Here is a 144,179-nt window from a genome sequence, read left to right on the forward strand (position 1 = left end):
CCTCAGAGTATAGCATCAGCGGTATTGTAGTGACACAAAAAGTGGCGCATAAATACTTAGGTGTGACACTTACGGCCGACTGTTCATGGAATACACATGTGGATACCGTAGTTGCAAAAGCCGCCAGGACCTTAAACTTTATACAGCGAAATCTGAAACACGTGCCGCCTTGTTTGAAATCAATAGCCTACTTAACGTATGTTCGACCACTGCTCGAATATGCTTGTGCCGTATGGGACACTTGGCAAATAACACTGAGCAATAAAATTGAAAACATCCAAAATAGAACAGCAAGGTTTGTCCTGTGTCGGTACTCGAGAACTGATAGCTGCACCGTCGTGAAAAATGAATTAGGAGGGGAAACCCTCTCCTCTCGAAGAAGGAAATTACGTCTGAAACTGTTGTACCAAATATACCACAACAAAACAGGCATTCGAAAGGAAATATACTTACATAGGCCACATTATGTCTCTGCTTGCACAGATCATTGTTTTAAAATTTTGAAATACCCTGCCAGAACTAACATGTATGCCAGTTCCTTTTTTGTTCGATCCATAGAATCTGCTTTCAGGTCATCAAGTGTGCTCCATAAATGAAGATGTGTTTTTTTCCACTCTGTAACCCACCCGCTGTAGCGCCCTCGGGCTAAGCGGGGTAATCATTGAATAAAGAATAAAGTGATATTTCATGATTTCATCAAGCACTTTGCTTTGCACACGCTAGTATTTTCAAGTTTTGACCGGAATTGTCAGAGCCTCCACAGCCCTTTTTGCAATGCGACGCTGTACCAATGACGCCTCCTCGCGTTTTGATGATGCTTCACCACACGGACTACGCACAGACAAACATGCAGGAAGAATCCTTAAAACGCGATGTGACAGCACACTTAATGTGTGGAGAAAGCATTTGGAGGCAAGAGAGAGAAATATGTGTAGGTGTGAGTACGACGCGACACCATTCCAAAATATAACTAAAAGACCAGTGACTCGCAAAAGCGGTGTTCGAAACGACACAACTGGCTGAAGCACGCGTTTAATGGCAGCAATGGGATGATGTGAATTTAAGAGAAGCGAAGCTGAAACTATGCCGCTGGCCAAAATTGTGGCTGTGGCAGATTTACGATCACTGCTGCGCCTTCGAGAGCGCACGATTGAGGTGCGTGGGCCCCGCTGTTCAACGCAGTTCATCTTCAGGGAAGTCTATTTGGATAATTGCTGGCTACGTGGGTCACACTTCAACGTGACCCCCCCCTCCCCCGGTTCAAATCAAGGATCAAGTGTTCTATTCCACAAATTTCCATCAGTGTCAGCCGGAACTGCACTCCTTGTTTAAATTATCCAAACTAACACGATTTTACTGCATCTTCTTCTTGCCTGCGCCGAGTCTGTCGCAAAGATATAATGAATATTCGGTCATCCAAATACTAGGCATTCTATTCGCAAACCGAATAATTAGAGAACTTATTATTTGATTTGCATTCGGTCATTCGAGTATTTGCACACCCCTACTTTATAGTCTACCTAGGAACTCACTGCCACTCTGCACCTGTGACAGAAAGAGAAGTCACAGAGGTTTCATTTATATCTGCAATGCTTAAAAACAAATTAGTCAACATATTGGCCATTTCACATTTTATTAAACAAAACTTTCAAGATTAACATATAACACATCTTCAAATATTCCTGTACACATTTAACGTGCACACAGGCCAAAGCAGTATATTGTAATGGCTCCACACCAAAAATGCCTCTCGGTTTGAAAAGACTGTAGAGCCATCTGTTTGCACCCATTGCATAATGAGAAAGAATACATATTTTAAAATTAAGAAAACTGTCGCTCTTTTACGACATGCAGTACAGGCAAGGAAAGGCCACCTGGCAGTCTGTTCACAAGGTTGTGGCATGGTGCCTGATGTGTTCTTCAATGAATGAAGCAATGAAAAAGTAGCTGTGGTCATAACCCTGCGAAAAAAAAAAAAAAAAAAAGGCCCATAAGCACAATACGTTTACCAGTAGAATGAAAATTGCATCTAGAAAAAAGGACCATTATAAGAAGGCATTTCAATACATTTGCGGAAATCTAGGCACAGTTCTTTTAAATCAAGCCACAGTACTATTAGTACAATAGACTAGCCACAAATATTGAATATTTGAAATGTTTTTGGTAATGGAAGAAGGAAATAAAATGAACTGCCAATTAGCAATACTGCAATTACCAATTAATATCATTTAAAGGTAATTCATTTTCATCATAATAAACTGCTGCTAGTAATCTGCATGGACGAATGCTGTATTTCTACCAAAGGTCAGTACAGTACATGTAACTACATGCACATTTTGTTGAGTTGTGAGATAATTGTGCATAAAACCTAGGAAAAACATGCACAAGTGATACACACCCATCAAAGAGCAAAGAACAGTATGTTTATACCAGGCATAAATAAATGAATTTGAATTTTGAAAGTGAAAAACTTGGTCAAAAGTCCTGAAGCCAAAGGATTTTCATCTCGGCCACAAACTGAAGCTGCCACAGTGCCATTAAAGACTAAAAGGTCGTGAAATCCTGTGAGACAGTTTCTGCCTGTGATATAAATCATTTCCTCGCACTTTGCCATTTGGCCTTTATTGATGGTGTGGCGGCTCCATTTTGCGGCTGAGCCGAAAATCCTTTGGCTTCAGGACTCTTGATCAAGACTGTACATCTATGTCGCATACAAAACAAGGGCAGCCATTTATTTCCAAAATGAGTTATCTTCCCAATTGCACACAGCAATCACAAAGATAGTACAGATACAATTGTTAGGTATCGCAAATTAGCCTGAAAAGTTGCCTTGACAATTTGTTTCCTTTTCAGGACAAAACATGATTCAAATTGCAAACAGCAGGTCTAAGTATAATGGCAAGGTCATTTTTGTACCGAGATCAGTGGTACTACCAGGATGGACCTAAACATGACTAATGCTATGCATTATGCTTCAAATTTGACCCAAATCATTGACTGTTGGGTAGTAGTAGCACGACATCAACATGCGAGGAGTTGGTAAATATATATACCTATCAGGATTTTTTTAACAGGAGCATGAGTAGCACTAGCTGCTCACTATTGATGATTTCCATTGGTCGCTCTGGAGCAGGTTTTCGTGCTCCGGGATGACGATTTCAAATTACAGTGCTCGAGCAAGATAGGTTGCGTGCATTCTGCTGGTCATTTGGAGTAACTCGGGGTGCTCTAGCTCGATCTGCAGACCAGATCTGCTGACGATTTTGGATCTTGCCTGAAGTTCTAATTGGTGATTTTGTCGCTTCCAGAGGTTGCGGGACTTTCTGGGCTATTTAGCGGTTTCACAGATACCTGGCAGAGGACACTGGGCACTGCCGTTTATTGCGCATGTACATCGAAGTGTCTATCGAGAAACGTCTACAGCGTTAAAATTGTGTGAAAGCAAGCTGCGGAGTGCCGCACTACTGCCTATTTATTAATTTCAACATATTTTGGCGCTAGGATGCGACTTCAACTTCCGAAATCAGCTCAGCATTAGTTCCGCCGTGCACTCTGCATGTTCCGCTGGTTGACCAAGGTCGATTTGCTGTATAGGGGTTTAGGTCACTATACTGCGATTTGAGCGCCCAGCTCTCATCCACCAGTGGAAATCACTACGTAAGTGAATATATAAAGGGGAAAGATGATGTTCTGTACTCGGGTGGTGCTCACTATTTCTTCAAGCCCAATAGCAGATGCTTGACCATACGACTACAGAGCCAATGTGTGTAGACACCTGATTTTTGGGTCTGTGCTTTATTCTTTGCAATGATGCGCAAGACATTACTGTACACAGATCGCCACGCCACATTCGCCAACAACTGCTTAATAATTTATAATCGAATTTTTTTCGTCATACATTTCAGTTTTGCTTTCAACAGCCGAGTGATGGCAGTGACGTCAGTCAAGTCTAGGTCAAGCGAGGGATGAAAATACAGCAATATAATCATTGCTGTGTCGTTTTAATTCACTACAATGATAAAGCCAGCCTGCCTCAAAAACAGGAACCACAACAAGAGTCAGTGATGTTTTCATGCCACAGGAGGCCTACACTTGATTGTGACATCACAGCCATATCTCGGCTGCTAACTGAAAGTGGTGAGAAAAGAAAATTTAATTAATAATCACTTAGCCATCCTAGGTGCAAACCATATGGTGATCCATATTGAAGAATATCTTGCGCATCATTAACAAGAAAAATGCCACTGAAATTCGGTGTCTATACTTCTTTAAGGCAACATGCATGTGTCATTGTGTTCTAGTGTGCAGATAGCCACATAAGGATCCGTGCAGGGGGTATGCAGAGTATGCAGAATACCCTGCATAATCTTCGGTGCAAACCTGCGCAGCATATGGTGCCAAACAACCGGCTTCCCATCTGTCAACATAGCGACTTATAAAACCAAGCATGCAAAAAAAAAAAAAAAAAAAAAAAAAAAAAAAAAAAAAAAAAAAGAGAGAGAATGTTTCATGGTATGTGGTGCATTAAATCTGCCATGGTGGCTCTGTGGTTAGGAAGCTTGACTACTGAGCCAGAGCATTTGCGCTCGACCCTGGCCACAGCAGCCACATTTCAATGGAGGCTAAGTGCGAAATACCCCCATGTGCTGTATGATGTCAGTAGGCGTTAAAGAACCTCAGATGGTCTACAACATTGATCCAGACCTTTTTACTACAGCATTCTTTATAACATGATTTGCTTCAGCGCATTATAACCTCGACATTAATACCACACTACATGTTCCGGCACCTATGTGTGCCTTATTAGGCAGTACTAACTCAAGAATGAAGTGACAAATGCATTTAAAAAACTCATATTCACTAATTATCCAATCATCAATATTAGGGGTGAGTAAATACTCAAAATTTTGATAAGAATATTATGAATTGAGTCCTATTTGATGAGAACTCATGAAATTGTTAAACAACTGCTTCTCAGAAACATCACCTGCGAGTAACTTTTCTTTTACCAACAAAATGTGGCACACAGGTGCAACACTCGAGCCCTATTGTGTGAGCTAGGAAGGCACTATTTATCTCAGACGACAGCTACAGCAAACTCTCATTAATTCAGCCTTTGAGGGACCAGGACAAATGTTCGATTAACCGAAAGTTTGAATTATAGGCCTGAAAAAGCTGCCGAAGACCATTTGCATCACAGTAATTTTATCTGATGAACACCTATACGATGCCTGTCTGCATTTGAGATTAAACCAAACTTAGAGTTTTAAACTTTAAGTTTGGTTTAACTGTTTTCTCCCAAACTTAACTGTTTGGGAGAAGCGAATCTGAAACTATGCGACTATCATGGAAATGAGCAGATAAATGAAGGGGAAATGAGGGTGCTCGTTATAATCATAATCATCATCATCAGCCTGATTATACCCACTGCAGGGCGAAGGCCTCTCCCATATTTCTCCACTTAACCCGGTTCTGTGCTAGCTGCATCCACTTGACCCCTGCGAACTTCTTAATCTCATCCGCCCACCTAACTTTCTGCCGCCACCTGCTACGCTTTCCTTCCCTTGGAATCCAGTTTGTTACCCTCAGCGACCATCGGTTATCCTCTCTTCGCACTACATGTCCTGCCCATGTCCATTTCTTTTTAATTCCACTAGAATGTCGGTAACTTGAGTTATTTCTCTGACCCACTCTGCACACTTTCTATCTCTTAATGTTACCCCTACCATTTTTCATTCCATAGCCCTCTAGGTTGTCCTCAACTTACGTAGAACTCTCTTGGTTAGCCTCCACGTTTCAGCCCCATAGGTGAGTACAGGTAAGATGCAACTGTTATATACTTTCCTCTTTAACGATACCGGTAAGCTGCTAGTCATAATCTGTGAGTGCTTGCCAAATGCGCTCCATCCCAATCTTATTCTTCTTGTTATTTCCTTTTCATGGTCCGGATTTGCGGTTACTACCTGTCCTAAGTAGACATACTCGCCTACAACTTCCAGTACTTCGCTACCTAATGTAAACTGCTGTACCTTTCCGAGGCTGTTGAACATTACCTTAGTCTTCTGCATATTGATTTTCAAGCCTACCTTTTTACTTTTCCTGTCTAGGTCATCAATCATTATTTGCAGTTCATCCTCCGAGTTGCTTAGCAAGGCAATGTCATCAGCAAATCGCAGATTACTGAGGTATTCTCCATCTACCCTTATCCCTAACTGCTCCCATTCCAAGTCTCTGAATATTTCCTCTAAGCAAGCTGTGAATAGTACTGGGGAGATTGGGTCTCCTTGCCTAACACCTTTCTTTATGGGAATTTTGTTACTTTCTTTATGCAGAACTATGGTTGCTGTGCAGCCATTATATATATCCTCCAGCACTTTCACGTACTGCTCGTCTACCCCGTGATTTCGCAATGCCTGCATCACCGCCGAGGTTTCAACTGAGTTAAATGATTTTTCGTAATCAATGAATGCTATGTATAAGGGCTGGTTATATTCCGAGCATTTTTCTATCACCTGATTGATGGTATGGATATGATCGATAGTAGAGTACCATTTCCGAAACCCTGCTTGATCCTTTGCTTGATTGCAGTCTAAGGTTGTTCTGATTCTATTAGCGATTACCTTAGTAAATACCTTATACGTAACAGACAGTAAGCTAATTGGTCTAATTTTCAAGGTCCGTAGAGTCCCCTTTCTTATGAATGAGGATAATGTTTGCATTCTTCCATGGTTCCGGTACCGTCGATGACACCAGGCACTGCGTATACAGGGTGGCCAGCTTTTCTAACACGAGATCCCCCCTGTCCTTCAGCAAATCTGTAGTCATCTGATCCTCTCCAGCTGATTTCCCCCTTTTCATAGTTTCTAATGCTTTCTTGACATCTTCCTTCGTAACTGGTGAAACGTCTGACTGTTTTTCCCTACCGCCAATCTCCTTACGGTCCTACTACTTTGGCTACTGTAGAGATCTGTATAGAACTCCTCGGCTACTTTGACTATTTTGTCCATATTCGTGATGACGTTTCCCTCCTTGTCCCTTATCGCATACGTCTGGTTTTTGCCTATGCCCAATTTCTTCTTTACCGCTTTAAGGCTTCCCCCGTTCTTTACAGCATGCTCAATTTTCTCCATGTTATACTTCCTTATATCGGCCACCTTGTGCTTATTGATTAGCTTTGATATCTCGGCCAATTCAATCTGGTCTGTTGGATTAGAAGCTTTCATACTCTGGCGTTTTGTAATCAAATCTTTCGTCTCCTTAGACAGCTTACCGGTATCCTCTCCAGCTATCCCACCGCCTCTTCTACCGCACATTCAGTAATGAAATCTCTGAAATTATTGTTCATTGCTTCTAGGGTAATGTCGCCATACTCGTTTAGAGCTGAATATCTATTCTGTAGCGAGATCCTGAACTCTTCTGCCCTCCCCCTCACCGCTAATTCGTTGATGGGTTTCTTTCTTACTAATTTGTTGCGTTCCTTCTTCAGATTTAGGCTAATTCGGGACCTCACCATCCTGTGGTCACTGCATCGCACTTTCCCGATTACCTCTACATCTTGCATAATGGCGGGGGTTGAACACATTATGAAGTCAATTTCATTTTTAGTCTCCCCGTTAGGACTTTTTCATGTCCATTTCCGGTTCTTCCGTTTGCTGAAGAAGGTATTCATGATCCCTAAGTTATTGCGCTCTGCAAACTCAACTAGTAACTCCCCCCTGCTATTCCTACAACCAATGCCATAGTCACCTACTGCCTGGTCTCCTGCCTGCTTTTTCCCCACCTTGGCATTGAAGTTGCCCATTAGTACAGTGTACTGCGTCTTTACTTTTCGCATTGCCGATTCTACATCTTCGTAGAAGCTTTCAACTGCCTGGTCATCATAACTACATGTAGGTGCATAGGGCTGTACAACCTTCAGTTTATACCGCTTATTAAGCCTAATTACGATGCCTGCCACCCTCTCATTAATACTATAGAATTCATCTATATTACCCGCTATATACTTATTGACAAGGAAACCTACTCCTAGTTGTCGCCTCTCTGGTAAACCTCGATAACACAGTACATGCCCATCCTTCAGTACAGTATATGCCTTATTCGGCCTCCTAACCTCACTAAGCCCTATGATATCCCATTTCATACCCTCTAGTTCCTCTAACAGCACTGCTAAACGAGCTTCACTAGCTAGGGTTCTAGCATTAAACGCTGCCAGGGTCAGTTTCCAATGGCGGCCTGTCCAGCGGAGCCAGGTATTCTTAGCACCCCCTGCTGCGTCACAAGTCTGACCGCCGCCGTGGTCAGTTGTTCCGCAGCCGCTGGTGACTGAGGGCCGGGATTTTGTGGAGCTTATCATGAGAGGCCAATTACTGCACCAGGGTGGCCAAATCCTGTTCTGGTGAGGGAGTGCGTTGCCGGAGGTGTTCACCGGCATCAGGTCGCACCCCAAACCTGTTTATGCAATTCCATCGACACGCGGACTTTTTTTTTTTTTAAATCCGGTGGAGAATTGCGCGGCACCGGGATTTGAGCCCCGGTCCTCTTGCATGCGAGGCGGATGTTCTACCGCTGCGCCACCGCTGCAACTTGCACCACTGGAGTAAATATATGGGAGGCATTTTATCGCCTGTAATTTTGAGCATATAAAACAGGAAATCGTATGAACCAGGAAGGTATCAACAAGGTTCTACTGTATATACCACCCATCATGTTAATTTTTCAAAGCGAAAAGAGTACACATACGGGCAAAACAAATTTTTTGTACAAAGCCATGCAGAGAGGTGTGACATCTCTGATAGCAGCAAGTTACATGGCACCCAGCCCCAAATGAAACTGCACTATATCCAAGGCATGTGTAAGCACACACTAAAAATTGTACAACACCTTTTTGCTGAAAGAATGCACGCGAAAAATGTTTACACAGACTACTGCAATCTCCATGCATTTTCTTTACCTCTTGCATTCGTAGCGTGACACCCGCACCATTCTTCTGTGCAGCCTCCAGAAAACGCTCTGGAAGGAGTTGCTGATCCGTTAGAAAATTATCCTCCTTGCCCTATTGAAAGAAAAAGAGAAAGGTACATTTAAATATTCTAGTATATGTCATGATTTACAGGCCAGTTAGTACACCAGAGCAGTAGAAGCTGTCATCAACTTAGCATTTGCATGTTCAGTATGCAAACTGCAAACATACTCTTGTGAAGATAAATTTCACTCTTGGATCTCCTCAGTTGCTCATGCTCTCAAATGGGCTGATAGCCTACAGATAGAGCGAGAGTGCTACAGCACTACAGTATGTAGCAGTAACAGACACGAGATTCAACAGCACGAAAGTATTGAAACATATTTTTCAGTATTATCACCGGGCACTTGCAGCCCTCAATTGCTAAAAAAGAAAACAAATCTTTTCTACCGAAACTTCAAACTATCATGAAGAAGGTGGTATGCCTTTAACTAAACTTGGAGATGCTTGCTAGTATGTACAAATTAGGATGGGCAGTGAACACATAAAAGAAGAGATATCTTGCCGTAACTGTGAATGCATGTATTTGCAACAGCTAGGTTAATAGGTTTGACATGTTTATCAAACTATTTATTGTATGTGTATATGTTGATTATAATAATCAGTAAGAGCACATTCACAGAAAAATAAAAAAAGCAAATGCTGTTTATCTTCTTTATTTCAGAATTCACATAGCATTTGCAACTAAAATTAAACTAGAATTGCACAGCAGTGTATACCCTACTGAAAAATCCAGTATAAATTTGTACAGGATCCAGTATGTGTTTTTTTGTACAGAAAGGAACTGCATGATACTTGGTGGAGCTGTCATATCGCTACTGAATACAGTAAACTCTTGTTTAATTCGGCCTTAAGGGACTAGAAAAAAATGTCTAAATTAAAAGAAAGCTCAAATTATCAAATGGGCCTCAAAAAACTGCCAAAAGTCATTTGCTTTAAGAGTAACTTTATCTGATGAACACTCATATGATGGATATCTGCATTTGAGATGAAACCGAAGCGGGAATGATGTTTTTCCCCAGTTTCACCAAAGTGCTGCACTTTGTGTGCATTGTAGGGAAGGCCCTGTTCACAAAATGGCCCCGTCACATTTTGAGGATGTTCCACTGCACAGCACAGCCCACGTGGTCAAGAATTGCAGAGAAGCATGCAGTGCGGGGCAAACTGCATTGTATTCAGTAATTTTCTATTATTTAGAAATTTTGAATATCAATTTTTCGAATACGAATATGGATCGAATAAGAAACACATTCGATTCAAAAGTCCAAATATTTGTGCACCCATAGTACAGGCACAAGTGTCTAAAATTGTGTGGCAAACATGTTTCAATGCACGAAGTGCCTTTTGGTTGGTGCAGAAAGTCTACTGCGTTAACGCTCCAGCTATAGGCATCAAAGTAAAGCTGTGCACGGGCTCGAGCCGGCCTGAAAGCCCATACCTGGCCTGGTCCTTGGGCCAGGCTCGGGCCCAGGCCGGGCCCAGTCCAGGCCCAGTCCAGGCCCAGTCCAGGGTATATTTGTATTGGGCGGACTGGGCTGGGCTCACCAATCCCGAGTACATGTAGGTGGTGCGTTCCTTGTTGGACGCGGGACATAACACCTAGCCAAAATATCTGTGGTGCTTAATTTGCCTACTGTTTCTCATGAATGGCGACACCTTGAATGGCACACATGAAAGGCACATGGTGAGCGAGATGCTCAAAGTTTGAGTTGGCACAGTATTAGAGAAGCAAAGAAGGAGTGCACCCAAAGTTTGCTCTTCTTGATAAGACAGTATTAGCCATTCCAGCAATCACTTCGAGCAGCGAAACAAACTTCAGTATCGCCAGATTCATAACACAGGAGCAAAGCACAAGGATCAAGCCTTCTTCTATGGATAACTTGTTTATGCAGAATAACTTAGAATCATAGCTATGTATGCAAAAATCTGTCATCTTAACAGTGAGAGCTCAGCATTCAATGGTCTTAAATAAATTCATCATTCAGAAATGATTTCTTTCTGTGTCATTGCTTCAATTGCAATTTGGCATGTCGGGCTGAGCCAGTCCTCTTGTACCACAGGCTCCGTCCGGCCAGTCACGGACTCTGGAATTCAGCCGTGCGCACCTCTACAAAGAATAACCATTATGCTCATGCTAAATGTGCACACAAAAAGAAACCAAGACCTTAATGCTAACAGTTCATTAATGCCATTACCTCTTGAGCTGATAAACACAGTGATAATTGCTATAATTCATATTAAAGATAATGACGAAATTCTGAAAAAATTTTCACCTTAGAACATTCTCTATTCATAAATTCAAAATGTCAGTACTGCTCAAGTGTAACACCATATTTATCCCCAGATAATGGTGCTCTATTTGTATCCAGTTGCAAAACCAGTGACAAGCTGAAAAGTTTGCATACCAGTTAAAAAGTGTACAGAATATATGTGCTGTTCTACGCAAGAAATGGGGACAAGAGCAGTTCATGAGTGAGTAAGTCAGAGAAGTCCATCAAAATGTGAATGGCATAAATGTGAATGCCATCATAATCGTCACCTGATGCAACGCATTGTTGGCATTAAACCAATGCGCATGGAACTTCATTCCTTACACTAGTCTGATGCAAGTGATGCCAACAAAATATTTTAAACACGTTATACTTCAGTGAAACGCAACTAGTCAGCAGGCAGAAAATCAGGACCACCCCCAAGATTAAGATTTGTAGGGGTGCTTGCTCAGAATTTTACAGTACATGAGAGTCCACTCAGTGCGTTTTTGGTGCATGCATTGCAACCAATATATATGGTGTGTGCTCCTTTTCCTAAGAATAAATCTGTTATGAACAGCACTAGTCTATTTTCTTCTAAGCTTGCACCTCCTTTGATATACTAGGTTCCTCTCCTAGAAAAGATGTGCACTACCAACTTCCCAGAAAGAGTTTCTATAATTTGCACATAAGTTTCGAGACCGTAAAACTTGTTCTTGACAGGTTTTGTCCACAACTGCCCTTACAGCATAAAAATCCATTACTGTTATTATCAGATAAATAAGACCTTTCTTTGCACTTTTCTGATGATTGTGGCAATGGGCAAGGTTTATCTGCATTATGGTAAAACCTCCTGTGATGACAGTATGAGCATATTTAGGCAAGAATCTAGAATTTTAAATTACAGTATGCCTGTAACACCTGGAAGATGGTGCTAATTACTAACAGTGTGCACTGGTTGTAGTAAGCAGCAGCTTGGAATTTACTTCACACTGATGTAGCTTGACTCGCAGTTACAATATGAGTAATACAAATTATCGTAAAAGTGAGAGAAGGAAGATAAGCACAAGAAAATGTAGTTGTTTCTTTAACATGCTGTTTTTAACAAAACCTAACTTATGAGTCCCATCAACATGCTTCTGATTTATAGACATTTTATTAGGTCAAAAGAACACAAAAGCACACTCATATACCAAGAATGCAGTGGATCTAGTACAGAAAGTCCAAGGGCTAGCTGCAGCATAGAGTTTCTATGCTATACACAATATTTCGGAATTTATGCAAGGCAAAGATAGTGGCACTCATCTGCTAGATAGAAACGTAATTGATTGCCAGGTAACAGAGTCACACAAGCAGGCTTGTCATCACCCTGCATTTAAAATGGTCTGGCAACCTGAAGTTGAAGCTTGTACTACCATTCTCCAAGGCAATCGGTGCAAACCAATAAGATTGTGGCGAGTAAGAAAGAGCCAATTGCCATGGACAGTGAAACATCCAACCATATCGTAACCCTGCCCTCCCTTGTCGCCCCTTCAAAGCTGCCCTCAAACCATTTTGGAAGAGCGCTTCATTTTCATACTTCATTCTAACATGTATATCATTTTTAAAAGAAGGCGAGTGTTACACTGAAATAAATACAGTAACCCACATCACTAACGGGTGAGTGCCCCTACCTACAACTTGGCTGTGTTGGGAACAGTTGTGCTCTGCAACTCGGTACTATAGGGACGGACAGCTGAACGGGTGGCGCCGCCTCTCGGCGCATCGCTCATTGCTGGCATGCGCCAGCGCATTGGAGCACACTGTCGTTGGTTTATGTGGAAATTGGAAATCCTATTGTTTCGTTGATGTTGCGCATGAATATATCCTCAGGAAAGAAGAAAGTTGGGCTAGTTGTGTGAATATGTTAGGTGAAACGAAGTCTGGCCAAACAAGGCTGGCGAAACATGGTGCATTGTTGGCTGCACCAACTATGCGAACTCATCGGGGGCTTTTAAGGCAATTCATTTCTACGGGTTTCCACAGAGGCATGAGTGGCAGGCGACCTAAGCATGGTTCTTTAAAAGACAGAGGCACGCATCTACGTATTTGGTTACTGTGTGGTTGTGGAAAGTGCCGAATTTTTTAAAATTCCAGTTGCAACCGGATGCTTTGTGCCTTCTGTTCCCCAGGAGTGACGACACGAGAGTATCGGAGCCGAAGCCGCATTCCTTTATCTGTAGTCACTTTATTGACAATTGGAAATCGAAGGAACCCAACAGCGTAAGTTTCAACACTAGCATTTCCCCACCTGTGTACAAGAAAATCCCAGCATGGAAAAGGAAAAGGCAGCCACCATTGTCGTTCGAGCCACGTTTACGCTCTTCAGTAATGGGCAGAGACAATGTTGTTTGTGCAGCTGCTTTCGCTGTTACAGTTGTAGAGAATTTACTTTTTTTTCTCTTTAACAGAAACAAAAGATAGGAGGCATGAACAATTCTTATTACCATGATCTTCTTGCCTTTTTTCCTTTCTTCGTTTGTCAACCAATGAAACTGTGCTGAAAGCTCTGCATTGATACTCTTAGAATTTGTTCAAATTTGTTTGCGCCCCCATGTCAGTCTCGCATAATAAAATCACTCATTTCAGAGCTCATTCAATACCGCATAGTCACAAAATCTGCTATCGGCTCCATATAAAAGGCGAAAAAAAAAAAAAAAAAGAAAAAAAAAACCATTTTGTTGAAAACGAGCATGAACGCAGTGTTTTTTTTTTTTAATTTCGAGGACACGCAAATTGCCATTTGGAGTTTTAATAGATCCCCACATATTTCTTCTCGAGTAGAAAACATTTATCTGTTTTTTATTTCGCTTTCACGTTGCACTTGACACGAGTTTACATATTTTCTCAGCAGCGCCCAGCTTCTGGCCCGCCTAGATACAGTGTTTCTCATTGGCATTTTAGTGAATGCGAGATTTCCTGATTATGGCATAAGACAAGACCGTTTTACCTCTCAGAAATTGCTTGTATGGCCAATGCTGTATTACTCATTTCGCTTATATTATGATTAAGTTTTATAGTCTCAAGGCCGGATTCAGTGAGCTATTGTAGCGTAATTGTGCAGGAAGTCCTGGAAGTATGTTTATTTGCTTTTCCTACCATAAAAATAATCTTACTTTTGCCTTGCTTGTTTATTTTTCTTTTCCAGGTGGTCATCTGCTATTATTTTATTCTGAATCATTTGAACCTATTACCAAAAAAGACAGGTGCAGCATATTTTTCATTTTACATAAATGCTGACCATTACAACTACTACTACTACGGCGTTATGGCTACACGGCTCAGCAGTATTTGATCTTCAGGCTGGCTTTGACAAGAACAAGAATAAGATGAACGGCAGTGCAGGCATATTTCCTGTCTCCGAAGTCGTCTTCACAAGCACCTAACGAAGGTGTTCCTAGCGCATGGTGAAATCGCGCATGCAGCATTTTCGAGTATATAACAGAAATACCATGCGCTGGGCGGTTTCAAAAAAAAAAAAAAAATCATGCACGCCCTGCCGAGGATGGCCCTTTCCTTTTTCAAGATTTCCCGGTTAAAAAAACTTCTTTCGATTACTTAAAGTAGCTCAAAGCTCTCAAAGCCACACTGCAGAATGATGGGTAGGGACATGCTTGAGTACGTCTCGCAGAACGGAAACGACTGCGCCGCTCAGCTGCCTCGGCACTCCGCTGGCGAGCGTTTTGCCGCGCGTGGCGCTGTTCCGCAGAGGCGATGGCGGTGCCATACAACGGGCACCAGGTCCTTATAGCCAGCCGTTGAACTTTTTGACAGCGGTGGTACAAAGATCCCTAGGAAGCCAAAACTCACCATGTTCGCAGTTGCTTCAGAAAGCAAGCCACTTAATAAAATGTTTCCTCAATAAACCACCAGTGGAAAGGCACTGGGTGCTCTGTAATGATATCCTACCTGGTCAATGAGGAACCACAGAGGTGGTCCTTTGTACTTCTGCACAAGGCAAGTGGCATCATATTCCTCCCAGGCTTTGTGGTCCTCGCCCAGGTAGTTTGAAAATGCCTTCTTGCCCCAAGGGCAGTCAATAGGGTTGCAGATAGGTGCAAATGCAGACACACTCTTGTACATCCCAGGATTCTTTAGTGCACAGATAAGAGCACCATGACCACCCATGCTGCAAAAGCCAATCAACAAAATCAATTTAGTGTTACTTGAACATTACTCAGGTTGCTTGTACTATCAGCTCTTCTCACTGAATGTGCTTACAAGGTGAGTCTTAGCACATCACACATATCTAGGTGAGCACATTACAAAAATCCATGTGGCATTTTTATTTATTAAGCTCCAGTTTCTTACCGGGGCTTTTTTTTTTTCCACAGAAAATATTTGTCATTAAGAACAAAACTACTGACACCCTTCCTTAACTGGATAAGTGGTGTAAAATGCAGATATTAAATAGAATAAATATCTGAGACCCAGTTCTTATATCCCTGAATATACATAACAAAATTATTTCCCATTCATGCATACCAAGGAGAGAAAAAAGGAGCAAGTGTTAACCAGCAGTTAGATAAGCAGCCACAACCTGTTCAACTCTGATCTTGTATCTTGTCAGATATAAGCGAAGTACTGATATGGCTGAGTGCTAAAATTTTAAAACTGGCTGCAAATAATATCTGAATGATGTGGCCCTATACTTTCAGGAGAACATGTGAGGCTCTTGTTTTTATATGACAGGATTCTTAGACAAGTAAACTTGATTTTGCTACTGCACAAGGGCCTGTCTGCCATAAAGGTAGAGTCAAAACTCGATTTAACAAAATTGAACTTTTTTTTTTTTTAAATCAAGGTGGAAAAGTGTTCATTTTTTATCTTTTTTGTGAACAACGCCCTAAAATTCACTAATTGCGAGCCAGCGGTAGCATCGTGAAGAACCTTTGTCCTACTTTTTTCACCAGAGTGGCGTGCAAAATGATTAAAATTTTCGCCAGAATTCACCAAAAGGCGAGAGAAGTGGTGGATGCCCTTCATCTTGTACCGGTAGTTTGCTGGAACACAAGAAGGGATGAAAGATGTACTGGACAAACTTCAAACTTAAGAGGAATCCGTGTGGCCGTTGCTTACACAGAGCACACAAGCAAAGATCACCGACTTCTTTGCTGGAAGATAAATTTGTAGTCCCCTGGGGCTATTGTTGAGGCAACAATTTTCACTCTTTCTTTTCACATGCGCTAGTGGTGTCGGTTGTTCCAGCAGGCCGTAATTTCATTTTCGGCAAAATTACGCTTTGCTAATATGAAAACGTGGTAGCTTTCTCGATGCAGGTACACCATATAATCGAATGTATCAAATTAGGTGACTGAGAAATGCCTCACTCAATTTTACGAATTCTGTAATATTTTGGTGGCTCCTCTAAACTTCATTAAATCGAGTTTTAACTGTACTTGCTTTCACTATTCACTCCCTGCTCCTTTTTCTATGCCTAGCTAAATCAATGTACTTCATTACATTTCTTCACTTCTACAAAACAGCTAACAATGTTACATTCCAACTTCTTGAATACAAGCTTGACCAACGTGGCCTTCCACATACCTGACCATTTAGCTGCTTATCTGGTGTCATGCCAACCATTTGTTGACATGGATGATCTATCCAGCCCAGCTCTCTCTCTCCGATATAGAATCCTGCTATCTTTTAAAAAGTGCTGAATGGCTACTTATATTCCAATTTAGATTACTGGCGCAACCACATACATAAGCATCGGCTGAGAAGTTGTGCAGTTCAATTCTTCACTCGCACAAGAGAAATGAAGGGATTGCTTTCATAATATTTAAAGAGCGGTATTAACTGACTGAACCTACTAACTCCATTACTAATCATAATGAGCTAAATGAGCTGTCCCCTCTATAGCTGGTCCACCAATAGCAGCAAAGGAGGCTAAGCACAATGTACAACTAAGGCAGCTGATAGTTCCTCCAGACTCAAGTGCAGCTACCATCATCCATGAACCACCCTATAATGCAGCAGGCTTTTCCTGCAATGCATGTCATGCTTACAATTACTCTCGAAGACGAGACTGACTGCCAAATTTACTTTTAATCTTTAACACATGTCTTTAAGAATTTTACATTGGGCATTTTAATTGTCCTGGTGTATGAGCACAATGATAATCTCACACCAGTAAAAGTACCAGGCAAAAGAAGTGTAGTCCCAGACAAAAGAATGCAACATTTTAGTGAACAATGTGACTGTAAAAACTGTTACACTATCTCCTCGTCAATACATATACATATTCATGCATTTTTCATGCACGCATAAATATCAACACCGTATTTACAATTATTGGGGGTGTTCATAAGCACCAGAGGTGGCTAGGAGAATTATGTGAAATGCGGTATGCTATGACGTGGCAGTAACTTATAGTGCCATTTAAGAACTGCCTTGCTCAAACAACCAAATTAATGAGCAAATGCAGCACGCATGGCTGCGTGTTGGGCTATGCAAGGAGCTCGTGAGATTCAAACAACAACACCCAGGTGACCAAATGCCTAGACACTGCCAGATACATGTCCGCTGTTACAAGACACATTTACCACAACATCTTAAGAAGATATCCGCTTCAAAACAAACTGGCACAATTTTTCATACTTAAAAACATTTGCCAGACATTAACGAATGACCACCATCATAGATGCATAGTATAATGAGAAAATTTTTGATAGTTTATTTACATCTGTTACCGAGGGCTGTGCACTCACGTTCAGTACCCAGAGAGGAAACTCCTCCAAGCATATACAGTGCAACTCCACTATAGTAAACTCATATATAGTAAAACTTATTGGCGTTCCCATTTTTCCTTCCACAAAAGACAGCACATTTTTTATTTTTTATTTTTTTTTTCATTTATACTACAGAAATATTTAGTAAACGACGGTTGTAAAGAATGTCTGGCCATGGCGGCGCACGTCCCACAGAATGATGATGTCGCTGCACATGTGTAGTCCAGAATAGCGAGAGTGAACCTTCGGAGGCAAATAAAACCAAATAAAGACTAAAACGCACCTTTAGAGATAGCTTAACAACTAGACTCGCGAGCTGCAAGGAGAAGCCAACTCTTCAAAAAGCACTGGAGCCACGAGATGCACAATGCGCACGAAAAAAGGAAACAGGTTACGAACATAGAAAAAAGGCAACGAGGGCTGCTGAGAAAGTAAAGACAGTAAATATACAATGAAGATAAGGGAGAAGAAAAAAACAGGAAGGGGGCAAATTCGCAGCATTGGACAACAGTTAACCTTAGCGCGCTTTTTAAAATATTGCCACCTAAATGAAACTGAGGGCACAAAAGACGATGCCATGCTCACATAAAGCTTTGGCCTTTCATGTGGAATCAAACTCGTTTATTCTTGTAGCCACATTGCATTCATGCAAACGCAGCGTTTCCATAAGACATAAATGACATTGAGGACACAATAGCATAAATTGTGATAACTGAAAACAAATCTCATTACATAAGAGACAATAAAAGGGGATGGCAGGTATCTCTGAGAGTTCTTTCATAAACCAATGCTATTACTTTTAGTAGAAGCAAATTACCAGACAGTATCCTCAGAGCCTTGCCATCCCCAACTGACATAGTAAAGACACTGGCAGGGTAAAGATTTTGCTGGCTCAAGTGACTTTACTATAGAGGGGCTATACTGTAATGAGTATTAAAAGATGGTGTGGCCTCATAGTTACACTGAGAAATCAAAAAACTACTATGAAAACTTTTGCTTGCGTGGGGCAAGTGGGGCAACAAAGCCACCACATCTTACATCACAGATCGGTAGTGTAGTACCAGTATTGTATGACCAGCACCATGGAAGAAGAGCTGTTGCTGTTTTGCCATGCTACACATCAACATGATGGCAGCATCACCATCCAACATAAATTTTAATGCGCTGAAGACTATGTAAAGAGCAAAATTAGAAAGAAGCAAATCCTTAAAAAAAGAAACGAAACCACACATTAAACATCAGTTATACTCATTTCACAATTAGCGTGCAATACTATGAAAGCTAGGCAAGTGGTGCACCTGTATAAGCATATCACTCCATCTTAAATTAGAGAATCCCTCTTAACCAATTTCCATATTGCTCGTATTATCCAAAGTGTTCGAGGGAGTAATCAATACTAGGCTCGAAAAGTTCTTTCACAAATACAGCATTATAACCAGCTTTCAGTATGCATTTGTGAAGCGAAGGTGCGCTGAACAAGCATTGTTAACCATAAAAGAAAAAATAATTGATAACATTGAATGTCTGAAATATACCCTTGGTTTATTCCTGGATTTTCGAAAAGCATTTGATTGTGTACAACATGATATTTTATTAAGTAAATTGGCTGATTATGGAGTCAGTGGTGTGCCACTAGATTTATTAAGAAGTTATCTGTGGAACAGGCTACAGTTTGTACGAGTTAATAACTGCTGCTCTACTAACATGGTTATACGGCAAGGTGTTCCTCAAGGATCAATTTTGGGACCATTGTTATTTATAGTGTATATTAATGATATCACAAATATTCCTAACTCACCTGGATTTGATCATGTACGCGGATGATACCAATATCTTTTTTACCGACTGTGCCTTGTCTAGATTAGAAATTACGGTCAATGAATATTTAAACAATTTAGAGATTTGGTTGACGGCAAATAAACTCGGTTTGAATCTTAATAAGACTACCTACATGATATTTAGGCCAATCAACACCACTCTTCAATGTAGTATAGTAATTAAATATAACAGCAACGTTATAAAGCAAGTTACGAATCAAGTTTCTAGGCGTTTGGTTCAATGAAAACCTTTCATTGAATACGCACATTTTAAATTTAGTAAAATACTTGAGTAGAATTGTAGGATGTCTTTACAGAATTTCGAATTTGGTACCCATTTGGTTAAAAATTTCAATTTATTATGCTCTTTTTTATTCCAAACTAACATACTGTATTTTCATATGGGGAACCACAACTTCTACAAATATTAATAAGTTGCTTGTTCTCCAAAAAAAAGCTCTGCGAGCTATTGAAGGTTATTACGGTATACTGCGTGACTTGCCTACAGAACCCTTATTTAAAAAATATGCCATATAAGCCGCTAATCAGATTTACTACTTTCGTCTTCTGCAGTACATTCACCATAATAGGCTGTATACTACTCTACCTGATAGATCTACAGTAACGTATGACCTGCGAACACGAAAAAAACTTGTACCTATTACTCGAACCAACTATGGAAAACAGAAATTAACTTTTCAGGTGCCATCCCTAATCAACAACACACCAAATGTGGAATTTTCATTGGCACCTAGGGTATTTAAAAAGAACGTAAAACAATGTTTAAATGAATATCCCCTATAATTTCAATGGTTGTAGTAACTGTATTTTTCTCATATGTAATCTTTTTTGTGTAAATATTTTTTGCTTTTAGTGTAAATATTTATGTTATTGACAGCGTGATCTGTTGATTTTTATATCCAATGAATACTGCATGTATTCATATCTTTTACATATCCTATGTAAGTGCTGCATAATGTTTTTTCTTTATATATATATACACTAGATGTGTGTGCTGTTGTCTGTTATCTGTTTTGGGAGCCAAGGCCCAGTCAGGCTTGCCGCCTTTTGCCTTGGCTTCCCCTTTCTTGTAAAAGAAAGAAATAAACTTTAACTCCAACCCCAATTTCTCGATGAGAACCAGAAAGTTTGGTAAAAGGTAGGCATATGAGAACATTATAAATTCCAACACAAATCAATATGTTTGTTATTTGACTCATATTCAATTAAAAACAACTAAAATTTGGAATTTTCTGATTATTTGACGATTACCGAATAAGCCGAAACTTTTGGAATTCAGAGAAGTTTCTCAGCACTGCGTGCTTCACTGCAGCGCTTGACTGCGTAGACTGTACAGTGAAGCACCCTCAAAACATGATGGAGCTGTTTTGTGAAGAGGGACCACTGTTACGACATCACTGAGAAAAAGGGTAGCAGAGGCCTTCTGACAGTGTGCACAAAACAAAGCACTTGACTACACTGGAAAAAAATATCGATCTCACTTCGGTTTCATCTGAAATGCAGGCAACCATTGTGCAGGTGTTTGATCATCACACAATATTATTGTAATGCAAACGGTTTTCAGCACTTTTTCCAGGCCCATTATATAATTCGAGCTTTCTGGTTGTTTGAAGGCCAAATTAATTAGAGTTTACTATATGCAGCGATATGACAGCTCCACCCGATTTCATGCAGCTCCATCCTGTGCAATACTCCAGTATATGGAATCCTGTATAAAATTTTTAAGTAGCGTATAAATGTCTGTGCAGTAAGAGTTCAATTTTGTTTGCAAATCCATGTTCATCTGAAATAAATAAGGTGAACAATGTCTGCTATTTCTTAATTTTTTTTTTTTTTTCTGACTTGTCAGATGCTCCATACTCAGACATTTGTTTCCCTATATTCCCATTCAATTCGTACATTCAAAACTTCAATATTCGCACACTGGAATGGAATTTGGAAAGGAATTGGAATTTCAATGGAATGCAGGACGTTGCCAGTTACAGTACATGAGCTTTGTCACAAAAAACAAACAAACAAAAAAAACATCTCGTGTGTACTTTGGATGTATAACTACTTCTCGGGTGCGTATGTAGCCAGCATGAGGAGACATGCCAGCATGTAGCTTTGGCAGCACTGCACCTTAAGTATGAAATGCTGCACCTCACGTGAGGTGTGCCAATAGTACCAATTTCACTGCAGAAAGTTGCTTTACCTAGCTTAAAGCGCTTTTTCTGTGCCATATGAAAAGTGGAATTCATTATAAGGTAGGGGTGTGCGAATATTGTAATTTTCAAATACGAATCAAATATGAATATGGAAAAAACATTCTTTCGAATATCTGATCAGTGAAGAAAAAATGAAAAATAAAAAATAGCAAACACTACTCGTCTCATTTATTTCAGAATTCACAAGATATATGCATATAAAAATAAAACGAACTGCACAGAACTGTATACCCTAGTAGCCCTACTGGAAAATCCAGTATAAATTTTATAAAGGATTTCATATGGCAGTTTTTGTACAGGAAGGATCTGCATGAAACCTGTGGAGCTGTCACAGCGCTACTGAATATTGTAAAGTCTCATTAATTCATCCATGTCCCACTACAATTACAATACAACTGCATCCATTCCTTCTAATGCCACACAGCACACAGACGTTTTTGCATTTTGCCTCCAAAGAAATGCAGCTGCCTTGGCCGGGATTTGACCCCGTTACTTTGTGCCCAGCAAGCAAACATTATAGCCACTGAGCTGCCATGGTGTGTCGAGACAAAAGGAAAGGCCTTGGAGATAGTAAATTACCTAACCCATTGAATTTGCAGGTTTTTTTTTTTTGGCACTGAAGCAACGCTATGGCCTATACGGGACGCTATAATGAAATACTCTGGTCTAATTTGAATCATCTGAGATTCTCTATCGAGCACTGAAATCACAGTGCCCAAGCATTCTCTCATGCCACCTCTGCAGAAATACAACTGCTGTAACAGGGGTCGAACCCAAATTTACGCTCAGAATTTGAATACCACACCCAATGAGCCACTAAGGCACATGTTTTGCAGCACTTTTAAAGTGACATTAAAGTGAATTCGGATTGTAACCCACAAAATGAGTTGTGGAATGCGCTTTTACGCAATTCAGTAGTGCTCTATGGCTCTCATAACACATCCTTAGAAACACATTCGACACTTGCATAAATTAACCTTGTGACATAACAACATGGTCAGCACCGTTGCTATCATAGTGAATTCGGATTGTAACCCACAAAATGAGTTGTGGAATGCGCTTTTACGCAATTCAGTAGTGCTCTATGGCTCTCATAACACATCCTTAGAAACACATTCGACACTTGCATAAATTAACCTTGTGACATAACAACATGGTCAGCACCGTTGCTATCATGCTAGCTTATCCAGCAGCCAACAATGTTACTTGAGCAAGCTTAACCATGCCAATTTGAAGATGTGCCTCGATCACAATAGACAGCACTCATTCCTTGATGTCATGGGAGATGCTGCCAGTAATGATGAAAGTAGAGGAAGCATAAGCAGCCTTATTAAAAGCAGTCTTCTTCCAAAAAAAAGAAAGCTTTAAATGCATACATGCAACATGTGGAAACGCATATGAGACACACAAGAAGACCCCTAACTACCTTTCATAGAAACAAATGGACTCCATATAATATTTCCTTTAGTGACTTTTTAAAGTATGCAACAGGAACACAGTTTCACATTGACATTTCTTAGAAGCCCTGCACAATGCTTTAAGAAGCTAGCTAAGTTTCACTCAGCCAGCGGATCATTGACGAGGTGTTTACATGACCAATGGACAGAAGAAACTTGCAAAGCATGTTGAAAACACAAGAAACAATACAACTATATTCCTCTAGCAAAAAGGAAACAAAGACGGTGTTGAGCAAAATGGCAACTTGTAAGGATAGCATACCTGTGTCCAAATATGCCTTGCCTGGTGGTGTCCACAGGAAAGTTCTTGACTATGGCTGGCAGCTAAATTTTGACAATGTGGCAGATATAAAAGAGACAAAGTAGACGGGGCAGTTAGCAATAAATCTATGACGATGTTGACTTCCAAGGTTGCTATGCTTACTTCTACTGTTTAGACTGAAATATGCATTTTGAGGATAAACTTTCACATTAAGCCATTGATGAATCCTTGAAAGAAGAGTTTTCAGAACAAGTGGTATTCACTAATCTATTGATGCTGTTGGCTAGCTCGCATTTAAGCATCACCGGCATATTGTAAAAAAAGAAACCTTAATTCACAAAAATGTTTCCTATTGTGCCATAGTAAGTACCATGCTTCGAATTTATTGAACTAAGTCAAGAGTAAGAGGGATTACAGAAATAACAGCAGCCCTTTCAGAAAGAAAATGGCAGACAAAATTAAAAGAGCAGCACCTCTTTCGTAACATAGGAGTACATCTTGTAGTTCTCCTTCCATTTTCCTTGAGTAGCATCCACATAAAAGCCAGCACCAGTACCAAGATCATAACTGTCATCTTCTCCCTCGATGTTGCATCCACCTGGGACAATTACTCACTGAATTATTAGGACACTCGACTGCAAACGCATCAAACTTCAAACAGTAGTGCACTGCAGACACTTAAATAAATAAAGCTCTTTTTTTCTTTAGAGCACAATGGCAGCAAGAAAAATCTAATGACCTCGCACAAATGTACCTAACACATTAATCAGTAAAGAAGGCCAATTTTACACTGCTGTCTAATGGTATTATTGACAGTAATGACTACCAATAAATGTTGCAGTCTATTAAAACACACTGCTGATAAAGAGTACAATAAGCAATCTTAGCCTTTAATGAGGACACTGCCATATAAACATAGAATGGTTTGAGAATCACATACATCCCTCAGAAGCCCCATACTAATACTTTATCCATTTGCATGGTAAATTATGATTTTCCCATTTAGTTTACTACATAAGAATGTACCTGCAGTGCACTCGACTTGAATGCTGTGCATGTGCATTTGAGTCAATGCTATTACGAGTGCTAGGGTAGCAACCATCGTGCAAATTGGTCCTTAACCAGCTTCACCTTTGCATTTCAACATATTACAAACATTCACTTGCAGCAGCTTGATGTTCGCCACGAAAAAAAATGCAGTAAAAGAAAATGGCAGCAACTTTTAGCTTATCCACTGATCTAAATTAAAGACATTTGGACATGGCATGAAGTAAATGTATTTAGCACTCTGTCCCCCTCTGCAGGCAATCATTTGAACACCTGTAAAGCCTTTCAGCAAGTTTCCTATCATTAAAGTACAAACGCTTGCATACAAAAGCTGATGTATATTACTGGAGGTAACAACACTGTACAATGAATTTTGGCCACTTACTGAAAACAAGACACAAGAAACGGATCTCGAGTTTTGTAACCAATTATTGGTTTTATGAGATGCAGAATGACACCAAGAAAAACAAACATGTAAAACATGGTAGTCTTACTATGATAAATGAATACTAAATACAGAGTAATCTTTTATTATATATTTTCTTTCTCATCACTTTACACAAAATAACTTGGCATCAAAATACAGGTTTTAAAGAAAAAAAAATAAAAGACCCTCTGTCCGAGATCCTCTGAATGTAAAAAACATGTTTTTGACATCTCTGCCTGCTGACCACATCTGGCCTGCAATGCTCTGCAAACCAGTCCACAGGTGGCTGCAGACACCTGCCATAGTAGCACAGAGTTTCAGCTAGGTGCCTGTCTTCTACCGGTTACCTATTTCATTTTATGCAAGCTAATGCATTTAAGGCCAAGTCTATGCCCAGGTTTGCTAATGCTGTCAACAACCACAGTAGCTATTTTGTTTCTTCCTATGGCTGATGCCAGGTTACCTCAGCCGGTATGAACCAGAGCTAGATGTACACGACAGTATAGAGAGGGTTAAGGACTTGAAGCACAACTAGAAAGCTGTCAAAGGTGCCTGCAAAAACTGACATGCAGCAGAGGGTTAGGCAATGGAGAAAGTGCCAAACGGCCATAAGCAAAGCACCAATCAGTATATGGAAGTGATTTCTGTACTTGCTCACCCTCAATGAACTTTGCTGCTTTGCTGGGCTGAAACCACAGTGGTACATTTTTTATTTCATTAGAGAACACTGATGTGCATGCAATATATGGCTTGTGCAAAGCAAGTAGTTGTAATATGGTAACCAGTATCAGGCCTGTGGTTTTAGTATTCCAGGTTTTTCTTATGTGAAAAATGCTCAGGCTCTTAAGCACGTGGATGCTAACATTTATCCAGCTTGTCTAGCCCACGAAGTTGTCTTTCTAGTGCTCTTAATTGTCCCTAGTAAGTTTTAACCAATGAAACTACAGTCAAGTGACAAGCTATAAGTCAAATGGACAACATATGCACAAAAGGAAATTTTGTATAAAGAAGCAGAATCTGGAAAATCTACACTAGAAGCATTTCGCTTGTTGCTAAGCCCCTTTTTAAAGCAGAAAGTGCCCGCATTGGTAAACATTTTTCAGACCAAAGTAGATCAGATCCAAAGATGGTGTGGTTTGATTAATAGGGTTTTAACATTCCAAAAGCGACTCTGGCTATGAGGAACGCTGTAGTGAAGGACTATGGAAATTTCCACCAATTGGGCTTCTTTAACGTGCACTGACATCGCACAGTACACGAATGCTTTGCTTTCTGCCTCCATCGAAAAGCGGCTGCCCTAGTCAGAATTTGATCCTGCATCCTTGGGTTCAGCAGTTGAGTGCCCTAAATACTATGGCCACCACGGCGGGCAGATCCAAAGAAGGAATTAATTCATTCAATAAACACCCGGAGTCACTGCTGATTGCTAGTTTGTCAAGCTTACAACAGCAATGCAGTGAAACACTAGCACAAACGTGAAGCACACAAAGTTTTCAACTACATCTGTCCTCAGTGAACTTCGATATTTTTGTCCATTACCTTCATGTACTTTCTTTGTAGCCCTCCATGTTATAGCACACCTGCCCTAAGGCACTCTGGGCAAAAGGTTTGAAGGCCTCTATATCAGTCGATTAGTATTCAACAGCTGCTCAGTGCTCAAACAATCAATCTTTGAAAGTGCCGAAGAATTTTACCACATTCTGAAAGGCAGATTGACTTCAAAGTTCAGTGCCAGCAAAATGCCACAAATTTAGTGACAATGCCAAATATTTCAGACTGCTGCCACAATTCTGGTATGCACAGTACAAAAATCCAGTGCCTTCATCTGATTCAAGATGTGTGTATGCAATGATGTAAAAAAAGGAATATGTACAGTATGCGTGGTCATCATATACATGACATATATCTACGCCAAATATACTGGTAAAAAAAAGAGCAACATTGTAAGCAATAAGAACATTGTTTTTACACCTCTGTTATGCTGTGCCTTGAAGTATGCTGAGCGAATTTTCCTCACGTCAGTACATAGTCGCAATAATGATAACCATTCGGCTAGAGTGCAGGCTGGCTGAACTGATCCTAACCCCAGGCTTGAGCTCGGCTGACGGGTCGGATGAATAAATGGTAACATAAGGAAAGCTTCACATAGCTAGTACCTCGATCGCACCGTTAGTGAGTCGAACACGCTGTAAAAACTTACGAGGGCTTGTGTCGGGGCAAACTATAGCCACGGACATCTCACTGGCGCACCTCTGCGCTCCAGCTTTCTGGATAAAATTCTGTTCCGTGCACGTCAGCCCTGCGATTGAAACGAAACACAGCACATGTTGTAATAACTTAATCAGGCGCAGTCTTCATTAGCAGTGACTGCTAAAGCTGCAGAGACAAATATTTACCGGAGAGCCAGTAAAGGAGCGGCACGGCGGTAACTTCGGACTTCGGTGGTAGGTAGATAGCGAACTTCATCGAGCATTTCAGCGTTTCGCTAAAGTGACTGTACACTTTCTGAAATCCGTTAAAACACTTGTTGCTGGACACCAGAGTAAGCGCCTCCATCTCTGAAGTTCAGTCGCACTTCAGCAATCGCTGTAAACGAAATGGAAACAGGGTGAATCAAACCAGCGCCTTACCCAACAAAGCCTGTTCACACAGCTTGCTCCGATAAAAGCCGGAATTCGGATGCTAAGTTATGAGTCTACACCAACACCACGTGGTTTGTGCACATCTTGCAGCATAGAGCAGTGCAATGATTGATAACCTTTGTAGCAGCATAACACACGCCGCCCCCTTCCCACGTCGATATGAAAGCGTTTTAGCAACATTCTCATTACAAAAAGTGCATTTCCATAACCTCGCAACTTTTCTTTCCCTAAAACGCTTGCTCAGTAAATTTTCGATCATTTCAGACAACACATTTATGGCCGCCGTTACAAGCAGTTACCGATTGACAGTACGTCCAGACGTCCAGACAGCCCAGACGCTTGAGGTGAGAGGTTTCCTCTCTTGCCTCTTGCACAGCGTACCTTGCAGCGTATTCTGCTCTTCGCCCGAAGGCCGAGAGGAAGGGATCACCACTTTACGCGCGCGCCACCGCGCGTACCTTGCGTTCAGTCGGCGTAGGTCGGCGCAGAGCTGGCAGAGCGGCACAGCGGCACAGCGCACAGCTTTAGAACCGCAAGCAAAGCCGAAGCGGCAGCAGTAGGCAGCAGCGTCGCCCCCGAGCACAGTGGCCAAAGAGGTGGCTGGCCAAAAGCGCGTCGCGACACCTATGAACTGTATGACTAAGCTGGAACGGTGTGTTGCCTTGAGCGAGGGTGCATGCATAACGCCGTGATCCTGTGGTAGTAGTGTGTTGCAATTTGGCGTTACACAAAATTATCGCTACCGGGGTGTGCTACGATGTCGTCGTGAGCTTTGTATGAAGCGCGCCTCTAGTAGACGGACCATACCGATGCATTTGCTAGATCGGTTTCATCAAGCGTCCTGTGAGCTCGTGAATGTGGAGTTTTCGGTTTCGGAGAGAGCCAGCCGACATTCGCGTTAGGCCTAGTTGGCTGCTATGCAGACTGACAGAAGCAAGGAGTTACTACTTCGCCGAGGGAGCCGCCGGACGCGAATCGTAATGGAAAAAGGTGAGTGCCTTTGTTTAGTTTTACCGCTGTCTCGACAGTGTGTTTTGGCGGGGCTAGTCTTCACACCGAGCGATCGATATTGTTTGGGTCGTCCGCCGGAGCGCAAGGGTACTGACCCTGCCGAGGGAGTTTTTTGACGCTGGCTTTGCGTTTGCACCTTTATAAAAAAACTCCACGTGCTTATTAAATTCATTGGGCAGTCCGGAACAATCCGAAATACTGGTTGTGAGCAACACCGAGCAAGATCGGTGGTGATCACAACACGATTGAGGTTGAAAATCTGGACGCTCCTCAGGTATTCTGCTTTCAATCGGTGGTGAAATGAGCACCCGTTGTTAGGATCACGCGTCGGTTATTCGAACTCGTTGTGATTCAGAACACAGAAGCGAAAAGTCGTATCGGCGCTTTGCAGTGCCGCCCGATCGTCTTGCCGGCCTAATTCTCTTTCTTTTTTATTGTTTTACAAATGAGAACGCCAGCGTAAGCTGCACGACAACTTGGGAAAGTGCCTTGAGCAATGTCTCGTCGGCTGCCGGTGCAGATGCTTGGCATTCTTGAGGGGGCCCTTTTTATGACAGTATTGATATCACGGGTCCTAGTTGCTAGTTGACGCTTCCGGCACCCCCTTCCCCCCTTTTTTTCTCGTGCTGCCTATTGTTCACGCCCCGACACTGAGCCGTGCATGCTGCTCTTGGAGAAAAATCATCTGACCCGATTTGATAACGAAGCACGACGTCTTTCGCTGGCAATGGCTTTGTTCTCCCCGGCTGTCTGGCTAGTGTAAAAACGGTTTTCATGTATATCTGGCACCGCTGGGCAATGCGCCGTGTAGGACATTGCTTTCTTCGTCTGCGGGTTCTGTAGGAATCTGTTCGCTTTTACGCCGAACGCCACTGTGACGCCAAGCCAAGAAAGAGCCATCGAGTCGTGCTCTTCAGTTGTTGCAAACATTTAGAAACAGCTGCCAACTGCACATATATATGTAGTAGTTAAACAAGAATATTCGCACATATGTTGTGCTTGTACTTTGCATGCGAGTTTGATGGCCGTAACTTCGATGTTAATAACGTTTGATCTGCTAGCTGTTCCTCCTGAGCTGATACAAAATTGTACGGTCAGTGCTGTAATCGAAACTTTCGTTACGTATCGTTAGCGTGAATTAAGGCAAAGTTTACTCAAGCTCTGTTTTACAGTTTAGTAGGGCTGGAAACTAGTAGCCCGGTCTTAACACAAGCATAGCTAGCCTAGTACCAGACCAGTTTTAGCTATTATTTTTTGTACACTAACTCTATTCCTTGCGGCTTTCTGGTGTACTCGGGAATCGGAGCTGTGCTAAAAATTGTTCTCCAGACATTTTGTAGTGCTTTTCAGTTACTAGGACCCATGTTGGTTTCTGCATATATCATACGTTGGTTACATAAAATTATGGAGCGTTTATTATTATTACTATTATTATTATTATTATTGTTGGTGTATGATACAGATGGTAACAGTAACACTCACAGATGATCTGTGTGTTATGATGCAAATGAAATATTTAATGCCTTGCATCCAGAAATTGGGGGGGGGGGGGGGGGGAGGTATTACATATGCCAAAACATATATCAAAATATCCATATGCAGGCATTATTTCAAGTGTGGTTTTTAAAAAGATTCATAGAAAAGCTTTCATTTTGAGTGCCATGCATATTCAGCAAGCTCAAACACCATGGCATGAACTATGTTTAGCAAACACTAAGTTGCCTAACAATAAAGCTGCCTACAGTGTTTAGGTCATGTATATTTTTCTCAAAAATTTCATGCCAGCCATTCTTCAAAGTATTAGCAGCCTTTATGAAAACCTATGTTGTTCTTAAACACTGAATAAGATAAGTAGGTGTGAATTTATTGCCAAATTTTTCCTTAATTATGGCATAACTATTGTGCCACCTCAGAAGTATATTACACCATTTGACGTCTCAACTACAATGTGGTTGTCCGTTTCTCAACTCTCTCGTAGTGAATGCACACTGAAATATTTTCAGGACCTCCAGCCAGTAGCATGCTAAGGCAATTGTTTAATATACCTTTCTATGCCATAACTGGAAACAACCATTCTTTTTTTAAGTTCGTTGTTTATGAAATGGTTATTAGTCACAAGAACATTCTTGCCTCATTGCAGGCCAGAGTTCCTACGGACATTGGTAGGAAAAACAGTCGATGCTTATTGCCTAATTGCTGCCAAACTCCACTACTAAGCTTACTTCAGTAGCAAAAATTTTCAGATATCAGTTAAAAAGCCTTTTAATGACATTTTGTTAGTGAGGGGAATTGATTGAAGTTTCAAAATAACAGCTTGAGGGGCTAGTTGGTGCTGCATAATACCCAGAAATGTTTGTTGCGCCACATTTCTGGGTATTATGGTTGAAGTTTATTTTGCAGTGGCACACCTAGCTGCTATTCCTGTCATAGCAAGCCGGCATTTGTAACAAAGCATTTGGATTTTTATCTGTAGCACTTGGGAAGCTAACACTTCATTTGCATTATTACAGTGTGTTACACTGCACTTGCTATTTTTGTGCCTTGTGAGTTTTTGAAGTGGCTCTAAATCTTGGTAGCCATAGTACATGTGAAACTAAAAATTTTCTTTAACTTTTCTGTGCGGTTAGTGATATCTTTTTGTCGTTTTTATTGCTTTTAGGCTTTACTTACCATTTAAATTACAAATTTCACATTTTCTAAGATATTTGTACTGCTGTCCAAGCTTTCCTGCTTATTTATTGCTGTTCAGTGAATGGAAAATTTGTACAGTGGAGCCCTTAGCCTCTTTTTAGATGCTGCCTGGGGAGCCAATAACGGAGAAAAAAAAATATTGGCTTCACAGGGCCATTGACTCATGAGGCTGGATCTTTGCATCGGTAATCATGAATAAAAGGGACAGTCTGCTGACTTTTATAGACTATATTTTACGGCAGCTGAAAGCTCCTTACCCAAATAAACTGATATGCTGTAGTACTACGAAATTTATTTTTAATTTTTTAATGCACCTGCAAACATCAGGCACTAAGATGATGGGCATACATAGGTTTTATTAAAATCATAATTGAGAGCATTAAGATGGTTTTTGAAGATACTACCAAAAAATATGACTTTCGGTACCTATAGACTCCAACAGCCGTTTTTTGCTGCTGGTAGCACTTGTGATAGCAGGTCCACTGTTAGCATAGTGGCAATTTGCCTTTTTAAAGCAATATAAGAGATTATTAGAAACCAGCGTTAAACCATAGAAGAAATAGTGATTATTTATGAGAGAGAAAAATTAACCTGTTTGGAGTTTCTTACCAAAGTGGCCCCCTACCTGGAGATCTGCAAATTTATAACTGAGCACTGTCTAATCATTGACTTCTGCCTGGCATCCTTTGCCATTTCAAAATATTCTTGCCAAAACCACAATTTCTGCCCTCTCTATTGTCATCATGAAAAAAAAGCTGCAAGAATGTGCCATCATTTTTATAGCCGTTCCAAGCTGCAGACTGCCCATTTAATAATTTCGGATAGCCTCTGACACCCGTGCTTTTCATATTATGGCATCATTATTTTCGGAAGTATTTTCACACATTGTAGCTAGCAGGCAAAAAATGTGATCAGGATGCAGCTCCCCTTTTCCATGAGATGTAGCAGCTCCCATATGAACAGCTCACTTTCCATCCCACCTTATGACCTCCTTAGGAGCCTAGACTTACTGCTGCTGCCTCAGGAAACAATTCTTGCAGGTCAAGTGATTATATAAGCACACATGCCCACAAAAGTTTTTAGAGCATGAAAATTAGAAAAAAAAAGTTAATTTCTGAGCAATCTAAACATGCAGTCACGACCAGAGCAATGTGATCTGCACTTTCCCTTGAGACTTGCATTGTCCATCCCCGATGCCTGGTCAGAGATAACCGAGAAAATGTCGACCCTTGTGGGCCAGGAGCTAGAAAAAAAAATAGAAACAATAAATTAAATCACTGAGAAAAAACAATAAAACTAATTATAACTAAATAAACAATAAAAACAAAACATTAATTCCAAGACCATACTCTCTCATACTTCGTGAAAAAGACAAGCAGCACGTGCTCAGTTCTGTCTAAACGCAGGATGGGCACCACTTCAGGATGGTGTAAAGAGAGCGACTAAAAGTACAGTGGTTAATTAAAATTAGCTGTGATTTAACTCCACTTAAACCAATTAAAACATGGAAAAGCACTGTTTGTCATGTTTTTGCTTGGAGATTTAGCATTGGTGGGGAGAGATTCGTAGAGTTTGACAAAGGATGGTGTAAAGAGAGCGACTAAAAGTACAGTGGTTAATTAAAATTAGCTGTGATTTAACTCCACTTAAACCAATTAAAACATGGAAAAGCACTGTTTGTCATGTTTTTGCTTGGAGATTTAGCATTGGTGGGGAGAGATTCGTAGAGTTTGACAAAGCGTTAGAATATCTTTGGTTGGTTTAGTTTTGGGGGAGGGGAAAGGAAATGTGCAGTATTGGTCTCACTTCTTTGTGGACACTTTCATTTACAATCAACAGCATGCAGTTTGAGGTGCCTATGTCATCAGTTTGAATTTCTATCACAAATTCGTATCTAACCTGACTACCAGATGGATGCGAAATTAGTATGACTTTACCCTGAATGCTACTTAAAGAACTGTTGTATCACAATTTTGATATGAAGTCGTATGATCAGATATACAAGCTTTAGCTGCCTTTACTACACTGTGAGCCTCCAAATTAATACTTTCACGTTAATACCACAGTCACTTATTTGCAAAAGAAAAACAAAGGTATATGAAAGAGAGTTGGAGTGTTTCATCATGTAGCTCATGAAGGAAGCTGATGTCCATTCAGAGTTCAGGCAGATTAAGGTGCCAACAATGCCTTTTCATACTTCAGAGCAATAGCGCAAAAAGACAAGGGACTAAGAACGAGTCGACACACACAGCGCTGTGTGTGTCTACTCGTTCTTAGTCCCTTGTCTTTTTGTGCTATTGCTCCGAAGCATGAACCAACAAGCCCAAATTTCAACATTGCCTTCTCATCTTCACAAAGAAAGTGTATTGTTGGGGATGAGGCCTTTTAGTCGAGTTTAGAGGAAAACGAGTCTGATGATAAAACAGACTTGTGAAGCTTCTACATACATTTGGAACAAAGGCTGAAATTTGAGCCGGCAGGCTGCATCACACAGCTCCATGAGCCGCTAGACTCCTGCTCTAGTGAGCGAAGAAATTTTGTATGTGATTTCAGTGTTCCTATAACTTTAGTGAGCACCTTTACAGGGAAGTCAGGTGAGGTACTTAATATTGCTGATTTACTGAAACGCTATAACTTCATTACTTGGATGAAAATAATGAACAAAGCTGTGCAAAAAGTTTTCTGAAATGGCACAAAAGGTTGAATTTCTTTTTCCCCAACAAGAAGTAAAACGGAAGTCCTGTGATGCAACTATGACATCCTTGTCATTGTACAACTCACAGAGGTTTCTAAATTATTTTATCAGTCATTCTTATTATTATCAGCAAATGAGGGGACAATTGCGTGTATCAATTCTAAAAGCTTTGCATGAGCTGTGTAATGGAAAGTGACAATAGGACTGTTGATTTTTGGGCCCAGACAAGTCTTCTTGTGGAAATGAGCTCTGTGCCCAGTGACATTCTCTTCTTTTGTTATGCTTACATTGTGGGCTTCATAAATAATAAACCGTCAGTCCTGTGGAGTGAAGGTATGTGTAGTTTACTTCAGGAATAAATAAAGAAGTCTTCTACAAAACTTGCTTTAATACATTTTGTCATTTTGTTTTAATGAATGAAAAATTTAATTCATTAGTATACTCCTTCTTTTCTCCTGAACTATTGTATAGAATTGGAACAACTTGCCAACTGTAACTGCCAACAACTGCATTCGATTTTTGAATTCCAATCATATTTTCCCTTTGTATATTTCTTGTATTGCCTACATGTATTTCTGTACATGGAGCTTTTCTCTGCACTCTTGTAAAGTTTCTGTGGCTTTATTACAGTATAGTTTCTTTGGTGGCATAGCGGTAGAACATCCGCCTCGCATGCAAGAGGACTGGGGTTCAAATCCCGGTGCCGCGCAATTCTCCACCAGATGAAAAAAAAAAATCCGCGTGTCGATGGAATTGCATAAACAGGTTTGGGGTGCGACCTGATGCCGGTGAAAACCTCCGGCAACGCACTCCCTCACCAGAACAGGATTTGGCCACCCTGGTGCAGTAATTGGCCTCTCATTATAAGCTCCACAAAACCCCGGCCCTCAGTCACCAGCGGCTGCGGAACAACTGACCATGGCGGCGGTCAGACCTGTGACGCAGCAGGGGGTGCTAAGAATTCCTGGCTCCGCTGGACAGGCCGCCATTGGAAACTGATCCTGGCAACGTTTAATGCTAGAACCCTAGCTAGTGAAGCTAGTTTAGCAGTGCTGTTAGAGGAACTAGAGGGTATGAAATGGGATGTCATAGGGCTTTGTGAGGTTAGGAGGCCAAATGAGGCATATACTGTACGGACGGATGGGCATGTACTGTGTTATCGAGGTTTACCAGAGAGGCGACAACTAGGAGTAGGTTTCCTTGTCAATAAGTATATAGCGGGTAATATAGATGAATTCTATAGTATTAATGAGAGGGTGGCAGGCATCGTAATTAGGCCTAATAAGCGGTATAAACTGAAGGTTGTACAGGCCTATGCACCTACATGTAGTTCCAGGCAGTTGAAAGTTTCTACGAAGATGTAGAATCGGCAATGCGAAAAGTAAAGACGCAGTATACTGTACTAATGGGCGATTTCAATGCCAAGGTAGGGAAAAAGCAGGCAGGAGACAAGGCAGTAGGTGACTATGGCATTGGTTCTAGGAATAGCAGGGGGGAGTTGCTAGTTGAGTTTGTAGAGCGCAATAACTTACGAATCATGAATACCTTCTTCAGCAAACGGAAGAACCGGAAATGGACATGGAAAAGTCCTAACGGGGAGACTAAAAATGAAATCGACTTTATAATGTGTTCAACCCCCGCCATTATGCAAGATGTAGAGGTAATCGTGAAAGTGCGATGCAGTGACCACAGGATGGTGAGGTCCCAAATTAGCCTAAATCTGAAGAAGGAACGCAACAGATTAATAAGAAAGAAACCCATCAACAAATTAGCTGTGAGGGGGAGGGCAAAAGAGTTCGGGATCTTGCTACAGAATAGGTATTCAGCTTTAACATAGGATGGCGACATTACCCTAGAAGCAAGGAACAATAATTTCAGAGATATCATTACTGAGTGCGCGGTAGAAGTAGGCGGTAGGATAGTTAGAGAGGATACCGGTAAGCTGTCTAAGGAGACGAAAGATTTGATTAAAAAACGCCAGAGTATGAAAGCGTCCAATACAACACACCAGATCAATTTGGCCGAGATATCAAAGTTAATCAATAAGCGCAAGGTGGCTGATATAAGGAAGTATAACATGGAGAAAATTGAGCATGCTGTAAAGAGCGGGGGAAGCCTTATAGCGGTAAAAAAGAAATTGGGCATAGGCAAAAACCAGATGTATGCGATAAGGAACAAGGCGGGCAACGTCATCACGAATATGGACAAGATAGTCAAAGCAGCCGAGGAGTTCTATACAGATCTCTACAGTAGCCAAAGTAGTCAGGATCGTAATGAGATTGGCGGTAGGGAAAAACAGTCAGACGTTCCACCAGTGACGAAGGACGAGGTAAAGAAAGCACTAGAAACTATGAAAAGGGGGAAATCAGCTGGAGAGGATCAGATTACAGATTTGCTGAAGGACGGGGGGGGGGGGGGGGGGGGATATCATGCTAGAAAAACTGGCCACCCTGTATACGCAGTGCCTGGTGTCATCGACGGTACCGGAACCATGGAAGAATGCAAACATTATCCTCATTCAGAAGAAAGGGGACTCTAAGGACCTTAAAAATTACAGACCAATCAGCTTACTGTCTGTTACGTATAAGGTATTTACTAAGGTAATCGCTAATAGAATCAGGACAACCTTAGACTGCTATCAAGCAAAGGATCAAGCAGGGTTTCGGAAACGGTACTCTACTATCGATCATATCCATACCATCAATCAGGGGATAGAAAAATGCTCGGAATATAACCAGCCCTTATACATAGCATTCATTGATTACGAAAAAGCATTTGACTCAGTTGAAACCTTGGCGGTGATGCAGGCATTGCGAAATCAGAGGGTAGACGAGCCGTATGTGAAAGTGCTGGAAGATATATATAGTGGCTGCACAGCAACCATAGTTCTGCATAAAGAAAGTAACAAAATTCCCATAAAGAAAGGTGTTAGGCAAGGAGACCCAATCTCCCCAGTACTATTCACAGGTTGCTTAGAGGAAGTATTCAGAGACTTGGAATGGGAGCAGTTAGGGATAAGGGTAGATGGAGAATACCTCAGTCATCTGTGATTTGCTGATGACATTGCCTTGCTAAGCAACTCGGGGGATGAACTGCAAATAATGATTCAAGTAATACTCTTATTTGAGCGAGTTGGTTCATCTTTGAAAGGTTATGTATACTTGCGCAAAAAACGGGACACAAAAAGGTACATAAACCGTACATGCGCTCCGTACATGTCGTTTATGTGCCTTTTTGTGTCCCGTTTTTTGCGCAAGTATACATAACCTTTCAAAAATAATGATTGATGACCTAGACAGGAAAAGTAGAAAGGTAGGCTTGAAAATCAATATGCAGAAGACTAAGGTAATGTTCAACAGCCTCGGGAAGGAACAGCACTTTGCATTAGGTAGCGAAGTACTGGAAGTAGTAGGCGAATATGTCTACTTAGGACAGGTAGTAACCGCAGATCCGGACCATGAAAAGGAAATAACAAGAAGAATAAGATTGAGATGGAGCGCATTTGGCAAGCACTCGCAGATTATGACTAGCAGCTTACCGGTATCGCTCAAGAGGAAAGTATACAACAGTTGCATCTTGCCTGTACTCACCTATGGGGCTGAAACGTGGAGGCTAACCAAGAGAGTTCTACTTAAGTTGAGGACAACCCAGCGGGCTATGGAACAAAAAATGGTAGGGGTAACGTTAAGAGATAGGAAGCGTGCAGAGTGGGTCAGAGAAATAACTCAGGTTACCAACATTCTAGTGGAAATTAAGAAGAAATGGACATGGGCAGGACATGTAGTGCAAAGAGAGGATAACCAGTGGTCGCTGAGGGTAACAAACTGGATTCCAAGGGAAGGAAAGCATAGCAGGGCGTGGCAGAAAGTTAGGTGGGCGGATGAGATTAAGAAGTTCGCAGGGGTCAAGTGGATGCAGCTAGCACAGAACCGGGTTAAGTGGAGAAATATGGGAGAGGCCTTCGCCCCGCAGTGGTTATAGTCAGGCTGATGATGATGATGATGAGGTTCTGCATTTTCAGTGTTTCCTTCCTAGTATAATGGATTTGATGTTTTTATAACATGTATGCTGTAAACCTTACCCCTTTTTATTTGTCATGCACACCTCTCCTGCTTGAGTTCGCTCTAAAGAAATAAATTAAAGATGAATTATAAAATTACTCAGGGGCATAATAGGCTCAAAACAAAGTAACAAAGTCAAGGTGAGGAGGAGCAGACTGCTTTTGAAGGGAAATTGAATATCTAGCACCACTTTAAGGCTGAAAGGCAACAGTGATTACATAACCTAACCCAGTGAAAAGTGCATGGCCACTACAGTAAGCATTACACGTAGAAGATAATTATTGTAACGGGATTAAGAGGCACATTGACTACATAGCATAACCCGTGAAAAGTGCATGGCATGGCTGTGGAGCATCATCAAGATGGAATGCATGAAGAAAACGTTTTGTGGCAGTTGTAATAAAAATGGATGTGACTTGCCATTGAGAGAGCCTCAGAAAAATGTGTTGTGATGCTTTAATAAGCTGTTTAATAAAATGTGGATGAAAACCCATCTCATGATACCAACGGAAGCTCTCAATGCTTAGTATTCAGTTAAATTATAATTTGTTTTCATATCTTTTTTTCCAGCCATGGTGGTTCAGTGGTTAGGGCACTCGACTATTGTGTCGAAGGATGCTTGATTGAATCTCGGCCATGGTGGCCGCTTTTCGATGGAGGCGAAAAACTAGGTGTGCTATACGATGCTAGTGCACATTAAAGAACCCCTAGGGGCCGAAATTTCCCGAGCTATCCATTACGGCATCTTTCATGGGCTTAGTCGCTTTGTGACGTTAAACCCCATAAACCAAACCAGTTTTCCAAGTTATGAAATAGCCATAAGAATCCATAGACACTGCATTTTTTTATGCTGTTACGTGGGTTAGCCTATAAGTTTTTTTTATTAGTGTACAGAGAAAAATGCTCACAATGCACACCAAAGACAGTGGACACTTATTAGGTATTTATTAGTATTTATTAAGGTAATTGCTAATAGCATCAGGACAACCTTATACTGCAATCAAGCAAAAGATCAAGCAGGTTTTCGGAAAGGGTACTCTACTATCGTTCATATTCATACCGTCAACCAGGTGATAGAAAAAATGCTCGGAATATAACCAGCCCTTATACATAGCATTCATTGATTACGACAAAGCATTTGACTCAGTTGAAACCTTGACGGTTGATGCAGGCATTGCGAAATCAGGGGGTAGACGAGCCATACGTGAAAGTGCTGGAAGATATATATAGAGGCTGCACAGCAACTGTAGTTATGCATAAAGAAAGTAACAAAATTCCCATAAAGAAAGGTGTTAGGCAAGGAGACACGATCTCCCCAGTACTATTCACAGCTTGTTTAGAGGAAGTATTCAGAGACTTGGAACGGGAGCAGTTAGGGATAAGGGTAGATGGAAAATACCGCAGTAATCTGCAAGTTGCTGATGACATTGCCTTGCTAAGTAACTCTGGGGATGAACTGTAAAGAATAACTGATGACCTAGACAGGAAAAGTAGAAAGGTGTGCTTGAAAACCAATATGCAGAAGACTAAGGTAATGTTCAACAGTCTTGGGATAAAACAGCAGTTTACGTTAGGTAGCGAAGCACTGGAAGTAGTAGGCGATTATGTCTACTTAGGACAGGTAGTAACCGCAGATCCGGACCATGAAAAGGAAATAACAAGAAGAATAAGATTGAGATGGAGCGCATTTGGCAAGCACTCTCAGATTATGACTAGCAGCTTACCGGTATCGCTCAAGATGAAAGTATACAGCAGTTGCATCTTACCTGTACTCACCTATGGGGCTGAAACGTGGAGGCTAACCAAGAGAGTTCTACTTCAGTTGAGGACAACCCAGAGGGCTATGGAACGAAAAATGGTAGGGGTAACATTAAGAAGAGTGCAGAGTGGGTCAGAGAAATAACTCCAAGTTGCTGACATTCTAGTGGAAATCGGGAAGAAGAAATGGGCATGGACAGGACGTGTAGTGCGAAGAGAAAACAACCGATGGTCGCTTAGGGTAACGAATTGGATTCCAATGGAAGAAAAAAAGCATAGCAGGGGGCGGCAGAAAGTTAGGTAGTCGGATGAGTTCAAGAAGTTCGCAGTGGTCAAGTGGATGCCACTAGCACAGGACTGGGTTAATATGAGCAATATTGGAGGGGCCTTTGCCCTGCAGTGGGTATTGTCAGGCTGATGATGATGATGATGATGATTACTAGATCCATAGTATGCTTTGGAAAAGTCTCATTTTCTCTGGCCATGTTTTGTGGAAGTTTAGTGTGTGACTTCTACAACTATGGAAATGTTTTTAATGAGGAACACTACACTTTACCATCAGAGAGGGAAAGAGAAAGTCAGCTTATTCTGTCTGCGCTATAAGAAACACTGAACAAATTGGTGAGATTCATTAAGATCACAGGAGTCATTGCAATACAATTTAGTAGGTGTAAGGATTTTAGCTAATGTCCTAGCCTTTATAATGGAAAGTGTATGGCAGAGGTCATCATATGCTAGTTATATTCTACAAGAATACAGTTGTACAATTGTGTTTATGACAGTTGTTTTTGTATTCCACATAGCATGGTTGTACAGAAAGTAGTAGTTAAATCCAGCCAAATTAAGGTAGCATTTAACTTTCACAGATCTCTCTTTCTGAGCTCCAGGGAATAAGGCTTTTGGTACGGACTATGTGTGAAAATGGTGCAGGTGTGAGGCAGTATATAAGTCCCTTTCTTGGTCTTTTTTTTTTTTTTTTTTTTTTTGTTCTGAACTTGATACATGCAGTCCAGTCAACTGTCTAGCGTAGCAGCCTTCAGAATGTTATATAACCCCTACGCAGGTGCAGCTTTGGTCAAAAGTCTTCAGACCGCATAGTTTGTTTCTCCACTGTGTAGTGGAATACTTATGACACCCTTAAAAACCAGAGGGCCTTTAAAAGTGAGCATAGCATTTTCCTCTCCTTTCAAGGCGGTTTGGCCCTTAGAGCTGCTCCATTATGTGGTTGACAAGCAAACCATGTTTCTTGACTTTCAGAACAAGGCTGTGCATGCTTTGAGGCAATTCATTGATGCTCCATTGAGACTACTGAGTGTTCACATGTGCAAAGGATTTTATATGTAAACAGTTATTGATAAGTTGTGCTTATGTGAGTAAAAATATTGGGTCTTAAGCTGATTTTGCACCAACGGATATTTTTTTTTAATGAGGTTTTCGCCATTTTTTTTTTTAATTCTGGAAATAGTAATATCTTTCATCTAAAACACAGAAAAAAAGAAAAGCCACGAAAAATGTTTAGACACATAAACGCCAGCAGTCTTTCAGAAGCCATACTGCCATCCATTGTCTGAGCAAAAAACTCTTGGATGAGTCCTGCTAGCTGTAAACTGGACTCGTAGTGCCATAAAACATGACGAGCCAAAGTCATCATAAGCCAGAATGATTTTTGGCTTGTGACGAGATATCTGTTAGAAAGTTCATTGCTGTATTTATTTATTTAAATTTATTAGCAAATTTTGCCTTTCAAAAGAAGTTGAGAAACACCCGACCGTTAAGATCCTCACTCCTGCATTTTGGTGATGTTTGTTTTTCCTGTCCTCCTCATGAGCATGCCTCTTGCAGGGGGTAGTTGTCAGGTGGCATGGCAAGGCACTGACTGGCCAGTGTTTTGTGTGATGGCATGAGACTGCATATCGCCTTAAACGGCAGGGGCTGCCAATTTGGGCAGCACTCGAACCCATCGAGAACCTTTGATCTCGAGTCAGACATGCTACTCCTGGGCCATGCAGGCATGTTCGTATAGCCTGGTTAAAGCGGAGCATTGTATCTATGTTTAGTGGTTTTTCACATAATTTGGCAGTTTGACTATATGCTAATGAATATTGGCAGCGCCAAACAAAAGTGAAAACCAAAATTCCAGCGCACCTGATTCGCAGTTGGACTAGTCGGGCTAAATTGCCCATCATTTTTTTTTACACCCCCTTTCTGCCTTTGTGTTCAGTATAGAAAACCAGTATAGAAAACCCCGAAACAAGGCATCCAATTCACACACCATGGGGCTTACATCCTAAAATGCACACAATCAAGCTACATTACAGTTGCTTGGTTGCTTGGACCTTAGTTTTGGTGATGGCTTTTCGTGTGGTGCTCGTAGCACCAGTGGGCATTCAAATCAAATTTCTTTATTTGGTTATATAAATCCTGCCCTGTTACATATGCATGACTTATGAGCACTTTGCAAGCACCAAATTTGGCTGGATGTGTGGGTATATGCGAGCATTGAGTGTGTGTACTTTGTGATTGCTGAGAAATGATATTGTGCCCACAGTTAATGTTGATGTCACAACATTCTCAAGCCCTGAGTAGTTGCTCAACTCATGATGAATATTGGTGAACTAAACTATTTCATTTATTTACTTATTTACAATACTGCTAGCCCCAAGGTAGGAACTGTGACAAATGTGACAAATAGTGACAAATGTAAACAAGTAATTAGTGCAAATTATGCATGGGGTTCTGGCTTCATGATACGTGGCTGTGCTGGTGGTGTTGTCACCTGCTTCAACCTTGTTGCTATGCTTGGAAAGCGCAGGTATGAGAAGGGCACTTACACAATGTAATGTCACCTCAAGGGCACATCTCAGAGTGCACAAGGGAAAACAATAGCCAGGTTTATGTGAACTTGATCCGACCAGGAGCAGATCCAGTCTTCTGAACATGATCCACACACGTCTGGGTAAGCCAGCAAAACAAACGGCCAGACAACAATGGAGTGTCTGGAGTCTGTCGTCGAGCGAATAGCTGAATAGCTTACATGCGATTTGTGACACTGTGAAAGCACATGTAAGCAAAAATGTGGTCTCTTAAAGCTAACTTTGGTGTAAATTACTTATTTAATTTATTTAATGTAATCAATCACCTTGTCTTAAGATAGATATGAAATAAACCTGATAACCAACCAATCAATGACCAATAAACCACCCAAAGAAACCTGTTAGTTTTGCTAAATAGCGTTGCTTTCGGTTGACACTTCCTCTTCTTTAGCTGATGATGATGAAAACATTTATTGACATTGGCATAGATTAAGGGAAGGCTTGTCGGGTCCTTAGTCCGGGACACCATTCATTGGCAAAAGCCGCTGCCGTGCTCTTTCGACGAGGGCTCGTTGTTCCTCGAGGTCCGAGCTGGACAGGGCTGCCTCCCAGCCTTCCCAGGTGCTTATGCTGTGCAAAACAGCCATGAAAAAATGTATCTACTCAGGAGGGAGATGAAAGATTTGGAACATGCTCATAAATTGGTTGTATACCATGATTTGTACCAAAACAAAACTTGATAGAAATGGTAACAGTAAGAAAGTAAATTTGCATGGCATATACCTTGAAATGTAGGCAGTTATTTTACATTAAAAAACAAGACTTAAAGTAGGTTTACTTGTAATGCGCAAGATACACTGTGTCTGTATTTACTAAGGCCCCGCTGCATTGGCTCAGTGGTTGGAATGCTCGTCTGCAGTGCTGAGCCAGAGTGCGCTGGTCTGATTCCAGCTGGAGGGCTGTGTTTCAGTGGAGGCAAAACATAGAACACCTGTGCACTGTACGATATTGGTGCGGCGGGTGGTCAAAATTAATCCGAAGCCGTCCGCTATAGCATTTCTCATAGCCAGTGTCGTCATTGAACTTTAGGCTCCATATACGGTAGAGCACTATATTTACTTAAGAGATATTAGTGGATTTTTTATATTTTTTATTACTGGGCCATGCTTTTGTAGTGTGTTGTTTTTATGGAAACAAAACAAAAGGTTTCATTTTAGTAACTCCACATGTAGCAAATGAAAGTGGCAGTTTCGTCTGATTATATAGGATTTTTGTGTCAAGCAGAAACTTATATTATGGTAAGCAGCCAGGTCCAACAATTCTGCTATGCATCACTGACCTCAGCTGTGTCATGAAATTTTAAATCTCAAGGCTTGATGGAAATACGAGTACAAAGCATTGATGACAGGCAATTGCAATGTGTAGGGTTGGTTTTTGGGGCAGTCCTCAGTTTATCTGCTGTAGCTACTTATTGTTTTCAATATGTTTGCTTGTGTGTACAATTTTGCTGCTGCAGACTTCACACTGCTCAGAAGCACCACTTTTCACTTTCATTCTGGGCTGCATTGTCTGTCATGCACTCATTCATTGGAAATCCCAAGTTGGGTGAATATTGCTCAAGCTCTAGGGAAGCCACCCTAAAAGGCAGTGTGTAATGAAAGTGCTCATTCTGAAAGGGAAAAGCACTGTGGTGAAGCAGTGTCTGACATGGTACAGGTTGTTGTTGAATTCTGTTCACTCTTCAGAGAAAACTGAACACTGCCTTTGACTTCGAGCTTGTTGTTGCAGGTGCTTGTGACTTTCACTCAGACGTTCAGTAACAATTCGCTGGGGGCCATGAGTTTGCTACAGCCAGTGGCAAAATAACTGGCTGAAAAAAGGTTAAAGTGGCTATTTATTAAGTCTGCACTCAATCAGCCTGTAGCGGTCAGTGAGCTTTGTTGTGCATTGTTTCTTTAGATAGTACTTTGTATCTAGAAAAGAAATTTGACTATGCATAATAGTCAACAAAGTTTCATAGCAAAGTGATTAACAGCATCCGCTGTTTCAGTCTCAACACAGATTATCATGAAAGCTTTTCACGACTATACAGACCCCCTTAATAATTGTTGAAACAGCTTTGCCTCAGTGTTGCTTTCCCTACAAATGTGAGAACAGCAGTATTTTAATACAGAATATTACACAAACAATGCATTAAATTTAGTGAAGTCTGCAACATCATGCACACCTGTGTAGCAGTAAGGTGCACATTAAGTACTTGTCCTCATTTTGTTCACATTGAGGTGGGGAAGCCAGGATAATTTATGAGATGTCTATTGCAGCAGTGTGTGTTGCAGTTTTAAGTGTCTTTCTCATCTACACAAGTTTGGGTTGAGGTCTCAGGCATCTTTAGTCTCGCTCTACATAAGCTGCTGTCAGTCTGTACTGAAAATTTTGATGCATTGATGTAAGATGGTTCAGCCCACGGTGGAGGAAAGAGAGGTGCTCCGACGGCACGGCCGCGCACTCACTGCAGTGCGGCCGCTTAGTGTGACCGGAAGAGAGGGCAGCCGCCAGGGGCAGCACATGTTCTGGGGGCCATCCTCTCTGCCAGTTCTGCTGGCATGCCTATGGAGCACCGGCGAGTGCGCTGACAATTTTGAACTTAAATCAACATTAAAAGGCCCCAACCCTTAGATATTTCGTTTTCAATATTTACAACCCGACTTCTGAGCAGGTAGAAACTTTCGTAATGCTGACTAAACATGTAACTCCATTTCCGAGCAAACAGAGACGCATCGTCTGCTCGAGTAGACTACACAATGTGCTCGTCACTCGAGCACATTGTGTCGAACAAAGGTGTGGAAGTGCTGCACCATTCGCTCCATTCTGCTCTAAACTGCATCCCTTGATCCGCAAACTGCTTCCCTGCCACAAACCAGGTGCCTCTATATTTTATCATCAACTTTAGTGAAACATGGGCTTTTACTGCATAGTGGATCACTGTATTGCCTTTAGAAAATTCGATCTGATCCAGTGCGATTAAACGACTCTGAGAAGCGCGGCTATGAGGGTTGCCATGGTCAAAATGATGTCAGCACACTTGTGGCAGAGGTATAACACATCTCACGCTAGGCTTAATGCAAATAAAATTTTCATATGTAGAGAAGCATGGAGTATAGTAAAGTTTTCTTTGCAAGTAAATTTAAAATGAGCCAAAAGAGGTTGGAGGGAATTCACTGTGAAAAAATACTTCATACATATTGTTACGGGGCAGCAAGCCGATGAAGAAAGGAGACGGAACATTACCGATGGCAATGGTAGATGACGTTTTATGAAATATGGCTGACCTATTGCGAGCGCGCCTGCCCACGCCAGTGTCCGCTTCTTCTTCATCGCTCGTAACAATATAATGCATCTCCTCCCAGCCTTTTGAGTTTCTTGTGGAGAGAGAAGTGAAAACAGTGAGTGAAGCAGACACTACAAACTACAATGAGCCATTAGGTAATTTGTCTGGCTGCAAAGAATACAAGTTGTAACACTTTTTGCTGTGAAAACAACAGGTTCTTCACCTTCCAGCCTCTTTGTCTAGAAACTGTAGGGTGTTAAAGTAGTTAAACTGGCTAGGACGTGTGAAAGCTTTTGTGCACAGATGGAAGCTGATAGAGTCAATGGCGTGCAGTGCACAGTGTTAGTGTCCTTTAGTCTGTATGTGGGGCGATATGACGCTCCATACTCTCTCCCCATGAGAAATTCCTGGATTTGAATCCACTCTGCTAGAGCAGTGTTTCCTTTTTTTTTTTTTTTTTTTTTTTAGCGCAAAAGCACTATAGTCAATCCGAGATATATGGAAACTGAAGGGGTTCATGAAATAGTTTGATATATCGATAATTCAATATACAAAACATGCCATCAGATGTCCTCTGTAACACACAGTGTACTCGCTCTAACAGCATGCTTACTGTAGCGATATGTTGCCTGTCGGCATAACGGCAGTGCACTGAGCATCACTTTGCACCAGGCATTGAAAAGAAAGGCACCGTGGGTGCACCCCCACATGCCGTTTCGTAGGCACACGGGCATGTTTCAAATATTTGGGTGAGACAGATCGAAGCGGCAGAGTCCACGCTGCTCGCACCTTGCGTCTCGTGCCACGTGACACAATGCCGTGCCGTTTTATGTTTACATCAAAGCTGCTTTGTACGGTGCTTTGGTCAAAGCCACCTATGATCATAAGAGGTCTAATTCGGTTACTGACACATTATAAACGCAATAATAACAGCTGAAATAGGGTGCAGTTTACATCAACACTGAGCCCCGCTGGGGTGGCGCAGTGGTTACGGCGCTCGACTACTGTTCCAAGGACGCGGGATCGAATCTTGGTCTTGGCGGCCGCTTTTCGATGGAGGCAAAAAGCAAGGCGCCTGTGTGCTGTGCGATGTCAGTGCACGTTAAAGAACCCGAGGTGATCAAAATTTCCGGAGTCCTCCACTCATCATCATCATCATTTATTAACCCTTAAAGGTCCCGTTCGGGACATTACATAAGGGGGGGGGGGGGGGTAGTACAGGGTAGTTCAGCAGTCATACATGATCATAAATATAAAAGTAATATAGAAGTATAGAAATATATATATATATATATAAACAAATAACAAAATAACATAGAGACACAAAAAACAGCAGCGTCTCTCGCGGCGTCTCTCATAGCCTGAGTCGCTTTGGGACGTTAAACCCCACAAACCAACAAACCAACATCAACACTGAAGCAGTCCACTCGAGAACCGCTGCAAGCCTTCGGTCAGCAAGGTTGGCTTCACCGCACACAAACCAGTGAATTGAACTTCGGCTTCCCTGCATGACATCATTGTCATGTTTTAAAAACAAGCACACCAAACAAAGCAAAGGTCATTTTCATTTGAAGTTGGTGGTGACCTTAGTCAAGCAGCCAGAAGGGCTCCCAAGGTGCGCACCGACCTGGCTCCATGCGCGCGAATTGTGATCTTGAGACGCTGTTTGGAAAAGCGCCCCTACCAGGGGCATGGCTCGCAGTTTGATATATCGAATGCTTCGCACAGCGGGCGTTCGATAAAAGCAAACACCACTCCTTATACTTTTGCATGGAATTTTTGAAGGGGATATTCTGAGAGTTTGGTATAAGCAATAATTCGATATATCTGGGACCAACTGTGCAAGTGTTGGATGATTTTGCTAGGTTTTGAACCTCAAGTTAATGCTTCCGCACTAGTAATGAGTGTCAAGCCTACGTCAGACAAAAGCATACTTAAGCATTATGGGGGTGATGCCACAAAGGTGCCAGTTACTGGTACCTTCTCAAGGGGCTTGGAAAGCCATACAGGGCCTGTATGGCAAGGAGTCAGTGGCTGAATGCAGCAAGGTAAAGAAGCTGAAAGAGGAAAAGGCTACCCTTTATTGCTGTTTATTCTCCATGAAGGCACTACTGACCAGTGCCCAAGAAATTATCAGCACAGGAATAAGATCAAAGAAAATGCAAAATGTGATGAACAGCCATGTAATATGAACTGTCAAACTGTGTGTTCAGTTACGAAGTGCTCTAGCAAGCATTTCATTTTTTTTTTTTAGCTTTTTTCTGAATTGTTGTGCTGGTCAGTTATGTTATTTTAAACACCTTTACATGTTTTTTTTGTTCGTCTTTTCTCATCAGAGGTGCGCACATTATAAGCAAAGAATTTAATTTTGAATAAAATGGAATCAAATTGGGGTATTTTGTATGTCAGTATTAGAACTGTGCAATTGTTTTAGGCACTTGACTGCTGTAAAAACGTATTCCACAGCATAATTAGACTTTTCTAAAATTCTCATTTTATTGATCCAGAGCTGCTCCAAAGTGGCATTTCTACTACTCCTTGAGCTGCTCCAAAATTTTCAAGCCTGCTTCTACCCTTGACTGTGTTAAAGAAAGGTGAAAACAGTCAGGCGATTGAAGTTAAAATTCAAAATTTAACTTTGCCATTTGACAGGCATGATTGATTCCTCATGCATTTACCATGTTTCAGGAGAAAAATATCCTAGATAGTTCTAGGTACAGAAGGTTGTGCTGAATTAAGCACACTTAACACTTGGCGCATGTAAAGTTTGCCAACAATTGCTTTTGATTGTTTTTTTATTTCTAATAGGTACATATGAAATAATCAATTCAACTTTTATTGTATTCTATTGTTTTGTTTACTTAGTAGTAAAGATGGGAGGTGTAAGAAATGGCCATATTTGCCATAAGGAATAACAGGTCAAAGCAAAAGATATTGAAACAGTACTTGAAACTAGTTATTAAAACTATTGCAAACGGATTGAGTTGTGACTGGTGGCTGTGCACTTGTTGTAGGTGACAGGCAGCGGTGCAAACATGGCCCCAGCCTGTGGGCAACTGCCAGCTGAGGGCCCGGAAACGCCAGTGCTTTCATGGTGGTGCAGTGCGGCATGGAGGAAGTGCGCGTGTGCCCCGTGGCGCCCCCTCCCCCTCTGGGAGCTGCCCCCCAGGATGACGGGGACGACCCAGAGGTCATGCAGGTAAGTTTTTGAACAGCGTGCCGTCACAGGCTTGTTCTTGTGGCTGTGACATTTCTGTAAAATGAAAGGGAGGCACAGATTTATATTTTCATTGTTCTATATAGTGTCAGTATGTTTTAGTTAAAAATAAAAGCTGGGATAAGTTCTCAGAGTTTGAAAATACAGTGAGCTTCTTAAGCAATACCTTTTATTCATTCATTCATTGACTGAAAGATTGATTGGCAAATTGTTGAGCTGGCATTATTGATAGATCAAACCAGCCAGTTGACCAATCACTAAGTCAGTCTACACCTTCCTATTTCTGGTTGGATGAACTGCAACAACTCAACACACACTTAACCTCTAAGGGAATCAGTAAAGGATTGCTTTGCAGCATGGGAGGCCATCTGGAATGGGATTTAGCAGACAGGATGTTGCGTATAACTCCTCCTCATTGTCTTAGATCTCTGATAAAAAAAATTGTTATTGGGGCTGCACAAGAGCATTATGTTTGGATGTCAGTTAGGTGATCATTGGCTGCTCTAGCATTTAGTGATGACCAGCATTAAACAAATAGGAGGAGGTTTCTGTCGTGTTGAGCAGGAAGTTTGCAAATGGAAAAGGGGAGAGTTTTATTTTACCACTTTAATGTTTACAGTCATGGATGCTGTTTCGAAAGAATTCAGTACACAGCCAGGATAGAAGCGTTCTTGCCATGCAGCAGCTTTTATGATGTTAGGACTCCACAGCTATCTGAAAGCTTTCTTGCTTTGTAATTGTTAAAGCATTCACTCATATGTGATAAAGGAGAGAGAACGGAAATTTTAATCAGCAACATTTGAAAACTGGTCAGTGGCAACTCTGCGGCCATGTAGCAGCAAAGTATTGTAAACATCTCTATAGCCAGTTTCTCTGCCTGTAAACTAACACGGCTTATAATGTCAAGTGAATTATTCAAACAACTTAACAGTGAAGTGCAGAGGTTCTTCTAGTACTGCAAGTGTGTGTAAAAGTTCTCACAGCACAATAAATCAACAATTAACCAGAAGCACATGCAGGGAAGACAACTAAGCTTATTATAGACCTTTTAACAAATGGGTGAAGTGTGCAGCTGTATTGGATACTAGGCTATGCTCGTAGCATGGAAGGAGTAGAGTGGCCCACCACACAGCTCCGAAAACTGGTTTCTCCAAGGGTCATGCAAAGGTCTATACAGAAGAGCATGAAGATTGTGGCCTGTGGTGTGGAAGATACGCCTATAGCTTTACAGGCCAGCTTCACTTGTAATGGCCATGCACTGTAAAGTCAAGTTAGGGTTTGTAAAAATTGGATTTCTTATGTGCTGACAAAGGGTGCTTGGATTTGTTTCCTTGGACAGGGTGTCCAAGCTAGCTTTAGCCAAGGGTTAAAAAAATAAAACATTTGATTTAGGCCAGGGAAACGAGATGCTTAGAGCTGCCAGCCATCTTGCGCACTAGATGCAATTTTTTGTTTTGCAATTAATTAGTAATATAATTTTGCTAAATTTTTAAATATTGACTTTAGACAGTAAATGTGATAGGTAAAGTTGGAGAGCACCTTTAGAAACCCCCATTCCATTTATTTGTCGCAAGGAAAGCCTCACGTGTATTTTTTTTCTGATCTCCAAAAAATGCGTGCGAAGTACAAAAAATATCACTTGAAGGGCGCATTAGTGCACCACGATTGTGCTGGTTTCAACAGTGGTTTGAGTGAAGGAATCAGCTGTGGCGCCCTGTTGCAGCAGCAGGCTTGTATGTCTGCGTTGGTTTCTTCGCCTGCGTCAGCCAGCCGGTGTACGTGATGGTGCAAGCTGCAGCTAGCTCGTCGAGCTTGCTGCAACCATTGCCATCATATCAGCCTGCCGCTGCCACTGGGCTGTCAGTCACAGCCGCAGCCATTTTCGTTCACTCAAACCGTGATTGAGGTCACAACAATTGTAGCGTGCGAATGCGCTAGTCACGTAATAGTGTTTGTATTTCGCAAGCTCTTTTTCGAGCTCGGGAAAAAAAAGATACACTCGAGGCTTTCATTTTCAGAGATAGATGGAATGGGGGTTTTGAAGGTGCTCTCCAACTTTGCAAATCACATTTATCATCTAAAGTAAATATCTAAATGTTCAGGAAAGCTATCTTAATTACTAATTAGTTATTGCAAAATTCAGAAAAATGCATGTGGTGTGCGAGAGAACTGGCAGCTGTTTGTAAGTGGTTTCCCTGGTCTACCTAAAAAGTTATATTTTTAACTCTTGGCTAAGGTTACCGTGGACATCCTTTAGACGCTTTACAGTGCAAGAGCATGGGCGCTGCCATGTTTGGTCATGTGACCATTCCACCATCGCCGGTCTCCAGGCCTTCTGGTTTTAATAGCTGCCGGCGCACCGTGAGCTGAGAAAGGGCACAAAAACTTTGTGTGACACGCATTGAACTTTTCAGTGCTGCAAAACACAAGAGTTTAACTAAATATCTTATGCATGTTCTTCTGACTGCCTGCATTGGTTCGGACTTGTCGACAAACTGGCTGGCCCTCTGTGCACCCTTTTTTTTTTTTTTTTATCAGTTCTCTACCTAACACCCTTTGTGTGAACCACTTAATTTGTTGTCAAACTGCATAGGTTACAAGCGGAGCATTGCGTGAAAGCTTCGGTAAACTATAACGGTTGCCAAAAGAATGATTATGTGTTCAAACTGGGATGGTTCAGACGTGTTAAAAATGCTCATTGCTCAGCACTGCACACAATATCTGCAACTGAACATGCAAGCCCATGTGCCTCCCTGACCATGAGAAAGATATTACTTTACCTTCCATTTACTCTCAATCTTCAGAGGAAGGCTATATGCACGTTGCTCACAGCTGAGCTCTGTCGAAAGTAGAGCAAGAAACCAGCCATAATAGGCAACAAAATCCCATTGAAATCCTGTCATGTTTAATGCCACCATTGTCCCATTCATTACTTATGTACAAGCATACCAAATTATTCCTCTCTGCGCAGTAAATTCATTATGAACGCATCAGTATTAATAACTACGCCAAAATCCTTTTTGATAACCTGCGAAAGTGCTATGGTGCAGTGTACAACTACTGTTAAAACTACAAGGTCATTCTCGCATTTCCGCTGCTACTGCTGGCACCGAAATAAGCAGGCTGGGGGGGTTTGTGGCACGTTTTGCCTTCCTAGTAAAGAGTATGGACTTGCAGTTCACCTTGTAGAAAAATGGCATGCTGAACCACAATGTGCAGGATTCTTTAAGTAACTTTATTTCTGCACCAGTAGATCAAATCAGCGTTATCTGTTTCCTCGCACATTGATTCAACAATAGAGGTGGTATCCATACCGAAGCAGTGGTGTTTAAAAGTTATTTAGCATTCGTACACAAGCTGCACAGCACTAATTTGCACTGTGCCCTGATGCTGTTGTGAAGGCCACAACAGCAGCTTTGAAGACCAGAAATGATTACCAGCCTGGTGGCACCGCATGACAGGGAGAGTGGTAACTGTTTCCTGTAAACGGTCTATAGAGTAGGCCGTCCCATATGACAAGGTGGCGTGCTCGGTGGTAGAGTGCTTGGTATGAATCGTTTATAGTGAGACGAAGTCTAGAGGGGTGGTGATCTGAGGGTCCTTCCTTTTGCTATTCAGTGGTCACGTTTGCAGCAGAATGTGAGGACAAGACCACATTAGTGAAGCACAGTCTAGTGGAAGTCAGGAAAGGGCATGAGTGCCTGAATGCTTGAGTGCAAGGTGATTAATGGCATGAATATCGTACTCCTTAGAGCCCAGTGGATGACGAGGCCAGGTGATGTATTTTTCAGGGATGACAGCTAGCAGAGAGCATATTATCAGTGGCTTCATAAAATGGTCAGCCATATACGCAGAGGTGTGATTACACAAATGATGGCTAAACATTTTTGTTTGTAACAGCATTGTTGGGCTTGGCTTTGGTCACAGTCTGATTGGTGTAAGCAACTATATGTGCCTGTAAAAACCTTGGTTTTCTCTGGGCAAAAACTGCACCTAGTCCAATACCACTAGTGTTGAATTTCAATGGGTGCAAAGATCAAAGGGGTGCAACATTGGAGGGGAAACCAAAAAGGCACGTGTGAAGTCGTCATCATGGGCAGGTAGTCACTGAGGTAGGTTGGAGCTGCTCGTGGTTAGCTGTGTCAGAAGGGCCAAGACCCCTTTTATGCCCTTGCCACATGGCAAATTTAATGGGATTTTCAATAAACAGTTTTAGCCATTAGCTTAAATTATCATTTATTGAGTATCCACTGCACGAAACTTAGTTTAAATTATATAAGTTCAAAATGTGGGGAACCTGTTTAACATGCTCTGTGTTGACGAGAAAACAGTATCAATTTGTATTTATGAAAGTCTGCAGTGAGTTGTTACTTTTTTCAACAAGCTGCAGTTGAAAATATTGTGGTGAAGTGCATGTTTGTTATCAACCCTACAATAATGGTCTGCACAGCAGCTGAGAGTGTATCAGGGAGTAAAGCAGTGCTGTTTTTGTTGAGTGCATACATAATCTGAAGTTCAGGACAAGCTTTGCCCGAGTGCTGTACCTTTATTCGGGGTGTAGCGACTAATGTAAGACCTCATGCTCAACTTGTGGCCTCGCAGGTGACGGGCGAAGGGCTGGCGGTGCACTTGCGACCCAAGAAGCAGCGAGTAAACGGGGCCAGCCAGCCAGGGGTCACCTGGGGGGACACAGAAGAGAGGGAGCGACCTATGTCATGGGAGGGTGAGCTCTCAGATGAGGAAGATGACGACAGTGGGGCCCAGGCTGCACAGCCAGCAGCGTCAGGGGTGGTAGTGGTGCGGCCAGGCAACAGCCCAATGCTGGTCGAGAGAGATGATGGGGCCACCTCACCCATCAGTCTAACTGTATCCTCAGGTGCAGACTCCAAGGTAAGTCTACTGCTTTTTTTGTTTGTTTGTTTTTACTCACTCCTGTTGAAGTTTGTGGTTATTGCCGTTTGCTGTGCGTGGCATTCTATGCACTGCTGATGGCTGCAGTGCTCGGTGGTTAGTGCTCCACGTTACTGAGCCGAAGGACCCGGGTTTAGTCTAGGCTGTGGTGGCCACGTTTCATTAAATTTCTCACTTGTGAACAATCGTTGAACATGAAAAATGATTGTTTTCGAAACAAAGGTTACAGATGGCCTCACCCCCATTTGTACTTATGCACAACGCATAGCTCTCTTGTGTTGTAAGGATAGCAAAGTGAGTACGGCATAAGAGCTGCTGAATTTTTGCTTGAAATCGAAAATACAAGCCCCGCTGTTGTAAACTCTGGTAAGTATAAACTTCGATATAGTGAAGTGAAACTGTATTCGCTGTTAATCTTCAATAGATGACTGTGATTTTTTTTTTTTTTCCGTTAAAGACATTTTTGATAAAAATAATTTATAGTAAAGTGCATGTGGTTGCAGCGACATACTTTCCACGAAATGGCATTGCCGCCGCATGCAGCAAGTAGGGAAGGGAAAAAATGGCCAAACAGTCACAGCACCGTGCAGCGCGAGGCACTAAGCAGCAGTGGAAAGAAGTGGAGGCATGGCAGGTGTGGTCTTACTGCCTTTTAAATGGCAAACAGTTGAAGACCGTGCCGTGTTCATGCAAGGCTTTGGTTTTCATGTGAGATCAAACTTGGTTGTATTCGTAGCCACGTTGCATTCATGCTAGAGATGTTTCCACAACAAGTAAACAAAATATTTATAACAGAAAAAAGAAACTTGTACGCAGAGACGATAAGAGCCGAATGGAAGGTACTGGGCAATTTCTTCTTTTTCATAAAGCAACAAGATGTGTTTAGTGAACAGCCATTTAATTACCAGACAGCATCTTCAGGACCATATCATCACCAACAACTTATATATTAAGGAATCTGCTATAGTAGAGATTTTTGCTGACCTGAGTGGCTTTACTATAAAGGGGTTTACTGTACACAGGTGAGGTAAGGAAAAGCCTGACACCCCATTTATGATGAGTGAACATACTGGAAAGCCCAGTAACAGTGGTGAATTCATTCCATGGCGAGGGGTCCCGCTTTGAACCGCACTGCCATGTTGGGAACATGCACAAAAGTCATGCACGCTAAACCCTGTAAAGGGCACAAATAATGAGATCTTGGTTTACTGGACCTTGAGATTGATATGTTAAGGATTGATTTGAAAGAATGTTTGGCGCATTCACACTTTAAGGCATGCTATTTCATATGCCCATTTTACACGTGCACTACATATTGCTGTCTTGCCACATTGGCTCAGTGGTTAAGGTGCTCAACTACTGAGCCTGGAGATCCGGGCTCGACTCTGGCCGCAGCAGCCGCATTTTGATGGAGGCAATATGTAAGGCGCCGCTAAGGCATCCTTCATAACCCGAGTTTCCTTGACGAATCAAATGCCATGAACTAACCAAACTAGTTCATGCAGCTTTGGTAGTGCTGCAAGGAACGACTAGAATGGCATGTAGAGTAACTGGAATGGCAGATAGAGTCCATCTTGAAAGTATGATCCGTTAGGTCAATAAACCACCAGAAGCAGAGTGGTTGTTCTAGGGGGCGCATCTGCCATTGCCTACTCAAATGAACCAGAATGATTTTCTACCCAAACTAATTAATATTTCTATAAAATTAAACAAGCTGGGCCTCTTCTTTCTTCTTATGATGTGCGAAGTGCGGGTTGTGTTGATAAAAAAGATTCTTGCTTTTGTTGTGCACATGGACATTTACCATGGCCTCGCAGGAGAGGAACATAAAAGCCACGACGTGAAGTATTTGGCTGCACGGAAACATGTGGTTTAGATCGCTGGAGTAGCTAAAATACCACTGTGAAGGACTCGCAAAGGAAAGAAGTTATTCCGACTTGTCAAGACTGCTGGTTATTTGCTTTTGAAATACCCCCTGGCTATGTTGTGCTGAGGGATCTCCACCCAGTTGACACTCGACAGGAGACTTCTGCGGCTTTGAGAAACAATGCAACAAGTGCTTGAAATGGTTGCACGCCATAAAGTGTCAACCCTAATGGACAAATTACTACTGTGAACTTGATCATTATGCTATATAGCCCACATAAACAACTGGATGTTGCGAGGCAACATGCTTTTATCCTTAATAAGAGTAATGGCTCTTTTCCATACCCCTTGATAGCAGCGTTCATCAAAGCTGTCCTTTATTTGGTGCATGGTAGCGCTGACATTCAAAGGAATTTTAGTGGTAATAGCTGCATGCTCCATAATTGTTGAAACCTACCCACTTAAAAAGCATAATGGTTTTTGCAGCATTCAGTATCTTGCTGAGCGTCTGCAGTTCCACTCAAGCCAGAGTTGATTAACCCTTTCGCTGTTGGGTGTTTCTTGCCGTGGCGCACCCCCATTGTCGGCTTGGTTTCAGGGAAAGAGCATCGCAATTTATTTTTAAATATGATTGCTATACAAATAACATAATAACAGAATAGGCACATTTCGGTGTTCTGAAGGTGTTGTTAATTAACATCATCATCAGCCTGACTATAAACGATATAAATGAGGATAACGTGAGAAAAAAACACTGCTCAATACTTCTTGAGAGTCCGAATCCGAGCTCTGCTCGTATTCATAATCAGAAGAGCCATCGCTCCAGTCCGCAGTCAAAGGTCCCGAGCTGTCAGCTATCCGAAAGTAACTGCCACATGGAGGGCGCGCTTTTGGTGGCCCGCACAACGGAAAGAAATGGCATGTTGTGAAATCAAGATGACAGAGAGAGCGATGGAAAGGGGCTAAAACAACCTCGTTTGCTGCTGCTAGCCGCATGTGAGGGCACGGCGAGAGAGCAAAAGCAGCGATCGAGTCATGTGTCGGTCTATTGGAGAGGCAACAGCGCGGGCCCCTGAACTTGATGCGCTGTGGCAGACACGCTAACAGAATAAAAATAAAAACCTGCAAACCTGCGGCAAATGGCAGAACAACCCTTGAACCTGTAACCGCATGTGCGCGCCGCATGATCGCATAGCGCGAGAGAGTTGCGCCCAGAGCAACCACGCCTCCCCGCTAAGAAGGTGGCGGGTCGGCGTCGTTGCTCCATACTCTTCAATATATACGTATCAGCACAACGCGGGACGAAAATACGAACTTGTAAAAATATTCACCAGATGGCACGGGCAATCCAAGCATTGCCAGCTTTGCGCTCATGGTCAAGGTTTTAAACCCACGATAGAGAATGTACCGGTACGTCGGTGACACTGGAGGGGAAGAGTGCGAAAACGTACCGGCATTTTTGTGACAGCGAAAGGGTTAAAGCTGTTCCCAGAGTTCATACAATTGTTATTGTTCTTGGTTGTCTGTGGTAGCCAAACCAGCAGCCAAGAAGGCAAGGCTTGGTAGACCTTCAGCAGCCACGATTATTCCAAAAGAGCCTTCAAGCTAGTGTACTGTTATCGAAAAATACTCCACAGTGCTGAATTCATAAGAAAAATTGAGGGCATCAGAATAGGTCCTGCCATACTAAACAGAGGGTCAGAAGTGTTTTTTTTTTTTTTTTTCTTTCTGTACTTCAGAAGCTTGCTGATTTGAGAAATAGCTAGTCCAGCTGGACAGAGGTGACAATGCGAGACTGTGATAAGTGATAAAAATGTTTAGTGTACACTTTTCATTTGTTTGAAGAAATAGTGAGGGGTTTTCCCAGGATTGAAATTACAGCTGTTTCTAAATTTATGGGGAAAAGGAGGTTTGGGGTAGTCATCAGTGTAAAAAAGAAATACAGCTCGAATCAAGTGAGGGGGGGGGGGTATAGCAGTTTGGATCTCTGCGGCCATTTATCTGTGAAGGTGTGGTGGCGTGTGTGGGTGCACGCGCGCGCGCGCGCGCGCACACACGCACGCACGCACGCACGCACGCACGCACGCACGCACGCACGCACGCACGCACGCACACACACACACACACACACACACACACACACACACACACACACACACACACACACACACACACACACACACACACACACACACACACACACACACACACACACAGAGAGAGAGAGAGAGAGAGAGAGAGAGAGAGAGAGAGAGAGTTCTTGAGGCCTCTTACAGTTTAGCCAACTAGGCAAATGCACCACCTGTTGAATGTGGTGTAAACATTTGTCTACTCTGATGTCAAATTTTTACATTACATGTGGTGCCTTATCATGACAATGCACAAGTTTTATTCGGTTTTCTTATGAAATCACAACATAGTCGATAGATGGCTCTTTCACAGTGCACAAAACTAAACTCTCAACTCAATACTTGCACAACAAGGGTAGAGAACCCCTTGAACCTGCACTAGCAGGTTCAAGCTCCTACACAATAGTTGCTACAGAAACAAAGCAGTGTACTGCATGTAGGACACAAGGCATATATATGCATTGATTACTGTTAGACCAAATGCTTAGATTGATGAAAAGTTCAAGATAAGCTGTGGCTTGGCCCACACAGGAACACCATATTACAACACCAAGAAAAAACAAGGTAATTTAGCTGTGGGTGATACTGAAAACTTCATTATGTAACAAATGCCAAAAGAAAGTCTGCTGAATTTTATAAAAAAAAAATAATAATATAATAATCCCCAATTGTAGCACAAAGAAGACCAGGCATGTTGTGAAAGACAGGGTTAGGATTTCAGGCATGCCTATCAGGTTAGATGCTTGATGAAGTGTTTCAATGCAGCCTTGGGGTTATCAAGTAGCCAGGGCCACCAAAGGATCTGAACTTTGGTGGCATCAGATGCGTATTGCAGTGTCACATTGACATTAGTAAAAACTTGCCAAGCCACTTGAGCCAGCTGGTGGTGAGAAGGGAATGGGAGAATAATAAGTCGACAGCTGAACAGCCGGGCTGTACAAAAGACAATGAGGGAGGTCTGAGTAGGAAGAAGGCAGTTGGGACTAGAGAAGTCTTTTTGTTAATGACAGATTAATAGATTTGGAGAAGCTGGTGGGTGTGTTATTTGGATACTCCTGAAAAAGGAAGCCTCCGGCATGTTAAATGATGGATGAGAGGATGCAGTGTGTTTTAATTCTCACGTTGACTGGATGGCAGTAATTTTCCTTTATTATCCAGCTTTCTTTTTTTGGGAAAGGCCTCAGCCTTGAGCACATAAGAGGAGCAGGTTTGGAGATAAAGCTTTGTGTCGTAATTAAAGATATGGAGTGCACTCTTAATTTTTTGCTAACTTTGCTTGCATTCTCTTTGTCTTTTTTTTTTTTTTAGGGAAATGGCACGAGTGACAAGTGCATTTCTCGTGTCAACCTGCCAGACAAAAGTTCTTCCAACCATGTGATCACATACGTGGCACCTGTATCACCTGCGCCGTCCACACCCTATGGCAGTGCCACACCCACAGTTGTCCCTGCCTTCCCTGAGAGGCAGCAGCACTCCCACAACAGCTCCTTTGGTGAGTGATGCAGACATGGCAGTAATTGAATTACAATAATGCAATTACCATAATTTAAATACTTTTTCCAGAAATTTGTAATGTAATAAATTACTTTTTGGTAGTAATTTCGCAGCAGAAGTAATCAATTGTAAAGAAGACAAAGAACAGAAAACGCTGCGGCATCGCCATCACCATCGCTTGTCTCCGGCGCCCATCTCGCTCGCGCTGAAGCTGTGCCCTGCGGCTGGTAATTCGATCCCTTGTGCCCAAAGTACTGCCAGCGCTAGACGTTCCAACCAACCATTAAATCCACATTTCAAATTCCTTTCGATATTATTTTTACTAAAATGCACCACTACTCCTTCAATAGACAGCAAAGTACAGTGCCGCGAAATCAGGAATCGCAGGAACGATTTGCGGCAAGCCGAAGCCAGCGTACCGGATCGCCAAAGGAGACGGAATTGAGCAGAACAGTGCGTCTGAGACCTCTTGTGTAGCAGGGTCACTTAGTGCGGCTATCCCATGGCAACCATTCTCCAAGCAGCAGGATACAAAGCGTCAAGGGAATACTGAAGGGAGAGATGGTGCAAGAAGGCTGGCTGAAAACAAGTTGGGAGCGCGGTGCAGTGGTACTCCCTGTTGCGTTGGCTAGGGCACAGTGGTGCCTGGTCACAACGGGGCGAGGGAGGATTGGGGTTGGGGGAGATAGGCGGAAGGATTCATGGCATGAGCCACCTTGACTTAAGCATTATTGAGCAGTGAGCGCAAGGTGTCGACGTTGATTTTTGGGACTGCGGAAGCGATAATAACCTAGCTTCTTCGGGCCCTTCAAATGGCGGAGACAGCTCTGGGCCAGCCAGATGCTGGGTTCGCCGGTCATTTTCTGATTGTTTGACCATTCTTCTGCTTTTGTTTTAGTTACCTTCATTTTTTTGCTGTTGTCTTCTTTTTGTAATGGCAAGTGCTCTAGGAAAGAGGGAAGGAATACCTCTCTGGGACGGAATTTGGCGGGAAGATGAAAGAATGTTTGTGCTTTGCGCCTAGAAGACAAGTTGTCCTTTTGTTTACTAGCTTTACTTAGTTTTTGCATGGACAGAAACTAGAAAATAATTTAAATGTAATTGAATTACTCAGTAGAAGTAATTGTAATGTAATTTTATTACTTTTCAAAAGTAATTTTGCCATATATGGAGTGATCTACCTGTATTTCTTTTTATCGTGATATTTTGTTACTCTCGATTGCGCTAGCTTGTGTGGGGCACCTTTCTTTTTTAACCAGTGGAGCAACTTTTCTTCCTGACGTAGCAGATACTCTTTTGCAAAAGCTTATTTTCCATGCCATCTTTTTTTCTGTATGTGGGCCAGATGTGTGCAGGTGTTCAGGTCTGAAATCCTTTCCTCTTCTTCTCATATATTTTAGTGCTTATTTTTCTTCTTTTGGTGTCCACATTGTACTTGCTTTTTTTAGCCCCGCAGGGGTGGCTCAGTGGTTAGGGTGCTCGATTACTGTGTGCAAGGATGTAAGATCGAATCCCGGCTTTGGCGGCCGCTTTTCGGTGATGGCGAAAAGCTAGGTGCCCGTGTGTGCATGTTAAGGAACCCCAGGTGTCGAAATATCCGGAGTTCTCCACTGTGGCCTCTCTCATAGCCTGAGTCGCTTTAGGATCTCAAACCCCATAAACCAAACCAAACTTGCTTTTTTTAGTGCCTAACAATCAAGCCTCTGCTAATAACTTTGTTGTTTTAATTTTTCAAAAGTTGAGTTGAGGCAGGCTACAAGCCTAGGATTGCACTTACCTTCTTGGTTTATCGCTTTGGTGTCTTTTGGAGACTGATTCCCTGTCTTACCATAGTCCTGTTTTGTGCATGGCATCCACTGACGCAGGGGAAGGACGGTTGGGTGGGAGCGGTGCATTCCAACCACCACCGTTTGGTGAGAGCCCACGTCCCACAAGCTCATCAAGCTCGCGGTCATCGTACTCACCCAGCCAGAGTCCACTTCTTGGGGGCAGCCGAGGGGGACCTCTGGGGCTACCCCCCCGCCATGGGGCTGCTTCCTCTGATGGCTCACTTTACTCACCCACGAGCAGCCCTCTGCAGGTTAGTTTTACCTTTTTTTACCTGGAGTACATACCTGTTTGTCACCAGTCCTGTGAGTTTTTGTTGGAAGTGCTTTGTCAACACAGGTTGTCTCACAGGACTGGATGCTTAATTTTGGCACTAGCCTATAGTTACTCAGGCTGTCATTGCTAACTTTTATTTTTCTCTTAACATATTAAGGATGTTTAATTATTCAATTTCTTTTAAGTATTGGCTGCAGACCCCAAGTGAGGTACGCAAAGTTATGAGTGCCTTCAGAAGCCCCTCGATAAATTGTTTACTACACTACATAATTCACACAATCCATTTTCCTGCTTTCCAAAAAAAAGCCTATGAAATATGAAAAAAAGCCATGTGACAAAGTGCTTGTGCACCGCTATTGTGCTGTTCTCGAGTGTGCAGTGTATGAGCATGGTCAACTACATTATGACAGGCCATGGGGAGACAACAGGGCGTTCTACCAGTTGTAGGTATTTGGGGCTCTGCTTCATATCATATGACGATGCAAGTGCACATTGCTAGACGAGCATCATGGCTGCATAATAGCATCCAAGACGGCAAACGAAAAAGGGGAAACAGCCTTTTGATTCTGCTTCAAAGAAGGAATGCTTGTCCAGGGGCATGCATTGCTGCCGTCATGTGATGAAAGCCTGAAGCATAGAAAACCCTGTTGCTCTCCGGTGGCTGCTGTCACATTGCATTACAAACAAGTTCACACTGACCTCATTCATCACTTTCATGTTTGAGAGCAGCACAGTGACAGTACGCAAGTGCCTCGTCACATTTTTTTTTTTCTTTTCTTTTTTTCCTCATATTTCGCTGGCTTTCTTTGGATTGCGGGAAAAAGGGCCATATGAGGTATAGCATGTAGGAAACAATTTATTGAGAGGTTTCTGAAGGCGCTCTAAAACTTGTTGCATCATACTTGGGTTCTGCAGCCAATATTTAAGAAGTTGAGCAATTGAACATTAGTAAGCAGTTATTTAGAAGGAAAATAAAAGATAGCCCAAGTAACTTTGGGTCAGTGCTAACATTATGCATCTGGTTTCATTCGCGTCTGAATTGCCTTTTATTATTAAAGCCTTGACTAAAATTATGTGGACCCCGCCGGGGAGGCGCAGTGGTTACGGCGCTCGACTACTGTTCCCAAGGACGCGGGATCGAATCCTGGCCTCGGTGGCCGCTTTTCGATGGAGGCGAAAAGCAAGGCGCCCGTGTGCTGTGCGATGTCAGTGCACTTTAAAGAACCCCAGGTGGTCGAAATTTCCGGAGTCCTCCACTACGGCGTCTCTCATAGCCTGAGTTGCTTTGGGACGTTAAACCCCACTAACCAACCAACCAACCAACCAATCAAATTATGTGGGACAACCTGTGTATAGTAAGACCTCAATGATTTGAAGACTCATTTATTGTAATGGGGAGGGGTCTGGCAGTTAAGACAAGCTACCATGGAAGGATATGTTTAGGTAAGAGCGGCATAGCAAGTGCTTATCCAAATAGCCTCTCCAAGCTTGAATTGTATGTTGCAGTCTTGCCTGTAACCCTCTGTCATGTGTGCAATATTTCAGACATTTTTTCACTCCCTTTGTTGTTAAAATTAATTAAGCTTTTCTATATCACATCAAGGTGCTTCAGCACATATATTAGTGATAGTTTTTCATTTTTTTTTAATATTGAACGTTCAATTGAAGCTGCTCAAAGTGTACGGATGTAGTTAACCGTATAGAATTTAATCGAAGTCCGTACCTCGGTGTTGATTTGGAGGTGTGCTAAATATTGCCGCATAGAAGACGACGCCAAAGATAATGACTGGCCCCACAAGCGCGAGCCTGGAAGAGAAGGAAGTTGGAGCGCAAGACTCGTCCAGGTTGATTATTAAACCCATTCTATCTTTGGGTCCTCCTTGGCGTTCTATCGAGACTTGACACTGGTGGAGCGCGCTGGGGTATGCATAAGACTCCTTCCGGCAGTCCACAGCGAATCCCAGACATCGACACGCCTGTACATCGCGCTAGCCGGCGCCTTCTAGGCCTAGCCCCGGAGTACAACTATCTGCCGAGCGACTCTTCAAACGACCAAGTCCATCAGGTCTCCCAAGCCATGGCACATCCCAACCCTACGCCGGTGTATCTTCAGAACACTAAGGTGCCAGAGTGCTTTCGCGGGGAAGCGTTTGAAGATGTCGAGGACTGGCTTGAGCAGTTTGAGCGAGTGGCCAAGATTAATCAGTGGAGTGCAGATCTTTGCTATGTTTATTTTGCCCTTCAGGATAATGCTAGAACGTGGTTTGAAAATCACGAGGCCAGCTTATCCACATGGAATGACTTCTGCCGCCAGCTCGTAGACACCTTTGCGAGAACTGATCGACGAGACAATGCGCTGCGCCTGCTTGAAGTGCGTGTCCAGAAGCCGAATGAGAGCGTGGCTATGTTTGCGGAAGACGTGGCTCGCCTTTTTCGCCGTGCCGACCCTGATATGAGTGAGCCAAAGAAGTTACGGCATCTCATGCACGGTGTCAAAGAACAGGTGTTTGCCGGCTTGGTACGCAACCCACGTAAAACCGTGAGTGAGTTCATTAAGGACGCTACGGCTATAGAGTGAGCCCTCCAAGATCGGTGCCGCCAGTACAACCGACCAGCCAGCTGTGCCCCGACGACTGCGGCGGCGCTGACTGCAACAGATCAGACCACTCTTCGAGATATGATTAGAGAAATTGTCCTTGAGGAGCTGCAGCGAATTACGGTTACGAAAGCTCAGTCGTCAGAGGCCCGTGCAAGCTGTAAGGAATGAAATTCGGTGCTCCCTATTACCGTCTGCCCAGTGCAACGAGTTTCATCCGGTCGACAATGCGGCAGCCATTTCCGAACCATACCGCGTTCCACAACCGGTCAACTACACGGCCAACATTCCTGTACCTTATCACGAGCCGCAATCTGAGAGCTACGCCGCGGTCCTACGTCGCCCGCCTCCAGACCACGCCCCACCGAGCTCACCAAGCCGTCAGGAAACACGATTCTTCCAGGGGCCTCAGTGGGCGCCTTCCAGGCACTCTCAACCACGCCGAACGAACAGGTGGCGCAGTTATGACAGCCGGCCACTCTGTTTCTACTGCGGACAACCTGGCCATGTATATCGGTACTGCCGCTACCGCGAAGAGGGGCAGGCCTTTCCGCCTGCTTCTGCTCGCCGCCACTTCGACGCTTACACTGCCCAAACCGAGGACGGCCTTCCGGTCAGCAGGGAAACTGAATCCCCGGACTTCCGCCGCCGCTCCTCCCCTTCGCCACAGCGTTATTTTCCGCCGATGCGTCGTGGCAATGCTGACGTTGGCGGACGGCGGTCCCCTAGCCCTCACCGGGGAAACTAACAGCCGCAACCTTGCGAGGGGAGGTTGCGCACAGTCTAAAAGTGTCAAAACCCTCACCACCGCCGCAACTGCCGACAGCCCATGCTTCTGACGCTGCCGTTAGTATTGACATTGCCGCACTACCGCCGAAAATGCCACCTACATGACCGCCGAAAATTCCGCGCCAGATGAGCAGCCCGGACGATGAAGCTGACACCGCTGACCTTGCCGCACTTCCGCCGCAAATGCCGAAAAAGATGAGCAACCCAGATAACGTTGTTAGTGCTGACCTCGCCGTTTCCATTGATAGGCTGGAGGTACATGCTCTGGTGGATACCGGGGCGGATTTTTCAATTATTAGCCAGAAACTGGCTGACACGCTGCGCAAAGTAAAAACCGAATGGACTGGGCCAGTAATAAGAAGTGCTGGGGGCCAGCTACTGGCACCGACAGGGAAGTGCACTGCCCGGATAGGAATAGAAAACGCGGTGTTTGTTGGCAGCTTCGTTATTCTCCCTGACTGTTGCAAAGATCTCATCTTGGGCATGGACTTTCTGCGTCTTCATGGGGCTGTAATCAGCATTCGTGACAGCGTCGTTGCCTTCACCAACAATCATGAAGACCTTGGTTATGCGGAAGTACCACTGATGGCCCTTACGCGTCGCCAAAGAGACAGTCACATTACCTCCGCGATCATGCTCTCTTGTTGAAGTGAAGTGTGACATGGCGCATACCGGCGATGGTATCGCCGAAAGGGCAGTCGCCCTGGTACTAAACCGAGGTGTTTCTATAGCTCGAGGGCTAGTCAACTTGACCAATGGACAGACCGAAGGGCTGCTAACAAACTTCAGCGACGAGCGTCAGCAAATTCCGAAAGGCACAACTGTGGCCTTTTTCGACAGCCTCCCAAATGCGCAGCACTGCTTCTCACTGCAACAGGAAGGACCAATGTGCAAGACGCCCATAACCATCGTCGATGTGAGTCCAAATTTGTCTTCTTCAGAACGGGACCGTCTTTTGGATCTCGTAGATCAATTTCGAGACTGCTTTGCTTCCGAATCGCGGATCGGCCAAACGCCTTTGACGAAACATCGAATCATCACGGATGACTCGATTCGCCTGATTCAAAATCCTTACCATGTAGCTCCGAAAGAACGTGAAGCCATTCAGCGCCAGGTGGCCGAAATGCTTAGAGACGACGTTATCCAGCCATCACAGAGCCCCTGGGCTTCCCCCGTGGTACTTGTTAAAAAGAAGGACGGCAGCTTACGATTTTGCATAGATTACCGCAAGCTCAACCAAGTAACTAAAAAAGACTTGTACCCTCTTCCTCGCATTGACGATTCCCTTGATCGCCTACGAAATTCACGTTACTTCTCATCAATGGACTTGAAAAGTGGATATTGGCAGATAGAAGTGGACGAGAGAGATCGGGAGAAGACAGCATTCGTCACTCCCGACGGATTGTACGAGTTTAAGGTCCTTCTGTTCGGTTTATGCTCAGCACCAGCAACATTTCAGAGGTTGATGGATACTGTGCTCTCGGGACTTAAGTGGCAAACATGCCTGGTGTATCTTGACGACGTGATTGTGTTTTCGGCCACATTTGAAGAGCATCTACGCCGTTCGCTAGCTGTATTTCAGGCCATATGATCTGCGAGCCTTACACTAAAACCCGAGAAGTGCCACTTCGGGTACGAGGAGCTGCAATTCTTATGTCACGTCGTTAGCCAAGAAGGTGTCCGGCCTGATACTGAAAAGCTCTCCGCAGTCGCCAAGTTCCCGACACCTACGGACAAAAAGACATTGCGGCGTTTCCTGGGTCTTTGTGCCTATTACCGCCGGTTTATTGCTGGTTTCTCACGAATTGCCTGGCCATTAACTTCGCTGACGCGTGACAACACTGTCTTTCACTGGGGTGAAGAACAGGAACAAGCTTTTAATGAGCTGCGGAGACGTTTACAGACACCACCTGTCCTGGCGCACTTTGATGATGACGCCCCTACACTGCTTCATACAGATGCCAGCAACGTGGGCTTAGGTGCTGTGCTGGTGCAGCGCCAGGATGGTGTGGAAAAAGTAATTGCTTAGGCCAGCAGGACCCTATCTAAAGCAGAAGCGAACTACTCGGCAACTGAAAAAGAATGCCTTGCAGTGGTATGGGCGGTTATGAAGTTCCGCCCTTATTTGTACGCTCGCCCCTTTCAAGTCGTTAGCGACCATCACTCGCTCTGTTGGCTGACGAATCTAAAGGACCCTTCAGGGAGACTCGCGCGTTGGAGCCTTCGATTACAAGAATTCGACATGGCAGTTATTTACAAATCTGGAAAAAAGCACACGGATGCTGACTGCCTTTCGCGAGCGCCGGTCGAACCTTCCACTATGACCGATGAAGACACTGCGTTTTTAGGTGTCATAGATGACGCAACGCTTTCCCAACAGCAGCGAAAAGACCGGGAATTGCTCCCTCTTATTGATTTCTTGGAAAAACGAACTACCGTTGTGCCTAAGATTTTCACCCGAGTAATCTCTTCATTCTTTATTTGCAACAATGTACTTTACAAGAAGAACTTCCGCCCTGGGGGAAACAATCATCTACTCGTCGCCCCATCTGCTCTCTGCAGTGAAGTTTTGCAAGCGTGTCACGACGAGCCAACCGCCGGTCACCTAGGCTACACCCGCACGTTGGCTAGAGTCCAGCACGGATACTACTGGCCAAAACTGCCTGCGACAGTGAAACACTATGTACGTACGTGCATAAATTGCCAGCGCCGTAAATCACCCCCTGTAAAACCAGCTGGCCTACTCCACCCTCTTCAAGTGCCAACAACACCTTTTGAGCAAATCGGCATGGACCTCCTGGGACCATTTCCGACATCCACAGCCAGGAATAAATGGATAATTGTCGCCACCGATTATCTAACCTGCTACGCGGAGACCAAGGCTCTGCCAAGGGGTACCGCCGCCGAAGCAGCTCGGTTCTTCGTGGAGGACATTGTCCTGAGGCATAGCGCTCTGGCGCTCATTATAACTGACCGAGGAACTGCATTTACGGCCGAACTTTTGGAAACCATTCTCCGCCTCAGTGGTACCAGTCATCGTAAAACTACAGCCTATCACCCCCAAACCAATGGGTTGACGGAACGCCTCAATAAAACCATCACAGACATGCTTTGCATGTACGTTGACGTGAACCACAAGAATTGGGACGAAATTATTCCCTACGTCACGTTCGCCTACAATACGGCACGCCAAGACACCACTCGTATGACACCATTCAGCCTCCTTCACGGGCAAGCAGTAACAACTATGCTGGATGCAATGTTGCTCCCGAATGCCGACACCGACGATCTCGATCAGGACGCCGAGGAAATCGCTCAGCGTGCAGAGGAAGCTCGCCAACTAGCGCGTGTGCGGATCAAGAATCAGCAAGAGCATGATGCACGACGCTACAATCGTAGACGCCGACATGTCATGTACGAACCTGGCGACAAAGTGTTGGTCTGGACACCTATTCGCCGCCGTGGACTCTCCGAAAAATTATTGCGGCGATATTTCGGCTCATGTTGTTCAGCGACGTTTAACCGACGTCACTTATGAGGTGGTGCCAGATGGGGTGTCGACCTCAAAGCGACGCCAGCAACAAGCCGACGTCATCCACGTTGTACGCATGAAGCCGTACAACTCGGACTGACCTTGACCTCCTACTCCCTTTTATGCTCATTGGGACGATGCTTCCTGAGGAGGGGGGCAAATGCCGTATAGAAGACGACGCCAAAGATGATGACTGGCCCCACAAGCGCGAGCCTGGAAGAGAAGGAAGTTGGAGCGCAAGACTCGTCCAGGTTGATTATTAAACCCATCCTATCTTTGGGTCCTCCTTGGCGTTCTATTGAGACGTGACAATATCTTTTAGTGGGTTTAAGTTTGGGAATTTATTTTGCATGAAATATGGTGCTACACCATGAAGCTATGCTTGCGCTAGTTGACACCTTTATGCTCCATATTTACTGTGTCTATTTCTACTGCAGGGCCGTCATGTGTCCTTGGTTGAGGCAGTCTATTCTCCTTCCCAAAGCCCAAGCCAGGGCCGACATCGGTTGGCTGATGGTCTCTCTCCAACAGCAGCTCACTTACGCAATCTTTCGGTGTCCCGCACAAGCACCAGTGCGGTGCCATACACACCAGCCAGCACAGAGCCCCCTTATCCTTACCTCGTGGTTCAGCCTACACCTGACACTCGATCAACAGGTGAGCAGCAGTGGAGTGTCAGTGTCCATGCCATCACCTCACACATTAGCAAACTGCCTTCAAGCTTATGACTTTTAAAGCTCGCAGAGGAGTAGAGGCATCGAAGTTGTAATTTTGATTCCGTCTCTAGAATACTGGTGCATGATCACTAATTACTGATGACAGTGTAGAAAATGCTGCCTAATTGAGTTGATTTGCTCTAATGCACTGTTGGTCTATGGAGCTTTCTGTAGCTTTATTGTGTTTATTAGTAACATGACAGTGTATACGTTCAAAATTATTTTGTCACATGTTATTCGTATTCGTTTTTTGCTCTTACATAAACCAGACTGTTTGACAGTCATCCTCAGTAGTTCTCTGAGCTTGGTGATTGGTCATAAGCATAAGTGGCATGCAAGACCTATGACTGCATTTGCTTTAAGGGGGGACGAGGGTCTTAAAACTAACTTTTTTAGTTATGGCTAGAATCTCACGAAACTTTGCACACAGATGTGGTTTTCTCTCCTGATTTCAAAAATGTAATTATAATTGAGCTGGTGGTATTAGATCAAAAGTTATCTAACAAAGTCCAGAGCATAATTAGTGAATTTCTTACGCAGCTTTAATGAACTTTCTCATTGCATTTCGTTGCTTTTAATTACATAGATTGATAGCCAAAGTCTTCCCATACCCGATGACATCCTTCGTTTTCCTCAAAAAGGCCTGTCATTCTCACATATTATGGTGAGAGTAAAAGGCTGCATTATTTGAAACGAACTCATTAAGCTAATCTCAAATTGACATTTATCCATTGCCTAAACTAAAAAACTAAAAATGTCATCGGGTACTTCATTTCTCTCTGAAGAAAATGGTACCAAAGTTATTAGTGTGAACTAAAAAGAAGTTATCAAAACCCTGCGTAAGACTGTAGAGATCGACCAAAAATACGAAACTGAGAAAACGGCATTTGAAGTTTGACCACATATTATAACTTGAACAATCAGTAGCCTCACTGTGATATTTCTCACCAAAAATGTCGTGCTCTTCCCATTTCCAAAACTGTCTTTGGATTTTGAATATGTCAACTAAAACTGAAAATATCACCATTACCCATGGCCAAGGTAGTGTATGCCATTAGGAAATCAGCAAAATATTTTGACATGCAATATTATTTTAATGGCAATTTGAAAAAATCTCGATAGAGTGATGTAAGTGTTGGATCACCCTCTGATCTTTTCAATATGACTGCAGTGGTGCTAAATTTGTCATTGTCACTCGGCGACAATGTAGAGAAAAAGCACAGTAAGGCTGAGTGCAGTGTCCAGAAACAGCACTGAGAAAAACGTATTTGCATTTTGAGACAACCTTTAACTTTTGCTACACTGCAGCTATGGTAATATAAATGGAATCGTTGTGAGGCTTTGTTCTTTATGAGGAAGGCTATATACTAAACATATAACAGTACCCTCCCCAAATACTGGTAAAAGCTTGCCACAAAGTCTAAATATACCGCCACTAGAACCAGCGGGAGAAGCTTTATTTACAACTTCATATGCCTGTGGCAGTGCCCTTCAAGGCAAACAGATACTCAAAATTACGATAAAACGGTCTTGCAATATTAATAAACCTGCACAAAGTTTAAGGCTGAAGCACAGCGGCATACTGGAATGACCTAATAAATTTGCTAATGTTGCAGAATGAAACTTTGCTACTTTGCTGTACAGTGCATGCAGGACTGCACGCGGAGTCCCTTGCTGGAGCTAAAGCTCGAACTTTCACACCCCTTGAGCGCAGCGACGCGATTACTTAGACAATCTGCAAAAAAAAAAAAAAAAGAAAAAAAAAAAAAAACGAAGTCGTCCGCGGAAAATGAACGCGGGCAACGGCGCGATGTCAGGCTCGCCTGTCGTCTGAAGCGACGCGATAAAAAAGCAACGAAGTGGTAGCGTTGGTGAGGACCATGAGTATCAGCTGAACAGTTCAATCTAGCGATGCTATCTTTGATGCCTCTGAACCGCTCGCAAACGATTATATGCCGCCGGACGTGCTGCAGCTAGGTCGAGAACACGCCGCGCGACCCTGGCAGCGCGCCGCCGCACTCATTCTTCGACGCGCACTCGCTAGGCGGTTCCGTTTTCAATACACTCCTGATACGGCTACGTCTACCGAGCTACGTCTAAAGACCAGCACCGGCTGCGGGAACGACTGATAACGATCGCGAAAGCGCATCATAAACGAGCGAAGCAGCAGCCGCGACGAAGAACGTTAAAAACAAACAAACAAAAAAAAAACGGCGTCAGTCGCGCTGGCCAATGGGAAGCGCGAGACGAGGGGCTCGCTTCGCGAGCGCGCGCTCCAGCCAATCAGCGGACCGGAAACGGCTTTCGGAAAACCCGCGACGGTGGTCGTTCTGTTTGAGCGACGTCATTTGGAGATGTCGCAAAATGCGCACAAAGAAACAAGCTTCAAAACAAGTCCAAGATGGCGGCGGCCAGCCTGCTGCTTCACCCGCGGCGCGCACGGGAAGTTCGAACAATTTTCACCCCTTTTTTGGCCATTTCGAGGCTCCCGTGGCGTTTTAAAAGTCGATTTTACCGCATTTCCCGATCGAATTCAGTGTTGATATTTTGAAGGCTAGTGCTCAAAGGTACAGACATTCCGAAAATGCATTTTTCTCAAAATCAATTTTTCGCCCATTTTTGACCTGTTTAAGACCCGCGTCCCCCCTTAAGTTGGTCTCTTTGCGTTTCCTGGTGTTTGATGCATGTCACTGCTATCTAAGAGTGTTTTACAGCAAATGAAAATGTGCACGTGGGCTTCGTGGGCTTCGTGGCTTCCAGACTAGAGGACAATACAAAATTTCGGGATATCCCTTTCTGGCACTAATGGGGGTACTAGGAAGCTGGCCCGATGCTCACACCTATGCTTTTCATCCTGCTGTTGTGTTTTGTTGAACACTGAAATTCAAGTTTTAGAAATCAGAATTGAAATCTGTGGGTGCGAACAAAAGATTTAATGTATCTGAAACAGTGCATGGAAATTCTACTGAAGTTCATTAGTTGCAACAGCACTTTTTATTATTTTGTGTATAACAAGTGCGAACTGAAATTTTGATGTGTCTACTACGGTGAGGCTTGTGCAGTCGGCTGCATAATAAAAGTGAAGAAGCAAAAATTCTATGTAAAAAGGAGGAACTTATGGGGCCACTGTATGATGCAGATAACATAAAAGGCTGAGAGTTGCAACTACAAATGAATTACATTTACTAAGTAATTTGAGTAGTAAAAAATTGGATGTTTCAGAAGGAAAACCTGCATTTTGTTTCTGGATCCAAATTTAGTTTATACAGTTGAATCCCGCTATAACGAAATTCACGGCGCACGAAAAAAAATTCGTTCTCGCGGAACTTCGTTATCGCAAAAATTTGACGTGAAACGCAGAAAGAATTGCCCAAGCAGCAGCAAAGGCGTTTAATGCCAAAAATCTGTAAGCTTGGTTTGCTTACGCTTCACGGCGAGCAACGCCGTCACGCGATTTTCGCACTCGGTCAGCAAACCCATTGCAACATCGTCGTCTCGGACAGCAACGAAATTCCTGATGACATCAAAAGCGTCCATCACCTGTACGGCGGTTGCCGCAGCCGGCGCTTCCTGTACGTCGTCGTCTTCTTCATCGGAAGAGTCCTTATCATTCCGGGCAGCTTTTATGATCTGCTCATCACTCACATCTTCGTGAACAACAACACAAGCGTCAGCGCCGATGTATTCGTCGAGCTCGAGATTAGGCGGCACGGTTCCTATTTCTCCCAGCGTTTTCCAGGCGGCCGCGATCCCCGGAGCCGGTGACGCCTCTTCGTCGTCGTCTGTAACGCCTGGTGTTAGGCCAGCAGAGTGTACGGGTCGACCTTCGGCAAATCCGGCGTGCCTGAAACAGTTCACAATTACTGAGCGCCCCAGTGTGCTCCAGGCAGCAGACATAATCTGCAGTGCCACGTACAAGTCCACCTTCGTGTCTCGGCCGGTTTCAGTGTTAAAAAGCAGCCGCTGAATTAACCTCCCGCGGTAAGCGCGCTTCAGGCTAAGAATCACGCCCTGATCGAGAGGCTGTAAGACAGACGTGCAATTGGGAGGGAAAAACCTCAGCTCCGTGTTAGTGAGCTTGACTTCGTCGGAGTGATGCGCTGAACAATTGTCCAAAAGCAAGCAAACTTTACGGCCCTGCCGCTTCATGTCGCGGTCGAATGCCATCATCCACTCGGTGAAAATAGCGCGGGTCATCCATGACTTGTTGTTCGCCTTGTACTGCACAGGTAGGCTACGAGTTCCCTTAAAACAGCGCGGCTTGGCACTTTTGCCTATGACTAACGGCGGACGCTTGTCCGAGCCATCCATGTTTGTGCAAAGCAGCACTGTGATGCGTTTTTTGCTGTGTTTGCCGCCGTGACAGCGCTGCCCCTTGAAGTCGAGCGTCCTAGCCGGCAACATCTCGTAGAATAGCCCGGTCTCGTCGGCGTTGTAAATGTCTGCAGGCGCGAAGTTGCTTAAAATTCCGGCCATGTTACTCGCCTTCCAAGCAGCTGCTCCGTCCACGTCTGCTGACATTGACTCGCCGCACAACACTTTTCCAACGATGTTATGGCGGGCCTTGAAAAGGTTTAGCCAGCCAATGCTGGCTTTAAAATCATCAATGCCAAGTAGGCATGCATAGTTCAAGGCTTTCTGCTGGACGATGCTTCCGGACAGGGGGACGTTGCTGGCTCGTGCTTCCACAAACCACGCATGCACTGCTTTGTCCAACTCTTCACGGAGGGGCCGCGTCACCTTTTTGTGCTTCGAGGATGTGCCTGAAGCAAGTGCCATTCTCACGCTGTCCTTATTGCCTAGAATCGTTGACAGCGAACTTGCAGGAATTCCGAAGTCTTCAGCAATTGCCGCTTTCTTCCTTCCGCTTTCTGCTTGGGCGATTATTTGAGCTTTTTGCTCAAGGGAAAGAGTTTTGCGTTTTTTCACTTGCGTTGCCATCGTGTCCTGCGGATGAAAACTCGTCGTTGTCGAAGAGAAAGGCAGCGAGTGAACAACGCGACCACGACACAAAGCCAAAATGGCAGAACTGCAATCACGTGATTTCATGCTTTAATGTGGCTTTGGATTTGACTTGGACTTCTCGCCAATAAAACTAGTTTCGGTTTCGATTTTGAACGCGAAAATTTCGTTGAAGCGGAAACGCTCTGCAAAAATGGTTCGTTGTGCAGAGAAATTTAGGCTATTAATTCTTATAGGATACTCGCGGGGAATAAAAAATTATTCGTTGTCGCAGAAATTTCGTTGTGGCGGTATTCGTTGTGGCGGGATTCAACTGTAGTTCTTATGCTTTTACACATTTACTGGTTATACTAAACTTTAAATCTCCTTAAAAGAAATGCTGTCTTTCCCTTTTTTTTTTTTCTTTCATCTTTTTGTTGTATTGTAGTTTGGTGGAACAGTAAAATCTCGTTAATTTAATCCGGGTTTATTTGCATAATTCAAACTAAGAGCGCAGTCTCAGTCGTCATTCATGTAAATCATGGTATCAATAGCTTGTTAATTCGGACGGGGTGAGTGCACACCAGTTAGTACAGTAAAACCTCGTTAATTCGAACTCGATTAATTCGAACTTACGGTTAATTCGAACTGACGCTCGGGTCCCGGCATGGCCCTATGTATTTCAATAGGAGAAAACGCCCGATAATTTGAACATGCCAGTATCCACAACGGTTAATTCGAACTAGGAGCCCATGGCTCACACAGCTCCTCGCAGACAGAAGTCGGCCCATACCGTGTACAATGCGCAGAAAGATTACTAAAGACACAAAAATCAAAATCTTTCAAATCTGCCCGCGCGCGCGCGCGAGACGAGCTACGCCCTCGACAGCCACAGCGAGCATTCCGGTGCATGTCGTAGCAGGTTTTCGCTGCCGGGTGCCGCCAGGCTCCATCACACCAACGGTCCGGCGCAAGCCGTTGCAGGTTTTGGCTGCACCGCGGTTGCTGGGTGCACTTTTGACAAGACTTTTTTCTTTTTGTCCTGCGGTCACGTTGTGTGCACAACGCAGTTGTCGGTGTCGTGCATTTGTTCGTGCCGCGATGGTCCAAGTTTTACCGTTTTCGTAGCCTCACCGCTTTGCCAGCGACAACTCATCGATTGTGACAGCCATGGCAAACTGCGGTAAATACATGGCAAAGGACCTCAAGACGAAAATGGAGATTTTGAGTGAGGTGGAACGTGGTATCCTATCCAAGACGGATATAGCCAAAAAGTACGACATCAAGAAGAGCACGCTGTCAACGTATCTCAGGAACAAGGAATCGATCAGTGGTGCCTTTCGTAAAGACGTTATGGAGCCCTCTCGCAAAAGGCTACGGACGTCGGTCCATCCCGAAGTGGAGAGTGCCGTAATGGCATGGATAAAAGAAGTTCGCAGCCGGAACATTCCGTTAAGCGGGCCCATAATTGCTGTGAAGGCTGCAGTCTTTGCCAGCCAAATGGGCATCAGCGAGTTCGGCACGTCGGAAGGCTGGCTGTCGCGTTTCAAGGTGCGTCACGGGCTGACATTTAGAAACATTTGTGGGGAGTCAGCTGAAGTCAACAAGGAAACGTGTGAACAGTGGGTCTCCAGTGAACTGAAGGAACTCCTCGCTGATTATGCGCTCAGCGATGTATTTAATGCTGACGAGACGGCGCTGTATTTCAAATTGCTCCCCAACAAGACCGTCACTTACCAAGGCGACACGTGTGCTGGCGGAAAGAGAAGCAAAGAAAGAATCATCGTCATGATGTGCGCAAATGCGACGGGCACAGAACGGTGCCGATTGCTGGTGATTGGCAAGGCAGAGAAGCCTCGCTGTTTTAAAGGCATCAAGACGCTTCCTGTTGATTACACCGCAAACAAAAAGTTGTGGTTGACACGGGAAATTTTCACTGACTGGCTGCACAAGCTAGACAGGAAATTCGCCGCACAGAACAGGAATGTTCTCATGTTCGTGGACAACTGTACAGCTCATTGTGACGTGAGTGGACTGACAGCAATCCGCTTGGCATTTTTGCCTAAAAACTTGACTTCTGTGCTCCAGCCTATGGATCTTGGAGTTATTCAGAACTTAAAAACGCTTTACAGGCACCACCTCCTAGAGAGACTTCTTCTTTGTTTGGACAGTGGCAAGTCGTACGACATCGATTTGCTTGGAGCTGTCCACATGCTGGCATCATCGTGGAATACCGTCAAGCTGGAAACCATCAAAAATTGTTTCCGCAAGTGTGGCTTCGGTGACGCCCCACAAGCATGCAGCGCGGAGGTAGCGGAGGCTTCGTCTGATGACTCCGTCGTGCTCGACCATGGCTACGCGGCTTTGTCGGAGGGTGTCTCCTTTGAAGCCTACGTTGACGTTGACAACGGTGTGGAGACGTCTGGACCCTTGAATGATGAGGATATAATCGCGGCTGCATGTGCTCCACAGGGCTCACGGGTGGCGAACCCGGCTGAAAGCGATGAGTCCGACGAAGGCGACGATCCGGTGCCACCCCCTAGTGCATGTGAAGTAGCGTCGGCGCTCGATCTCGCTGCACGATACTTCTCCGTCGATGAGAATTCGGATCCTGCGCTGGAACTCTTGGGCAAGCTGCAGTCGATGCTTGTGGAGTCGCGGCACAAGAAACGCAAGCAAACGCACATTACCGATTATTTTTCCGTGTAAATAAACATGTTTTGAAGCTCGCTACTCACACGAATGCATTCCGGTTCTTATTTGCGGCGCATGACTGACCGATTAGTCCCGTTCATTCGCCGTTGCGGCTATTGCAAAAATTATCGGAATCGCCCTCCGTAAACGTGCAGTAGCGCCTAGTCCTCTTTACTCATGGAAATGAGTCAACATGTAGGCTCGGCCAGCACGGTGGGCCATGATGGCGCTCATTCCAGTGCCCGACTGTTAATTCGAACAATTTTCTCGGCCCCTTCGAGTTTGAATTAATGAGCTTTTACTGTATTTCGAACAGGAGCTCACATCAAGGAAACTAGCGATCACCCAGATAAGCCTCCCTGAACATGAATTGCTTGGGACAGGGGTGCCCGCACACCTCAGGCATGCATTCTGTAACAGCCGCAACAACAATCCAAAATTCCCATAGCTGAAATGTAGCCCAGCTGGATAGTTTCAGTTTTGCTTCTCCTAATTAAATTTACACCATCCCACCCCTGCCATCGCCCATCAGGTGCGTGCATCAGCCAGCTGTGCCGTCGACACTGCTTTGTGCGTCACTGGCCTTTTAGTTATAATTTAGAATGGCATCACACTGTTCAAACACCTATGCATATTTCCCTCTTTTATGCTGACCCGTCGCATTTTGGGTTTCGGACGTGTGTCATTGCGCAGTTTATGTACTGAAGCATCCTCATAACACAAAAGGACCATTTGCGAAGAGGCACCACTGCGACTACATCGCACTACGAAAAGGGCCACGGAGGCACTGACAGTTCTGGCTGACACTCCCGATAGAGTGCGCAAAGCAGAGCACTTAAAAAAATCGCAAAATGCCATCATCATTGTCGCTTAGTTTTCATCTCACATGTATAGACGCCCATGCTCCAAGCGCTCATTAGATACAATTACTATGATGCAAAGGGTCCACTGCTGTTGTGTAGGAACATTCGGCAGTTCAAACGTTTGGATAGTTTGAGCATTTTCTTTTTTGAATAATTTGGTCTCTAGAAGGCCGAAATAATAGAATTTTACTGTATATGGGACTTAATGGCCCAAATCGACATTGGCTAACAAGGGCATTGTTGTGGAGTGCTGCGATAATTTTGACCTCCTGGGATTCTTCAATGTGAAGTGAAATTGCACAGTACACGGGCGCTTTGCATTTTGCTTTGATCGATGCAATGTGACTGCAAGTTCTTGCACTCTTGGTTGGCGCATCATCGTTTCAAGGAAGATGAAACACCTGTATGCTACAGTCGAACCCGGATATATCGAACTCAAAGGGGATCGCGAAATAGTTCGATATATCGATAATTCGATATACAGAAATCGGCTTGGGACGGCACTTACGATGCGAAAAATAGATACCGCATTTTTGTCGCGTAATCAACTTACTCGTGTACATAATGAACGCACCCTCCACTTTCGCACTCGAGAATTTGAAAGAAAAAAAAGCGTTAAGGCTAGCTCGCTCACATGCAAGCGGTTAAGTGATCTCAGCGATAAGCAATCTCAGCGATAAGCGGTCTCAGTGATAAGCGATCTCAGCGACAGAGCAAAAAAATTTCCAACTTGTTAGAACTGCGTCCCTCTGCTGTTAGTGCCACCGCGGCAGCTAAAAACAAGGTTTCTGTATCGCCGCGGCAGAAATCGCCAGCATTTTGGCTTGCATGTCGCACTCCATTTCGGTCGTCTCATCCACAGCTCATTTCTTGGCAACGTGCCAAGATGCTGCGTAGCGATAACGTCGCTGCGTGTTTATCTTTTGATAGCTCCTGTGGCGGTGGGGAGCGAACATGGCAGACTGCCCGTGATGGCTTGATTGCACTAGCCTGGTTCGATTTATCATGCCGCGCTTGGGGCGGGCGTAGCCCACTGCCACAAAATCATTTGAAAGCATGGTACAGCAGCTGCAAATGCTCTTTGAAGTTAAAAATGCTAAAAGCCGGTGTCATGATCGCAGCTGACCGCGTGCTTTCGTTGATTCATGCATGCAAGAATAAACGACTCCCGCAAAAAAAAAAACGCTTCTTAACGTCATACCCTACGCTACGTCGCGCGTACAGCACAAAGATAAGAATAGACGACTCGCAAGAAAAGAAAAGAAAAAAAAATAAAGATCTGTCGCTTCTTAACTTCCGCAGGCGCCATAGCCACGTCAGCCGCCGCACGCAGAGGGTTCGCAACACACGCTGGAGAAAGCGTCCGACATTCTGTCTGAAAACAGGCTGAGCTGGCTTGGCGCATTCGTAGCGTGTGCTACTGCGAACGAAGGCCGGGAAATAGAAAGGAGACAGTTGGGCAAAAGAATGGGCACACTCTTGCGCTTCGCTCTATCGCGTTTTTCCCCTCTCCTTCCCACCGGTTCTCTGTGGTTCATTCACGCACCTGGCTTGCAAACGTCACGTGCTGGCGCGTGGGGAAACGATAACTGCAGATGTGCGCGCCTTTGGGGAATGAGCGGGGGCGCTGCCCTAGCCGAACTGTCCCCTCTCATTCCTTCCACGCGTGGCTCAAAAACGTCACGCGGCAAACGGCCGAGGGTGATGCGATCGTCTTTGAGAAAGGCAGACTTTCCAGTGTGTGGTACGGAGTTCGATATAGTGAACGACCGGTGAAATTGAGTTCGATATATGACGCGGCTTTCCTATACTTTTACATGGGATTTTCAGGGGGATATTCCATGAGTTCGATATAACCAAAATTTGATATATCCGGGTTCGATATTTGCGGGTTCGACTGTATTTCATGTCAGGTCAAATTAATCCAGGAACTGACCACTGCTCTGTCTCTCGTAGTTCACATGCACCTTTAGGACGTCAAACCTGACCTATACCAATAAAATATTCAGGCTTTAGTGTAACGGCTTTGATTAAAATTTGAGCTAAACAGAAGGCACGGAGACCTGGCAAGCTTCACACATGCACAGTAGGGCTAGGCCTTGCATGAAAAAAAAAATGTTAACAACCATTGAGTGCCTCCACGGCCACTCTGAACTCTTGGATTGGAGAACGGAGGAGCAGCACTGTGCCATGCATTATTGTGTTGTGACATGATGCAGCCAACAGTTGGCTGTTTACACGCAAATGGAGGATGGGAACAGGTAGATGCCAGTGCTCTAACCTTTTTTGGTCTCATTGACAATTTTGGTCTTAATAACGTGCGGCACACACCGAAGCCATGCTTGAAAACCATTAGTTTTGAGGAAAGGAAAGGCTATGGTAGCTGTCTTACTCTCTTTAGTCACCTGACCCACACTGTGGCAGGAGAGATGAATAGAGGAGTGAAAGAAAATGAGAGAGGCACAATAGTAGAGAGCTCCTGGATAATTTGTATGATGTGGGGATCTTTAATGTTCACTGAGGGTATGTAGCAGTGCTTCTTCACTTCCGTATTACTACTGTTGTTATGGCCGTGGTTATGGCCAGTGCCATAACCACTCAGCCACTACAGCAGGTAACCAGATTTTGAGGGGATGGCAGAGTGGGCGAAGCTGTGCCATGCATGTGTGCTCCACTGGTGTATTCATGATGACCGCTTTTTTTACACATAATTTTCATCTGTTAGAGCAGTTGTTTAGGCTGTAATGAAATAAGAAAAAGTGGACGACTCAAACAACTTCCAGAGCCAACCCGTGCAGGTACGCATGCTTGTGCTGTATAGTTTTGTGCTTGCACCGTTTGTTGTATGCGCTCGCCACACTCCAACAATGGAACTGCTGCAGCAGCAGTGATAAAACTCATAGTACATAGATAAGTACATGGAGCCTTATTAGAAGAATTCCCTGAAAGTTTCTGGTACCTAAACTGCCCGGCACTCTTGTGAGGGCATGCTCTAAACTCCTTCCAATATGATCAGCATTCATGTAAACAACTCAAAGCTCCACGAAAATTTTTATGCAGAATTTTAACGAACTGCTCAAGCTCAATGCTCAAATCAGTCAAACGTTGATCATGTACTGAGAAAAGCATTGCTGCTGAAATCACTCCACTGATTATCATTCCGGCTGAATGCGATTGAACCGATTGACAAGCACTAAGTATATGTCTTACCGAGAATACTGCATTTGGGTGGCATTCCTCTGCCAGTGCTGCTCTCTAGACATTGCGAGGGAGCACAAGAGTGACGGTGCTGCTCGCCTTGTAGCTCGAGCTACCACTTTTATTCTCCTTTCGCCAGCAGTGCACCGCTTGGTACGCCTCTGGTGCACCAAGCGATGGTGATGGGGAAAGCGACCTCTGATGTCATTCTGCCGGTGGCATTGTTTATGGTAGAATTGCTGAAGAAAACACTAGAAACATTAGAAAGAACCAGCACTACAATCAAACCCACTTATACAAATATTGAAATGCCATAGAAATGTCATTGTTGTAACCAGGTTAGCCTGAAAAAAGAAAGAAAACATATAAACTACACATTTAATAAAGACGAAGTAGCTTACACTTTTTATTTCGTAGTGGGCGAAACACGTAATCCGTAAGCGCTGTCTGTTTCACGGCAATCTGGCCGTCGTCTTTCTGCAAGGCATCCAACTGCTGTACATAGTGCAGTGGAAGGTTCTTAGCAAAAACAAAGTCCCACAGGGAGTCTGTCATTCTCAAAGTCTCCTGGTGAAACGCAACCTGCACAGGTTCCGGTTCAGCGCCATCGTCGCTGCTGTCACCGTCTTCCGCGCCAGTGCCAGCTACAGCGATAGCCCCATCTGTCAGCTCTTTATCTGTCGCGACTGTCACGAAAGCTCTCCCTCAGAACAGCCGTGCCTAGCAGCTCCTTGCGCCGTCCCTCCTCCTCCGCGTGAGGAAGCGCTCCATCCTTCCTCGCGTCTCCGCGGCATGCAGGCTTCCTCGGCACACCTGACCAACGTATTGGCTCAACGCACTCTTCCCAGAATTTTATATTTTTTTTTTATTGTCGCTGCATCGGCATTGTCGGTGTCGCCGCGTTCATGCATTTTTATTGACTTTCACAGTGACCATATTCGTTTGTTATAACCGATAATACAATATGACAGCATTCTATTAAGCGGTTTATTTTACCATAGAACACATGATAAACCTGGCGGTGCAGTGGCTACCGATTATTATATGCGATATATTGTTAAAACTGGTATTGTTATGAGTGGGTTTGACTGTGTATGATAGAATTAAGGTTCAGGACGTTTTATTTTTTGTTTTATAATGACCATATTGGACCTCTGGCTCCAATTTTGCTATGAAAATTTTTTTTTTCTCTTACAAAAGGTGGAACCTATTAGAAAATGCTATGTCGAAGTACAAGTTGTTAAGGTCTCTATGCTGATGTTAGTCTGGATGGTACCCTGCATGCTTACTATAACACCCTTGTGTTCGCAGACATTTATTCTGAGACTCGGTGCCACAACACTAATGTGCATCATGACAGTCGACCTTGGATCAAGCTGTGTCAGTTTTCTAAGTGTGGCCCTTGCAAGCTGTTTCATAAAGATAGCCTCTGATGCAGACCAGCCAATAAAGATTGTAACAGCAGTGAACATTCATGTATTGGCCCGCCACTTTGAAACAGGACTACCAATCCACATCAAAAGACGAGCTTTTTTATTTATTTCTAGTTATAAAAAATTATTCTTTATGCATAATTATGGAGTAATTTTCAATTGAATGCTCAAACTTTGTTTTCTTTCATATTTGGTGACCCTGTACATACTTTCTTTTATTATTAATATTATAAATTTAAGAATTTCGCGTATTCGTTGGTGAGCAGTTTGTCCACTATTGAAAGCTTCAGCTGATGTTTGGTGTTGCAGATTGTGTCCCGCTTTGTTGTCAGTGGTGCATGTTTGCTCGTGTTTCAGCGTCGAGTGCGTCGGTGGCATCAAGTGCCTCGGACGAGTCGAATGCCTCTGACCTGTCCAGCCCAACGCGGCGCCCCTCTGCAGAAGGTGGAGGAGGGGACCCACTGGGGGCTCTTGGAGAGGCCCCCGGGGGCGTCTCGCGACAGCAACTGCTCAGTGGGCCATGCCCTATCTGTGGGGATCGTATCTCGGGCTTCCACTATGGCATCTTCTCCTGTGAGAGTTGCAAGGGTTTCTTCAAGCGGACTGTGCAGAATAAGAAGCACTATGTCTGCCTCCGAGGGGCAGCTTGCCCAGTAGCGGTGGCCACACGAAAAAAATGCCCCGCCTGCCGCTTTGACAAATGCCTCAGGACAGGCATGAAGCTAGAAGGTATTTGGCATTGCTTTTTCTTTTTCTCTCTCTCTCCTCTTTTTATAGCTCTTGCTCCTTGTTAAACAGCTTTCATTAACATAGTTCATTGCTTTTATGATCAACTGGGGTGGGAAGTAGTTGTGTACCAAGTGTTCTTTTTAATCGGTGCATATTTTTATTTTAAAAACCATTAAAGATTCACATTACAATCTGTAAGGGTGAATTATAAGACATGATGGAAATTATATAGTAGCTCGTTAAAGGACTTCTAGCTGTTATTCAGTAATTCACTTTCTAATTGTTGGTAGGGGAGTTTTGTAAGCAATGACAATAGTGCTGTACTTTTATATGAGATTTTCAAGAGGATGTTTCAACTGTTATCCAAGTACGGTATATCTGGGATCGACTGACTGAAATGAAATATGCATGTAATTACTGGAAGATTTTTGCCAGAGTTTGATATAGCCTCTTATTCACTATATCCATGCTTGATACATCAGGGTTTAACTTGCATTGGTATTTAATGATTAATTATGAGGCAGCGCACCAGGAACCACAAAGACAGGAAGGGAGACAAGCGCTGAACTTAGAACTAAATTTTATTCAGGAGCCCGTCAGAATAAATACGAAACAATTTCAACAAAACAAAGTTTTACCCCTTAAGTATTACACTGTTATTACATTATTACTAGTATTACATCACTAGTATTACATTAATACATTTAGTATTACATTAGTATTACACTATTACCAATTAATGGGGTCATGACACCTAACATTTGAGCATAAACTGATTATTGCATTTACTCCACACACGTTAAATTATATATCTGCGCAATTTGAATTCATTTGATTCAGTAGATAGTTTATAAATGAATTTTATTATTACTATCGAAATCAGCTTTCTGGTCTGGCAACCATTAGCCGCTGACGTCTCAATGAAATCTCATCCCCATGTCGTCTGCTATTCGCGGTGTCGGCTGCGCTCTTGCATGCACGCTGTGGACGGTGGTTACTGAGAGCATTTTTTTTTTCTTCAGCAAAAATAATTTATTCGCGCATATTCTCTTTTTTTTTTTTTTTTTTTTTTTTTTTTTTTTTTTTTTTTTTTTTTTACAAGCCTTCACTATAATCTGCGACCTTAGTGGCCCTCGGACTTGTTTTGGGCTTCGTCTAGAGATTGCAGAGGAGGCCGAAATCGATGTCCTCATGCTGTATTATTTAAGCATACAATCAGAAGCATATTATTCTTGCGTTATGAGAGTTAACTTGCTTAGCAACAAAACGCTGCCGCGTATAAAACGGCCAATATCCAGCGTTACGCTCACGGGAGGAGGGGTTAGCATTGTGTTGCTGATTACTGAGCTATTGCCCGTCGCTCTCTCGGTCTATAACTAAGAGGAAATCCCAAACAAGCATAAGTTGACACGAGAGCATACCTTACGACATTAGAGAAGCAGACAAAACTTTTGAGCGAAGCGGTACGCCTTGACATGCTGTTATATGCTTGTGTTAGTCAAACTTAATTATTTTCAGCTAATAAACCTTCTCTTTTCTTTTTTTTCAAAACTATGTTCAGTTGGCCACGGCCAGTACATGAAAGCATGCGCCACCACCACCGTTTCAGCCCCATCATCGCAAAGCCCAACGCGGTTTGAATGCGCTTCATTACCCGCACCGAAGAGCCTCCCATCTGCCGCCATCTCCGCGTCTCGCCTCCCCTGCAGCCACGCGCGCGACTGCGACTGACTTTTGAGCCAAATGACGTCTTGCAAGTGCTTCAACGTCAACACAGTAAACATACACCACTTAGCATTTAGTGTGTGAGCCCTAAACTCCCGCAGGAACGTGCCGATTCGCAGATACGACTGCGCCCCCCAGCGTGTTTGTTTACCCATCAGCGGCACCGACAGCTGCTGGCTATAGCGCTCGCCAGACAGGGTCACATTGATGCTTCCCACCAACGCTCTTCGATAGAGACAGTTGAAAAACTGTGCCGGCACGCTGCGCTGCGAAGTGGACCCAAACAATCGGCAGTCCGGCGCGAGTTGATCGCAAAGTGACCGCAACGCCCCTTTCCCCCGCTGCGGTAGACGGGTAAGGCCATAGAGCTAATACGCAGGCTGAAATTTTAAAAAACTACTAACCCTCTTCTTTTAGCAATGCAGCAGATAATAAAATTGCGTTTGTTTTTAAACACACTTTTGTACGAATAATTCTACTGATGCTTCTGCGGCAAGGAGGCTGCAGGCACGGCTCAAGTGGGTCGTCTGCTAACTGCCTGCTTGAGATACGTCTGAAAACGAAGTGGCGTTTCATGTGTACAAAGATGTGTTTAATAAACGCAGGTGCAGTTTTATTTTCTGTTCTGTTGCTGAAAAGAAATGGTTAGTAATATTTTAAAATTGCCGCCTGTGTATTGGCTCTATGGTATCACTCATCTACAGCAGCGGGCGAGAGCGGCACTGCGGTCGCTTTGCGATCAGTTCACGCCAGATCGGCGGTCGTTTTGGCCCACTTCACACCGCGCAGTTTTCCAATGGTCTCTATCTAAGAACGTTGCTTCTCGCTCAAGTGTGCACACGCTTTGTGATGTAAGCAGTCGATTTGGGGTTACTACTGCCAGAACTACACTTCATGGCCACGTGCAACGTCTAAAGCTTGTGAATGCGCGTTCCGTAATCGCCGAAATTCTATACCTGAACCCCGCATACTCACGATAGGCCTACTTGCCACTGAATGGCCGGTAGTTCAGCGCCGACTAATATTTCTGGCCAAGGTCATTGTTGATGAGAAGGGGGAACGCAATTATAAGTTCAGCATTATTATTCATTATTAATATAAACAGCGCGAACACGAAGACAAGGGACAAGAAACAAGAAAGCCACAGTACATGCGCTGACTCACAACTAAGCCTAAGCCGTTTACTCCAAGGCCCAGACAAACAAACATGAAGAAAACGAAACAGTCACGTGAAACAACCCCTGGGTTCACCTTCTGCATAAAAAATTACTTTAAAAAATTCACTTGAAAAAGACACCTCTTTGCTTGAAAGAGCAAGAGACGTCTTGCTGACACACTTATTGTCCGTTGAAATAAAATACGATTCCACTATCTCTCTCGTTATCTTCTCTTTGTGGCGATATAAAATCTTAACACTGTCAAACTTAGGAGTGCACTTCTTCTTCTCCTTCTTCATTATTTCACATGACTGGCAATGGGATACCAGAAACGTTTTGTCCTTTCCAATTTCCAAGTTGTTACAGTGTTCCTGTAGTCTCTTATTAATACACCGTCCGGTTTGTCCTATATAACTGGCTCCACAAGAGAGTGGAAACCTATACACAACACCTGTCTTGCATCCAACATATGGGTTTCTATGTTTCACCCCACATTCTTGCTTCTTCGCTTCTTCGGACCCTCCCCTCCTCTTTCTGCATGGCGGCGACGGTGTTCTATGCAGTCACGTTATCGTGACTCTCTAGCGGCGTCAGCGGCATCCAGCGGTATCAGTCGGTCGCTGCTAGCGCTGGGGGGATGAAAAGGGGGCGGAGCTGGTTACGAGGCCGACGCCGACGCGAAACCCAGGAACGGACGCCAAAGAGCTGCGCTCTAAAAAATAGTAAAATACCCTTCTTTATCTGATAGTATAACTCTGAGGTCTCTTGAGGCCATCCATTTAGCAATATAGACCTCAGAGTTATACTATCAGATAAAGAAGGGTATTTTACTATCTTTTTTGAGAATCAGTTTCAAGAAAAAGGCGAGGCTGCTGTTGAGAAGAATTTCAAAAGGTTTCCTATGAAAGCGACCATGATAAAAGAGAGGGCTATGGCTCTTCTAGATGGTCTTGGGCTTGAACGGATACGTGAACAGGTGAAACAATGCAAGCAATTACATTTGGAAGTATTCTTTTCGGCAAAAACCCATAAACCAGATGTTCCGTTTAGAGCCATCATATCTGAGAAGAGCACCTGGCAGCACCTGGTGTCTAAATATTTGCAGAAACACCTTTCCTCGTTGACTTTATCAGACCCTCTAAGGCTACCTAACTCTGATGCCCTTGTCGTGTTCCTCAAAGAACACAACCCAAGAAAATGTGTCGGCTTCAGCATGGATGTCAAGGATTTATATTATAGCCCCCCCCATGACTGCCTCCCTAAGCGTGTACAAATGTGCATTACAGAAGACAATAATGAATGTGACTTCATTGACACCTCAGGTGTTAGTGTTGAAAGTTTCCTTGAACTTTTGAGGTTCTACCTGGAATCCACCTTCATAGGCTGGAAGAACAAGCTGTATACGCAGAAGGCTGGAGTCTGCATTGGGTCGAGTGTTGCACCGGTCTTGAGTGACATCTTCTTAATGTACATGGACAGACACCTGAAGCATAACTTGGAGGGCTTACATTATTCCACCTTCAGGTATGTGGACGACTTTTTAGTATTAACAGACCGTGAAGGATTCAATCAACGAATGAAGGACATTATGGATGTTTTTACTGAGTGTGGATCCGGGCTGGAATTTACTGTTGAGAAACCAGTGGACGATCGGTTACAGTATTTAGCTATTTTGATTCAATTCGGTGATGATCATGTTTGTTGGGAATACAACCCGAGATCGATGAAGCCGTTGCTAGGCTCCAATTCAGGACATTCCAAATTAGTGAAGAATGGGATGATAAACACATGCTTATTAAATGCGTTGAAGAAATCTTGTTACCACGGCATGGGCAAGAGTTTTGAAAGACAAGTGAAGAGAATTGCAAAGGCCGGTTATCGGGAGTCAGTTATTATTGAGACCAGTTGCCGGGTACTGAAGAACCTTAAAAGAACGCACAGACTGAAATCCCTGCCCAGCATGGGTGAGAGGAAGAGGAAGGTTGCAGTGGTACCATATGTGCACAGGATTTCGCATGGCCTCAAAAATGTAGGCAAGAGGTATAATGTGGATGTCGCACTGACCGCCCCGCTCAAGATGAAGAGGATCTGCCCAGCTGTTCAAAGGGAAAGAGAAGCGAAGAAGCAAGAATGTGGGGTGAAACATAGAAACCCATATGTTGGATGCAAGACAGGTGTTGTGTATAGGCTTCCACTCTCGTGTGGAGCCAGTTATATAGGACAAACCGGGCGGTGTATTAATAAGACTACAGGAACACTGTAACAACTTGGAAAGTGGAAAGGACAAAACGTTTCTGGTATCACATTGCCAGTCATGTGAAATAATGAAGAAGGAGATGAAGAAGTGCACTCCTAAGTTTGACAGTGTTAAGATTTTATATCGCCACAAAGAGAAGATAACGAGAGAGATAGTGGAATCGTATTTTATTTCAGCGGACAATAAGTGTGTCAGCAAGACGTCTCTTGCTCTTTCAAGCAAAGAGGTGTCTTTTTTAAGTGATTTTTTAAAGTAATTTTTCATGCAGAAGGTGAGCCCAGGGGTTGTTTCACGTGACTGTTTCGTTTTCTTCATGTTTGTTTGTCTGGGCCTTGGAGTAAACGGCTTAGGCTTAGGTGCGAGTCAGCGCATGTACTGTGGCTTTCTTGTTTCTTGTCCCTTGTCTTCGTGTTAGCGCTGTTTATATTAATAATGAATAAGTACCAACTCGCCCAACAAAGTATCTTGGTAAGCCATCTTTATAAGTTCAGCGCTTATCCCCCTTCCTGTTTGTGTTTCCTGGTGCGCTGCCTCATAATCAATGGTATAACAACTAACCCAATTATCCGCTTTATTGGAATTTAACAGTCGCACTACTGCAGCTCTCACTCAGAGCCCCCACTTTTTTTTTTTTTGCAATTTGTTAATTGGCTCAAATGGCACTGTGCTGCTGATGCCATCTTTATCTGCCAGTGAATATAGCAGAAGACTGGAACAAAATCAAATGAAAATAATTGTTGGAGGTTACAAACCTTGCATTTTAATGACAGCTGGTGCGACTTAGTATACTGGTATGCTGAGTTGTCTTCTTCTTCTTCTGTGCAGCTATTCGTGAGGATAGGACTCGGGGTGGACGGAGCACGTACCAGTGCTCTTACCTACCATCGCAGCTTCTTGGTGGCGATGCACGACTTGCCTCAGACTCTGGGGATCTGCCTGTGGAGCCTATACCGCTGCTTCAGAAAGGTCTGTCTTTTGCATCGATAATTTATTGTAATATCTTGCCTACTAATTTTGGCCAGCTTGAACTGCTAATTTGTTTGCTTTTTTTCAAGAAAGCATGTAAAAATTGTGTTATTTCAGATGCCACTGGATTGGCGAAAATGTTGAATGAAATGAATGCCAAAAATTCAGGTGACCCGAAGAAACGATAGGGTGTGCCACATCAACGTAACTTTATTCAAAGCTCAAGGACGCGAGATTTCAGACTCGATATCCATGTTTCTTCCGAGACTAAATGCAAGATTCCCTTGTGCTGTGCAATCTCAGTACCGTATTTATTCGTTCAAGGGGTTGCAAAAATTATGCAGGGAAAATTGTCTAGCAAATGTTTTGGAGCACTAAACTTAAATTCAAATAGGTGTGAATTGGGATTCCTAGGTCAGCTTTTGCAGACATAACCAAAATATTACTTTCAAGGCAGAATTTATCTTTTGTATAGAGTACAGGGTCGCCAAAAGTACGAATTGCTAAAGCACTTTATTTGCCAGGAAACATCTCACTCTTAGGACCACGGGAGGCCCAGCACGTCTTGTATGTCGTCTCCACCTTCTCGTGTTGCCATCTCCTGTAACTTACGCAGAACTTGTTGATGTGCCAAGGTGCCTGCTGCCAGCGTGGTTGCCATGCTCTATCGCATACTCGGTAGCTTTCAGCTTAAAAGCAGCTGTATAGCTTGTGTACCGCTCCATCGTGGTGCGGCACCAAGAACACTGTAGATCAGGGGTTCTCAAACTTTTTTGCTTGAAGGAACTCCAAAAGCCTTCAATAAGTTCCAGGGACCCCCCCCCCTCTCGCTTTCACTTACCAGCAATGTCGTCGAGTGCATTTTGCAAAGAGAGAGTTGCATAGGTTAAATGTTTATTGCACAGATTAATACAAATACTAATGTGATGGGTGGTACTGCTTCCCTTTTAAGAGCAAGTCAAAGCGTGGCTCAGTAGCACTCAGAGCTAGTCTCATATCAGCCGCCGAGTCATGACGGCTCCTGTGCTTGGTCTTCAGATAGGCGAGGGCTGAAAATGCCTGTTCACATGCATATGTAGTTGCAAAGGGAAGCAAAATGTCCACTGCCCTTTCAAAGAGGCATGGAAACAGTGGAGCAGTACCCATCCAAAATGTCACCAAGCCTTCACCATTAAATTTCTCTTTGAGAGCAGTGCTTGCCCTGAGCTCTGAGGGTTCTCGCGGAACACAAGAAGACAGCCCGCGGAACCCCTGTGTTCCGCGGAACCCAGATTGAGAACCCCTGCTGTAGATGGTGAAACAAAAACAAGTAGGACGGGCAGAACGAAGCAACAATGACAACGAGACATGGAGAAATTCCAAAAAATGGCAGAACGAAGACTACCCTACTCAAGGCACATAACCTATGATGATGATGATGATGGCATACCCAAGCACACTATCGCTGCCTGGTAGCTCATGCACGTAACTAGGCCGGCTAGTTTCAGTAGTTCTCCAAAGAGGGCACTTGCTACTACTATCAGTGTTAGATGCGTATTGTGTTTTCCTTTTCTTTTTTTACCACTGGGGCACCAACACGGTGCCCAGCCATTATCAATAAATCATCTGCATCATCATGAGACGACTCTCACGGTAGTAATTTTGTTGTTGTGATGATTATGTGAGGGAAAAAAAAGATTCCAATTTTTGATAGTCAATTTAGCGGGTGCGAGCATTGTGCGAGTAAATAGGGTATGTGATAGAGAACTCTAAAATAATCAAAATTATTCTGGAGTTGTTCACTGTGGTGTCCATCGTAGCATATATCCCTCTGGAATGTTAAACCATGCTGATTGACTTCCTCATGCAAGAAATTTGCATAGCAGTTTTTCGCAGTTCTGCCAAGTGGTGCAGAGCGTGTAGACAGTTGGATAAATCAACATGTGTTCTCCATGGCATCATCGGCCTCCTCACACATTGTGTACCCGGCTGGTGTAGGCTTAGTTTATAAAGTTTAACGTACCAAACCGACTTAGGCTGTAAGGGATGCTGCAGTGGAGAGCTTTGGAAATTCAGTACACCTGGGGCTCTTTAACATGCACTGACATCGCACAGCACATGGGCTCCTTACTTTTCGCCTCCACCAGAAAACGGCCACCATGGCTGGGATTGAACCCGCATCCTTAGCAGTCGGGTGCCCTAACCACAGAGCCACCATGGCAGAGCACACGACGTAATGTAGAATGATTACAGCTTCCAAGTGAGCACGAAGAATGCTGTTTGCACAGACAGTGACACACACGCAAAGAATATGGTGCATTTCAGCATAAAACAAAAAAGCACACTATCATACCTTCTCTACTAATGATCATAGTGGTAAGTATTGAGCCTTTACAGTTAAAATGGACACCAGGGTCACTCATGCTGTTAGTGCCCAGGCTTTTGAGTCACTCAACGTCACCACCATCTCATCTTCGGAGCCCTCTGAACATGTCAGATAAGCTGCTTGTTCGAATTAACCAAAATGCAGCCAAATTTTTCTTAATGGCAGATTTGCCCCATATGTAATTGCATACATCTGACAGAACCAGATGATATGTCTAAATTATCCAGTTTCTTTACGTTAACGGAGGTTGAAGAGGAGGTTTTACTGTATGGGAAGTGCTGCTAAAATGTTTAGGGAATTTAGGCAGTGCACATGAACTGAATGTGGTCCACCTTTCTGCCCCTGGATCTGACAAGCCATCTCGCTTGCATATCCGCATGCTGCATTGTTTTGTTGGTTGAGAGTGATTATTCGAAGTGATTTTTTTTACAACCAAGCAGCCACAGCTCCCTACTCTCGGTATATTTGGCAACATGTGGACCATGTGCCACCATTCTCTCCTGCCTTTGCATACAACGCTGAACAAGGGTAGAGGGGGCAGCCTCAGTTCGCAAGCCAAGCCAACGCTTCGACAAGTTCACTTGTCAGTACGTTGGGTCGGCTTGTGAACTGAGGCTCCCCCTCTACCCTTACTGTTCCATACTGTGCAGCCATCTTCTTTCTCTCGTTCTACCTTGGTGATGTGCAGGCTGCTCACCACTGCAAATGCTTGTGGTCCGTACCACATGACTAGTTGTCATGACATTGATAGTTTGATAGTTTATTTGGTTTCTTTCCTATAGACCGTTTTACTGAGAGCAAGCAGGAGAGGAGGAAAATACTCTCTAACCAGATTCCTTGCGCTGGCCCATTGTTGCCAGTACCGAGTGGGCTGTGCATTCGCACGCTTCATGCATAGCAGAGCGGCCTTGCACCTCGGTATATTGTCGTTTGAGAGACTTATATACCTTTATTAGCGCCCATTTTAGCGGTAATATCATCTGGACGGCAATACGCGATCCTGGAATGCACAAACAATGAAAAAAATCGCAAGATGATTGCCGAGAGCGTATGTGGAAAGCATGCATCGACAGTCCGAGTTCGACTGTGATATGTTTGTGCTTCACCGCTTTCCAGTCTATTCTGATTAATTTCGCCTATGAACGTTTTGTGTAAGCCAGATAGACTTAGTACCAATGATGGACTCACGAATATGATGCCCATTTAACTTCCTACGCCGTAGTAACCACGCACGCCGGGCAGACCGTGCCTCCCCCAAGCCCTCCGCGCCAACGATACGGTGGATCTCTTCCGCTAGCACAAGAACAGCGTGCTAAAATCTGTTCTTCACTTAAACAATGAGCCAAAAGCAAAAAAAAAAAAAAAACCTTTCTTGCAGATTTCTGATCCATACCGTGTTATTGATAATTGCCGTACAAATAAATTACGCAACACATTGCCGCTGGTGTGGCGCGCGGGTCATTGTCTGCACACTGGCTCCGCTGCTAAGGCGTAACCGAAATTTACATCTTTCTTTTACTGATACTATGGAATTGGCAGTAAGGCAGTTCTATGAGAGACCATTAACTCTAGCACTGAGCAATAACAAAGCGCCGTTGGATGTGCCTTCGATGCGAAACAATTTAGGCCTAGCGACGACTAGGGAATAGCGCTTGACGAGAGTGCCGTAGTCCGCCGTGCCAGCGGGCGGCGCCACTTTCGTAAGCGCTGCTGTACGTGCTGCGAATTTGTCGTCTTCGTTCATGGTGCAGCTGAGAGTGCAAGTTTTTCAACGTTTTACTCAACAATATGTCGTGCAAACGATGCTGCTATGATGTACAGGACGGGGGTATAGGATGTTGTTGTGCTGCAGGATGAACACTAGGGCTGCATAAAAACGTCGATGGATGGTACTTTAGACACTACTTCTTTTATGTGCTAGTCTTGAACCGTGGTTCAACTTGAAAGCATACATTGTTGAAGCAAGACAGCTCGATCGTATATCGAAATGGGTCGCACTTCACGTTAAATCAATGCGACGATAACAGGAAAGTGTCTTTCGTAATATCTGCATTCCGCGTTCGGTAGCTGCCCGTACGGTTCATTCGCTGTGTGTTTGTATGTGCAGTAACCATTGCGATTATAAAATATAATAGAAAATACATGTATCGTGAAAGATACAACGGATACACCCTCACTGCAGAAGTGAAGTGCAGTCCTTCGCAGTCACTCTGGCCGCTAGTGCTGTTTCCAACAGCTGCCGCCATGCCAAACGGATGGTATACGGTTTGCTCGAGCACTCAAACAAAGCACAAATAGCACCAAGGTGTCGGATAGCTTTCACGAGCACCGCGAAAAAGCACTTCTACACTAGTGCACCGCAGCATCAACACGAACAGCACAGCCCAAGATGGCGTCAAGAGGAGCCGGAGTGGACTTTCCCATTTTGGCTCATACGGGGCGCCACCATCAAACTAAGATGGCTGCACCCAGGCATTGAAACTAAAAAGGTCTATACAGGAAAAAGCAAAGGGAAGTCTAAAGGCTGCTAGCCTGGCAAGGCCTTCCCTCCGCATACAGTTTTGGCAGCATTACAGTGAGATACTTTTAAAATACAATCAACAACATTTCTCTGTCATGCAGACTTTCGTCAAATACATACAAGACTTATTGCCATACAGGTGTCAAAAAACAAAAAACAATGCATACATGTTCGGCAGCATTACAGTGAGACACTTTTAAAATACAATCAAAAACACTTCTCTGTCATGCAGACTTTCGTCATGGGTATAATACAAATACATACAAGACTTATTGCCGTACAAGTGTCAAAAAACAAACAACAATGCATACAGTTTCGGCAGCATTACTGTGAGACACTTTTAAAATACAATTAAAAACACTTCTCTGTCATGCTGACTTTCGTCATGGGTATAATACAAATACATACAAGACTTATTGCCGTGCAGGTGTCAAAAAACAACAAAAAAAAAATGAACACAGACGCAAAGCTCAGTCATCTGGACGGACATGTGTGCAGATAAAAAAATATAAAAAAGGTAACATCAAAACCCAGGAAAAAAAATCACGGTTTTACAGAGGCTATGCAAGAATTGGAAGTGAAAGTCACTGGTGTCGAATTTCTTTCTCTATAACCAGTGCTTCTACAGTTTTTTTCTTCATTCTTTTGCTCAAATCAACAACACATGGCAGTTTATTTAAAAGGAGTGGAATTTGGTAACCTAAATGTTGTTTACCATAATTTGTGCGCGTTCGAGGCTTTTTGTGCGCTTGTCTGCGAAGGGTGAGCGTGTGTGCATGGGCAGAATTACCAGTTATGTGGAGTTTGTTTTTGCACATACTGAAGTAATAAACTTCATCAGCTCTTAGTAAAAAGTACTTCGCAAACAGAGGACCTGTTGACAAGTCTTGTGGATGTGCAACATACCTTTCAAGTAACCGAAGTACACGCTTCTGCAATTTTAGTAACCGGAGGTAATTTTTACTAGTTGTTGTACCCCTAACCAAAATGCAGTACGAAAGTCTGGAATAAAAGGGAGTATAATAAAGAGAGATTTTCAACCACAAAGGTATGGTGATGTACAATCTAACAAAATTTAAAGGTGGGCACTTCAAGGCGCGCCTACTAGGGTCACACTGCTCGAACAAGATTTAGTTTTGTAAGAACAGTGCACTGAATGCATGAGCTTAGCAAGCTGATGGGTTCTTCTATCTGGCAACATCATATTTGTTGCAGACTGAGCAACCATTGCATGAAAAAAGTTTTTTTTTTTTTACATTTCACCGGTATGAACATGACAACCTTGAAATCACCTTAGACTGTACAGGCACCACTTAGTGTTCGAGGGCCCCGCTGCGGTGGCACAGTGGTTAGGGAACTCGGCTGCTGTACCCAGGGATGCGGGATCAAATCTCAGCCTCGGCGGCTGCTTTTCAGTGGTGGCGCAAAAAGCAGCGTGCCCGTGTGCTGTGCGATGTCAGTGCACGTGAAAGAACCCTAGGTGGTTGAAACTTCAGGAGCTCTCCACTGTGGCTTCTGTCATAGCCTGAGTCGCTTTGGGACGTTAAACCCTATAAACAAATGGAACTTAGTGTTCAAGGGTGTAGCCACAGCTCGCACGTTTATATCATCTGTAGTGGTGCAGGAGGTTAAGAAAATCTGAAACTCTATGCACGATGCACTCAGGCTGGGCACTTCAATGAAGTCGTATCAACCATGTTTGCATCATCATGAATCTACAGTATATTCATAATGAAATTGAAATTAGTTTTCGTGGCAAAGGAGGCATGGCAGCTGTCTCACTCTTCGGTGGACGTCTCAGCCATACTCTTGAGTGAAGGAATGGAGGGGGGGGGAAAGAAGGAATTCAGAGAAGGGTGCTGTAGCAGAGGGTTCCAGATTAAGCTCGACCACTCTGGGTTCTGTAACATGTGACGACTTGGCAGAACACACAAGCATCTTTTGCATTTTGCTTTTACATGTGGCTGCTACGGCCGAGGTTTGATCTCGTGTTGTTGGGCTCAGCAGCCAAACACTTTAACACTTTCCTGTCCGCGGGAAAAATAGTGGCTTTTGAATGGTGTCATTAAACATTTTGTTTTTTTATCAAAAGCTTACGTGGTATAGGAGTCTTTGGTATCAAATTGTAGAGGAGGAAATTTTCTTTACAATGAAAGTAAGTAAAATGAATGTCTTTATTCAAAAATTGCCAGGAAAATGAAAACAATCACAAAAAAAAATATTTAAAAAATCTGAGATATACATTTTGTAGGTCCGGGAGCAGTCTAGCAATGTAGTAAATTTTAACTGTCAAGATACAATAGTAATAAAGTTAAGAAAAAAATATTACACCTATGGTGCATTTGGTTGGGGGGATGAGAGCAGAGGCGCCGAGCAGTACAGAGCAGTACAGGAGCACTCCGAGCAAGGGTGTAACTGTCCTCCCACGGGAACGCTCTCTGCGTGTCGAGACCAGTGCGCCACGACCATGTCACCGCACTTCTTTCCCCAGCATTCTCCGCCTGCCTGTAGCGGCGGCAGTTGCAACCTGAGGAGAGGCCAACGCTCGTGTAGAACTGCTTGTTTTGTATGTCTTTGTTCTCACAGCGCGGCGATCTGCCTCCTTTGGCCCTTTCGACACCAGCAGCGACTGTCAAACATGCATACAGCACCTGAGGAATGCTTTCCACTCGCTGAGCGCCGACGCTTTGAAGCCGCCATTTTGAGCTTCGCCGACTCAAGAGAGAAAAAGAAAAAAAATGGCACGGATATGACGCTTTATGCCATGTAACTTCCTCTACTCTTGCTTTAAGACGAGGGAGCAGCCTGGAGTGCACTCGGGTGCTCTCAGCGGAGAAAAAGCCCTCCTCCTCTACCATTGGAACCCAGTGATCCTACTCCTGCTCTCCCACTGGAGGGCGCCCGCCTGTCTGAGAGCACTTTCGAAGTGCTCTCGAGTGCGCCTGCATTCCTACTCGAATTCGCCACTAGTGGCAATCGTGTCACCGCATGAACGGCTCTTGATTAGCGCCGAGCGGAACTCCGAGGCGCAATGCCGATGTGGACCCCTGGTTCTCTCTTTGCCGAAAACACGACTCTCTGCACTGTCAGCGGCAAATAGTCCCACCTGAATGATGTTGAGACCCTGCAGATAACAATTATGACGTTAAGATCATTCTGACCTCTTTCTATTAGCGCGCAGCAAAACCGGAACTTTTCGGATGACAATCCAACACTTACCGGGGCATGGCCATTAACATTCCAGGCTGATTTGATGCAGTTCCATCGTCGCTGCTGAAATCTGAAGAGCTGAAGTCATCTTCAGAATTGTCGTGGCTTCTGTCGGCATCCAAAAACGAGCTTTCAGATGTGTCAATATCCACAGAAACGCGCCGTTTCCAAGGAGTGCCAGCGCGCGACGTCAACGCCATGATGCGCACAAGGAACAACGATCACCTGACACCGGAAACCGTCTCAACGCGCGCAGCATGATGGAAAGATTAAAATCAAGGACAAAACTGAAAGAAAGGTTCTTCTATTCCCCAGTGGCGGCTGCCACTTGTCCAGAAGCGCTTCCAAAGAGGGAAAATTCGAATCGTAAAACCATCGTTAGCGGGCTAACGATCGGAATAGGTGCAGACAGGAAAGTGTTAACCACACAGCCACCATGGTAGGTTTATACCGTATATACTCGCATAATAGGCGCACTTTTTTTTTTTCAGAAAATTCGGCTCAAAGTTAGGGGTGCGCCTATTACGCGGGGTAAAATTACTGCACATTTTTCGACTCGCATTCTCGCGCTTTAAATTTAACATGTCAAGAACATGGCTACTCTCGCATAAATGCCGATAAACCTAGCATAAAAATGAAAAAGAAAGCTACTTACGTTTCAATGAACAGACGAGAGACGTCGAGTGCACACACACGAAAAATTTATTTACATACATGCACTGATGCTCTACTCATCAGATTCGGATTCCGATTCAGAGTCCGAGAGCACATACTCATCACTGACCGGGGACTCGCTTTCTTTGTCCGAATTCCACAGCATCTCATCTTCGCTCGCATCTAGTGCGTTGGAGATCCCCGTCTTCTTGAAGCTTTTTCTGATGACATCATCAGAGATCTCTCTCCAGGCTTCCACTATCCAGTCGCACAACATTTCCACAGGCGGCCTCTTAATTTTGCCACCTGGAGTTAGCTGATGCTGCCCTCTAGCCATCCAGTTAGTATACAGCCTTCGAACGTTGTCCTTAAAAGGCTTATTTAAGGGCACGTCCAAAGGCTGCAGTACAGATATGAGGCCGCCCGAATCACGACAATATCCGTGCACAGCTCTTTCAGCTTCTCTTTAACACTTTCCACGGTGTCTGCGAAAACTGTCCAGAACGAGCATGGCTGGATACAGCAGGCCACCTGGCCGCCGGCCCCAGACCGTCTTTATCCAGTCCAGCATCAAATTTTCATTCATCCAGCCTTTCTCCTGGACCTTAATGTGTATATCTCGGCGGAGAGTTCCCTTAGGAAGTGTCTTTCTTCTAAAAAGGACGTACGGCGGCAGTTTGTGCCCATCCGCTGTCTCCGCTAGCATAACAGTATATCTTTGCTGCTCCGCGCCAGATGTTCTAATGAGCACACTTCGTGCACCTTTGTCCTCCACTGTGGTGTTTCTTGGCATGTCAAAACAAAGGGGCGTCTGATCTGCATTCCCGATCTGCGACAAAATTAAGTTTTTTTGCTGTCTGAGCCGAATCACAAAACGGTGAAAATCCACCACCTTTTCCTCGTATGCCGAGGGCAAGCGTTGGCACAACGTTGTCCGCCTCCTCAGGGTTAGCCCATGGCGTCGCATGAAGCGCATTGTCCACCCGGAACTTGCCTTAAAGTCTTTAGCTTCGATGCCCTGCGCTCGGGCAATTCTACGCGCCTCCGTCTGCACTATTTCGAGGGACACGGCACCACAGTCTTGTCGGAGGCGCCGTATGTGCTGAACCAATTCCTCCTCCACTTGCGGATACTTTCCGGACTTCGCACCGCGGAAGGCTCGTCGTGACTTGTTGGTGGCTTGAAGTTTTTCCTGCTGACTTCTCCAGTTGCGAACATTGGTTTCTCCGACACTGAAATGTCTGCTTGCAGCACAGTTTCCGTGCTCCACTGCGTACTGCACAGCTTTCAGTTTGAATCCAGCCATGTAGCTCCCATACTTCCCCATTGTAGCACACACGACAAACCTAACTGCACGCTGCTTGCAAAATCCAAAATGGCGAAACGTGGCCCCTTAGAAGAATGGATAGATGGTAATGGGTCTACCCTTTGTGTCAGATGGCAGCTCGCGCCGCCTAGCGCCTTGCCTAAAATGCGCATCGATGGCGATGACACTGCCGCTTGTGTCGCGTCGCCCCTGACCAACGTCACTCGTAGTATTGCGTCCAATTTTCCCCGAGAAAAACAAATGGACAAGACACTTCTCCTCCTCCTCCTCTCCTGGAATTTATTTCCCCGAGTCTCCCAGCTTTCAGAACTGCCACAGAGAAGGTAGCGTAAAGCGTACATTCTCCATGCGGCAGTTAGGGGGGGTATCGGTAGTTGACGGAAAAACTTTTTTCGGCCGTTGATTTTTTTTGTTTTGTTTTTTGACTGTCCGCGTGTTGTTGTTTTTGGTCGTCACAACCGATACTGTCGTGCATGGAGCAAGCAAAAAACTACCTTCCTCCAAGCTGTCGTACTTCGCCGTCATCGTCATGAGTGTTCCTTGCCTAAACTTCCGGGCTCATTCACAGTAGGTTTCAGATGCGGCATCTCGCGTTGTGGAATTTAAGTGCGTGTTTTTCTTTTTTGTTTTGTTTTTTTCACCTTAGTTTGAGGCAGGCGCGTCGGTATTCAATCGTGTAAATATGGCATTGATCTCAGTGCCAAGTTCGGGGTGCGCCTATTATGCGCGGAAATACGGTATTCGGGGAAAACTGTATGAGGTAAGTAAAGTGATGAATGGAGACTGGAATGTTTTTAAGGCATCTTTTTTCTTTTTTTTATATCAGTTTAGACCCGTGTCACATTGCAATTTGTTTTAAGGAATTGAGCTGTTGTTGAATGACATATGGCTGTACTGTCATGATTAGACTTGGGAAAGTAACACCTTTCTACTTGAACTGAAGGTAACTTATGCTTGCGAGTGCTACAGCAGTGGCATTAATTTATGAATGCAGAGTCCCGGAGCTTGTCATCAGGGTCTCCCTTGGAAGGCTCACCCCAGCCATTTGTGGGCCAGCAGCAGCCACCTGTGGTACCATCTCTTGTGCAGGAAATTGTCTCAGTGGAGCACCTTTGGCACTACACTGACCGTGAAATTAGTCGGTAAGCAGATACAAGTGCTTTTGCTATCTCAAACCTGGTGCATATAAACCACTATGATAACCTGACTGATTGTGCCACTATTAGCAGTTGCACAGTCCATTGAGTGTGTATAGAGCTTAGTAACATTGTAACTTTGATCATGATATGACTTCTGCTTAAAAATCACAAAACTGCAACATTTAATGCTGGTAGTGCAAAAACATTAACAGCCATACTCGGTGAGCAGAGTCCGAACCCAGTAAGGGAAAGTGAAAAGCGTATGTTAGAAAAGGACTTGGCAGAAGCAGGGAATCGGCGTGGAAGCTTGCAAAATCTGAGAACATGCAACAAGCCCTGCGTAAGTGCCATGTTCATGGCAAAACCCGGTCAGATTATATGCCTGCTTCCTCTTAGTCATTTCTGAAGTGAACTGTAACTATTTTTCACTCTCCGCCAATAAATCTTGTTTGTTTTTTTTTTGTCATTTTCTTAAAACAATGTTTTGAATTGGTGTTCAAGGTATATCTGGTTACCTAGATCACATAGAGCTACAATCCCTCTTGCAACATGCAGCTGAAAGCATAAAGCATGCAATGCTGGAAGTAGATTTCTTGTTTTCATCTCCCAAATTTTTTTGTTCTCTAGTTTTTCTTTTTTAGTTGACCTACTCTGAGGACCAAATTCAGAGGGCTGCTAAATCTGTACTAGCTCAATTTGAAGATGCTTCCGGCGTTGCATTCCTCACACGTGGTGGTATCTACCCACGCATTAAAAAATTTCTGATGAGTAATTTTTTTTCTATTGTTTGAGTAGACAATGGCTTGCAATTTCTTAATATCTCTGGTATCAATTAGCCTACAAGCAAAGTAATTGCATATTTGAAATAAGCAAGAAAACATGAATAAGCCTGTGCAGTTTCATTAAAATTGCTCCGTAAATAAAAAATATGGCTCATGCACCTTTCATTCATTATATTTTGATTGTGTGAAACAGTGCAGAACACAGTGAGACAAACACTAGGGCGCCCCTGTGTTTGTTTCACTGTGTTTGTCTCACCTTTGTGTTCATTGCTGTGTCTAGTGCTGTTCCAGTCTGTGAATCTGCTCAGTAAATAAAGTGATGTTTTAGTGTGAATTCGTTTTTTCGTACTGCCTGCCTGGTTTTCTGGATGCTTTTTCAGTTCCTTGAGGGTCCGAAAAATTGGTGGGCGACTGTATTCATAATGTTATTTCCAGTTAGTGCAAAAGTTTTGTCCAAATCAAACAAGGAATAACAAAAATTGTGCTGAAAGCCACGTCTCCTTTTAAATAATGTGAGTGCCTTTCAGTATGCATTCTATTTTGTGTTTTTTGTAATAGGGCTTCAGGTTCAGGGGTAAGAGGGCTATGCGAATTGCGCCATTCTGATACAAATGAAAATTTCTGCACATATGCTGTGCCAAAAGCACCAACTTGCACCACAAAAGTCAGGCAGGAATGAAGCTTTTTGTTGTATTGTTGCCCCTTTTGTCACTACTCAAGAGGTGTCAGAACATTCAGAATATTTTAGCATTTGCTATTCCATTTGCACTGCACTTCATTTATCAAGTAATCTGAATATTAGAGACTAAGTTTATGCGGCCATCTACCGCTACCGCGCCCCGTCAGCACAGCACGCGTCGATTGGTCCCTGTGTGTGGAGTCCGCCGAAATTTGACAGGAACGTGTCGCCCTCGGGGTGATTTGCGCATGCGTGCTGACACTTACACGGTAGCGGTAGACGCTAGCGGTAAGCAGTAATGCTAAACTAAAGGTCTCTGTTCTTACGGGCTCTTGCTGTACTCACGGCCAGTCATTGCGGTTTCCAGACGGCATTCACTGTTAACGTTTCACGATAGTCGTATCAGTTAACATACTCCTCTTAGTGGAATGGACAGTTAGCATGTCAGTAATGCTGGTTAATTAAGGCTCGCATGAAAGCAATGCTTTGACGATGATCTAGAGGCAGTATGCTGACATGTCTGATAAGCACTAGTGGGTCAGAAAACATGGTGCAGTGCCATGCAGCAGGTCATAGTGTCAGGCCACGACTCGGCCAACAATGTAATGTAATGAACGTGTCAGCGAAGAAGTTTTTACATTCTTAGTGCCAATCTCTGGATCATTTTCGATCACTGTGCCATGAAGGTGCGGCTCTTCCACGACCTCGTGAAGACCGTGGAATGGACAAAGCTGCTGCACATGTGTCGTTTTGCGGTGGCCACTTTCATCCTGCACAATTTTCATGCATTAAAACTCTGGAATTGTGTGCTTTAAGCCACTAGAGGCAAGAAAAAAAAAATTTAAACATTTAAAACATTTAAATCTAAAACATTAAACATTTGAAAAGAACTCTGGCACCAGGCCTCTGTCTAGTGCTGCGCATATGGTTTGAGTGCTGCACCTCGCGATGTAGTTTTGTGTACGCACCTTTGGTTGGTAAAGGCCCGTTTACACTAGGCCGACGTGACGCCAATGCGACGTCGGTGCCGATGCGATGTCGGTAGTCGGTGGGTCGGTCGGCTGGTCGGTCGGCTGATCCTGTCGTTGATGCACCAGTCAGTCCCACTAGGCCGACAACGACGCCAGCACGACCAACGACCGCCTGTCATCGTAGTGTGACAAGTTCCCAGATCAGCGACGCCGATGAAACGCATCGGCCGATGGTCGCCCGATCAGTCCTCGGCAGATCGTCGAGCAGGCGAAAATGAAATGCCGACGAACGACGTACTGTGCATGGCTGCGCTTCCTTGTGTCATATACATGCTAAAATATAGGCAAGGAAGGATGGCGGTTCATATTATCAAACTTCGACTCTCGCGGGTGGGCTTTTTTCGTTGAACATGAGTCGACGCCAGCCCCGTCGAAGGCGAGTAGGTCTAGCGAGCCCGCGGGAATCGTGTGTGTGATTTCGACAATCGTAGGGAGCAGATTATCATGTTTTAAAGCGTTTAAACGATCATCAAGGGTAGGTTTGGTTATAGTGACCTAAGACCGACGTTTGCTTTCATCACGGGACTCCGGTACAGAAAGCGGTAAGCGCCGGCATAGCCTGGTCTGCCGAGCAATGTTGAGGGCGGCTGGTAGTAGCCGGCGGCACTCGTGGGACACAAATAACACCATTTTAATTCATGCAAATGGTTGCCAAACATACTTCCGGTTAAAAGGAATCAGAATCGAGCACTGATGGCATCGAAGAAAGCAAATACAGTTAGCAGGAAGCGCCGCTCTCATGCGATGTTAACAACCAAATCCCAAACATTTCTCATGCGGTATATCGCCTCATCGGCGGTTCTTGCGGAGTTATCGCATTGCGTAAATGCGTAATGTGCAGCCGTAACGTGAGAATAGAAAATACCCGAGTAAAGTAGAGCCCGGCAGGCGGTTGTATTGCCATGAAATCGAGCAGCGTGTGTGTATGCACACAGATGTAAACTGCACCAGCGATGGCATGCACTTGTCGCCAGCGGCGCATTCCCAATAAAATTTCTCACTCACACGGGAAATGGAAAAGCGTGTACTATTATCATGAAGTATTCATTTAACGAATGCGTGCGCTATTTGGTGAATAAGTGGTAAAAAGCGAGAAGCAAGTATCGAAATCAGTAGCCCCGGCGTCTGCAGCAGACGAGAGACGCGGCTGTGGGTGGGGCGACGTGAAGGCAGCTACTGCTATTGGTTGGCGCGGGCAGTGAGGCATCGCGTCGTCGCAGTGTGACTAGGAAATCGGCCGACGGCAGCCCGATCACTTCGCTCTCAGCGTCGGTCGGCTATCGGCGCGCTGTCGGCGCCGTGTGACAAACATGACGACCAAGCAAAAAACTCCTCTGGCGATGGTCGGCCGACGTAGATCGGCCTAGTGCAAACGGGCCTTAAGGGCATTTTCTCTCATCACGTGGCTGTTAGTGTTGCGAGGCCAATATACCAAAGTGAGGATGTTTACATCTGTTACATCTGGCATGCATCTCTGCGTGGCCAGTGAACACAGGCGGCCAAGAGCCGTTAGAAAACTTGTCCAGCTGCAAAAACTACACGGGTTGTTCTAATGCTTTTGCTGTGAAAACAAGCAGGTACTACTTCACTGTAAGCCTCTTTGTCAATTGACAATCATGTCAGGCCTCCGTCAGACAAAAGCATGCTTGAAGACTTATGGGGTGGTGCTCTGAAGGTGCAAATCGCCGGATACCTTCTTGTGTGTGTTGGAAAGCCATACAGGCTCTAGTGAAATCCGAGCATCACTTGAGCAAAAACGTGAGCAACCGGTCGGAGGTAGCAAAGTAAAGAAGCTGAAGTCTGAAAAGGCTACCCTTCAGTGTCGTTTATTCTCCCTGAAGGCACTACTGACCAGTGCTCATGAATATGTCAGCATGGTCATAAGATCAAAAGGGATATGCACAATATAGAAGGTGGAAATGTCGTGCCTATTGGCATGAACTCCAAACTAATGGTGCTGCTTGAGCGCATCGAAGTGGTAGGCTCCCCATTTGAATCTGTGAAGTCAACATAGGCAAAAACGTTAGGTCAAACTTGATGTTCAGTTATGAAGTGCACAAGCCAGCACTCCATTTGCTGCTAGTCTGTACCGAATTACTGCTTAGATTAGCCGGCATTATTGGAAACATCTTTGCATGTTTTAGCCTTTTGTCTTGTCGGTGATGCGTGTATAGTCGAAAAGGCATTGAACATTGCATAAAGGGAATTGGGGATTTTGTATGTCGAGAATAGAAAACTGCAATTATCAAAAGCATTTGACCCCAGAAACGTGCTTCGAAAAAGTAGAGTGCTCCAAAACTCATTTTATTGCTCAGAACTGCTCCAAAATGCTCTAGCCTACTTCCACTCCTAGGAGTGGAAAAGCGACACCGAAAGGAGTGCACAGAATTTATATCATGCTACAAACCTGTAAAAAAAATAATAGGCTAAACATAAAGCCAGACAACATAAAGAAAGGGCAGTTTGCTCTTTCAGGCAATAGGATGTGGCGAAAAGACAAAAGCGTAATCCAGAAATCACGTCCTGATTATGCATTTCATCACAGCAGACCAGTTGTTTTATATATTTCGCTGCTATCAATGATTTTCGTTACACATACAAAAATGCTCGATTTGCAACCAAAATTTTGTTACTTGCATGACCCAAGGCTCTCGCCCTCACAGAACAAACATGAGACGTATGGGTTAGAGGCGCACACTTGTTTCGGCATGTCTCACCTCGGCCTGCCCAGTTAACATTTTCCTTGAGAAGGAACTTTGTCCTTGCCTAGCTTCACAGTCCCGGTCCAGGGAGATAAATGCAGCATGTTGGCTTGGATCGCCTGGAGGCAAGAGGCATGTTTTGTTGTTGTTTTTTCAGTATGCGAGCGCAGAGTAAGGCGGTTGTCTCAATACAGCATCACCTACAGACCTCACAAACTGATGACAGTTAATTTTTAATAGGAAATTTGAAGGTACTGAATATTGAATCTTTGAGGGTGAATTGTTGCTTGCCAAACATATCTGAATCTTGTCACGAAAACTTCTTAGGTGTTGATAAATGCACCACTTGATTGTTTATTGCGTGGCATGAAAAGTTTCAATCACAACACTGTTTGGGGGCTTAGAATACATATTTTGGCCTTGGCACCCCTTCAGGTTGTCGGAGCAGTTTGGCCACAAGGTGTCTGCTACTGGAGCCACAGCACTTGATGCTGGCGGCCCTGATTCCCCTGGCACCCTGGGAGCAGATGGGGGCCCAAGTCTGTTGAGCAGTCTCTGCAACATCGCTGACCATCGCCTCTACAAGATTGTTAAATGGTGCAAGAGTCTGCCTTTGTTCAGGGACATACAGGTGGGGGCCTTTGTTGATTCGGGTTTACTGCTGGCGCAAAAATGTTTAGTGTTGGCAGGAAAAGGTTGCTTGAGTGCATTATATTTGCACATTCATAAATTCTCTTTGCTGACACTTAATTAGACATGTGGCACAAATTACCTTGAAACTGTAAATGCAGTGTTCTAGAAGGTTTATTTCTTTAAACAGTTTAAACTGTATTGATAATTTTCTTTTTCAAACTTTCTAAAAGCTCGTCTTATATACTGAGGTGCTATTGCTGTCTCATCACGTTGGTGTTGTTCTGATGTAAGGCAAGGTTAACTCTGCCATTTTCTTATTTATCCCAGAGTGTATGAGCACTAGTTGTTGGTTTATATTGTGAGAGACTTGTAGGCAGAAATGCAGGGCCTTTTTACGTGACAGGTGGACGACCAAATAGCGCTGCTGATCAACTCGTGGTGTGAGCTGCTGCTGTTGAGCTGTTGCTACCGGTCCACGGGCACGCCCAATGAAATACGAGTCTCCATGGGAAAATCAGTCACCCTGGGTCAAGCACGGCACTTGGGCATGGGACCCGTCATTGAGCGCATGCTCGGCCTCACTGACCTCTTGCGACGCCTCCAGGTTGATCAGCGCGAGTTTGTCTGCCTCAAGGTCATCATACTGCTAACCTCAGGTATTTAGTGAGTGTGCAGTCATGCCAATTTCAAGCCAGTTTGCATCTTCTGTTGCTTTTCTGTGACTGTAAAAAAAAAAAAAGCTCTGTATCACTTAGCATGGAAGGATTCTCATTGTAAGGTACAGTAACAAAAGTAGCCAAGAAAATTAGTCACATTTAGTGTCATGATGACTGATAGCATTAGGAAACACTATGTTATCACAGGAAACCGGTAGTCAGTTATGTGACTACTTGTCGCCTTTTTCTTTTTTTTTTACTCCATGTGCAGTTGTCGCTTTTTCCTTGTGTACTACAGGTCTAAATCTTGCTCTTCACAGTCGAGACCAGATATATCAAATTATTACTTATATCAAATCGTCTGAATACCTTTAATGTTCTGTTCAGAGGTATAGCAGCATTGCTTGTGTTCATTAAACTCCCTTTATTGCAACATTCTATATATTGCAGTGTACTGATAACTACTTTTTCTTTCTAGAGAGGAAAAGAGCCTTTACACCAGGAAGTAACAAATCAAAGATATGCGTTCTTTGTCTTTTCGCATGATGGAGCGTGTTCGGCATATCTTTATATTTTACTGACAACTTGGTTACTGTGACGTTGATCTTCGAAAGATAAAACCTGAGCAAAACTATTCACCTTCTCACGCTGCCTGTTCGTCTGAGGTGTGATAATGTGGGGTGACGTCCTTAAGAAGGAACAGCCTAGCAGACGACAGGCCCAGTTGAGCACGATTTGTCGGCGTGCGCTTAGCCTCAAACTCTTTCCAGCCTCACCCCATCATACGGCGCTGATGTACGGAAAAGTTGCCGCTCGCGCAAGTTAAAATGTGTCACGTGACTTTCTTTCTCCCCTTTGAACTGGAGCAGCGAGCAGAGTCTAGCACGGCTGCCCACATGACAACTAACTTGACAACTACAGTCGCCGACCAATTTTTCAGACCCTCAAGGAGCCAAGAAAGCATCCAGAAAACCAGGCAGTCCGAAAAAATGAATTTACAATAAAAACATCACTTTTTTTACCAAGCGATTTTAAAAACAGGTCATTCTGTTTGTGTCAATCTCCGCATTCTCACAGCCGGTCTCCTCGCCAGTGCAGTGACGACAATGGGGGAAAATGCGCAATGATAGGAGCAGCGTGAGATTCATACAGAAAAGGTGCGAGACACCTGCCACGGCTGGACTCGAGTAGCGGCGCAGTTCCAATATGTATCGGAAAGCCAGTTCGGGTGGATCCTCGCTGCTCCCACATACGTCGGCGCTCATATTTTTTTCCCCCACGTGAATTAAAGTGGCAGTGGTGGCTGTCTCCGTGGGAGCAGTGGAAGTTGAGTTCTGCGCGCATTGATTTTAAGAAAAAAAAACAAAAAGCTGTGCTTTCTCTCGAGCTCTCTCGGAAGTTGTGTTCAGTTGGGACACCCGGAGAAATGAAGTAAAACCAGCGCCTGTTGTCAGTTGGCAGTGGGTGTTTTTTGGGGCACTAGACAGGCGCTTAATTGTTTTCGTCTTCCATGCTCATGCATCGCCGTCTGCAAGCGGACTCTCGTTGCTGCAGCGACTCACGCCGCTGGCTCTTTCATTCATGACCTATGGTTGCACGACAGAAGCATGTCGGCACTTATTGGCCTGTACTCCTTGGAGTGGAGCTCCGTTCTTGATGCTTTACGGAACAGTGGAGCAGGGGCCCACATCACAGGCCGCCCAATTTCAGACAGCAAGAGTCCATTGACTCGCCGCAGCTAGCAATGCCTGCTATTGAGAGTATGCAGGATGCGTACAACATAATTTTAAGGTTAGAGAAAAACAAAATGGCAGTAATGTTGTGGCAATTTTTCGTAGCTTTTGACCTGCGATTGAGAGAAAGAGTCCAAAGAAATCGATTGAGAAAAGTTTCAAACATCCTAAGTTTTGGTCGATGTTACACATTGACTCTATGGAGTGCGTGACGGTGCCGTGGCAGAGTTCGAATCCAAATAATCGGGCAGGTCCGGAAAATGGGCCGTCTGAAAAATCAATTGGCGACTGTGTATGAAAAGGCCTGTTTATCTCCTTGCCTTTCCTTCGTGACCTTTCTTTTGTTGTTCTCCTTAAGATTGCAGTTTCTCTTATCACAGGCAGAATAACGCTTCTGGATATACTAATTTACTTGGGGGGGTCAGGTAATGTTACCAATCACAAGCTGCACTGTAGAACAAAATCTTTGAGGCACAGTTGCGTATTGTAGACTCAAGCATAGCTCTATCATGATGATGAAATGATGCCAATAGGTTGGCAAGCTGGCGCTTTTGTGGAAGACTGCAGCTAAAACACCTCATTTATAATGCTTTCTTCCAGATGCCAGTGGCCTGAAAGAGCCAGAGAAGGTCCGTGCCTGCAAGAAACAAGTGCTGGAGGCCCTGCAGGCATACACCATTTCGCACTACCCATCGCAGCCATCCAAGTTTGGTGAGCTGCTGCTCTGTGTGCCCGAGCTTGAGCGTGCTTGCCAGGTGAGCAAAGAGTCCTTGGCAGCGTCACGGCGCATCGCCTCTTCTTCGGGAGCATCATCTTCGTCTGCACCCATGGCTGACCCACAGGCCCCCAGCTTCAACCTGCTGTTTGAACTCTTGCGGGGGGACCACTGAGTGCCACAGCCCACAGGGTGCTCTTCTTCTGTATGCACCTGTACATAGTGCCCTTTGGTGGATGTGCAGAGACCACGAGAAAGCATAGAGCAGGTGGACAGCTATTTTTTTCATACTCCCCTGTGTGACGTGTTGTGCTCTTCTTTTCCTGAAGATTAAGACAATTCCTGGGCAGGCGAAGTGACACTTGCTTTGCAGTTTTCTTTTCTCATTTGACCATACTGCTGTGCATGTGCTGCTTCTTAGTTTCCCCTCGCGTTTTATTTCTTGCTTGTTGACAGTGCCCTTCTATCTTTTTGTGTTGGTCATCTTTCCTTGTCTTCCCCTGTTGCTGTGCCCTTTTTTGCTAGCTAGTAGCTGCTTGTGACATTGATACAGTGAAACCTCGTTATAACGAACAGTTAAAGAATCGGAAAATAGTTCGCTATATCCATAATTCATAATATAAAATTTCATAGAAAATACATGAAGGACAGCAAAATTCAATCAGAGAAGGCACAGCAACTCGGAGGGTGCCTACTTGGGTCACGTCCATTTATTTACGCGCAAAGAACTGCATTATCGCGGTCTGTTTTTTTGTGTTGATCGCGTTCGGTATCACGCCCTGTTCCACAGTTTGCAAACACTCAACAAGGGCAAACCCACTACTCTAAATAGCACTGCAGTGGCAACGCAGTAAATCCAGTGCAACAAGCACTTCTTGTGAAGTTGGAATGTTCTCATCGTCTGCAGGGTCAGCCTGAGCTTCGTCTGTGGGATATTTAGAAACTTCACAGCGATTTCGACGTCCGTCAGTACAGCCGTGGTCGCCGCCGCCTACAAAGTCCTCTACAGTCATTGTTGCGGGCACGTCACCAACAAAACGCGAAAAATCGTTTCAGGCCTCACCGAGCTTGCGGAGCTGTGCTTCTGCTTCATCAGGATCGTCCCCATCGTCACTTGATGCACGGGCCTCCGATGGAGCAAAACCTGCGTGCCGAAAGCAGTTGGCAATCATTTCGCCTCTCACTCTATCCCATGCCGCTTTAACACTTCCAGCAAGTCGATCTTCAAGTCCTGCTTCATACGAAGTTTCACGAGAAGAGTGTCAATCAGTCTCCTCTTGTAAACTTCTTTGAAGGCCCTGATTTTATCTCGAGCTTGGTCTTTAACGTCAGTGCTGCTATTATTTTTCACGTTCACCGCCATCACAGCACTGCGCACACCCGCGCACCACACTCGACACGACGAGCGATGCAGCATCCACCGAACGCTACGACGGCTACGCTGCGATGCCGCTGCTAACACTAAAACGCTAAAGACGCAAAAACCAAAAAGGCAAAAGCAACATTCGATCGCACCGCTGCCGCCGCTGCTGAAGCGGCGCTGTCAGCGATTGTGAGATGCGAGCGATTTCTCATGGCCTCCGAGATCACCTCCGTGTGCAACAACGCGCGCCGAGGTGATCTTGGAGGCCATGGATTTCTTTGGCTGTCAACTCTCAATTCCGACGTGGCATCTGTGGCGCTGTCAGTGCCTGCGAGGTAGTCCTGAACATTTGCTGCGCCGCACAACACACTTGTAGTGCAACAAAGCCTGCCTCCTGCAATTAAAGTGAGGTAGTGCTTGGCGTCGCAAAGTATGTTATATTTGTTTTATGCTGAACCGCGTTTGCTATGGGAAGCTAAAAATGCACGTGTTTGACAAAAATATTTCAAAAGAGTTCGATATATTCAATAATTCGTTATATGCGTGTTCGTTATATCGAGGTTTGACTGTACCAACTTGGGGAAGAGAGAGGACTAGTGCTATTTTAACCCTTTCTGTTCTTCCATCATTTTAGCCACATTTTCTTTTCCTGCAGTTACCTCCTCCAGATGAACAGATGCTAGGCAAATACTTCTGCAGGTTACACTACACCAAGTTCACTTTGTTCAGCTTTTTTTTTTTTTTAGCGCAAAAAAAAAAAAAAAAAAAGAGGCTGAAAAACACTGTCCTAGACAGTTCACATCTTCCATTCCCTTTCACAGAGTTCTCTTACTTAATATCTTTGATCTGTCTCTGCTTTTATCTTTTATATTTTTCCTTTTTTGGGGGCAAAAAGAGCTTTCGGTTGTCTGATGCTTTGCGTCACGGTGCATCTTGCCTCATGTTACTTGAAGTCAAGGTAAACTTGAAAGGTGTACTAGCTGTGGCCACATTGGACTAAGTCCTATTTACAACTTTTAGTGTTGCGTTTGTTTATACTTCAATGCAATGCCCTAGATTATCACTCCAATGGCAACTGAAATGAATGGCAGCTATACTAATCCCTTGTTTCTCTTTTATTTGCATTCTTGTGCCAGTGATTGGTTGTCTGAAGCTATTCAAGCAGCATTCATGGTTCTTGCAAGTGTGCTTCAAAACTCATACTAATATCCTCACATGGTTGTTTGAAAGCCAAGATTACAAGTACGTACCCGATCATTGTTTAAATGAAGGTCCCAGTCCAGTGGAAGGTTTCCTCGCATTTAATGGTTAACTGGTAATGTTATTGTTTAGAGCAGATTTGCATTTTGGGTAGGAGCGAACAAGTGTAACCATGTTGGTCCAAAAAAAGGCTGAATAGTTGTTTAACAACAAATAAGCAAACAGTAGGGTTTTTTTTATTAACGTCGGGCTTTCTTGTTACGCATAAATAGCTAAAGTTGTTTTGCCAAATCACTCGGATTCGATGTTTACGGAGGCATTTACTTAGTGGATTCTTTTTCTTTCCTAACCTGTTAAAAATGCAGACAACAGTAAGTTCGCAGAACCCTCTTTTACACATCTTGTCATTCTAGTTTACTGGCACGCAGCGAAAAAGGGTTTTACATATTTTACTTCTGCCTACACGTTTGATATGTTTAATTCGTCCCTGGGTGCTCCTGATAACATCCTCTCATGTGGGCGAATGGAGTACTGTTGGAACAGTGCTGTAACATTAGTGCTTATTCCTAGCTTTAGCTTTCACAATGCAAAGTGCAAGGTAAACCAGGCTTGCATATCTTTGCCATTGCTTGCCATATATTATATAGTCGACTGAGACAGTGTTGCATTGTGTGCACGAAAAGTGAGAAAGGCACTTGTGCAGGAGCTTCTGCTTTTGGGTGTTTCCACACGCCGACAATTTTCTGTTTTCTTTTTCTTACAAAATGCTCATGTATAGGATGCCGTACATCGTCAGCTTGTGCCAAAACACACCTTGCATTCTTATTTCTGCTCCTTCTCTTTCTTTGTTTTGCTCTTTGCTCAACTCCAAATCCTTGCCTCTCTATAGTTTTCGACAGTGTGCTCATGGCTGTGCCTACTCTCGCTTGTGCTCTGTTGGCCTTGGTTGCATTTTCCCGGTGCTCTTAAAGCTCACTACTCCTGCATAGGAGACACGGGCACACGTTTGAACATTGCCTGCGCAAACCTTTATACAAGCAATATCTGCAGTGCAAATTAGCAAAGAATGCTCCTGCACATTTGAATTGATGTCAAATGAACTTGCAGGATTTGCTTCCCCGGCTTTGTATGTTATTGATCCTGGTTCAGTTTATACACTTTAGAGCTATCTTCCTTCTTTCTTGTTAATGTCGCACAAGAAACAAGGAGGCTTTTGTGTTGGACTCGGTGGCAGCAGAAATGATATGTTTTAGGCACAGCTACCTTCATTTACCACTCGTCGTCTGTGTGCCTCAGGCAAGGTTTCCATCTGGTGAACCTTTCCAGCGTGTCATCGGCGTAACGCTGCTTTTGTTGCACTCTGTTGAAACATACTTTGTACTTTTATGCCTCTGAGTGTCCACTGGTCGTGTTTTGTGTCGGCGTTCCAACCCTTTTGGCCTGAGACTTTGCTCTTTTTTTTTTTTCTTGTGTGCCTGTAAAAGCGGTCTCACACAGCCGCAAGCCAAAACTCCTGCTGTATTTATTGTACATAGAAACGTCTTTAGAGAGGAGTCAGTTAGTCAAGTGATACTACTTGGCTATAAGTGTTTAAAGGTTCTAGCTTTTGTTTTCAGTGCATTTTTTTTTATTGAACCTCGTGTTTAGCTGTACAGCAAGGGTGAGGAGTGTAAATTTTTCTGTTCTAGAACAACACTCAAACTATGCAGACATTGAAAGATAGTTTCATTATCTGGCACCATCGATCATCCATGTCTGAGAAAGCTCTTGTCTCTCACTCCCAACTTCTTATTCTTGGCTCTGCTTCACAAGAATCATCTAGACTCATCACTGCATTATGTGCTGTCCTTGTGTTGTTGTCAGGGACCAAAGTGGCTGTAAAGCAGTTTTTTGCAAGTTCTCTCTTATAAGCATCAAGAGCTATCCTTGTCCAGCTGGATGCACATTGCTTCCTGTCAGTGAACATGTGCCTCTTGTCTCTTTTCTTGCCAGAAGAAACAGCACATTTTTAGCAATTTTAGGTAATCACTTCCATTTCTACCCGACAGTGGCAAGGAGGGTACTATTGAAGGGCTGTTCTGCAGCCATATACTATGCGTGTTTAACTATCAGCAGACTTGGCAACTGACACTTCTCTACTATGATAGTGCCACAGATATGTCCCCCGTGTAACTGTTCTGAGACTTGCGTGGTGTTTAACATACTTGATCGGTGCACTTCTCTGCATAAGCTGTTCTGTCCTGTGAAATGCATCTCAGTGAAGGATAATGCCTTTATATGGTGGCATTTCCAATTATTTTGTGCTTTGCTCGGATGCCTTAAAGGAGTTGTGAAGAGGCATGTACTGAAAGGAATTTGTAGTGGTGCGTGCAGCATTTTGAGTCCAAATAGTAGCATAGTATGGGGGCTACGATAACAGGATTTACATTGAAACCTATATACACTGCTTAGGGTGCCTCAAGAAGCAAGGTTCTGCCCAACTTACATTCCCATGATCTGTAGTTGTTTTATTTAAAGTGAATTTGTGCAGCTTTCATGATGGAGAAGTGTTTTTGTCTTTATGGAAGATGGCGCAGTGTAAGATGCATTCTGAGGAGTAGCATGTTTGAAAGAATTTACTCGTCGATGGCTAGTAGAGCCCAGTCACTGCTTTTATGTATTTATGTATTGACGCACTCTTTTCCATGCTTGGAAAGACTAAGAGAGGGATGAAAGTATGCATCATTTGCAGTGCCTGGATGTCAAAAGATTGTAGATGATTCTGCTACAAGTCACATTTGTCAAACTTTAGGTTACAGTACAGTCACTCTTGTAATTTGAAATGTTGCATGTTTATGAGGAATACTGTTTTTTGTGTGTGTGTTTGTACTTTAGTGCTTTGTTAAAACAAAAAAGCTTACCGGTGAACTGTGCCAGTGGTGATAAAGCTTCCAAGAAGTCTTGAGTGAGCTGGTGACTCAGCCTTGCCTAGTGCTACCAGACTAGAGTTCTCTCGGGACATCATTATTGTTTGTGGTGCATGTTTGCTTTATTGCTGTCTTGTGTTTCCATCACCATGTTTTCTACAAGAGCAGCTCAGCTTGTGATCTTTTCAATTGCAAATATATGTTTCATGTCAGTCTCACTGGTACTATACTGCCTTGACGACCTTGGTTGTGGAATAGTTTGATCAAACGTATTGCTTACAGTGTCTGCCTGCTGATCTGTGTGTGTCCGAAAGGTGGGATTGGTTTGCAAAAAAAAAAAAAAGCAGAGTAAAACCACCTGCTGATCTGGCTCTCTTGTGTTTCCATACACTGACGTATAGTGTTTATGAAAGTATAAACCTGCACCATAGGCATCTGAGCACAAATTTCTGTTCTTCAGCAAACACGAAATTTGTCTTGCTGCTAGCTGTATAAAAGTTTAAGAAAGGCTGTGAGCTTTAAAACTTGGAAATTAATTGCTGCATTTGTTTACTGGTGTGTGGCTTTAATCAGTCCCATTAGACAAAGCATTGAGTATGCGGCACCTGTGCATGATTGCCACCTTTCCCCACCAGCACTGCGTTGTGCAGGGTTGTGGGACTCTATGGCTGGGAGCTCGAAATCAAGTTTAAAAAAAAAAATTGTTCGACACTTACGCTCTGCCTTTAAGGGTATCATGCGACAGCGTTATTGGCTCCTGTTTGCAGCTCCCATTCTAAATCCTCCTCTTGCCTACGTGCGCTTTGCTACTCTTTCAATCACAAATCCCTTAATTTGTGCCTCTATTAGCTCGCGCATACAGTCGAACCCGGATATATCGAACTCACGGAATATCCCCTTGAATATCTCATGTAAAAGTATAGGAAAGCCGCGTCATGTATCGAACTCAATTTCACTGGTCGTTCGATATATCAAACTCCGCACCACGCACTAGAAAGTGTGCCTTCCCCAAAGACGATCGCATCACCCTCGGCCGTTCGCCGCGTGACGTTTTCAAGCCACGCGCGGAAGAAATGAGAGGGGACAGTTCGGCGACTGCTGGTCTAGGGCAGCCCATTTACACGAGCTCAAGAGGTCACCCCCGACTGGAGGCCACCCTGGACTCGCCCCAGCCCGAAATAATTCATTTTGTGGCAATAAAAGTTGTTACCACCACCACCCAAAGGCGCGCGCATCTGCGGTTATCGTTTTCCGCGCGCCAACAGGTGACGTTTGCAAACCATGTTCATGAATGAACCAGAGAGAGCCGGTGGGAACGAGAGGGGAAAAGCGCGATAGAGCGAAGCGCAAGGGTGTGCCCATTCTTTTTCCGAGCTATCTCTCTCCTTCCTCTCTCCCGGCCTTCGTTCGCAGAAGCACGCGCTACGTATGCGCCAAGCCAGCTCAGCCGGTTTTCAGACGGAACATCAGGACGCTTTCTCCAGCGTGTGTTGCGAACCCCCTGTGCACGGTGGCTGACGTGGCTATGGCGTCTGCGGACGTTAAGAAGCAGCAAATCTCTCTCTCTCTCTCTCTCTCTCTCTCTTTTTTTTCGAGAGTCGTCCATTTTTATCGTTGTGCTGTACGCGCGGTGTAGTGCGAGATATGGCAGCTGCGGATGATAAGAAGCGGCAGATTTTTTTTTTTTTTTTTTGTGGGAGTCTTTTATCCTTGCATGTATGAATCAACGAAAGAATGCGGTCAGCTGCGATTATGACACCGGCTTCTAGCATTTTTCGCTTCAAACAGCATTTGCAGCTATCACGCTTTCCAATAATTTTGTGGCAATGGACTACGCCCGTCCCAATCGCGGAGTGATAAATCGAACCAGGCTTGTGCAATCAAGCCATCATGGGCACTCTGCCAAGTTCGCTCCCTGCCACCGCAGGAGCTATCAAAAGATAAACACGCCCTGAAGTTATTGCTGCACAGCATCTTGGCACGCTGCCAAGAAATGAGCTGTGGATGAGACAACCGAAACGGAGTGGTGCGCGCCATCGACATGCAAACGAAAACGCTTGCGATTTCTGCCGTGGTGGCACAGAAACCTTGTTTTGAGGTGCCGCGGTGGCTCGAGCGGCGAGAGGGACGCAGTTCCAACAAATTGGAAATTTTTTACTCTGTTGCTGCTGCTAGTCACTGAAATTCGCTTTTCGTCGCTTTTTTTTTTTTCTCCAAATTCTCAGGTGCAAAAGCGGAGGGTGGGATCATTATGCGAATGGGTTGATTAAACGCCAAATGTGGGATCGTTTTTTCGCATCATAAGTGCCGTCACAAGCCGATTTTTGTATATCGAATTATCGATACATCAAACTATTTCCAATCCCCTTCGAGTTCGATATATCCGGGTTCGACTGTACTCTTAAACATGGAGTCATAAGCTACCACATAATGTGAAACACCATCCGCCACAAAAATTAGGGGGCGCTCAAGCTTCGCCTTAAGAGTAGACACGGCAGCGCATTTAGTACCGTCTATTCGTTCTGAGAATTTCCGTTCTAAGGCACAGCGTGTCATCTCCAGCAGCAGCGCAGTATGATCACGAGTTTTCCTGTGGGTGCTGCATGCTGGCACTGATTTTCGTATACAGCAACGAGGAACAACAATGCTGACACCGATTTTCTGCAGCGTGGGGCCCTTAACGCTGTCGCATTAAAATTCTAGCGGCATTGGGGATGGTGATAGATGGGAAGCACAAAGGTCCTACCGCAGTTCGGCAGACAGGAGTGCACACTATTCTGCTTTTCAACTTGTGGCCCTGTGTCGAGCGGCTGGGAAAATGTATTTAATAAAAATGCAAAGAAATGTCCGATTTGCTGATAAAAAAGTACATTTGATCAGTAAAGCTGTGCAGAAACTGTGCTGTGCTGAACAACAGTATTACGGCGAGAGAACATGCTGTTCAAGACTTGGTGCAACACAACTGCAAAATAGCACGTGTTTTTTTTTTTTTTTTTTTTGTCTTGTGTATAATGAATGAACCCTGTGAAAATGAATGACCCGGTGCATGTTTTTGTTCCTTATTGATATTTTATTTTCTTATATGTCGAAGCCATTGAAGGTCATGAAGAATTTACTCTTGAAAGGTATGATTTTCACGTGTGAATGCGGGGGCTGCAGTGGGGAAATTTGAGGAATCAGGTGTAATTGCCTTATACTGCAAAGCCCTTGCTTTAAATTTTTTCCATGCTCTATTGGCTTACAAGGCAGCTTTTTTGTATGCGTATGTGTGCGTGTGTGTGTGCGCGCATATTCTTACTGAAGCTGCTGCCTTCAGTTTTACCTGTGGGCGCGTGCTTTCATGATTATTTTATTATCGGATTCTGGAGGCCCTGAGAAGGTGCGAACACCTGTTATGCAGGTTAAGCAGCCATTGCATTCACATGGAAACTAATGCGACAGTGAAATGCTGCAGCACGGTGCTAGGGAATTATGTGAAATGTGGTGCCACAAATCTGTTAATATTCCTCTCCTTCCCCTGTCTTCTTTTTCGTTGTTGTTGTTTTTAGCTGTGTAGGTGTCGAGTGTTCATTCCGAAGATGTTTACCGAAGTGCAGAATTGACCTGTTTATTGTGATATGCACTTAGGTTATACTATTTCTTTGTTCACTGGGGATGTAATTGCTGGCTGTTTACTTCTCTAACTTATTGCCCTCTCTACATGTCTAATGTTTGATTTGTGTGGGAGGGGGGTTCTGTACCGGCATATTGTGCATCTAGAAAGAAACGAACACAATACCATTGTTGTCGCGCGGAACTGTGAATCTCAGTGGCTGTTTTTTGTGGGACTGTTATTGCCTTTTTTCTTTGCTCATCTTAAGAGGCACATGGGCATGACTTTTTTTCTGTCACACGTCAGCTGTTTGAATAAAGGTAGGTAGAAAAATGCTCTGGCATTGACGTGGCTGTAATGAGGATGTGCAGAAAGCAGCATTATCTTTCAAACTTGCATTTTTAAATTATCTTTGTCACCTGTCACAGCGCTGCTTTTCTTCTTGGCTAAGCAGCGCTTAATTAAAGGCCAAGGTCTATCGTTTGAAACCCCCAGTTTCTAAAGTTATCATGGTAACTGCATCAAATTTTGAAAAAAAAAACGTGAGCAGTGTGGATTGGTAGGGAGGTTTGTAACTTTACTTTTTTTTTTTTAGTTGTTTTTTTATGGAGGAGTGTTCAACTGGAGTATGTGCCAAAGTATTTTTGGTACACCATTTTCTATCGTAAGGTACGGCTTTGAAATTTATGGTTACCAGTGCACTGTATCAGTGTTGTGTGCACAATACATTTTTGTACATGTGCACTTGGACGTCACTATGCCATTATTAAGCTAAATGGATTTTCTTTAGCTATAGGTGCCCTTTTGCACCATGAATTTTCTTTTAATAAAGGTGCCTTTTTGCATATCCTCTAATCTTTATGCTTCCTTTTGCTTGGTTTGCAAATCTTTGTGTGTGGTTGTGGTGCATTATGCAGCTTATTCTCCCCCCATCCTTTCTTCTGTGCACAAGTGCATGTGTATGAGGAGTGTGTATCAGAAATCAAAACCTTCTCGCACACATCTCTATGCCCCGTCCTGCTGTTCTTGACCAGCCCTGTTGTTTTCTTCATATCATTGAAGCATCCTTTTGTCTTTTTAATCTGTATATATGAATGACATACCGCCGAGCCTGTGTTTTTATAACAGTGGTAACAGTGTGGGGAGAGAGAGAGAAAAAAGAAGCAAAAGAATTTAGAAACTGTGTGCCCATGGCACACTTATTTTCTGGACTTTTTTATAGTTTGTATACTGTGGGGCCTAACCCAATTTAATAAAGATTTGCTTTGCAGTTGTTGTTGCTTTATGTCTATGCCATGCTAGGGCCTATGTCTGTTATTCAGAGACGAAAATCTTAGCGAAGGTCCCTACCCCATGTGCCCCATGTGACACTACAGCAGTGGGCCTTCGAACTGTGATTTTCACTCATCTCTCTGGAGCAGCCTTTCTTTCTGCATGACAGAATGTGTGTTGTAAAGGCGAATGTGCACAGAATGTGTCTATTTCACTGGTTACCGCAGAGCAACTCGCTCCATGGCAGAGCATTCCCGATCTGCCAGGCACAGTTCAATGTCTTTGGAATCCGCCTTTTTCACAAGGCCGCTCTGCGCATGCGCGCCTCTTCCCTAGTTAAAAACAAACCACCAACCAGAGCTGCGCATGTGCAATTCTTGGCCTCCACGATCGGCGCAGCCGGAGCTGAGCTGGGAGGCCATTGGAAGTTAATATTAGTGACAGGCGTATGCGACACACGGCGGTAGCTGTCGAGAACACACATCGCCATTTCGCTGGCGGGTGCATCTCCCAAGAATGTTTTCAACCAGTAGCAGAGGAATTTTCAAACCACTCCCAGAGAGCTCCACATTTTGTGAAAAAGGCTGATTGTAAGGGTGTGTAGTGCCAGCACTTCTAAAATGGGCAGATGAAATGTGCTTATTTTAAGTTCTTTTATAAGTAAGGGTTAGACTGTGTTTTGTTGAAAAATGAGCAAACTTTTTTGCAGTTTTAATTTGAACCTTTTGTTTTTTTTTGGCAATATTTCTTTTTCTGTTCTGATATTCATAGTTTCCTTGTGCAATCAAAAGTCACATGGAGCTAATCTAGGTTTGTTTGTTAGCATCAGCACACTGCTTACAAAATGAAAGGAAAATGTGTGGAAATTGAATGATTGATCTTTGAGAGAGAAGTATAAATGTGTTGATCTCTGAAACTGGTTAGTGCAACAGGCAAATGGAACAAAGCCTTTCTGCTTAGTCGCCTTCATGCCCAAACGACTTTCTTGGGTTGTGATAAAATCCAGGCTCATTTCTTGCTTTCTGCTTGCTGCCTATCTAACGAAAGCAAGGCAACCAGAGGTCCAATTTAACGGCTCAAACAGAAGGCGCTGTCCACAGGCAGACTAATCTTGACAATAATGTGTAGCCTTATGGTCTGCGCTGCCATTTGTATGAAATGGCAGGGTAAAGACTAAAAGCGTACAGCAGTACTTAATCCAGCAATTCCACTGCTGCGCTATGCTTCTGGCGCCTGTTTCTCTCCATTCAGACAGCAACTTTTGCTTGGAAACCAGCAGGCTGCAGCGTACACCTAAGTACTTTTTTTTTCTGTTGGTTAAAACTGAACTTGGCATGCTGTTTTGTTTTTTGGTTTTTTTTTTCTAGGCTTCAGCCTTATGTTCCGTCTTCAGTAAAGTATTTTCACATGACCCTGTGTAGATCTTTACAGTAATGTATTTTAATTGCTGAAATATTGTTGGATAAGCAGCAATTATGCTTCCTGCCGTGGTAAATTTGCAGCTGAAAGTAGGGCAGGAAACGGCAGCTAACTGTTGTCAATATATATTCTGCACTGCATTACAAACGCCCGAAAGTCACTGACTGCAGAGATTCTGTAGCGTCCAACTATAGAGACGAAGCTCCATTTGCACAGCTCTGTCTAGCTGTAAGGCCCAGCAAATGAGAGTGCACCTCGGAAGTAACGGACAACTTACAGAACCCTAAGTCAGCTTTTCTGCAGGACTTTCTCTTCGTTGAAATGAAGAGAAGCAGGCACTGCTGTTTGCCCCATTCACAATTGTGAGTCTTGAAAGTGTCACGCAACAAATGAGCCGAACCCAGTCACCCTCTATGGTATTCATCCGCTATGGTATTCAAACCTTGTACACTCTTCTGACCCCTCTCCTTGAATCATCTTGAAGTCAGTGGAGACGTTCCTGAGTGTACTTAGAAAGGAGAACTTCCCTCTGCTCATTTCTTCAAATAATTTGAGAGTGGGTTCTGGGAATGAGACCTTTTGTTTGGCAAGCATTGCAGAGAAGCTGACTTAGTTGCTCTGTTCCATTGTGGCGCGCTGCTTGAAAACAGAGACAGAGAGGAAAAGCTTTATTGTCCACTGGTGTGGGCCGCAAGCCCGGGCCAGGCATGGCCTCACTACACTAGATGTGTGACAGTCCATGTCGCTGCAGAACATCCCCACGGCCCGCGTGATGGTGGTCTTTGCCAATGGGGGTCCGTCGCACGCACCCATTCCTCCCAGGTGGAGAGCACCGAGCCCGGCGGGGTAGGATCAGCCGAGCACTCCATCAGGATATGTGTTATTGTAGCGTTGGAATAAAAGCACAAGGAACAAGATGGGATGAAGACACCTGGGTGCATGCGGGATATAGTAGGTAAGGCGTGGGGAGGGTTTGGGTCTGCAGGCGGCACCATAGGATTTGTGTTGGGTAGGCGTTAGCTGCAGCTTACTTGCCACTACTTTTGCTTGGCTCCGACGAAGGTACATGTTTGTTTTCCGACCCTTAGTGTCAGCAACTCTTCTAGCCCAAGTACAGTACACTAAATGCTCCAGAATGATGTGTAGTTTGCTCAACAAGGAAAAAAAAACAGCCAGATACGATTGGTAGTTTTGCTAATACTAGAAATTTAATGAGAGTTTATTGCCACGCTGGGACTTGAAGCTGGACAGCTTCACTGATGGGAAGCGGCGGCCCATTGCAGGGGCAAACAGAAGCGCGCGCGATGATCGCGAGCTGCCGCATATGCACATTGTCTTCTTTACAAGGGCCCCGGCAGATAAAGAAGCCATCCTGGCAATTCAGGGCGTGGTACAGGTCAAGTAATCATAATGCTTCAGTTGGCTGTTGGTGAACTGTTGCACGGCCACGACGGCGGAGATAGACCATCAGACGAAGGATCAAGGGTGTCAAGAGCTCGACAACATAATTCACCGTAGAAGTTTGGGAACCTAATTGTCATGATATTTGGTGAGGAACTTGGACAAAAGGCTAGGAGTGTCTGAATGGATCCATAGCCAAATAAGTGATCCAGAGGGTAGATTGGTATTGTATGGGCTGCATTTGATTGTTGGGGAACGGGTGAGTTGGTGGTCGCAGTTGGATGCATCAGGATAGTAAGGAAGAGTAGTGTAAGGAGACTTGAAGGGTCACGTCCGTAAAGGAGAAAATCCGACATTTCACTGCACGGCAGTATATACGCGTACTTAAATGGCAAGATGGGGTCCCAGTTAGAATGGTCCAGACTGATGTCGTCGAGCGTCCGGCTGAATCGCTCACTTGAGGGTGGTAGGCCATCATCCAATGAACAATGTAGCATTCTTTGAGGAGCTCCTTGACTACGTCTGGTAAAAATGCGTGGTCGATCTGGAGCTTGCAAGGTGATGATGATTAAAACTTTATTGCTGTATAACCACGGGTTAGGGAAAGCTCCAGTCTGCAGCTTTCGCCAAAGTACTGCCTCTCGATAGGGAGGCTCTTGTCTGCGGGAGGGTAGACATAGGCCTTGTCTGTAATGTTGAAAAATGTCATGATAGGTTAAGAGATAAGTGTCTGCTTTGTAGGTGAATGTTCAGTCAACAGAAGAGAAGCATCGCAGTTATATATTAACCCGGCAGCTAAGATCTCTGGTGAGATTGTGAGCTTAGATGTTGCCTAGCAAGGACTAATGAGCATGGGGCTCAAATGAGACGTGCGGACAGCGGAGGTTGTATGCTGCGTTATACAAGACAGGCTTGTTCCGAGATGCGTCCTAGTTTAACGTTTCTAATATTCAGTTGAGATCTAGTCACTCACAATAACATGGTAGCAGGGTCGGACATTGCTATCGCTATGACGACCAATCAGTAGTATTTTGGATGTAGCAAGTAACTTGCATGTTGCGGTGGGCTCGCCACCGCTACGGCAACCACACATAGCTTGATGATTGTGGTGCGTGGCTGCATCTGTATTGGTTAACACAGAATGGGTCCCGATCGATGCGCCGCTGTAGTCGGCTCCATTGAGAGAATGAGCTGTGGGAGAATTAATAAAGGCACCTAAAAAAAGGCTGTAGCCGCCGAAGAGTCGTTGTTTCTGCATAGTGTCAGCGACCTTAAGTAGGAGATGGCAAATGGACCCGTAAAGGTCAATCAATGCCCACGCAATCAAATGGACGGGCAGGGCGTGTCCAAGGTTGCAACGGGCCAGAGAGTCGCTTTGGTGGGATCTTGCGGCGCTGACAAGGCATGAGCAAATGTACTTCCGTAAAAAGCTGTACATGCCACGCCAATAGTACCAGTAGCAAAGTCTTGTATAGGTTTTTATACGACCACCATGAGCAGCTTGAGGGTGGACGTAGAAAGAAGTGCAGATTTCAAAGCGTAATGGGCGAGAAAGCCATTTTCGACGTCGGGCATGTAACTTCGGCTATAAAAAAGGCCATCTTGAAGAGAAATGGTGGGCTTCACCACGTAATGCCAAAGCAAGCGGGATTGTTCTGGGAAGGAGAAGGAGGAATTAAGTTTATTATGGAGCGACTGGACAGAGGGTCAACAAAAGAAGAAATCCAGCACTCTTTTTTCTTTTTTTTCTGCAATCAGATTCTTTGGCAGCTGTAATGATGAAAGCACGGGGTCAATGCTGGACAGAGTTGCGCAGCTAAAGGTGCTAAGGCATGCAATGGAGACCGGAAACTGAGATCATCGGAATAGTAGACGAGAATGGCGTTCTCTTGAAGGTGCAAGACCCAGTGGCCAGCCCAGTAGATCCTTCAAGGATGAGAGCCAGCATTAAGCGTGGTGGTGTGACAAGTCGAATGGGTGGTCATACAGGTATAGGCAGAATTTAGTTGTGGTCCATAGAATGGCTAAGCATTCTCTTTTGGTAAAAGAAAAAAATTTATTTCCACCTTGGAGATGCGCTTCCATAGGCGACAACATATTATTCGAATCCAGGCTTCTGTTCGGCAGGACAGCACCGATGCCGACACCACTGGCATCTGTGCACTATCCCGGTAGGTGTGTTAGGGTCGTAATGGCGAAAAATTGGCGGTGGAATAAGGAACCGATGCCGAGTATATTAAAAGTGCGGTCACGCATGGGAAGCTACACCAGGACGACATGGAGTTCTGCGTTTGAAGTTGCGTTAAAGGGTTAAAGGTGAAATTATGGTAGCAAAATTCCAGATAAGCAGCGAAAATACTAACACAGGCTGATGAAACTCCGCGGTTCTTTATTAGTAGACCATTTTGTGAAGTTGGCGACCACACAGAGTTTCGCTGGATCTGGGATTATATGCCTTCTTGTACACCTGAGTATAGTAAGTTGCCGAAGTAGCATTTCTTCAAATTTAACTAATTTTGCAGAAGTGAGGCGCGTGTCAACACTTCGCGAAAGCGAGTGAGATGTGTGGAAAAGTCTATACAACATCCTCCAGCGCAGGCCTCACAAAACATTGTGAATCATTCGTTCGAATGTTGGATGGGCATTGCAGAGGCTAAACGGTATGACGTTAAATTCATATAATCTGCAGGGATGGAAGTGCTGCTCCATTTTCTCCATTCTGCTTTTCCTGCTTCATGCTGCTCCAAAACGCTATATTGCTCCAAAACTGCACCAAACGCCGTCTGCCTCAACGTTTTGCCATCAAACTTTGCCGAATTTTTATCGCATAGTGGGAAATTAATGGTATTGCCTACGAAAAATGTGACCCAATCTGATGTTCGCAAGTAAATATGAGACACGAGCATTGGAGGGAATTATGAAAAAAAAAAAAGGTTCTTTGCACATGACATATCACTTTCTCCCGGCCTTTCGAATCACCGGTGGTGAGGAAAATGAGAGCAGTGCGTGAAGCATGTACCGCAGAGATACGAGCTATTGGAAACTTGACCTCCTGCAAAGAACTACACGAGGTGTTTCTAATGGTTCTGCTGTGAAAATAAGCAGTCAAGTAGATACTTAATCATAGAGCCTCTTTGTCAATAACGAATGCGTCAAGCCAACAAAGGCATACTTGATACGTTATGGGAGGACGTCGCAAAGGAGCCAGTCTAGAAATGTTCGCAATAGTGTTAGTCACCCACGAGGGTCTATCACAAACTTGTTGAAATTAAGGGAGCCCCAATGTAGCTCAAAAGATAATGTGGGGAGCCATGGACTGACAGGAGACAGTGAAGTAAAGAATGTGAAGGGGGAAAAAAGGCTATTCCTTCAGTGCTGCCTGCCCTCGCTATACTGACCAGGGCCCAGAAATTTGTCAGCACAAGCTTCAGACAAAGGATATCCACAAGGTAGCAAAAATATGCTGTTCATCGATCTCTACGGGCGAGGGCGACGCACTCTCCCTCGAGCGCCGGGCTTGGCCAGCGTTTGCACACGCACGCGCACACATTTGGCGCGTGGAACGGACACGCCGAGACGCAACACGAAGACAAGGGACAAGAAAGCCACAGTACATGCGCTGACTCACGTGATTTTTTAAAGTAATTTTTTATGCAGCAAATGTACCCAGGGGTTGTTTCACGTGACTGTTTCGTTTTCTTCATGTTTGTTTTTCTGGGCCTTGGAGTAAACGGCTTAGGCTTAGTTGTGAGTCAGCGCATGTACTGTGGCTTTCTTGTCCCTTGTCTTCGTGTTCGCATTGTTTATATTAATAATGAAGCCGTAGGAGCGCATCACAAGCGCGCGCCGCAGAGGAAACTCTTGGGGCGTCTGCTTCTGCCGCTCGTTTCCTGCGTGAATTTTGTTGCATCGCGTTGCTTCTCTGGCTGTTGTACTATGACGCGTTGTTGAGCGTAGAGCGATGATTGGTCAAGCAGGAAAACACATGTTTGCAGAGAGCACAGTAACAGTTCCGTCCGTCTCGTATGACTTTCGCCCCCTCCCCCCTTCTTTTACTGAATGCTCTTTTCCTTCCTTTCGTTCTTTCTTCTTGCTCATTGCGCGCTCTTTCTGCTGTCTTCCCTATTCGAACCCTTCCCTTCTCGAAATACACTCGAAGCATGGTTTCCTAAGAACAGCACCGCGGAAGGCCTTCGGGTAACTTTGCAGTCCACAGTCGACCTCGTTGACTACTTATCTGCAAAATGCGGTTTTACATACATTATCACATCGAGACTAAGCCAAGACAAACTAGAAAACCTCTTCGGCATCGTGAGGCAATTTAATGGCTGCAACGATCATCCCACGCCGGCTCAATCTTTAGTGACAGTTAATGCCCTGGCATTTTACAACTTAGCGAAGCCCCCAAAGACAGGAAATTGTAATGCTGAAATTGTAAATGCCTTACTTGGAATTAGCCGTACAAGCGAGAAACCTACCCAGCTTCTTTCAAATTCTATTGATGAGCTTGACCGTTTGGTTGACGAGGGAAGGCTCGAGGACGTCGAAGCTAGTTTGAATTCCTTTCCTTCAGATGACCACAGATACGTCACTAGGCACAGTTCTAGCCGTCTCATAGCTAGAACTGTCTCATAGGATATGTCGCTAGAAAGTTCATGAAGAAGTCAAAATGCAGTACTTGCTCCGCTTATCTCATTTCAAGCAAATCGTGCGCGGCACAAAAAGAAGAAAATCAATTTATCTCAAACTTCGACCACGGAGGTCTTCTTTATCCGTCCTCGGAGCTTGCAAAGCTCGTGCACGCGCTGGAAGAGTCTTTCACGGTCTTTTTTTTTTTTTTAATTGAAGAAAGATTAACGCAAATAGAATGCGTGGATTTGCTTTGTTTTTGCAAAGCGCAGAGATTTCCAAGTTTGGTTGCCCTACTAATGACAAAGAAATGACACTTAACATAGTGAAGTTCTACGTCCTCATGCGATTGCGTTTTTATGTCAAGTCGCTAAACCAAGAGCAGACCTCTAAAGCAGAGCAGGTAAAGCACCTAAAGCTGAGGAGGTGCAAGTAATCGTGTTTGAGGACTGTAATCATTGTGCCTTTCTCTTGCGTGTTTTCAAATTTAGCAGCTTAATTTATTCACGGCCTAGTACAGTTCATTAATATTCTCATATAGTTCTGTACAGTTTTATACGTTTGTACCATATTCTTGCACTAAGTCGCGATTTTTTTTTTTTTTTCACGTCGTCCTCGTTCATTGCTATGTGCTCTCATTCATTCATTTCGTTTTGAGTAGGACTGCCAGTTCATATGTATTCGCCCACATTTAAATAAAGTCATCAGTAAGCGCTGGCATAATTTCCGTCTTCAAGCAATCTTCGCATACCTCTATTTACATGTGGGGCAAAAAGTACGCTAGCCTAGCCTAAAACACCATTCACTGCGTTTTCAGTACGTGCGAGCGTCGATGGAAGACTTCAGTCTAGCCCGCATAAACCGGTGCATCCAATATTAAAAATTTACATGATCATATAAATACGTTAGACATTCGTCATTAAACCTCCCGCTAGTGTTCGAGAATTAAAGCACCCAATACGTTCAGGAAATATATTTTGCCGTTGCTTGTCAGTTCGTCGGCAATCTGTATCTTACATTGCCTGCATTTGTATTGCCGTTCCCTGACGACGGCCGCTTATTTTATAGGGAACTAGTTGTTTTGTTCATGAACATAACCGTTTTAATACATTTAGACCAGCGTGTGGGAGCTAAAGCGACACACATTATTGCGCCTTCGGAGTCCGATTGAACTAGCGGTGACGGTTCACCCAGCTGTCTGCTCCGCGCTCACTGCGCTCCTCCTGCACACAGCGCCCTCTCTCCTGTCATCGCTGAAACGACCAGCTCGCCGGCGGCAGACGGCACACTTCTCAATTCTAGAACACTATAGTTTCGGCCATTTCGGCGTCGTCCGGCCGGCCGCCCAACGCTTCCTTCCGCGGGCGCGTCTCGGCGTGTGTGTGCAAACGGCCAAGCCCTGCGCTAGAGGGAGAGTGCGTCGCCCTCGCCCGCCTGCAGGAGGTGGAGGAGATTCGTTCGCGCCACCGACGATTGAGTCATATCGTCGTGTTCGGACTTGCGGGCTCTCCCTTTCCCTCTAAACTGACAAGCCTATAAAAAGCAGCGGCAGACTCCGCTGCGACAGAGACTACATGGGAGGCGTCGTAGGGACGACGCTAGACACCAGCTGCGTGAGCGCGTCAGTTTTCTCTCCGGGTCAGCTTCTTTGCGCGTTCCTTCGATGTTGTATTAAACGTTTGCTTTGTTAAAAGACTCTTTGCTGAGACCGTTGATGCCGTCCGCCGAGTCACGGAGCCGCCAGGCCAACGCTACCGAGGGGTCGCGAGCCTGGCGGCTCCGCGACTGTAAATTGTACGAAAAGCTACTTGCCATTCGAATATCCTGGTGGCTTGACCATCATCACAAATATTCGTCTTCACAGATTGGCTTTCGGCCTGGTTACGGATATGAAGATGGTCTTCAACTTTTTGCCAATGAAGTAATATATTATTCATCTCACAGTCGTCTCGTCCGCACAGTAGTGGCAACAGATATCACGGAAGCCTACGACAACATCCTCCACACAGCGATCCTCAATACTATGTCATCACTTGGAATGCCCTTACAGCTTTGTCGTGCAATTCACGCGTTCCTCTCCCACCGAACGTTTGCTATCCGTGTAAATGGAAAACCAACAGGACATTTCATTTCTAACCGTGGAGTACCGCAGGGCTCAGTTTTAGCCCCAACTTTGTTTAATATTGCATTTATTCCTCTCATACATGAACTTGCCTCAATTCCTAATATTAAAGTGCTAGCCTACGCAGATGACATTACTATGTGGTCTACAAACCGCTCAGTGCAGGTGCAGCAAGACTCCCTGCAAAATGCCATAAATATCCTTCAAAACTTTCTCAACAACACAGGCCTATCCCTCAACCTCACTAAAACATGCTATGTCCATGTGGGCAATAAGGCCGGCCGCAGAAGTTTCAAAGCTAATCCATTCGCGTTGACAATTGACAATACACCCCTCCTTGAAGTGGAACATACCAAGGTGTTGGGTCTCCATGTACATTCTTCAGGAAAAGGCACAGTTTGGCTATCCGATGTACGCAAAAGTGCCATGAACACACTGGGACTAATTCGAAGAATAGCAAATCGTTCTGGTGGTGCCCGATCAGATACCGCTCGCCGACTTGTTCGTGCTGTCTTTCAACCGCGGCTTCTATACCAGGCACAGTTTCAGAAACTGACAAAACGGCAATGGTCTACACTCGAAGCACTCAACCACGAGGCCATGCGAGTCATTACGGGACTGCCTCGATCAACTCCTATCCGTCTGCTCCAGGAGTACACCCACCTTAACTCGCTGGCAGAATCAACTGCCCAAAGACAGACAAACAGAGCAAGAAAAGCTTCCCTTCGTCTTGAATTAGAGAACCAACCACCTCCATGGGACTACTACCACCTTACTTCTAATAAGCCACTACTCACCAAGAAGTCGCAGCTCTCATCATCATTCCCAATAACGTCTTGCGCAACACATAATGACTGTATAATTTACACAGATGTAGCCGTAACCCCAACAGGTGGTTCAGTTGCTTTTATAAGCCCAACCCACCCTCACCTGAACACCAATCGAAGTTACCTTACCGACGCCAAATCAACTCTTGCATTCGAAATGCAAGCTATCTTAAACGCCATAGAAGCGTTACCTGCCGACCCTACGTTTAAAAAAGTACAAATAATGACTCACTCTAAAGAAGCCTTAAAACATTTAAAGAAAGTCCATGGCACTCTTAGGGTCGCACAGACTATACATGCTGCTTGTCACCGTTACCCAGTGACTATAACCATTCACTGGGTTCAAGACAACAAAAATTTGAATACCATAACAGCAGACGTGCTTCCTCATGCAGATGATGTGTCACAACCTATTTATGATTCCTTGCCACCGGATCCACTCCTGACCCATTTGACACCATCAGCATCCCTCAGGCAGCGTACACGTGCTCTAATTCCCCCGTGTACGTACCCCCTTCCCCCCAATCTAACAAGGGTGGAGGAGGTATCTCTGAGACGGCTGAGGGTCGGAGTGGCTCTTACGCCCGCCGTTCGACACCAGTGGCAAAGTACTACTATTCCAGTTCCCGACAAATGCCCACACTGCGAAGAACCGGCTTGCGACACCACTGTACGGCATCTAATATGGACATGCCCAGGAACTTTGCATATGCGCAACACCATTCTACAAAAAGCTGGACTTTCACCAAGTAATGACTCATTTCCACTTATGGACAACAAACAACATTTATGCACGCAGTTTGTGTGACTTCTTGCACATGGCTGCACTCCACACATTCCTGTGACGCTATACCACCACCTTTTATGCCGTGTGGCAAACTCAGCGCCATAAATAAATAAATAAATAAATAAACACACCTCCACAGGGGTGCTATTCTTAAGGATCCATTATCCATTTCGGATCCATTTACTCTGCCCTAGGCTACTTTTGTTGGGTGACAAAGACGGGATGTTCAAGCGTCCACTCCCATGCAATCGGATTTCAGCATTGCCTACATGACTCGACCACCGGTTTGCCGGTATGTGCGGGAAGTGGCGATGACTTGTCGAAGGCGGGAGCTGCTATCCTGCAATTTCTTTGACTGGGCGCTAGCTGCGTTTGTCTGGCGCTGCCGTCTTGCTGACATCCAGATTAAATAGAAAATTGACAATTGATACTTATGGAATAGCGACCTTAAATTATGTCCCATAATGACCTCATCGAAGTTGCTTTTATCAACAATTGTATAGTCCATGGAAGCAAGATTTGCTTCCATAAATCACTGCTATTCCTATGACCACATTCCCATTCATTATCGGTAGCAAAAGCTTACGAGATGCTTATTTAAAAAAAAAAATATTGTGACGCTCTTTCACTACATAAGTTGGCAACCAATTTATTAGGTATCGTTGTCTTCAAGTGGAACATGTTCTTTAATACTTACATCAACCTCGGGTTACTGAATCGAAATAGTTTTTCTTTCCCTGGCGGCCTCTGGTAAATATTTGCCATAAGGAATATTACCCGCTTGTTGCCCAAAGGTTGCCGTTGTTGCACTGATATACAGTTTTTCCTGCCCCTTTTCTACAAACACAATGTTCGGAAGTCACACTAAAGGAAACAAGGGAAGGCCTGGAGAGAGAAACACGGCCAACCAACCGTCCTCGGACAGTAGCTTGCAAGACGCCGAACGAAACGGTCGTCAATTTGAATTTCTGTAAAGTTTCTTCTATGTAGTCATTAAAACGGTTTGTTAAGTTTCACCGGAATTTTATTCTCGGACCAAATTATCCCAACGCAGACACGACAACAACAACTACGACAAAAAGTTTGGTGCCGAAACCCGGAACTCGATCTGCCGTGGATTTGTGAGCTCAACGCTTTCTTTCAACGCTCACCTCAACGCATCTACGCCAGGGATGTCTCAGCAACGATTGGTCACAACTACCGATGTCATCGATCCGGTGAGCTTAATTGCTGGCTAACTAATTAAAGAAATTTAAAAAAAATGGAATGTTTTGCGCTCGCAAGTTACGAAGCTGGTCTCAACGAAATCAACGAGTGGCAAGCGACACTCGCAAGTAATGATGCAACGTTACTGCATGCTAGGCTCAGCAATCTGCAACAACAGCTTCAGACCGTCTTCAGCGAAATCGAACCATTGGTACCAGAAGACGACGCAGAAAACGAGTATGAACAAATGTTCGAATACCAAGACCGGATTTTATCCTGCCTCGCTGGCCTGCAACTTCAAGTAAAGAGTGGTCCGGTACCAACGGAGGTTGTCGTGGAATCGGCGGCCAGTGGCATCATCATTCAAACGGCCACGCCAGCCGCTCAAACGACCGCGCCAGCCACCCAAATTTCCACCTCGGTGAAGACAAAAGTCAAGCTGCCAAAGACTGACCTAGTCAAATTCACGGGGCGACGCTCTGACTCGCAACCTTTTTGAGAAGTGTTCGAGCAGGTAGCTGACAGAAACGAAGATTTGTCTGACATTAACAAATTTCAATACCTGCGAACGCCAGTCACGGGCGACGTTGCAGCGGCGCTTGCTGGTCTTCCCCCAACTTCAAGGTACTAAAGCGACGCCATTCAGCTACTCAAGAAACGATTTGGATTCAAGAACATCTGAAGAGGCTGATCGATCTGAAGCCCGTGCGCTCATCTGAAAATAACCGTGGTCTTCGTCGTCTCTACGGCACCCGACGGCACACATCAAAGGCCTCGAGACGCTCGGACAAAAGCTGGAATCCTACAGCTCGATGCTACTTCCGATCGTGCAAATAGCGATGCCACGTGACATCCTGTTGGACTTAGCCGAAAGTGCGTCGTGGACACCGACAGCCTCGCCTGCGAACAGAGCTCCCTCTCCGATGCGTCGTCACACGCAACAAACGAAAGCGGCAAAGGTACTGTTTCAAGTCGGGAGAATTTGACTGCATTGCAAAGCATGGACCTCAGACAACAACCTGAAGAAGGTCTTAAGGACATTTCGAAGCTGCATGAAAAATCGCATGACAAGCATGTCCGATCGGCTGCGATGCTGCATCAAAACGCCACCCCATTGACCTGCTTCTTCTGCGGCTCCAACAAGCACGAAACACCGAGCTGTGACGCCGCGAAAACTTTGGAAGAAAAGGAACGACATCTGCGGTCGTCCGGCCGATGTTTTAAGTGCACGAAAACCGGACATCAGTCACGAGCATTCCGCGTAAGAATCCAGTGCCACAAATGTCGCAAGAAGCATGCTAGCACTATGTGCGACCCATCGTACACCGGTAACAGACCACCTGAACCCAACCGAACTGTGACGAACGCGCAAGTAAGCCTTGAAGCTGCAACAACGGGAAACGGATCTACTCCCAAACGAACCGTTTTACTGCAGACCGCAACTGCATTATGTGGTGGAGAGACTTGCAAGGCTCAGAACGAGTTGTGTTCGACGGAGGCAGTCAGCGCTCTTACATCACTGCTGACACCTCGAAGAAACTGGGATGCACGCTTCTCGGTCATGAAAGGTTGACCATCGGTGTGTTCGGAGGCCATCAAGAGGAACGAGAATTCCGAAAAGTATACGAGTTACTCTACAGACGAAGCGCGGAGACGAACGGTAAATCGATGCACTAAAAATGGATATAATTTGCGATCAACCGATTCCCTCACCAACAAAAGAGGTACTAGAGCGACTTATGTCCCTTGGGTGCGAACCGGCCGACTTCTCAAACGACAACGGGACAGAACGCGTTGAGCTGCTATTCGGATCTGACCACATATGGAACCTCACGACAGGTAGATCAGTCAAACTGGGAAACCGACTGAGGGCAGTGGAAATAGCTGGCTAGACCATTCAAGGGCCCATCGAGGATGTCGAGCAAACTCACTGCTTCCAAACTGTGGTACTAAGAACATCCGTAATCGTGAGGCAGACAACAGAATTTCTTACCAAATTCTGGGATTTGGAATCAATTGGAGTGAATGAGATAGAGGAAAACGACAAAACGTGTCAAGTTTTAGAATTCTTTGAGGACAACATCAAGCGAGCCGGTAACCACTGTGAGGCTGCGTTGCCTCAGAAATCTAAGATTTTGGTCGAGGATAACCGGGAAATTGCACCGAAGCGCTTCAATCAATTGGCGAACCGACTCAGAAGGGCTCCTGATCTTATCGAAGACTACGACACGGCGATCAGACAATGCGGAATTCGGGACGTGGCAGACCGGGTGGAAGACGAGGCCAACCGTAACCTCTGTGCTTATCACATGCCTCATCAAGTGGTCATCCACGATTCCAGAAAATTGAGGGTTGTATTTTACACTTCTTCCCACGCCAACAATCCAAAACGTCTTGATGAAAGCCTAGAAACAGGACCCAACTTAACGGCAGACCTCGTCGGGCTCACTTAATTTCTGCAAGTATCGAGTTGCGCTTGTCGCGGACATTGAGCAGGCCTTTCTACAAATTGGGGTGCGAGAGCAAGACCGAGACGCTCTGCGATTTTTTTGGTTCCGAGAGACTCCTCAGGCCGGTACTTCGTTGCCTCCCGATGAAACGTGGCTCATGAAGCGAGTACCGTTTGGAACCACCGCAAGCCCGTTTCTGCTCTTCGCTACCCTTCAGTACCACTTAAAAGCCTGCGAGGAAGAGTTTCTCCACACTGTCAGCCAGCTGCAGCAAAAGCTTTATGTAGACGACCTACTAACCGGTGCAGATTACGAAGAGGAGGCTCTGAAGGTCTACAACGAAACCAACGCGATATTCCACTCCGCCTCGATGAAGTTGCACTAGTTGTCGTCGAATGAAGAAAGGCTACGCCGGCTATTTGGGCAAGACGGCAGCGAAAATAAGTCTCTAGGATTCCTCTCCGGGGTGCTGAAGGTGATGGGACTGACCTGAGACTCCATTACAGATCGCCTGACCTTTGCGCCATGTGTCACAAGCTCCAACACAATGGAGACAGACACCAAACGTTCCATACTGCAAACTACCGCACGGATATATGACCCACTGGGATGGCTGTCACCCTGTATCGTACAGACTAAGATCCTATTTCAGCAGCTGTGACGCCAGAACATCGAATGGGACGACGCCCTACCAAACGACTTAGCCGAAGGCTGGAAAACCTGGTACTGTGAATTAAAACATCTTCCCGAGATACAGGTGCCACGGTACTACGGAGCGGACTTCAGCGGGCCAGCTACAAAAACGCACCTGCACATCTTCGCAGACGCCAGTTCCGCGGCCTATGGGGTGGTCGCCTACCTCACCATCGCTTCGGAAGACGGCCTAACTTCAACGATTGTAATGAGCAAATCGAGGGTGGCTTCACTTAAGGAATTCACGCTAGCAAGGCTGGAGCTAATGGCATGTTTGCTTGCAGCTCGACTGTGCAGCTACATAGTAAATACGCTCGGAAAGCACCCCGATTGCGTTACTCTTTGTACCGATTCCGCGATCACTCTTCATTGGATTCGAGGTGACATTGAACTTTGGCAGCAGTTTGTGCGAAATCGCGTCCGTGAGATACAGCAAAGCACCGGATGCTATGAATGGAGGCACTACCCGGGAAAGAGAACCCCGCGGATCTCCTGACGCGTGGCATCCCAATTTCCCGCCTTGCAACTAGTGAGATGTGGTGGACGGGACCCTAAGTGGCTCTGCGCACAGGAAAGCTAGTGTCCAAATGGACTGGTGCAGGCAATATTCACGGATAATTAGAGGCAATATTCACGGAGGAATTAGATAGCAGGCAGCCAACCAAGGCACTGCCGGCCATGTCGTCTCAGGTGACCGCGCCTGCATTAATGAACGTTATCAGCTACAGCTCTTTCACGAGACTGATCAGAGTCACGGCTTGGGTGCTTCGTTTCATCTTTAAGGCAATACGACGAAGCGATAAAGCCGGACCCCTCACCCCCGAAGAGCTAGATCGGGCTGAACTATTTTGGATACATAATGAACAGAGAGAATTCTTTTCCAAGGAACTGCACAGCATTCGAAATCAGAAAGCGGTGCTCATCGACTCTTCGCTCAGAAATGCTTCTCTTGTGGTGGACGAAAAAGGAATTCTGAGAATTGACGGACGGCGACAACGTAACCACCTGAGCTATGACTCCAAACATCCTGTCGTCATACCAAAGGGAAGCCACCTAGTAAGTGTTGCACGGAGGGATACGCCGCACGCTTACGCAGCTCAGAGAAAGTATCACGTGATCGGAGCAAGGCAGCTGGCAAAAAGAATTGTAAAAGAATGCGTAACATGCCAGTGGTTCAGTTCACAGCCGGCAAACGAAGTGACAGCACCGCTGCCAACAGACTGCTTAACAGAAGCCCAACCCTTATAGGTGACGGGCGTTGACTTTGCCGGACCACTTGTCGTCAAAGGGCTCTCGCCTACGAAGTGCTATGCAGTGCTGTTCACCTGCGCGGTCTCTCGAGCCATCCATCTGGAGCTGGTTGTCGACATGTCGGCAGGCTCGTTTCTACTCGCGTTTCGGCGATTCGCTGCCAGACGAGGACTTCCAAGCACCATCTACAGTGATAATGCCCTCACGTTCAAGAAGGTCAACAGGGATTTGGGCTGCCTCTGGGATGTCATGCGAGGTGACCCGGTACAAGACCACCTTATAAACTCGCGTGTTCAATGGAAATTCATTTCGGAACGCGGATCATGGTAGGGCGGGGCGGCTTCTACGAACGTCTTGTCGGACTAACGAAGCAAGCCTTAAAGGAGACACTGATGGAAACGAGCTATTTGATGTAGCTCGTTGGCTGAAGTGGAAGCGGTGCTGAACTCCCGACCACTTACTCATGTTTAGACAGAGCCCAATGAACCTGAACCGCCCTGTCCCGCTATGTTTCTTACCGGAAGACGACAGAGCTCCCTTCTGGAGCTGCAAAGAAAAGAAATTTCTGCCCTATCCTGTAACCACATGCGACAAATGATTTCCACTCGCAACAAAGCATTGCAAGGGCTCTGGAGACGCTGGTGCACTGAGTACTTAAAGGAGCTACAGCTAACCCATTCCAAAGGAGTTCAACGGGGAAAGCAAGTTAAAATTGGAGACGTGGTCCTCCGGAAAGAAGGTCTACAGCCGCGGTAAGTGGAGAAGCTGGGATTGATCGAAAGGGCATTCACGGGAAGAGACAACCGAACAAGAGCTTTTGAAGTCCGACTGCCAGGGGGGACCAGACTTCGCTGTCCAAATCAGTTGCTCTATACCTCTGGAAATCTCCGTCTAACAAATGACTTCGCAATTTCGGGGGAATGTGTCGGGGAAAAAACAGATAAAGCCCAGATCCGAAGGACGTGTCAGGAGACGGCGGTTTCGTTCTCCTGATCGCCGGCCGAGCGGCCACTCGCGGGTGTGTGTGTTTGTGCGCGCTTGTGTGTGTGTGTATGTTTACGCGCCGCAGTGCTTTATTGGAAATGGCACGACTGCTCCTTGCCACTGCCGGTTGTCGACCAGCGGCTCGTCACCCCTCGAAGCGTCTCGCTCCACTGGCACCGTCGAAGACACAACCGGGGCTATAACTTACCAAACTCAGCGTGCCTGCACCACATGTCGGCAGAAGAGGTTCCTGGAAGCCCAGCGGGCACAGCGATGGGCTGAACCGCGTCCATGCCATGGATTGAAGGTTTCAAGCCTGGACATGTGTGCGCGCTGACAGCCTAACCAGACGCGGACGCCCGCCTGCCCTGAAATTCGAGCCTATGAGGGGGCTGCGGACCGGCACCGAGGACGCGAGGAGGATTCCTCTTTTGCCGACACCGCCGAACGTAAAGACCTTAAAGAACATAAAGACAGTAAAGACCTTATTACAAAGAGTGGAAACACATTGCACCACAGAACCCGACAAAGCAAAAGAAAAACGCTCGATATTCAAGGAACTAACCACGAACATACGGCTACCCCAAAAATGTTTTTTTCCGGAGAATCATTCGCCTCCAAAAACGGAACGACAGGCCCCGGGAAGAAAATAACCAACAGCAAGCAACTGCATCTCAAAAGTATAGCTTACTATGATCCGCGATCCGCCACGGTGACCCTCTACCGTGCGTGGGCGGGGCGAACAAGCTCATTGGTCGCGACGCGGCCGGTCCATGTGCAGACTAGGAAAAGAAGGAATTCGAGTGCCGCCCAAGCCTTCAAATACCTTGGAGAGCGTGCTACCCTTTCCCAAAGATCGACCGCCAAGAGAAAGAGACCAAGGTATTGTCTACAAAATTCCCTGCGCCGACTGCGACGATAGCTACATTGGCGAAACAAAAAACCTAAAAGGAAAAATTTGGCAACACAAGAATGATGCACAAAATTTTTCAAGAGAATGCAACCCCGTAGCTGAACATTGAGAACATTCTGACCACAGAATAAATTTCGAAGAAATGTTCATCCTGATTCCTGGAGACCGAGACCAATTACCGGAAAAGACGCCTTCTCGAGTCATGGCATATACAATCGACAGCAAATAATATCAACCGGACAATAGGCAACCTTCCTGCTGTATACTTACAAAGTCTTCGCTCCTTCCTGGCCACTTCACGGAAGAAAAAAAGACACAAGCGAGCGCCCCTGCACCTGCAGCACCGTGATTCGTCTAACACCCCCCCCTCCTTCCTTCTCATTTCTTTCACACCCATCTCGCCTCCTCCCCCCCTCTTCCCCTCGACCATTCCTTAACTCATACCTGCACGAAGCTCCGCGTCATGCACCCTTGAAGAAGGAACCGAGCCGGCTCCGAAACGTCGAGTTTTGTAAAAAAAAAAAAAAAAAAAAAATGATGGTTGGATCAATTTCCAGTTTCACAAAGAACTCCTTGTTTACATCCTGGCATCGACATCGCGCGCTGCTGCTGCGTGGTAACGGCGCGTTTTCACGGAAGCTGACGCATCTGAGAGCTCGTTTTTGGATGCGAGCAGCAGCAGTTATTACTCGGAAGAAGAATTCAGCTCTTCAGACTTTAGCACCGACAGCGAAACTGCGTCAAACCGACTCGGGACCCTATTATCGACACATATAGCCGCTGTTCGGCGCCATGTTGTTTCCCTGATTGGTTCTCAGAAGAGTCGTGTGTTTCAAATTTGTGGTACGAAAATTGCGGTTCGTCGAAATGGCTTTTTGCGGTGGCGTAAAAATGTCGTAAGAGTGAAAATGAATGTTTAGCAGCGCTATTCATGATGCCTGGACGGTATATAAAAGTAATTGTGGAGGAAAACGAAGGTATAGATGGTAGAGAGGAAAGCACTTACGCTTTTTTATTTATTTATAGATACTGCGATTCTGTACATGTCATAGCAGGGTGGGGAAAAAACCGAAATACAAGCATGTAAACACCTCTCAAATTCATAAAATTCATAACATTTGCAGGCACTTTTCAAACCTTACCACACTATTCTGGGTAACAGTCTCGCTGTTAAGTTTATTCCACTAAGTAATTGTCCTCGAAAAAAAAAAAAACTACTTCAAGCAGTTATTTCGCACGTTCAAGGTAGTTATTGTCAGTACGTGCCTTTGTCTCATGTTATAACATGAGTAAACAAAATAATTAGAAGTATTATTATTGTAGTCACCATTCATTAGCTGAAATAGAAACTTTAATCGGCAGACACGATTGTGCTCTCTAACGGGGGGTAATTATTACGAATGGGGTGAAATGAACTGCCCACCGTCAAAAGCCGCCTCCTGAAATCTGGTTGGCTGACGTTGCGTGGTGGGAAATACGTCATGCATAAACATTTTATGATGCTCTCAAAATAACGTTTCATTACGCAACGGATTTGGGCGCCACATTTCGGACCCCTTCAGTTCAGTCGTTCAGTCGTGTCCGACTCCGTGACCATATTGAGCATATCACGTCACGCTTTCCGGTCTCTCACTATCTTCCTAACATCACATAACTTCATCTGCAGCGCCTCGAGGATGCCATCTAACCATCGCGTTCGCTGCCTACCCATTCTCCGGTGACCCTCAACCTTTCCCAACATCAAATCTTTCTCCAGCAACTCCTCTCTTCTCATCAGATGACCAAAGTAGCTGAGCTTTAACTTTAGAATTCGACCCTCCAATGAGCAGTCAGGGTTTATGGTCGACAATATCGACTGATTTGGTCTTCTGGCCGTCCAAGGAACTCTCAAGATTCTCCGCCAGCACCACAATTCAAACGCGCCAATTCTTCGGCGGTCAGCCTTCTTCACAGTCCAACTCTCGCATCCATACATCACAACTGGAAAGACCATAGCACGAGTTATACGGATCTTGGTTGGCAGTGTGATGTTTCTGCTCTTTACTAGGCGGTCAAGGCTAGCCATGGCTCTCTTTCCCAGAAGCAGGCGTCTTCTAAATTCATGGCTGCAGTCTCCTTCCGGGGCAATCTTGGAGCCCAAGAAGAGAAAATCTGTCACAGCTTCCACTTCTTGTCCCTTGATGCTCCAGGACTTGATGGGGCAAGACGCCATGATCTTTGTCTTTTTAATGTTCAGTATAAGCCCAAACTTCTCACTCTCTTCTTGTACGCGCAACAGAAGTCTCTTGAGTTCCACTTCATTTTCTGCCATTAAAGTGGTATCATCCGCATATCTAAGGTTGTTGATACGTTTCCCAGCAATCTTCACTCCAGCTGAAGACTCGTCCAGACCGGCCTTCCTCATGATGCACTCAGCATATAAGCTAAATAGGCAGGGCGACAGTATGCAGCCTTGTCTCACTCCTTTCTCAATCGGAAACCAATCAGTAAGACCATGCCCAGTTCTGACTGTGGCCTCTTGCCCTTCAAACAGGTTCCTGAGGAGACAGATGAGGTGATTTGGAACTCCCATCTCTTGGAGAGCTTGCCACAATCTGCTGTGATCTACGCAGTCAAATGCTTTCGCATCGGCAGACACGATTATGCTCACTAACGGGGGGTAATTATTACGAATGGGGTGAAATGAACGGTCCACCGTCAAAAGCCGCCTCCTGAAATCTGGTTGGCTGACGTTGCGTGGTGGGAAATACGTCATGCATAGACATTTTATGATGATGTCAAAATAACGTTTCATTACGTAAAGGATGTGCTGCCATTGCTGAAAATGACCAAAGTTGGGCACCACATTTCGGGCCCCTTGAGGCGACCGCGTAAAAAGCATGGCGAAATCGACATGCAGACAGTTTGGCGGGCGCTAAAGCAAACTGAGACATCTTGTAGGAATTGCAGAAATCACTGAGGCAACGCCATAAGGGTACTTATCAGCTGCGTAACCTTTTAGAAGATTAATTAGGAAAACGCAAATTTATAGCCATACAGAGATCCTAGCTGCCCTCCCGTTGCAAACGCTTTGCCATCATAGAGAAATCATCGATCCGCGCGGTCGTTGCCATGTGCAGCAATGGCGGCCTGCCAACTCAAGCTGTTGTTCTGCGCGAGATGAGGCATTTCAGAGAGCACCACGATGCTTTCTAACTATATGCGTCTGTTCGGTTCGTGAGTACAATGTAAGGGGCATATGGTACGGTGGCTGTGCAGGAACTTCGCGCGACAGGCAGCGTGGGATCACCATCACCAAAGATAGCTTTCTAACACTGTATTTTTTGTCTAGCACAATACACTCACTGTAATGTTATTCCTAGTAAAAAAAAAAAAGTCAATGGGTCCAATTGAAACGGCCAGTGAGATTGAATTGGTTCTGCCAATCCCAAATGGTTTGTCCAATGGGTTCTGTCAAACCCAGCTGGTTTCTTCATTCCCATTTGGGAAGCCCAATTGGTTTCTTTATTCCCAATTGGGACGCCCAATTGGTTTCTTCACTCCCGAATGGGAGCCACGAAACCAATTGGGCTTCCAATTGGGCTTCCTATTGGTTCTAATTGGTCCAAAGGAAGCATTCTCAATTGGGAAAGTCAAATCAGTGATATCATTGTCTGAGATATGCACATATATACATACCACTATAAAGAGACAACAGTGAAAAATTTAAGTTCTTATAAAAAGAGGAATTCCTCCTCTACAGTTTGATACATAGACATTCCTGTATTAAGCAAGTTTTGTTAAAGAAAAAGAAATACTAATGACACCATCCAAAAACCGGCACTTATCCCGCGGGCAGGAAAGTGTACTATTCGTGACGAACCGAATCCAACGCTGCCGTCATTCCGTCACCCAGTGCCGAGTTGGGAAGCCGTTAAGTTTTTTTCCCATCAGGCGAATTCATGTAAGTATTGATGCACCTACAACACAGCAGTGCCCGTCCGTCTGTGTGTGTGTGTATGAGTGCGTGTGCGTGTGCGTGTGCGCGTGTGTTTGGTTTGCTTTGGTCAGTGGGGTTTAACGTCCCAAACTCAGGCTATGAGAGACGCCGTAGTGGAGGACTCCGGTAATTTCGACCACCTGGGTTTTTTTAACGTGCCCTGACATCGCACAGCACACGGGCGCCTTGCTTTTCGCCTCCATCGAAAAGCTGCCCCCGAGGCCGGGATTCGATCCAGCGTCCTTTGGAACAGTAGCCGAGCGCCGTAACCACTGCGCCACCCCGGCGGTGTGTGTGTGTGTGTGTGTGTGTGTGTGTGTGTGTGTGTGTGTGTGTGTGTGTGTGTGTGTGTGTGTGTGTGTGTGTGTGTGTGTGTGTGTGTGTGTGTGTGTGTGTGTGTGTGTGTGTGTGTGTGTGTGTGTGTGTGTGTGTGTGTGTGTGTGCGTGCGTGCGTGCGTGCGTGCGTGCGTGCGTGCGTGCGTGTAGGGCTCATTCGTGACGACGCGCACAGCACGGCGAAAGTGTAGCGCGGCACAGCAATGCGGCCGGCGCGTCGTCTGCTCTAGTCTTCAGGTTAGGGATGCGCTCGCCACGAGTGTCGCAGGTATACAGCCGTGCAGAAAAGATGGAAAAAAATTACAGTGGGACTTCGATCAAAAAGCACAGAATCGTTTGCATACGAATAGTACGAATATCACTGCAGAATGTGCGTTCTACATGATGTACCAGAGCCCATACACATGCACGGCAATGCAACCACAAAATTGGCCACGCAGTTCAATACAGCTCAATATAGAGTCCAACAACTTGAACGGCGAAAACGTCAAGCTTGTTAGAATTGTGTACGCCAAAAAGAAATTGTAAGATCCGAGGGCACTTGTATCCCCGCAGTTACGGAGTCCTGATTTATAGCAGAAACACCAATACCTTCAGATTTTTTTTTTCGTTAGGGATACATTGATTTAAGTTTATGGCAATAATAGCTTGACTGAAAAAAACCAGAAAGCTACCAGGAACGTACTATTTGAAAGCAAAGTTCGCTTTCACCAATGTCGAGCAGTTCAAACGGAATCCCGAGCTGCGTCAAAGTGCTTGTTAACCGCGCAGCGGTGGCTCGGTGGTTAGGGCTCTCGGCTACTGACAATTGACCTGTGCTCGATCCCAGTCGCGGCGGCCACGTTTCGGTATAATACAAAAATCAAGGTGCCTGTGTTATAGTATGCGATGGCAATGCACGTTAAAGAACCCAAGGTGGTCGAAATTATTCGAAGCTCTCCACTGTTGCCTCTCTCATAGCCTGAGTCTCTTTGGCACGTTAATCCCTCTAAACCAACCATAAACCGGAGCTCATTGATTTTTTGTTCAAAGTCGCATTATTAAAAATCGCTTTTAAATGCAATCTTTTTTTTTTTTAATTTACGCGACTTGTATCTGTACCTTCCTC

General features: G+C 44.5%; 2 protein-coding genes across 5 annotated transcripts; one reads left to right on the forward strand and one right to left on the reverse strand.

Annotated features, from left to right (window-relative positions):
- Positions 1-1,614: 1,614 nt before the first annotated feature.
- Positions 1,615-28,430, reverse strand: LOC146203737 (S-formylglutathione hydrolase). 4 transcript variants are annotated; one of them, XM_084588915.1, is made up of 8 exons: positions 28,303-28,430; positions 27,676-27,865; positions 27,480-27,578; positions 24,279-24,403; positions 23,806-23,867; positions 15,217-15,436; positions 8,951-9,052; positions 1,615-1,961 (listed from the first exon to the last, which is right to left on the reverse strand). In XM_084588915.1, exons 2-8 carry the CDS (start codon positions 27,833-27,835, stop codon positions 1,887-1,889), a joined length of 843 nt encoding a protein of 280 aa, XP_084445041.1. In that variant the 5' UTR covers positions 27,836-27,865; positions 28,303-28,430; the 3' UTR covers positions 1,615-1,886. The 4 variants fall into 4 exon arrangements, with proteins under 4 accessions (XP_084445041.1, XP_084445043.1, XP_084445039.1 ...); XM_084588917.1 differs by having other exon boundaries at positions 28,380-28,402; XM_084588913.1 differs by having other exon boundaries at positions 28,221-28,358.
- On the forward strand, positions 28,428-115,564 carry Hr39 (Nuclear hormone receptor FTZ-F1 beta). Its single transcript, XM_084588911.1, has 12 exons — positions 28,428-28,911; positions 49,293-49,477; positions 54,098-54,385; positions 59,710-59,893; positions 61,761-61,975; positions 69,353-69,572; positions 83,118-83,489; positions 89,454-89,594; positions 100,666-100,813; positions 106,440-106,635; positions 107,041-107,293; positions 109,627-115,564. The coding sequence occupies exons 2-12, from the start codon at positions 49,370-49,372 to the stop codon at positions 109,914-109,916; spliced, it is 2,415 nt and encodes an 804-aa protein (XP_084445037.1). The 5' UTR covers positions 28,428-28,911; positions 49,293-49,369; the 3' UTR covers positions 109,917-115,564.
- The last annotated feature ends 28,615 nt before the right edge of the window (positions 115,565-144,179 follow it).

The sequence above is a fragment of the Amblyomma maculatum genome, chromosome 1 (assembly GCF_055883805.1).
Source record: "Amblyomma maculatum isolate TAMU_Amacu chromosome 1, ASM5588380v1, whole genome shotgun sequence".
In the NCBI taxonomy this organism is placed as follows: domain Eukaryota; kingdom Metazoa; phylum Arthropoda; class Arachnida; order Ixodida; family Ixodidae; genus Amblyomma; species Amblyomma maculatum.

Excerpts from the sequence above, each read along its gene's own strand:
- Hr39 (XM_084588911.1), top strand. The coding sequence starts at position 49,370 with ATGGTGGTGCAGTGCGGCATGGAGGAAGTGCGCGTGTGCCCCGTGGCG. Across the intron at positions 59,894-61,760 it reads CTCCCACAACAGCTCCTTTG|GGGAAGGACGGTTGGGTGGG; the intron begins GTGAGTGATGCA and ends CCACTGACGCAG. Across the intron at positions 69,573-83,117 it reads ACCTGACACTCGATCAACAG|CGTCGAGTGCGTCGGTGGCA; the intron begins GTGAGCAGCAGT and ends CTCGTGTTTCAG.
- LOC146203737 (XM_084588915.1), bottom strand. The coding sequence starts at position 27,835 with ATGGAGGCGCTTACTCTGGTGTCCAGCAACAAGTGTTTTAACGGATTT. Across the intron at positions 15,437-23,805 it reads CAAGGCATATTTGGACACAG|CATGGGTGGTCATGGTGCTC; the intron begins GTATGCTATCCT and ends TGGCTTTTGCAG. Across the intron at positions 1,962-8,950 it reads TCACGCTACGAATGCAAGAG|GGTTATGACCACAGCTACTT; the intron begins GTAAAGAAAATG and ends TTTTTTTCGCAG.